Here is a 144,179-nt window from a genome sequence, read left to right on the forward strand (position 1 = left end):
TTTATAATGAGAGCCTGAATAATTTTTTTAAATCTTGTTGTCCAAACGAGAACAAATTCCTTCACAAAGATGATTCCTTTACTCTTCTGAAGGTATAGGAAAGTGACCATCAGGGGGTGATGTTCCTAAAACAAAACTGCCCCAAATGAATAAAATAAGCTTCTATGTGTGATTTTTCTCTTCTTTCCATCGTGCTTTCATGAGTTTTATCTTCAGTGTATTCATGTGAATCATCCTCATCTATGCCAACGTAAGAACAGAACTTGGGTCTCTACAACTTAGTGCAACGAGAAAAAACGAAAAAGGAAATGAAGAGATGTTATCTTGCACAAAGTCTGCACTAAGTTAAAAGCTCAACCAGGAAGGAAGTTACCAGCACTATGCTAGATGGGAGTGCTTCGGTGACATGTGCTTGCTTTTGAGAAAATCAGCACTCTTCAGATTAGTATTAGGAATAATGACCATGTTTGTTCTGTGTTTACCTGACTTTTTCAAAATCCACGAAGGTGAGTGATCAGCTTTTCAAATGGTCTTTTATTTATGCTACCATCTGGTTGCAAGTCGATAGGTGCTTCCCTAAAAGTGATGGTTAGGTTATTGCACTCATATGGACTTTGCAAAGCAGATAGATTTTATTTTTTTGTTGTTGTTGTTAGATTTTTAATCAACAGCATTAATTTGCTATAATAACTTGAAAGGAGTTCGTCATTCATTTACATACACTGCAAAAATTTGGATAACTATTTTCATGCAACTATACTTTTAGTTATCTTCATTCTGAAAAGTTAAAGTACTTTTACAGCAGGTACTCATGTCTTTAAAAATAACTCTTTTTTTTAAGTTTCTATACTTAAATGCCTATAAAACTTTGTATAGTTAGTGTCTGGTATGAGATGCTGTCTGTGAAAGAGACATGCTTTCCAGGCACAAATACATGCCGGGTGCAGAGTGGGTTGAGGGTAGCTCTAAAGACTGATTGATGAGAAGCTCACCGTGAGCTGGCAGTATGCTCATGCAGCCCAAAAGGTAAATTGCATCCTAGGCTGCATTAAGAGGGCAAGAGAGATGATTCTTTCCCTTTACTCTTGTGAGATTCCACCTTGAAAACTGTATCGAGTTCTGGTGTCCCCATCATAAGAAGGACATAGAAATATTGAAGCAAGTCCAGAGGAGGGCCACAAAGATGATCCAAGGGCCGGAACACCTCTGCTATGAGGATAGGCCGAGGGAGCTGGGGTTGTTCAACCTGGAGAAGACGCTGGGGGAAGTCATCCAATACCTGAAGACATCCTACAGGAAGGTTGGAAAGGGACATTTCATAGGGGGGTCTAGCAGTAGGACAAGTGAGAATGGTTTTAAGCTGAGGGAGAGTAGGTTTAGACTAGGTTTTAGGAAGATGTTCTGCAGTATGAGGGTGGCGAGACTCTTGAATAGGTTGCCCAGGGAGGTTACGGATGCCTCTTCCCTGGAGGTGTTCAAGGGCAGGTTAGATGAGGCCTGGAACAGCTGAGTGTAGTTCAGCGGTGTCTGTGCCCATGGCAGGAGGTTGGAGTAGATGATACCTGAAGTCCCTTCCAACATCAGCTATTCCATGGTTCTATGTAGTGGTACCCTGACAAAATTAGAATGGAAGAGGTGTAATGAAGCAGATCTTATAAATGCCAAATAGCTCTTAGGGATCGCAAAGGTCGACGCTGGATTTAGGATGAATACCAAATATGGGCCTATAGGTTGTGCATTAAGTGCTTTCTTATCAATCCATAAATAATATAAAGTAGCTTTGTCACACCCGTTACTGAGTAAGCTTTTGAACAGGTAAATGTTATCATAAAAATCATCCCTTTGACAAATGGTCTGTGTTCACAGGCAGCATGAAATAAACGATTTACGGAGAATAATTTCCTTTTAAAAATAATATATATTCAGATTAGGTTACTTAAATTTACATTTCTATTTTCATTAGCCACAAAGAATAAACACGGCAGTAACTAGAATATAATGTATAGATTTTTATGGTTTGTAAACAAACCAACCTGGTTAGCTGTCCTAAATTTCAAATATCATCAAATTGATGAGTCAGTTTAAGATGTTGGAATAATTAATGTTTGACCTCCATGCAGAAGTAATCAGATTATTTGCTAGCACAGACTTTGCAAATAAAACATGCAGCTGGACTCAGTCTTAAAGGTCTCTACCAATCAAAATTATTCTATGACCATCACCATTGACCTTACAGTCAAAAATCAAAGAGTAGTTGCATTTTTGGACGATAACTTTCCTGGATTGCTTTTACTGGAGATGCTTTATGCTGCATATATCCACATATGATCTTAATTACAGTGTGATTAAAATGAGATTGTGAAGTGTATGAGCAGAACACAGCCCAGAACTGTATCTGGAAAATTAGAATTATTGTCATATTTTGGATGTTCTGAAAGCCATATGACTGTAATAACAATGGCTGAACTACATGATAAGGTAGATATGGTGAACTATTTATTGAAAATTCCAAGGAATTTGGGTCTCTGGTTCTTTCAAAAGCCTCTGCTGGAAACAGGGTTTATTTCAGATTTTGTGGCAAACCCAAAACATACAGAATTTGCTGTAGATGTTTCAAATTGCTGGTTACCCCATATGGCTTCACCACACATAATTGTTGGTGGAAAATTATAGATTCACAGAATCATTTTGGTTGGTAAAGGCCTTTGAGAGCATTTAGTCCAACCATTAACCCAAAATCTTTGAGATGTGAGACTGTATTTCCCTCTGTGAGGGCTTCCTAAAGGAGTGCCAGAGACCTTCTAATTCCACCAGCTTTTCTGAGGCCACAATAATGTTGTGGGTACTTCAAGTTTTTAATACAATCTCTGAAATGGCAGCCAGCAAATGATACAGACAGAATCAAGTGAAACTTGGATATTTTATCCCCGGGGAACTTCCAACATTAACTTTCACTCATGAGAGAGGATAAAAAGGGAAAATTCTCATTAAACAGAAATTTAGGGGGAAATCAGTTTGTGAAAAAACAAGCCTTTAAAAATTTATCAGAAGAATACAGTTCAGTACTGCCAAAAGTGAATTATTTCCTTTATAGCAACCCCCTTCTTTGGTTACAAGTCATTGAATCTTTAAACACATTGCTTTGGAGCGAGTCTGATGCTGTCAATCCCAGTCCTGTCCTCTGGGGCCAGCTATTCAGAGTGTATCTCCTTTAATCTATCAGCTGTGTATTCCCCAACTTGTACTGTAGGCCTTTTAGCTCTTCAATGTTAAGTGACAAGTGTAATTTCCATAGGGAAGTGATTTTTAAAAAATAAAGCAATTTTATATACTGCTGAATTGATTCAAAACAGAATACCTCAGATCAAATGAAAATAAGGCAGGCCAATCCAAAATTAAATATTTATGACTTTCTTAATGGAAAGCAAGGGTTTTGCTTTTGGTTTTTTTATAAATGCAGATCTTCCCTGTGAATAATTTAGTTTTAATGGAATTGGATTTCCTATAGAAAAACATTCTGTAAATGGAGGCTTAATAAAAGAATTTAATCATCACAGAACATCGCTAAGCATGAGGGTTACAGAACTTTGACTACGAAGCAGTTTGACTGTAAAGGTTTCATCTCAGTGATCCTCTTAACTCCTCAGGCCATTTGCCTTCAGCTTTCACAAAACCCTTTCCACATTTTTAGCGATGTTCACATCTGGGAGGGTGCTTCCCAGCCCTGCAGCAAGGAGCAAGCCTCTTGTGGGTATGGATCCCAGTCTGCCATACAATCCACTGGGAAAGTCTAGTCTTTTTGTAGCCCTGCTTACAGTATCCAATAATATATTCCCCTGCCTAGAAAGACCACAGTCTTGTGAGCTAGAGGAAAGCTAGAAGCTAGCTTTATTTCTTCTAAACTGAAGCTAGGTCATCATTTGATTGGCTTTCTCAGTAGAGATCTTCAAGAGGATGGTAAGCATCCTCCCTAACAGGACAGCATCCAAACTCCTTCCACTCAGGTAATGTGCCTTTTATAAATCTACAGCCTGGCTCACAAGCAGCTCTGGAGTCTACTTAACCATGTGTGAAGCCCAAAACAGACTTCATAGTGCTGAACACAGACTGCTGCCACAGCACAGTCAGTAGATTCCCAAGTCCACACACAGATTCCTTGGTGCAAGGGGTATAGCAGGGAATTACCATTAACTGACCTTGAAAGCTGTAGCAGCAGGTTTAGACAGTTGCCCAAATGCACTCATGCCTTGCCATGAGAGCGGAGTAAGCATTCAATTGCTGCTCCTGCCTCATCTCCACAGAGATGCCCTGCACAAACTGCCCCCTTCAGCTGGAACAGTTTGACCTCAGGAGCTCCACTCCAGGTTTCTTGACTCGGCCTTGCCTCAGGGAAAGATCAAGCCCTAAATTTTGTCAGACATTTTTGCTTTATGGTACTAAAATGAATTATTTTCATACCTGCACAGGATGTGTATTTTTACATTTCTCTTTATTATGTTTTCTAAGGAGTTTATGACTCTCTGATTCAGTGCTAGTAAAGTGAAGATAATTGACTTTGGTGTTGGATTTTGGATTGTATTTCTGTCTCCTGTCTGAGATCATTCACTGAACTGTTTATTGGGGTCAGCCTGCTGCTCTGTGAACACAGGTGGCCTGTTGAAGCTGGCATATTGCAGCTGAGCACTGGAGGAATTAAAGGCTCTGGTTTTCTTTCTATAAGTAAGGATTTAGGAACATATTATTCCAATTACTCATAACGGGAGTTAGATGCAATGTTTCCTCTTCACAGAGATGCAAGGGTGCTACTAGAATTGGAAGCTCAGCTACAACTGAGCTTCAACTCCAGGAAGCAGTTATTTGCATTCACAAAAACATATTTCATTTTGTGAACCTAGATGGTTTTTATTCTTGTGGCAGTTTGTTTTTTGTTCTTTTTTTCCTCACATTGAAAAAAATAGTCCAAAATTAACTCACATAAAAGGCATGATTTGTACAATAAAGCCCTACTTGAATGTGGAAGACAGCTAAAATAACACTCATCAATAATTAATACTGTGTGGGTTTTGTTACTTGCCAGAACTGTATTAATGTACTCCACCTACAGCCATCAGATACTGACATTTGACACTGAATACCAAAACCAATGGTCATCATTAACATTTGTGTTTGTTAACTGAATATAAGGGAACATGAAGGGTGTGGTTAGAGGATTCAGCAGCATTTCTGTGTGTTTCACTGCACGGTTTCAATGTCACTGGAGAGGAAGTTTTTGTTCTGATTATAGCTGGTTTACAACATAATTGCACTGCAACTGCAGTTCCAGGGCTAAATTCCCCTTCCAAACACAAGTGCTTTCATCTTCTTTTCAAGTGCAATCAAATCAGAGCAGCTTGGAAACAGGAATGTGGATATATACAGCCACAGATTCAAGTTAGTATTACAAGAGAATTCATAGCATTCAGCAATAAAATCCATCATCTAGCTTGTGAGAAGACTGAGCTTGCTCCTCTTACTTATTGATGCATTATCTGTGGGACAGCAATGTGCCCCTGTGGCCAAGAAGGCCAACAGCATCCTGGGGTGCAGTAGCAGAACTGTGTCCAGCAGATCTAAAGAGGTTTTCCCCCCCTCTACCCTCCCCTGATGAGACCACAGCTCAAATATTTGTCCAGTTTGGGGCCCCCAATACAAGACAGACAGGGATCTACTGGAGAGGGTCCAGCAAAGAGCTATGAGGATGAGTAAGGGACTTGAACATCTCTCCTATGAAGAAAGACTGAGAGACTTGGGGTTGTTTAGTCTGGAGAAGAGAAGGCTGAAATGGGATCTTATTAATGTCTATAAATATCTGAGGGGTGGTTGTCAAGAGGAAGGGGCCAGGCTCTTTTCAGTGGCACCCCGTAGTAGGACAAGGAATAATGGATACAAACTAGCACACAAGAAATTCCACCTCAACATGAGGAGAAACTTCTTTACTGTGAAGGTGATGGAGCACTGGAACAGGCTGCCCAGAGAGGCTGTGGAGTCTCCTTCTCTGGAGACAGGCCAATCTGGATGTGTGTCTGTGTGACCTGCCCTAGGATGATCCTGCTTTGGCAAGGGGGGGTTGGACCCAATGAGCTCTGGAGGTCCCTTCCAACCCCTAACATTCCATGATTCTATGATGATTCTATGATTCAAAGTGCTGCCATAGCCTTCAAGAAAGAGTGTTAGTGTGTTTCATCATAAGATGATTAAAGGATCTGCCACATGATGCTCCCATGCATGCTATATTTGTTTATGTGTCCTGCTTGACTGCATTGCTATAAATACTCTTTTTTGTTGCTGTTTTTTTCACAGCTAACACTGTAATTGTATCATGCCTGGATACCTGCTCATCAAATAACACCACTTTTCCACTTTGTACTTTCAACAATTCCTGCAAAAGACCAATGCAACAAAGAACAGGAAACCAGGCTGTTTTACTGAAGGCCATTGTAAATCATTCCAGTTTCCAAAATACTCCATGCATTTGCCAGTCCTCCAGGAGGGAACAACAGCCTCATACTAAACACACGGAGTGTGAATCCAGGAGAAATGTGGATGTTGATCATCCGGGATCAGGGGCAGTAGCTAAAAAAGGTCAGTGGGGGAAGAGAAATACTTAATTTTGAGGTAGTTAATTACAACATAAAAGGCATGGTTTTATTTGGCAGTTAAAAGAACACGATAATGCACTGCAGGGACTCTGTGCTCTTTGCAAGTGTACGAACAAAGGGGGTTTAGGTTGTGTTTGCATGGCTAGAAAATGCAGATTCTGTGCCAGATTCTCAGTGGCACTAATTCCTGCCTGTCAGTGAAACGTGTTGGTAGCAAAATGCTGATTTCTTTTCTTTGAGGATCTTGTATAAAATGGGTGGAGGAGGGGGGAAAGTGTCATTATCTTTTGGGGGGAGGTTTTATCAGTCTGGAACGAGGGTGCTGTGAGAAAAAAGTGCCTTATTCAGCAACCACCTGGAATATTTCTGTTACAGATTTGACCTGTGCCATCTGGCTTTTATGAGTATGCTTATAGCTCCATCTTTGCTCTTTGAAATTTGCTAAATTTTCTAAAATATTTCATTTATTTTTAAGGAGTTGTAGTTTCTGCTCAGTCTTCAAACAGGATTTGCTTTTAAGTATCACTGCAGATCTCTACATGTAGATTGCTGATACTACAAGAAGATAGGTTGTGAGGAAGATCCGAAGAGCTAGTTCAGAGATGGTAGCTGATCAGATGGCAGCCACACAAGAAATAACCATTTCTGTGCTTGCAGCCTCTGATAGTCACAACTGTGTGGTATCAGGAATGGCCTTGTGTGTTTTATAGGAGGCAGCACAGAACAACTCTCTGGCACACTAACACAGAGAAGAGTTCAGCAACATCCACACCTTTTCAGAGCAGTAGCAGAGTGTTCCTTCTGAGCCAGACACACTTGCAAAGTATCTAGAAATGTCTGGGGAAGAGCATGCCTCTGAATCTTGCTTTTTTTAACATTGTCAGCAAGAGGCAACAGGCCAAGCCCTGAATCTAAGAAATACAGTTCTTTTTGAACTCTTTCATCATTTTCTTCAGGCTGGATGAGGCTCTGGCCAGCCTGATATAGTGTGAGGTGTCCCTGCCCATGGGAGGGGGTTGGAACTAGGTGATCCTTGTGGTCCCTTCCATCCCTGACTGATTCTATGATTCTTATGACCAAATACCAGTCTTAACAAGTTTAGAAAATAACAGAATAAAAAAATCCATGGCAGACTCTGTTCTCAGTTATACCTATGCAGCTCTAACACTTTGGGCAATGTCTCACTTACCTATGCTCACATTGTGTAACTCTCACAGCTTGTGTGGTTTGAAGTAAACAAGGATATTCTGTAACTCTAGAGACAGATAACAGTTGAACTTCAATGATCCTAAAGGTCTTTTCCAAACAAAATGATTCTATAATAGCTGACAGACTAGGTGTGCAGCTCAGATTGCTATCATCATATGGCTTTTATGTGGGTTTTATTTCTTTTTCCTAGCCTGTTTTTATCTGTTACCTTTGATAACACATGGCAAAACAACAAAAAATTTAAAAGCTTAGATAGCAGAAAAAAAAAAAAAGAAAAAAAAAGGGGGCTATAATTTGCAGGGGCAATATATTTCGTAGAGATAATCAATACTCTTCAGATCTATTCAGAATAACTTTACACAGTGTCCTTTTGTCCATTTTATCATAGTCAATCATGTAAAAGCCTACTGTGCTTTTGCAAACGAGACAAAGAACTTCTTTTTGTTGTTCTCTCTGAGAGTTGTCTCTTTGCCTGCCACATGCTATATAACACTTTTGTTCTCATTTTTATTTCCCAAAGCAAAAAGCTCTCTTGAAGTGGAAACAGAAGATGTTAATTATTTTTATAACTACTTAAATTTCACTATGGTTTCTGAGACAGAAGGAGTAGAGCATAATACTCACTACCTACTGGAAATTCACATCAACCCTTCTCTAGTTGGAGGCAGAAATGCTGCTGAAGAACACTTAAATCATTCCTGTCTAGTGGCAATGATGGGAGACCAAAATGACTGTATAAATATTTCACTGCAACTGAAGTCTCACGTGGAATGTAAGTAAGAGCCAGAGTGGAGATCAAACCAGAAACAATATCAGTCTTACAAAAAGTCTCCAGTAGGTAGTTCCCTGCTTTTAGCAGGAAATCTAAGGTGTGTCGGGCCAGTGGCAAGGGCTCCCTACTGATATGTGGCTGGAGGCAGAGAGCATCACACTGTCCAGCTCTTCATTTGAATGTTGGAGTTCTGCTGCAAGAGAAAGGAGTCATTGGTGGCATGAGGCTGCTGTTGTCCGTGTGGCAGGACACTCCCAAAGCACCTCCAGAGCGTGAGGGAGGCTGGATCTCACCCCCTTCCCCTTTGGTAGGTGAATTGCTGTCCAGATACGTCTTAATTATCTTAATTCTTAGATTTTTGAGACTACATACAGTAATTTTGGTACGGTTTTGATATGATTTCCACCTCAGCATGAGGAAAAAACTTCTTTATGGTAAGGGTGATGGAGCATTGGAACAGGCTGCCCAGAGAAGTTGTGGAGTCTCCTTTCCTGGAGACTTTCAAGAGCTGTCTGGATGCATTCCTGTGTGGCCTGCTCTAGGTGATCCTGCTTTGGCAGAGGAGTTGTACTCGATCTCCTGAGGTCCCTCCCAACCTCTACCATTCTATGATCCTATGATTCTAAGAGAATGCAATTTTGATCATCCCTTAGTAGAAGAAAGTCTTTAGTAGGCAACTGACAGTCTTAATAGTGATTTTATAGTGAGTTTGGCTGTGGCTTTTTTTTGCCCCTAGAAGGAACACAGCAAAGTCTCTGTACAGGTTTCTGCTCAGCAATGACAGACCCACAAATGGCAAGTATGACAAAACCTGGAACGACTTTTTTTCCTCTCTGCTCCCTAATAATGGCATAGCCCTGTTATCTGGGAGGTAAACAAAAAAAATTCATGTTAACTTCAGTGGCAAAATGACCAGGAGACAGGTTTCACTTTGCACAATGTGGTACTGCAATATCCTACCACACAGCCTTATTACAGTACACTTGGAAGAGAGCTGAACTAGGCTTAGTTTTCCCAGAGGACAGCCCGTCAGCTTTTCCAATTCCTCTTTGTACTGCAGGAGTTTTTCTGGCTGGTTGCCTGACCACAGTCAGGGCTTCCAGCCTGTCTATATGCAACGCTTTTGCCATCTGGGAATTGCTGAATTATTACAGTCATTTACTTTTGGCAAATGCATGTTATGCTGTACCTTTGCTGGAAAAGAATATGTGTTTTGCAAGTGGTTAAACCTATGCTAAATAAGTCCAGGCAAAATCCTGGAGAAGAGAGGGCAGCTTAGGGGTTTGTTTTAAAAAGTAAGTGTAACTATGAGAGGTGTAACTATGAGAGTACTGTTTGTAACTTGCTCTGCTAACTTGTGTCAAAACCAGGAGCTAACCACCCCTTGCTAAGGGTGATTTACCTGGGAAGTAGTTGTCTCAAATTAGCAATAAAACTTAACAACGCCTCTTTCTTCTGTTTACTTCAAAACAAAGATAAAGAGGTGCCCAGGGCTCTTACTAAGTGAGGGGCATGTGCAAGCCATTGCAAGTCCCTACAGCATTTGGTGGAGTACTCTGTTTCAAAGGAGCCCAAATGACTGTATCAAGGTATTTTTAGTTCTGAATTAGGACAGATGAGCTGTGGTTACCTCAAAGAGCCATGGGCTTATTGGCAGCTACCTCATGACTTCTTAATGGGCAGATACACAAGGGAAGTTGATGTAGGCCTAATTATACTATTCTAAGTGAAAAAAAAGGAAAAGAGTGGTTTGGCAATACCTGGTAATTTGATTTTATAAGAGTGATAGTAACAGAGTTGTTTTTTAAGATAGTTATTTGACAATGCTAAGGTATGCATTAACATACAGCTGCCAAAGAAGTTTGAAAGGCCTTTTGAACAGCCAGGCAGGACAGTTCCCCACATCCTCTCTCTGTGGTATATAGTCCTGGCCTGTCCTGGCTACTAAACTAATTCCCTGCAGAATAAGGGTGCATTTCTGCATCAGCTGTTTGTCCCAAAATGCTACCTACCTCCTACACCCAATCCCACAGTGATTCTCCCCCAAAGCAGCTTTAGTTAAAAGAACATTGCAGAAGGGTCTCCTTGGTGGCATTTCCTCATTTTTTGAAAGGAAAACTTCTATGTGTAGCATTTTACCTCCTGCTGTATATGAAGATGGAGCAGGAGGTTGAAAATACCAGTACAAGCTGGAGGTGCATCAAGACCTTCTGTGCCACATCCAGACAAAGAGGGGATATATATTACTCTTATTCCACCTTAAATATAAATTTTGATCTTTGAAGAATTTTCTTCCTGGCTGAGTTGTATATAACAGTTTATATGAATAGGAAAAGTTTTCATTCACTTAGCTAACTACAACTATTTCAGACATGATGGTTTCAGATACCAAAAAAAAAAAAAAAAAAAAAAAAGAAGGTTGAAAGAAAAAGGTATAATCTTCTGTTTCATTTTCAACTTTTATCTGTGGGGAAAGACATGTCCCAAAAACCTACCAAAACTGAACGTTCTGCTTTCCTCTGCCAGTGATTTCCTGCTTCATTTGATCTCTTCTACATTTTATGGACAGATCCAATGTGTATGACAAAGATCATTTGGCTCACTATGATTCCAGTAGTTGTTGTGTTTACCGTTTCAATCGTCATCTACAAAATAGTACAAGAAAATGAACCAAACTGTAAGTAGCAAAAAGTTAATCTGCATGAATTCCATTTTCTGTGCAATATAAAGTGTGTTAATTTACAATAACAAAGCTGTTGACTACTAGTGTGGTTCAGACACCAATATTTTAGTTGTGATATGGTAAAAGCTTCTTCTGGAGGGACTGAAATACTCAGATGATTGATACTATCACCTCTCACCTCTGACTTGTGGATGCAAATCCAAGCTTGTTGATGGTGAATGAAATGTGGGGGTTTTGACAGATGCTTGGTGGCCTATGATCCTTAGTGGTATGAATTGCTGGGTTTCAGACTGATTCCAGTAGATGAAACAATTGCAGGTGAAACTTGTTGAAGGTCTAAAGCTGAAATGCCAATGACCAGTATAAGCAGAGTGAAATACCCTTTCCATCTAGCACATGGACAAGAAAAATGACAGGATAGATATGAGGAGATATGCACTCAGCTGTCTGTCCTAAAAAGTGGTTCTCTAAATTCAGTGGTGGTGTAATCCCATACAGGTTAACCAAGCAGACCCAGAGCTGAATGAAGCCTGTTATTTCAGCAAAGGAAATGTTGATGTGGTTTCTGAATCAGCACTATTGACTATTCCAAGTGATTAAAACTTTGCTATGAAAGACATCGTCCTTAGTTCAGAGATTGAAGCAAATATTTCTACAGAAATGTTTCTTCACCAGCCAAGACAAACTCTTCCTCTGCAGTTCCCTTGGGATACAGACTGAAACTGGGTTTACAGTATTTCTTCTAGCAATACACAGTGATGAAAGCAAGAGTAAAAGTGTAGGAGTACCCTGAGCTTGAGAATTTTGAGCACTCAAGATCAAATCCTCTGCACAAAAACAGTGCAGAAAATGAGCTGCTCATCAGCTGCTTGGTTTTCATCCCAGGTCAGAGGCAGGTGGAACAGGGAGCAGGCTCCCTTTCATCAGTGTGAAAAGAGTGTTACTTAAGCTTCTACCTGAGAGAAAAGCTCTTAGATGCTTTTCACAGCAATCTCCAGAGACTTTCTGCCTGTGTCAGCCCTGAGTGGGCAGAATGCCTCCGGGCAGCTAACATTTAGTTGCTATTACCAGAGAGATGTTCGTTCCCCTCCTTGTCTAGAGCTGCTGAATGGAAATCTTGGTCACAGGGGTAATGAAAAAATGATAAGCCTTATCCATTCCCTGACCATCTTTACTGTATCCACAGGCAGCTTTGTAAGCAAAGAGCAACAGAAGTCTAACTTTCATCAGAACTGAAGGAAGAAGAATGCCCACACACAAAATTGTTTCTGTGATATTTTTGCATAACGTAAATATTTTATGCATATATTTTTAATGAATAAGCAAAACAGTTGCTTCAAATGGCAAATCTGTGCTCCCTCACCAAATGATTAAGGAAAATTCTTTACCAGATTGGCTTGGTTAAAACACATGATCTTATACATATTGCTAAAACCAGATTCTGAGACCTATAGAATTAGGTTTATAGATAATTTTTGTTGGAAAAGACCTTTAAAGCCATTGAGTCCAATTATTATCTAACTACCAAGTCTGGTGCTAAACCATGAATGTATATTATGCAAATAAAAATCCCACAAAGTGTAAATTAGTTCTGTTATGTGCTTCAAATGAAAGGATTTTTATTTGTGAGTTGAAAGCTACCTATAAAAGTAATGACTAATATTTTCTATGCTTTGAGTCATAAACATCTACTTTTAATGCAGTATTATTAGTGATTATTAATGATTTACTGCCTTTATTCTTAAGCATCAGTTTTGTTTTAAATACAGATTTTTCAGAATTGTCACAGATACAAGCAGGGAGGGAAAAAAATGCCCTTTGCAGGCATTGCTTCTCGAATGCCTTTTCTGTGCATAGAGGAGTAGTGATTTGTTTAATTTATAATACATACTATTATAAACAACATCAGTAGGCTACAGATAAAAAGGCAGGCAGATAAAAATTGGATTTAAGAGTTGTGTTCCCTGTGTGCTTATATTACCATGTCACCTTTCATTGCAAGTCCTCATGCAGCTTTTTTTCAGTGGTGCCCAAAGAACACAGCAGAATATTACCATATGCCTAAAAGAGCTGCTCAGGATTTTTCCAGATATAATTCTATTAGTAGTTTTTCTCTTTAATTTCTGAGCACCACTGTTTTCTGTTAAGAAATATGGAATTATTCATTTCCTCTTGAGACTTTGCAAGACATTCTGCTAGGCAGATTCTGAGACTGAAACATTCAGCTATTTCCATGAGTGCATAACATACAATATCCAAATAAACATGGTGGAGGTTACAACTGGTCCATGACAAAGGAGATAAATGGGGAAGTAGTCCTTTTCCCTATTCTGTCCACTCTTGTCTTACTACCACTCCCAGAGCTTCCTTTGACATTAACTGTTGCAGTGCATGGTCAGGACTTCAGCACATTAGGGTTAGGGCTGTTCATTAAAAAAATCATGACCTAAATAATCCTAATTTAATTAATTTCTTAAAGCTGAAGTTTTCTAGCAAGAAACGTCAATCCTGTTATGTAGAACTGGAACAAGCCTGCCATCAGAAGCAATCTGAACTCTGAACTGTGACCTGCTCTCTGGGAGGTGTCTCTGCCTGTGGCAGGGGGCTTGGAACTAGATGATCTTTGAGGTCCCTTCCAACCTAAACCATTCTTTGAATCTATGAATCTATGAACTGATGTCCTTGTAGGACAGGACTAACCATAACAGCTGCACCATCATCTGCAACAACCACACCCAGAGCTCAGTTATTAAGAGAGCATGAGAAGAATGGAAAGTCTGAGAAGGTTATGAACTAGGTGCTGAGGAACACCTCTAGGTGTTCCACCTCTATATTTCTGTCTCTGAGCAATATAGAGCTGGCTTTCAAACTGTGCTCCCAAAGCTGAACACCTCACACTTGCAAAGAATCTGTCAGCTTCCTAGGATACCACTGTACTCCATCCTTGCTATTCCACTGTCAGCAGTCTGAGTCTGAATCTGTATTGGAACCTTCCAAACTTTGTTCAAGGTACACTTTATAGAAAGGAAAAATTGGAAAGAGGCAAACCTGAGAGAAATTTCCAGAGAATTTAATTCAGGAAAATATAAAATATCTGGCCCCTGGTTTTCCTCATCACTTTATTTCAAAACCTTCCATTTTTAAATGGAAAGTGTTCAGCAGTTTAAGAAGTTTTTCAGCTTTCTTTCTAATCAGTGCTGTATGTAATTCTATAGCTAAGGATAACACCTTTTTTTTCAAACAGATTGCAAACACAGAACATCAGCATCAGTTTCTAGTATCATAAGAAAAGAGAGTTTCAGACATGCAACAAGAACTGTATCTACTAAAATTCATCCTTTCCCTGGTAAGTAATAAAAAACCTAAAAACCGAACAAATTTTGAGGCACGAGAAGGTCAAGAAAGGCCTTTCAAAGCCATTCTTTCAGAGTTTACCTTTGATCCTACACAAATTTGATCTGGCTTATGTTATGAAAACATTTTTATATCACAAAGAACTGATTCTGACAGTAAAATTGTAAGAAGACTTATGTATATTATGTGGAAATGCTTCTCCCAGTCTTCCAAACATGTTGCTTTAATACTTTTGGGAGTTTTACCTCATTTTAAGTTTTGGTCACATTTGAGATTGGCAGTTGAGTGCTTTCAATGTGTATGACAAGTGTACAGTCAGGTATACAAGTGTATGCATGCTCTGTGTGTAGGTAACCCTTGATAAAATCTGCTGCCAAAGGATGGAATGGATGGGAGGACTCAGAGGATGGCTTTGCTGGCACTTTGTAGCCTCTTCATAGGGAAAAAGTCCCACAAAGTACAGTTTCCCCGTTTCAGATAGGAATTAAAACCTGATATTCTGAAAGTGTGGTATATCTAGCATAGATAAATTAAATGGCATGGCTAAATTGAAAGTCTTGGTTCCAGAAATGACGATTTGATAACAAATCCTTGTGTGAGAGGAAATTAGCAGCTGTAGCTGTTACTGATATGGCTTGCAGACTCCTATGCTTTAAAATTCCATGGGTACTGGTTTGATAACGGGAGCTCTAGCTTTAACAATATGAACATGTAGATCAGTATCTCTGAATGGCAAACCAACTGGCCTCCAGAACAAGAGCAGCTCAAAGCCATAAAATGAAAAAATGTTTTTAAATTTGGCTATGCTTGGGTACTTCACTGTTTGTACCTCCTGCTCTTCAGCTGGAGTATTGAGTCTCCTCTCTTCAGGATTTCTCTCTACAACTCAGTAACTCCTGGCATTTGGTAAAATTTCTTTCCTCAAAGAGTGGTCAGGCATTGGAACAGGCTGCCAAGGGAGGTGGTGGAGTCACCATCCCTGGAGGTGTTCAAAAAATGTGTGGACACGGCACTGCGAGACATGGTTTAATGGCTGTGGTGGTGTTGGGCTGATGGTTGGACCTGATGATGTTAGAGGTCTTTTTCCACCTTAATGTTTCTATGATTTGGGCTTGTCTCTTTACAAATGCAATTAAAAAGTAGAGTTTGGATCTTGTTAATCAAACAACTGAATATGAAAAGCAAAGTCAGAATAGAACTGGGGTACTTTTAAAAAACAGCAATGGATCTTGTTTCAGGATGAAACTGGAGAGAATGGGAATGTAGGCTGACACTGCCTTCAGAGCCTGTGTGTAACACTGTCCTGCAAGCATGCAGCTGAGCACAGAAAAGGCCTCTTGTGCACCAGTGCTCTATGGAGAGCATATAGGGGCTAGAAAAAGCTGCCCTAAAATTCCCTGCATCCCATAGATTTTATCCTTCCATCTGAAAAATAATAAAAACAAAAAAGAAGCCCCAAAGTGGTAAGAAGGCTTCACATTTTTCTCTGGAAATGCTGCATCCCAGAAACATGTAAGTCTGTGTTAAATGTGGAATACCATGGCAGGCTTTGCTTTCCCCAGCATTATTCATCTGAGCTGCAGAGGGAAAGCCAACTGTTCAGCTCTGTCAAGAACTGAGAAGGATCAGAATCAAACAGGTCACTTGGCCAAGATGAAACAAATTACTCCTTTCTTGGCTTTGCATCTCTTTGCTGCTGTAGAAGATGCATCTTGCCTGCTCTCTTTGCTAAAAAGTGTATTGCAGGAGTGAGTCTGAACCCACTGGGCTCCCAGCCCTGACACTGCTGAGCCAGCATTTGCTTCTGTTTCCAACCTGTCAACTAAGCTGAAGCTGTAGCGACACATCAGGGAGGAGGCAGAATTTTGCCTATTTCCTCTAATAGTGTAGGAGAAGAATCATTGTTTTAATAGGATAGCACAGAAAACAATAGAGGAATCCAAAGGACCAAGAGGAAATTGGTCTTTTTGTTTCTGATGTGCAAATGACAGCAGTCAAGTCCATTTACATCAAATGTAAGTGTGACTGTCACAAAGTCTGAACAACTGCAGGCCAGAAATCCTGAGATTTTATTCTCTAAATTCTGGTTGTCACCATGGTGCTGCAATGTCCTGCTTTCAGGATGAGTTACAACACTACCACCAATCAGAATTAACTTTGCATTACTGTGAGCCAGAGAAGTGAGTCAAGGGAGCCTGTATTTGTGTTCTAAAATGTAATGAACCAAACTGTGACTCAAACAGGAGCTCTTAAAGGCACAGGAACTGGCAGTTCCCACATGCCGTAAGACGAGCCGGCGGGGAAGACGACCGGCCTGGATGAGCAAGCAGCTCCTGAAGGATTTAAGGGAAAAAAAGAGGGTTTATCGCCTTTGGAAAGGGGGGGAGGCAACTAGTGATATGTTTAAGGATGTTGCCAGATCATGTAGAAGAAAAATTAGAGAGGCAAAAGCACAGTTAGAAATTAAACTGGCCGCTTCCGTGAAAGACAACAAAAAGCAGTTTTATAAATATATTAATGCTAAAAAGAGGGGCAAGAGGAGCCTCCACTCTTTATTGGACATGGAGGGTAACATTGTAACTAAGGATGAGGAGAAGGCTGAGATTCTAAATACCTTCTTTGCCTCCATTTTCAACAGTAAGGCAGGAGGACTTCAGGATAACTGGCCTCCTGAGCTGGTCGATGGGGTCAAGGAGCAGTGTTGTACTCCTGAAATCCATGTGGAATTAGTTCGAGACTTGTTGAGTCACTTGGATATTCACAAGTCCATGGGACCTGATGGGATTCATCCTAGGGTGCTGAAAGAGCTGGCAGATGAGCTGGCCAAGCCTCTGTCCATCATTTTCCACCAGTCCTGGCTCACTGGAGAGGTCCCAGAAGACTGGAAACTGGCCAATGTGACGCCCATCCACAAGAAGGGATGGACAGAAGAACCTGGGAACTACAGGCCTGTCAGCCTGACCTCAGTGCCAGGGAAAATCATGGAGCAGATTGTCTTGGGGGCAATCACTGCGCACCTGAAGGATAGCCAAGGAATCAGGCCCAGCCAACATGGATTTAGGAAGGGCAGGTCCTGCCTCACCAACCTGATCTCCTTCTATGATCAGGTGACCGCCTGGTGGACGTGGGAAAGGCTGTGGATGTAGTCTACCTGGACTTCAGCAAGGCCTTTGACACTGTCCCCCACAGCAAACTCTTGGCCAAGCTGGCAGCCTGTGGCTTGGACAGCAGCACTGTGCGCTGGGTTAGGAACTGGCTGGAGGGCCGAGCCCAGAGAGTGGTGGTGAATGGTGCCACATCCAGCTGGCAGCCTGTCACTAGTGGTGTCCCCCAGGGATCAGTGCTGGGCCCCATCCTGTTCAATATCTTTATTGATGATCTGGATGAGGGGATTGAGTCCATCATCAGTAAATTTGCAGATGACACCAAGCTGGGAGCAGGTGTTGATCTGTTAGAAGGTAGAAGGGCTCTGCAGAGGGACCTTGACAGGCTGGACAGATGGGCAGAGTCCAACAGGATGGCATTCAACAAATCCAAGTGCCAGGTGCTGCACTTCGGCCACAACAACCCCATGCAGAGCTACAGGCTGGGGTCAGAGTGGCTGGAGAGCAGCCAGGCAGAAAGGGACCTGGGGGTGCTGGTTGACAGCAGCTGAACATGAGCCAGCAGTGTGCCCAGGTGGCCAAGAGAGCCAATGGCATCCTGGCCTGCATCAGGCATGGTGTGGCCAGCAGGAACAGGGAGGTCATTGTATCCCTGTACACAGCACTGGTTAGGCCACACCTTGAGTACTGTGTCCAGTTCTGGGCCCCTCAGTTTAGGAAAGATGTTGAATTGCTGGAGCATGTCCAGAGAAGGGCAACGAGGCTGGTGAGAGGCCTTGAGCACAGCCCTACAAGGAGAGGCTGAGGGAGCTGGGACTGTTTAGCCTGGAGAAGAGGAGGCTCAGGGGAGACCTCATTGCTGTCTACAACTACCTGAAGGGAGGTTGTAGCCAGGAGGGGTTTGGTCTCTTCTCCCAGGCAAGCAGCACCAGAACAAGAGGACACAGTCTCAAGCTGCGCCAGGGGAGGTTTAGGCTGGAGGTGAGGAGAAAGTTCTTCACAGAGAGAGTGGTTGGCCATTGGAATGTGCTGCCCAGGGAGGTGGTGGAGTCACCATCCCTGGAGGTGTTCAAGAGGGGATTGGACGTGGCACTTGGTGCCATGGTTTAGATAGGCATGAAGTGTAGGGTGACAGGTTGGACTCGATGATCCTTGAGGTCTCTTCCAACCTTCTTGATTCTTGATTCTTGATTCTTGATTCTTGATTCTTGATTCTTGACTCTGTGAGTCAATGGGGTATCACCAGAAATGAGAGCAAGTAGAACAAGGCATTGTGTCTGATGTAGAGTTACCGAATCATTTTGGTTGGAAAAGACCTTTAAGATCATTGGGTCCAACCATTACCTAATTCTGCCAAGGCTGGTGCTAAACCATGGCCCTCAGCACCACATCTCATCCCTTTCAGTCAAGAAGTTTCTTCTAATATCCACTGAACAACTGGCTGCTCACCTCTGCCTTCTCTTCACATAGCTCTCAATTGTTTCCAGAGGTGCCAATCCAGTCTTTAACACTCTGCAGATGTATTTGCTGTTTAATAACATGGACAAAAATTATTTTCACTTTCAATAGTGAAATCCAATGAACAAGAGATTGCACTTTCTGCCCAGATCACAAATGTGCTGCCCATGATTCCTGAACAGGAGCATTGTCATGTGGGTGAAACAACTGTCCAAGGTAAGCACATCTCTTACAACTCCAATTATTCTGTTTTGCCTCATATATTTGGAATTAATAGTAAGCAGTATCTGCTCAAAATAAATTACTGCTTCTTCTAGCCAAGTATATGAGATGGGAAACTGGGGAATGTGTTCTGTGAGAGCTAGGTGGCAGGGAAACAGAATCAATTTTCCTTTTGCTGCTGAGCCATCTATAAACTAATGTGTTGGCCTTTTAAACTCTCTGTCCCTGAAGGCCCCAGTGCAAGTTCTGACATTATTTTTCTGGTGTTGAATGTTGTGTGCTGAACTTCAGCGTTATGCTGACATTTGTTTCTGACAAGAGCAGAGGAAAGAAGCAATTTGTAAATGCTCTCTCAAGAAAATCGTGTTTGAAATAAATAATTTGCTGATCAAATTCCCCAAACAAAAGAAATGGATCTCTCTGTTGTTGTTACACTAGTCAGAAGGAACAACAAGAAGTTGGTTTCAGCTTGAAACTAAAACTCTCTCACTTCTAACATTCTCCAGCCCTTATACTCCAGTAGCTGTTTCAGGAAGTCTAGATGTAAAGAAACAAGTCTGAAAAAAAATGGGCAGCCAGAGATACCTCTTTCTGGCAATAATATCTAGAGGCAGAACAGATGCTACTTGAATAAGTCATATAAACTAACACATCAGTTGCATAGACAAGGCTACAGCACTCACACATATTAGATTACTGCCTGTGGTAATTTTGTTAGATTAAAAGCTGAAGGACCTTCTTTACATCTGTTTTAACTGGGATGGAGTTTATTGGACAATCAGTACCATAGAATCAAAGAATCATTTTAGTTGGAAAAGACCTTTAAGATCATTGAGTCCAATCATTCTCTAACTCTACCAAGTCTGGTGCTAAACCATATCACTCAGCAACACATCTCTGACGCTTTGAAACACCTCCAGGAATGGGGATTCAATGACTTCCCTGGGCAGCCTGTTCCAGTGTTTGACAACCCTTTCAGTCAAGAAATTTCTTCTCATATCCAACCTAAACCTTCCTTGGTACAACTTGAAGCCATTTCCTCTCCTCCTGTTGCTTGTTACTAGCGAGAAGAGATGAACACCCACCTGGCTCCAGCCTCCTTTCAAGGAGTTGTAGAGAGCAAGGTCTTTCCTCAGCCTCCTTTTCTCCAGACTACACAACTCCAGTTCCCTCAGCTGTCCCTTACCAGACCTGTTCTCCAGACCCTTTACTAGCTTCACTGCCCTTGTACAGACCTGTAGCTAGATTTCCATTTGATTACTTAGGCTGAGGAAGCAGATTGTGGTCTACTTTTCTCATGAGTGCTAGGGTTGCCTCCAGGAAGTCTCTAGAATGCTTCTAAAGACTAGTTAGCTCAACAAAGAGGAGCTGGCTGCATTTGAAATGCTGCACATGAACAGCTGAGTACAGAGACTGAAAAACACCATGATGATGAAATTCCCAGAACTGACACAGACAGATTTAGACTACATCAGCTTGAGAAACCCTCTTTTTTTCCCTGATAAAGAAGTTGGGTGGAACTATGAAGTATCACAGTCCCAGCTGCTTCCCTGAAGTACATGCACTTCACAGATACAAGAATTTCAAAGAAAGGAAGGCTCTAGCCTGAACTAGAAACCTGAGAGACCTCCACTGGTGGGAGACCTCCATCTGCCCTTCTCTGCTGCAAATCTGCCTTCAGTCAGTTGGTAATAGCTCTGACTCAGTGATGCCCTGGATCAAGCAGGAAAGGCAGGGATAGGCAAACTACTTTTGAGTTGTTCTTCCTCATTTCCAGCTAGCTGAAGCTGCACTCGGAGAAAGAATTAACCACAGCATAGAGTGCTTATTTGATTTCTGTGCAAGGAGGCTGCAGAGTAGGTGTGGTAGATGTAACAGCAGATGTAAGGAGGAGGAAGTAGAAAAGCGAGGAGCACTCATCACCATCATTATTGCTACTGTGGTGGAGAGCCTGCTGATTGCCTCAGCAATGGTCCTTAACCCAAAATGCAGAAAGGCTCAACAACATCGGTTTCCTTTTTTACAGTCTAAAAGCATGTGGACACAAAACCTCCCATGTAGGGTCCCATGCTGGGACAAGAAAGTAACTAACTAGTGTATGAGAGGCTGATTCCTATCCAGCTGCATTCAGAGTATCATAGAATCATAGATTGGTTTGGGTTGGAAGGGACTTTTAAAGGTCATCTAGACCTACCCTCATGCACTGAGCAGGGACATCCCTGAATAGATTATCACTGCTGCTGTTTTCTGAGGATACCCTCCCCTAGCAACGTAGAAATTTAGTTGTGCAGATTCCAGTTTACTACCAGCAAAAATCGATGCAAATCCACCTGGGGTATTATCTAGGCTTTGGCTCAGGATTCTGCTACCTTCCTTAAGAGGTCTTCAAATGCCTTCACGGCAGAACTTAGTAGCACAAACAGAAAAGGCAACAAAAATATTCTTTGCCTGCTTTTCCTTATGTGATTGTGGCTTTACAAAAATGTTTTCATATTTAAAAGAATCCCTCTCATCTGGCTGGGAGCAAGACACCCACACAAACAACAGGAGATACCAATTATGCAGGAGAAACAGTGAAACTCTTAGTTCAAAACATTCTAGCAAAGGCAGATTTCAAGTGCGCTGAGGAGGAAGATGGCAGTAAAGCTGTTTCTGTAACTCATGCATGTATTTGTAAAGAATACTAGGTGTGATCTCAAATTGCTGGGATCTTTCCCATTATCCTTTTGACACTTTTTCTGCAAAGCATCATTTTAGAGCTCAGAAGTGATTGTGCTGTGGTTAAAGTCATGGTAACACTGGCTGTGATGCTGCTGAAGGCAGGAGCTCCTACTAGTATTGGCAAACTGGGGTTGCCAGTTGGCCATTTTTGGAAGACACCACTTGTTATGCTTTAATCAATCCCTGCAGATAACTGTGAAAAAAAGATTTATGCCCACATGCAGCTTTAAGCTGTCACTCAATGCTGTATATATTTTTTCAGTACCATAGAAGAGAATTCCTCTTCTCATCCTGCTTCCGTAACAGACTCAACTCTAAATCATACATCAAAATGAAAACCCCTTTCAGTATGAAAGAGCTCACAGAATCAGATTGCTGAGCACATTCCAGGGTACTTGGCACAGCAAAATGCATGCCAGGATGTGCTCCTCTCCAAAGCAGACACTCAGAGGGGTTTGAAGGGAAGCACTCTTTCTTGCTTGCTTGCAGAACTGGATTGTAATGGGCACTGTGCAGGCTCTTTAAACCCACTGTTCCATCAGCTCCCATCAATTTTTGATGCATTGTATCCTGCCCACACTTGTCATTTTCTAGCTCACTGCAGCAGCTGCTGCCTCCACTATGATTTCACAGCCAAAGAACACTTCTTATCCCAGTTCTTGTGATGGGAAGGGAAAAGGAGACAGAGGTTGTTACTGGGCCTGCAGCTAAATGAGCTACCAGAGTGGGTAACAAGCTGCATTTGCTTTTTCACACTATGTGAGAGTAAGAAGTACAGAAATCCTGCATTTCCTCCCCCACCAGCCTGGCACTGTGTAGTTCCCTGAAAACTCTGATGAGTTTTTGACTGGGATCTGGGTGTTTTCATATCTCAAAGTTTCTCATCATATGCTACTCTGGGAGCTGCAGTCCAAATTTCGAAAGTCTCAATGATGATTACTGAGGAGTAGAGTTAGATAATGCTTGGATTCAATGATCTTAAAAGGTCTTTTCCAACCAAAATGACTCTATTTTTCACTTCAGAATGTGGGAAAAGCTGCTCTTATTTTGTTATTTTGAGATTTCTCCTACCATGTATGAGTACAGGAAATGCAGTTGGGCACAGGTTTGCACATTCTTCCTTCCAGCTGGTGGTTTGGCTGGGTCTATTTTTATTTTTTCCCATTAGGATAAATTAGCTTGTTTTGGCTCAGCTGCAGTAAGACCTTGTTAATGCTCCAGATTTACTTCTGAACACTCTGCTGTAGGTGGAGTAGCTCATGAATGCAAGAGACTCAGAGAGCAAGTGACTCTGGAGAGCAGGCAGGTATCACACAAAGCTCTTCTCCCTCATTTAGCTGCCAAGAGGGATGGACAGAGTGAAGTCTGCTGTTATTTGAAGGGAAGAGATCCATCACCACCTATCTTTAAAAGACAGTTCCAGACTGAACTCTGTGTAGATGGAGACACTGCAGAAAGCTGGTGTGAGACACTTGAGGGGCATCCTTTCTGGAACACTTCAACCAGGTGGATGTGGTGAATGCTCTCCAGGCTGGCTTTTGGCTCTGCCAACTCTTACATTGCCAAGTCTCCCTGGAAGTGAATAAGGCTGACTGCTTCTCACTCAGGGTCCTGTATCCTGTTCTCATGGGGCAGGTACCTAACTCATCGTTCTGCTGGCAGGTATCAGTCTTAAGTCCTTTGTTCCAATCTGATATGTGTCATCCAGTTGTCTGCCTCTTAGTTACAACTTTGTTTTCTTTTGTAATAAAGAGGAGAATTCATTGCTGTGAGAGCCAAAAGAATGACATTTAAGATAAATTAGGAAAGGCCTAATGAACATCCTGTTCTTTCTGATCCTGTTTCCTTTAGTTTCAGATGTCACCATGTGAAACATCATTACTACCGAATGAAAGAAGACACTTCACGCAGCAGAGGAGAAAGCATCTCCTTTTTCAGTTCTGTGTCTTTTCATGAGAATGCCAACTACCCATTTGAGCTGAGAAGCTCCAGTTTATCCATCACCAAAACTATTTAGTATAAAGGAAATACAATGGACAAACATGTTTTGCTGTATAAACAACTCCAGCAGGAGAGTATAAATTTCACATCTATTTTTGGTTCATTCAGGATTTAGACTTCATCATATAGTTGTGAGATAATCCTTGCAGTAATTCCATTTTCTGTCAGAGAAGAAATCTATTTTACATGCTCCAAAGGATAAGAAAATCTGTTTAAAGATAGAAATTATCCTCTACTGTCATGAAATGAGCAGTTTTCAGCCTGTTTAATGCTCTAGATAACTAAGATGCTTAAAAGATACAATTTCTGGCTGTTGAAGAAAGTGGCCAAAGCATCCAAGAAGGGAAAATTCTGCAGTGCATTTTCATTTCTGCAGTAAAGCAGGAGGACTTTCATAAATCTTGCAACATCTTAGGGGATCAAGACAAAAAAAAGTGGGAAAAATAGTAATTTGGCTTTAAACCACAAAATCGTTATTACTGGGTTTTAATAACTCATTAGGACAGTATGAGGTTTGTACTTTTTGATAAATTGCATTTCTATCTTTTGTACCAGCTTAGGTCATTAGTATTCAGACTCATTATCTCCTGGAACTTTTCCTTGCCTTCCATTTATTACAGCTCCTCTGAGTGTGCTGGAGCTGTTAGTGCCGAGCAGGGCCCCAACTCATTCGGTGCTAACGCCTTATTTGTGGGCACAATTTACCCATCAATTACCAGGCAGAGACAGGAATTGCAGAGCCAAGACTTCAGACTCCCATGTGCTAAATCCATCAGGATGAACAGACTGCAAACTGCCCATTGCAAAGACGATATGCAACAATTTAGCATCATGTTAATACTTCATAGCCCCCATCCCTTCCCTTCATACAGCTTTCCCCTCCTGAAGTCTTCTGGAATTGCTTCTCCAGTCATTATACTGCAGGAAGCAAAATCAGGTTTAACGGAATAGTTGTGAACATTAGGTTCTGAATTACTTGAGGCCATGTGGAACTTTTTATATTTAGTTGGGTAAGTCTGAAGCATTTGCTTCTATTGTTTGTTACCGTCTCATAGAAAATCAGAGAAAAACACTGACTTTCTTGATCTGGGGCCTTCTGAGGTTTTATTGCTTCTCTGTGGTAATAACATAATGATGGATTTTTAAATAGAGTTTGTAAAATAAACTTCTCATAATTTGTTTCTAGTTGGTTTCTAAGTTATTCCTGCGGGACAGCAACCTGCAGACACAGAAACAGGTCTATCCCAAGTAACTGCAGAACATTTGAATGCTGACACTAACTAACACCCTTCTCTTCACTGATTCAGAGATCTTATTGATAGGGACAGCCCTGCTCCTTTAGACTCTGATTTAATTTCCTTTCTCCTACATTTTCATTCTAATATTATTGCTGTCTGTAACCTCCCTCTTTTCTTGGCCTTGAATGGCTAAACTGTGACTTACTGGTTTATTTGTCATCCCACAGCTCTTGAAGCACTTGGTTTTACTACCCTGGAAGCTTCTATCTTTCGAGTTACCTTTAAAACCACCAAGAACATGTAAACCCAAAAGGTTCCTATAAGCTTTTAATCTCTGTCGAGTAGAGCTTACCTTGTATTGCAAGTATGATCCAAGCTATAGGGACCAGTGGGAGAATGGGGAGACATGGATAAGAATGGTAAGAAGAAAACGTGATCCTAAGGGTTGAATGGGTTGAATGGGTTGAATGGTAAGAAGAAAACGTGATCCTAAGGGTTGAATGGGACCTCAGGCAGTCTCTAGTTCAACCTCCTTACACTGGAGGAGGAAAGAGGGGACTAAAACACAACCAGTTTAGTGTCCTGAGATCCTCTTGGTTTCTCTCCTCCCATATCCTCTTAACCCCTTGTCTTCAACTCTGGCATTTCCAAAACAACATGCAAGGAGGGCAAGGATGTCCTGATGCAACCTCTTGAGGAAGGAAGAGCCTCAGAAACCAGTGGCAGGAAGAAGACATGAAGGTGGAGGAGAGTGGGGTAAACGAAACTGGTGGGGGAGGCAGAATGCGCAAAGCAGGCATGGGCAGAACCGACAAGGGAACTGTAGGAAAACCACAGACCACCTTAAATATCAGCATCAGCTAAGCTGCTGATACAGTGTCTGAGATAAGCAAGGGCAGGAAGAGCAGGCTGCATTTTTTCCAAGTCTCTTAAGTGGGCTGAGAGGCTTCTGAAGTTATGTAAAAATTGTTTGAATTACCCAATGTTGTGTTTTTCATTTAGGTGTCTGACTCCAGAACTGGCACCTTGTGTCAAATCCTGTAGCGCAGAAGAGAAACAGCCTTCCTCTTTACAGCAGCAGCAATTCCATTTCACTAAGAACTATGATTAGTCCTCGCTGCAGGATTTTTAGACTCCTTTTGCACATCGTTGTGGTGGTGCATAAGTAATCTTTCTTCCTCGGGTAAATGTTTGAAAGGCAGAATGAATACTTAGTGCTCTGCTCTGAGTCTATCACAGCACCTCCTCAAAAGACTGTAAAGGGAAGCTGTAGGAGGGGATCAAAGTCAGGGGCACACATAAGAAGATGTGTGCTCAGGGACTTGTGGGGTGCAGGCAGTAAGGGGGGAATGAGCACTGCAGGGCGATCATATTAGCTGTGTTCTTTCCTTTGAGCTCTTCCTCTTCGAATGTTTCTTATCTTTGCCTTGCTTCCTTCAAGTTCATGCAGATTTTTGTTTTACTTCAGAAGTGCTGTTATCCCAGTTCTCCTGGAACTAATCAGATGTCACCTCTTGTTTATTCTGAACAATGCTGAAAAAAATCCTTTAGAGAGCTTTTTCTCTAATTCAACCTTGCAAACTGTTCTTATTTCCAGACAGCACATCCTTTTATTCCCCTTGAAAATCATTGTCCCTCTTCCATCTTTTAAATACAGTTCAATTTTTGACATTTTATTCTCAAATTTTTAATTCTAAACCTGCCCACCATCATCACTATTACGAATGCTGAAGTAGGACTCAGAGCATGGAAAATGTACAGGTCACATGCTAAGAGCAGCTTCAGCAACAAAGGTTGACCTGTGACAAAAAAAACCCACCAAAAATCCAGAGGGCTTTCCAGTCAGGCTGTAAGAATTTCAAAGTAGGTCAGACTGGCTGATGGTGTCACATTAAGCCTTGCTCTGAGATGGTTTTAATAAGAACTCAAGAAAGTCCTTTTCCACTCTTTACATTCTTTGGAGACTAACAGAAAGGACAGGGCTGTCATTTGAAATAGAACTGGAATGTCTCAAGGATAATCCCCTGAAGTGGGTGACTGTATGATAAAAACACTTTTGAGAATCAGAAAAAAGGTGAAAATCTGTATTTGCCACTCAAAATACTGCAGTGTTTCAGAGCCATTAAAGTTGTATGAATCCTGAGTGGCAAGTGACACTGGAAACATCATTAAAAAGCATCTCAGCTTGCACTGGCTGTGATTTTGCATTGTATGATCTGGGCACATTTCAGAGGAAGATTATTAACGGCTTCAGCAGATGATCTAAGTAGCAAGAGAAAAGTGGAAGAGACAGTTCTTTTGTTTAGCTGTCTCAAGCAATGGAAATGCAGGAGCAAATCATGGGGAAGAGATGTTTACACATGATAGACTACACCCTAAAAAGCAGCTAACGACTTACACCTTGCTTTGTTTGCCTAAAAAAAATGCAGTAAAAGGCAAATACCTTTAATGTACACATACAGCAAATGAAGCATTTGGCTAATCGCTTTACTTCCAGATAGTCCTGGCCTACTACAGGTCCTTTCTTCACCCTTCAGTGATGACCTGCAATAGTGGATCATCTGCAAAGGGTGCAGACATTGTCTTAAGTTTCGTCGTGAAAGGTTTCTCAGCTTGGTGAGAACAAAAGCCTGCCTCCTTTGTCTTTGAATAAGTGAATAGGATGCCATGAAAAACATCTGCTCAAGAGAACCAAGTGATTTTTACAACCTTAGTGAGTTTTTAAACAAATACTTCAAACCTGGCAGTTGGACAAGTGCCAAGGCACACATTCAGTGTACTGACCTGGAAGAAGGTGTTGCTGAGAGAAAGAGCACTTTCCCTTCCAAGTTCAAGGCAACAAACAGTATCATTCCAAAGGTAAAATCAGAAAGTGAGAGACTTCACTGAGTATATCCTCCCCTCCTGTTACTCTTCAAAACATTCTCTTCAGTGTACTGCCTCAGTTCAGTATTGAAATGGTTTACTTAACTGATGGGAAAATACAAACTAGCGTAAACAAAATATTCTGGTTACATCCACATAGTACTTTTATACTGAAATATTATTCACCTAAAGTGGATTTAAAGCTGTAACACTCAGTTTTCCTGAGACAAGATGACTGCATCTGAGATCAGATGGAGTATCCCTACGCTCATACTCTGCCCTATTTCCCAACCTACTCTGTATGGATGTCAGTACTTTAAGCCCCACACTATTTTCCAGTTTCTTTTACTGTAGGGTAAGGTATTTTATTCAATACAAACATAATTTAAGCAAGACAGTGAAACCTCTATTAAGAATTCTCTCAGACAAGCAATCTTTGTTTTCAGAATGCCCCTCAATGATTGCAAACATTATCCCCTGAGGCTTCTAATATGATATTGTTCAGTCTCTGCTAAAAGGCACCACTATTAGCGAACACATTTTTCTGACAGGTTTAACACTACATATTCTGCACTGCATCTCAGAGAGGAAAAAAAAAAAAGGGAAAAAACCTACCTACAGAAAAGTAACTGACTTGATTTCTGTCTGAAAACATTGACTTGGCAGGGGAACACTATGAAGAAACAGCTGCTGCTATGCTCTATGACTCACTTGGTGGTAATACCACATTTACAGACACATGATGCAGAGGGACTCCAACATGGACTGTAAAGTTTCTTGATGAAAAATAATGATCAAATTAAAGTTAAATTAAATCCAGGCTGTAATGATTGATAGGTGAAAATACTAGATTTTTCTTGACAGTCTTTGTTTGAAAAGTAAATGAGCTTTTAATGAGGTATTATGTTCTGCTTGTCAGCACAGAACAACAGAATAAAACCCACATTAAACAAAAAAGGCCTTTTTACAAGACACTAAATGCTGCCAGATCTTTAAAACTGAAAACTATTCATGATCAAGTACATGGAGCAAGTACCTGGTCCTCAGTGATCTGCACTGAGTTGAGGCCTGTAGCTAAGCATGACCCTTGGTCAAGTCAGCAGAAGCAAGTGTCTCTTCCAGCAGCCAGCCAGGACTACTAGGAAAGAGTCTGCTTATTTCCCTCAAAGTATAGAAGCCAGAGCTGAACTGGTTTGCATCAACAAACATGATTTGGTAATACACTTCTGAAACGATGCTTTCAGAAAGAGAGCAATGCAAGACAGAAGTGTGGGAGCTGCATCCTACCTCTGGGCTACTCAGTCTGCCTGCTGGTGGCATATTCTGTGTCCTACTTTCTCCCATGCTGAGGTGAGGTTAGCTGTTCAGTATGGCATAAATACCAACAAATGTCAAGCTTTGTTTGCCTTTTCAGCCGCCAAGGGGTTTCTTATTTTTGTGCATGTTGCTGTAAGGTTTTTTTAACATTTTTTACTTACCCAGAATGATATCTCAAACTTGTTAAATTACAGCACGGCAGAAGAGAAGGCTCCAGGCAGACCTTATAGCAGCCTTCCAGTACCTGAAAGGGGCTAGAGTAGAGCTGGAGAGGGACTGTTTAGAAGGGCATGTGATGACAGGACAAAGGGCAGTGGTTTTAAACTAGAGCAGGGTAGATTTAGATCAGACGTTTGGAAGAAGTTTTTTACAGTGAGGGTGGTGAGACACTGGAGCAGACTGCCCAGAGAAGTTGTGAACACTTCATCCCTGGAAGAATTTAAGACCAGGCTGAATGAGAGTTTGAGCAACCTGGTCGAGTGGGAGGTGTCCCTGCCCATGGCACGAGGATTAGAACCGGATGGTCTTTAAGGTCCCTTCCAACCCAAACCATTCTGTGATTCTATAAAATAGATTTTGCTTAAAAACCCTTTATTCAGGGGTTGTAAAAATTTTATCTCTACATAACAAAAGATGAAAAAGTAATACTGCATGTGACAGCAGAGCAACAGTGTAAGATGCAACCAACCTTTCTGTCCTCTCTTATTTAGACTCAAGAAAGTTACCATGTGCAAAGCAGATGCATGGTTTCTCCTATCTAGTAAACATAGCAGGTCCTGCTCTATTTCATTATTTTGATGATGTATGGATTATGTTTGGATGATTAAACATAGTCAGAGGTTAACTACAATTAAAAAGTCTTTAAATACAATTGATGAGTGAATTCATGGTTTCAAGAGGCAAAAAAATTAAACAGCTGAAAGAAACATTGCAAACAATGAAAATCCAGGACAGGCCACAGAAACATTTGGAAGGTTCTTCCTAGCCTTAAGAATTCTGAGGTTCATACATCAGGATTTTAAGCTAAGGATGTGGACAAATTATCATGATTTTTAGTGTTATGAAACCTCACTCCTGCAGCTTTTTAATGCTACTGCCTCAGAGCAAAGGTGATTGCTCCGGCACTTGACCTTTCCACTCAAAGCAAATATCTCATAACTTCTTTTCACAACTTTTCCATGCTCCAGAACTATATTTCTGAACTGTCAGTATCAGTAACTCTATCTGATAAAAAGGTTCATAAAGTTAAAAGCCCAGATTAAACTCCAAAGTGGTCACCTGGTAACACACCTGAGAGGAGATTATTTCTGAGGGCGTTTCAATTGCCAAGAAACAAAACCAAACCAAAACAAAAGGGACATTTTCTACTCCTTGCATAATAAGAAGATTGCTTTGGTCTGCAGTGTTGTTTAGATGTTGGAATTAAGGAACAGACATAGAAGGATATAAAAGGATGGGTTAGCAAATAAAGAGCTTTACCCGTACTCTTACCTGGCTCAGAAAATGTCTTTCCAGGAGGATTCTGTGTACTTATCCTCCATGATTTTAGTTTAGTTAAAGTTAATTACCTGTTACTGCACAACTCCTCCAGCATTAAGTGTCCTGGAGGTGACAATTATTATGATGATGTTAATATTTGCTACTGTAAATAATATATAACAAGCACCACACTATGATGATTTGTTCACACTGGATAGTGTGAGGTGTCCCTGCCCATGGCAGGGGGGTTGGAACTAGATGATCCTTGGCGGTCCCTTCCAACCCTGACTGATTCTATGACTCTATGATTCTATGAAATACTGCAACCAACTTTTGAAATAAATATTTTTAACTGGAAAGATGCAAAAAGCCAGATATGGTCCTTTGGGCTGAAATGTTTTCAACAACCTTACATTCTAATTTGCTTTGTATGTTGTCTACAACTGAAAGGGTCAACAGTTAGGTTCAACTTATTTAAGTCAATGCTAGTATCGATAAACTTCAGTTTAAGTTAATGCAAAGGATATGCTCTCCTGGAAAAGAAATTACTCCCTTTTCTAACTGCTTCTAAAGTCTATGAGTCTGAGAGTTTTAAAATGTTGTTTAGTACTGTATGTGCAAAACTGCGTTTAGTGTCTTCAGAGGACCCTGGGTGGCCAGACATCCCTCATATCAGCTCTTCTCTGCATACGTCAAGGACATCAGCTCTGTGGCTTTTGTTAAGCCCAGTGGTGACCACTGCTGGGAAACTGTCACTCTTGTGCTTTCAAACAGCTGGTGTGGATCTGTGATATTTGCAGAACTGGAAGCAACAGCTGGAAGGCGTCCTGAATGTAGGTGGTACTGTTGCAGCCCTGAAGGGGAGAGAAGACATGGGTTCATCAGGACAGCTGCTGTGTGTTTCATAGAGCCATAGAACGTTTGGGTTGGAAGGAACCTTCAAGCGCATCTAGTTCCCAACTCAAGGTCCCACCCAACCTGCCTTTGAACACTTCCAGCCTTGGAGCCTCCACAACTTCTCTGGGCAACATGTTCCAGTGCCTCACCACCATCATGGGGAAGAATTTCTTCCTAATGTCTAATCTTATTTGAGCTTCCTCCAGTTTGAAGCCATTCCCCCTCCTCCTGTCACTCCATGCCTTTGTCTAAAGTCCCTCTCTAGCTCCCACATCACCCCGTTCAGGTACTGGAAGGCTGCTATCCCAGGAGCCTCCTCTTCTCGAGTCTGAAAAATCCCAACTTTCTCAGCCTGTCTTTATAATAGAGGTGCTCCAGCCCTCTGATCATCTTCATGGCCCTTCTCTGGACCCTCTCTAACACTTCTGTACTTTCTAAATACTCTTTCCACCCTCCCCCCCAATCTGCCCCATCCTATAACCTTTATTCAAAGAGGATTTTAGAATTTGTGAATAACCAAACCTATAAATTACAGCAGTTTACAATCAATGTGGATAGCCTGAATCACTACAGGAAAAAAATCTGATTTCCCCTCAGTTTAAGCTCCTGTACAGTTTTGTTTGTCATGTGAGTAGAATAAAATGCCCCAGAAGTAGATTTGAGTTTTTAAATCCAAACCAGCTCATCTGTCCATCAAGAGAACTAATTCTGAATTTGCTGTAGGTGGGAGAAGTGTCACTGAAATTAACTGAATTACTAGAATGGCTTTAACACATAGCACTATTTTTGGAATTTTTAATACCAAACAGTAGAGCAGGCTGCAATCCTCCAGGAATCTAGACTGTATTAATAGATATTTGTACACAAATATGGGATTTAAGAAACACAAAATATCATATTCCAGAGTTCTGGGCACTCCCTCATTTTGCAGTTCCTGGAGTTCAGAAAGAGCTGCAGCAGCAGATCCTCTATATAGCAAATTGAATTGTGTGGGAATCTTCCCTATCGTTTTCCTACAGCTCTATTTATGACTCCATGATTTTCCTTAAAAGGATTGTTAATTCAGTGCCAAATTGCTTAATGTAAACCAGTATTTTCCACATTTTTAAGGGAAATTAGCTATTAGGTACAGAATTGGAATCTGTAGTCACTGCTATGTGTTTATGTTTAGAGAGGTATGATCTAATTAACAGAGTTAAAGGAAGTGGTGCTGCAGCTGGTACACATTTTAGTACTTCATGAGCATATTACTCCCTCTTGACCTCTTCTTGGTAAAACTGAAGCATGTTTTGCTCACTGTGCTTTTCTGATAAAAAGCAGCTGGTGGTGTCTAACAGAAGAGGTGAATCATAGATCGTGTGTCTAATAAAAGAAATAAATCACTCAGGCTGAGAGAGTTGGGATGTTCAGCCTGGAGAGGAGAAAGCTGTGGAGAGAACTTCTAGCAGCCTTCCAGTATTTGGAGTGGGCTACAGGAGAGCTGGAGAGGGAAAGGCATGGAGTGACAGGATGAGGGAGAACGGCTTCAAACCGGAAAAAGCTGGATTGAGATGAGACATTAGGAAGAAATTTTTCCCCATGAGGGTGGTGAGGCACTGGAACATGTTGCCAGAGAAGTTGTGGAGGCTCTATGGCTGAAAGTGTTGGAAGACAGGTTGGATGGGACCTTGAGCTAGCTGGTCTAGTAGGAGGTGTCCAGGCCCATGGCAGTGGGTTTCACACTAGATGCTCTTGAAGGTCCCTTCCAACTCAAACCACTCTGATTCTATGTCTGATATTGTTGGTTCACAACTGCTAGGCTGTGAATCTTTGTAGAAAGGCACTTAGCCTGTGAATGGGAAGCACTGGAGCACAGCTGCAACTCAAATTTAAAGAAAGGAACAGTCTGAAATTACCTGGGAATCAGAGAGACTTTGTGATGTTTGGACTGGGTAATGGAACCCCAAGAACAGACTTATCCCAGGCAGCTTGTGAATAGGTGAGAAAAGGGCTAAAGAGCACACTCCAAGTTGCCTGCTGTGCTCTGAGCAACCCAGCAGCAGAGTTTAAGAACTGACCAGCCTTAATTCAGTCACACAGCTCTCAAGACTCCTCAGTAAATGCAGTATCACCACTACAGTATCTGTGGGAGAGGTTGAACACAAACCCAAGAGGTTCATGGGCTGGCACTGAGCAGCCAGAATGACACTGTCATTGTTTAGTTTTATGTAGTCCTTCCTTCAGGCAAAAATGAGACTGTTTCACTTCAAAATCATTTCACTGGAGCACTTCTAACATGAAAAAAGTGAAGGCTTACCTCTAACAGCACACTGTTGATGAAGGGGTTAAGAACCTCTGCCTTCATACTGCTCTGTAAAGCGGAAAAGAGAAGGACATGGCAGGACATGAAATACATTGAAGAGGAATACCTGGATATCTGAGAAGTGGCTTTATGAATTCTATCAAGGTCCTGCTTCCCCTTGGTGCTCACTCAGCCTGTTTATGATGTATTCCTAATAACTACGTCTACATTTCATACACACTCCAGCAGAGCCCACGTGTTTCTATCACTGAGTACAATGAACTAAGACAGGGTTTTATTTTGTCATTAATTCACATACCACAGGGTTTCAAATTGCCTATAGACATGAGATGGATGTGATGACATTGTCTGCCCACCTGTGTGGCACTGCCCTATTCATCTCCTCCCCACAATTTTTTTAACCCTTTGCTCATTTTCAAGGAAACAAGAAGATAAAACACAGGTCAGAAGGAAAATTAAGTTCTTGGAAGTTTGGCAAATATCTGTGGTTAGAAGGAAATGAAGGCCCAGGCTAGCTCCCCTACAGAATTAAAACCAGGTGATACTCAGATCCCCAAACTGGAGGCATTATATGTTGAGCTGGACAGTGCAGCATGGCCAGTAAACACAGTTTAGCATGCATAGCTTTTTTCTCAGCCACCAGATAAAAATAAAGATAGGTGCAATGAGTGGTGACACTACTGGAGACTAGAAAAATCAAGACGTTTCAGCTCCTCTGCTTTTTAAAAGGTTCTTTCCCTTTCTTACTCTCACTGTTCCTTGCATTGTGTTTTTTTTAACCTCCAGCAAGAGGCTGTTAAAAAAGCTTTCTTTTTATAGCATACAGTAGACTTCACTGGAACAAAGGACTCACAATACTTAGACTAGCTGAAGTACTTCCACTTACAACCTCGTAGCTTTCATATTACAGATTTAAAGAAAGATGAAACACCTTAATTTGAGTGTGGAGAAAGCTGGCAGATCAAAGGGAAGATGGTTAGAGAAAAGAAGAGCTCTTTCACTGTTGTTACTAGAAAATCCATTACAGAGTGTACTATTTAGTTGATTGTCAATAAACTGAAACAGATGGAGAGCAGTATCAATTAAATGTATGGGTTGTATGGATCAGTAAGTTAAAGTGTGCAGGAAATCCTGCCTAACAAACATAGCTGTTATTCCTTACTCCTACATAACTCTTCCCCTGCATGGGACAGTTTTAGGACTCAGCTTGACAGGGTGCTGGGCCATCTCATTTAGACTCTACTATCACCTAGAAAGGTTGGACCAGATGATCCTTGGGATGCCTTCTAACCTGGCATTCTGTGATTATGAACTATGTGTAGAGCCAGAACTACAACTAATGTCTGAATTACATAGACGGGATGGCATTATATTTGTTCTAAGCCACTGCTCAGTTTGCCATGAATTAAAGCAGTTTGAAGGACACTGGAATGGTTTTGTGAACCCAGGTGCTGTTGGCAGGTTAAGGAGGAAGCTTAACCACTGCAACCAGGCAAGTGATTGTGCCCCTGTACTCAACACCTTGAGTACTGAGGTCAGTTCTGGGGTCCTCACTACAGGAAGTACATTGAAGTGCTGGAGTGTGTCCAGAGAAGGGCAACAAAGCTAGTGAAGGGTCTGGAGAACAGGTCTGGTGAGGAGCAGCTGAGGGAACTGGGGTTGTTTAGTCTGGAGAAAACGAGGCTGAGGGGAGACCTTTGTGCTACCTACAACTCTCTAAAAGGAGGCTGAAGCCAGGTGTGTGTTGGTCTCTTCTCCTTAGTAACAAGTGATAGGATGAGACAAAATGGCCTCAAGTTGCACCAAGGGAAGTTTAGGTTGGATATTAGAAGAAATTTCTTGACTGAAAGGGTTCTCAAACACTGGAACAGGCTCCCCAGGGAGGTGGCTGAATCCCCGTACCTGAAGATGTTTCAGAACTACAAAAGATGTGATGCTGAGGTACATGGTTTAGCACCAGACTTAGTAGAGTTAGATAATAGTTGGACTTGATAACTTTAAAGACCTTTTGCAAGCAAAACTATTCTATAATTCTGTGACAAGTACACCTTACTTCCCTACTTACTTTCCTGATCACGGTGAGTAGAAGGCCCAGATCCTCCTCAAAAGCTTACAGGGATACAACAGCACCTAAAGATCACCAGACTACCCTGATAATACTCTTCTGAGTATTTTAGCAGTGGGAAGTATCTTTGTGCTCAGTTTCTTATATGTCCACACAATGTCCACAAGAACAATGTGACCCTACCAACTGAGTTGATAAGAACAAAACCTCCTGCAATGCTTACCAGAGCTCTAGTTTCCAATTTTCTGAGCTGGACCAGCTTAATATTTCATGTGCAATTTATTTTTTTAAGCCTGTGTATTTATTTATTGCAAGTGTCACACAATGATATGCTAAAATATGAAATGCAAAATAAGCAGTTTCTCCCAGAGTAATGGGAAGGAATGTAAATGATTCAAAATAAAAGCAACCAAATAAATCACATTTTCCACAAATAACTCTGGAAAAACTTGCTCAGAAATGTGCTGGGAGAGCTTATGGGAGAACTGGGAAAATTTCTTTTGATGTATAGTCACATTTTCATGGAGTAATCAGGAGAGCCAGAGTTTGTTTCTTTCTCTGACATTTACAGAACAATTGCAGCAACAGCACAATTTTTGCCTGTGGATCCTGCTAAAATACTCAGATTGTCTGAAACATCCTGAAAGGCAGGAAGCTATTTCTAGCAAAGATGTTCACAGATAAATGGATGTTCCTAAACGGAATTTCTTGAGATACAAGACAAAGTGATGATTTTTTTTTTTTTTTAAGCTGGACAACCAAACAGATTTTCTAATCTCTTAAACCTTTTGGAAACACAGTGGCCCTAGGCCAGGAGATTTAGCAAAAGCTAAGAAGACAGCTCATGAAACCATCTTAAGGTACTGGGACTGTTATCTGCTAATAACTTTTACTCAGATGCATTCAAAAGGGATAGGCTGAGTAGGAGAAGAAAATACCAGGTTGTAAGACTTCAAATGTGGGGCCATGTCAGTACAAGAAGATAAGAAATGCTGAGCAGTGATCAGTAAAAACAGGAAATGATGTCTAGAAAGACTTTAGAAAGCAGGGGACACATAGCAGGCTATCAAGGCTTATAAACTTTCTCTGCAACAGGGAATCTGCTGTAAAAATGTCCTGAGTTCTTTTTCTCAGAGATGTGTCCTATTTGCTGGCACCTCATGTAAAGCCACTGGACTCGGGTAGTAAATTCTGTTTCAAGAAGTGAACTATGTTAAAGAAATGCCAAATGCTGCAGAAAATGCTCTTATCTTACCCCAGCTGCTGTTAAAGAATCGGAAAACTTCTTTGATAAAGAGGAAACTTCATTGCACATGGCACTTGTTAAACTGGTTTAAAAAAAGACAGACAGACAAATATAAAAATACATCCTCATCCTGTCAATGGATAAAATCCCTATGACTGTCCCAGGCAAAAACTTCATCTTAGAAGCTAACAATGTTCTAAAGGCATTTTTCCTTCTAGTGATTTTTAAAACATTTTGAGGTAGACTTTGTTCATGATAAAGATTTTCTATTCCACCACTGAAAAATCCACTGCTGACTACAGCAGCAAAATGATGCCATGCTGGCTCCTCACCAACCTGTTTTGAGACAGCAATGTTTCAATTTTTAAATTTTAAACTTTCAGTTTAACTCTCATTAAACAACACAACTCCTAGAAATACTGTCGGAAATCAAACTTTAATGAAAACAGTGAGAAGTTTCTTATCTAAGCAAAGAAACATCTACTCTGCACTAAAATAGGAAGTAGTCCTGAAGTTAAAATAAGAAAGAACAAGGAGATCTACTTCTGTTCTTAGATCTTTCATTGTTTTGCTAAACATTCACAAGTGAATCATATAGAACATCATCTTGCAAGGTGCTCCATATAATTTAGCTTTAATTATTACAAATACTTCTTCAAGTACTTTGTTTTAGACTGAAGTGTCCCTTCTTTGCTATTGTTAAAAGCAATGATATGGGTAAACACTTCCTTAAATACTTTACTTATGTAGGACTCAAGCATTTACAGCATCTGGACATAAAACCCAACTAAGATTAGTAGAATTGATAACTACAGAGAGCTTGAGATGCAAATTTTGAGTTCCATGAGATGAACTGGCCTCCTGAATTTACACACCTTCTGTTGTGGTCTGCTACAAAGCTGCTGACAGATGTGGTCTTCTTGTTTGGAACCATGGATTGATTTTTATGTATTTCTGGCAGATAACCGCTAGATGATGAAAACCTATTAGCAGGTAAGACTGCACTGTGGACTCTAAAAGCAAGTTCTCTAGATGCAAGCACAGAATCTTTTGCAGAGGGAACAGGAAATGCAACCCCAATTAGCATGTATGTGCACTTGCTGGAGCAGAAACAACTTCCAGCTTGTGAACAGGTCATGGTTTGGTCAGCCATTTCAAAAAGTGACAGGTAGCCTATGCAACGTGAATTCATGAGGAAATACAGTACTGGGCACCCTAAAGCCAGTGCTGTTTGCTGATCAATGAACGTACTGTACCTTCAGCTGCCAAAAGCTGAACAGAACTTCTAAGTTCTAAGCAAGTGTCAGATGATCATCTGTGAAGCATAGCATACTCACTTTGTCAGGACTTTTGCTTGATCTTGAGCTGTTTTCTCTACTTCCTGCCCATGTAGAATTAATTCTGCTACTTTATGCAGCTGTTCGATACAACGAGCAGTCACCTCAGCCAGACTTTCAATGGACAGCATGTAGATTTCCTTCAATTACAACAGCCAACAATAGAATCAATAAGAACAACATTAGTAAGAACACATACTGATAAGCAACTGAATATGAGCAAGCTGTGTGCCCAGGTGGCCAAAAAAGCCAACAGCATCCTGGCCTGTATCAGAAATGCTGTGTCCAGCAGGAGTAGGGAGGTGATTGTCCCCTTGGACTCAGCTCTGGTGAAGCCACACCTCAAGTATTGTGTCCAGTTTTGGGCACCTCAATACAAGAGAGATGTGGAGGTGCTGGAGTGAGTGCAGAGGAGGGCAAGGAAGCTGGGGAAGGGCCTGGAGAATAAATCTGATGAAGAACAACTGAAGGAGCTGGGGATGGTTAGTTTGGTAAAGAGGAGGCTGAGGGGAGACCTCATTGCTCTCTACAACTACCTGAAAGGACATTGTGGAGAGGCTGGTGCTGGTCTCTTCTCACAGGTAATTAGTGATAACAAGAGGGAATGGCCTCAAGCTACGACTGGGTAGGTTTAGACTGGATTTAGGAAAAATTTTTTCACAGCAAGAGTGGTCAGGGATTGGAATGTGCTGCCCAGGGAGGTGGTTGAGTCACCAACCCTGGATGTGTTTAAAGGTGGTTTGGATGTGGTGCTTGGGGATATGGTTTAGGGGTGAACCTTACAGAGTAGGGTTATCAGTTGGACTTGGTGATCCTGACGGTCTTTTCCAACCTGTTTCTGTGATTCTGTGATATGTACTTATTAAAGAATTTGGATTAAAGGAGCTCTCCTTGCCCTGACTGGAAATGCCACCATATACATAATGAAGTCATAGCACCTATTATGTCATCACCACAAGAAAATACTGGAAAACGAAATATCCACAGATTATAAGACACAGACCTCACACTTATCAGTAAAAAAAAAAAAAAATAAATGGATGGGAACTAGGTCAGGTTTTCTACACAGTGCTTTTAAACCTAGTCCTAACAAATAAAGATCCTTTAACTCTAGAGTAAGTCAGGATTATTTTTATATGGAACCAAAAGCATTGAGTCATTCCTCAGACAAATATTCTGAGAAGAAGTGAGGATAACACTCCCAATAAAACAGCAGCTTTGATCAGCAATGATAAAAAATTCTACCTAGCACTACAGCATTAAAGCTTTCACAAGCTGATGCCAGCTGGAAATGTGCAATCACACAAAAATCTGTAATGTATACAGTGCAACTCTGTCTCCTTCTTTGGATCTTTTCTGCAAGGGAACACGACAGATAATTTCTTTCTTAGAAGTCATTCAGTAAATCCTGACAAAGTTACCATCCACATTTCATATTGTTCTAACCTGGCCTGAAATATTCAGCCACAATGAGGGGCTAAGTGGACATGAGATTTGTAGCTTTAAGAGCTGTCTTTCATAAAAAGAATGAACAATTGTCAGCTGCCTAAACAATATTTCTGTTTGTCTCCTTGTGATTTAAACAGTTTAAGGTTGAATATTTCATTCCAGGTACTGCTTCTGGGAGACAGAAATGCCAAGGAGTGTTTAGATATGACTTTCAATGTGCTACTGATGTGACTCCACAGAATCCCTCTGCTCATTGCATGTTGTGAATACACAGGAAGACACATGAAAACACAGAAAAAAATTAAAATAAACCAAATGTGGTAAGCAGAGGAGCTGTTACTTTGATATTTACTTATGGGAGTAGACTAACAGTAAAAATATTGATGGAAGTTTCCTCCTGGGTCTACAGTGAACAATTATGTATTAATGTTTCTTAACACCCCAAATGAGTTTAAAAAATAAGGACAACGCATAAAACCAACACACAAAGATGAAGAAGTAATCTTATCAATGTATGGCAATTTTCTAAATGAAACATTCTCCAAAAGCTAGTTTACCTCCACAGTTTTTGTTTTATGTACTTCTGGTTTGTCATGGTCAATTTTATCTTCTTTTTCAGTCTTTTCCCCATCAGGTTCTCCAGGTTTTTCTTTTAGCTCCTCTTCTATGTCTGCTGAGGGGGAAAAATTGGCTTCTTCCAGCCATTCATGAGCTTTTTTCCTAGCCTGCCAAACAAAGAACCCAGCCCAAAGTTCAATTCATATCAGGAATATCAAATAATATTCATAGCATCACAGCATGTTAGATCATCATCAAGTCCAACCCCCCTGCCAGAGCAGGACCATAGGTCTAGCACAGGTCACACAGGAATGAATACAGATGGGTCTCGAAAGTCTCCAGAGAAGGAGACTCCACAACCTGAGTGTGTTCCTGAACATTAATTAACAAGACATTTAATTACTTCCTTTTTTACATCCAGAGGTTTAAACATGTCAAGCTTCTGTGTGGCATTTAGTCAACTGCATATTTAAGAAACTGCAGAGAGAAGCATTTCTGACTGCATAAAGACGGATCAGCCATCCAAGTCTGATCTTTCCAATACATAGACCTGCCATCCATACCACAGTTACTCACATTTCAGCTTTATGTGGTGTTTTGCAAAGGAATTTACTTAGAAATGATTTTCATAAAGAAATAAGAAAGTGCTATAAAAAACCACAAAAGATAAAAATGTGGAAAGGTACGCAAAATAACTTTTTGAAGGAAAAACAAATAGAAAAATCATTGTGTCTTCAGCTGCCTTCCCAGGCATGAAGGTAGATTAAAGTGGAATAGTCTTGAAGTTTTGTACAAATGCAGACTAGTGTTATGGTTAGTAGGAAATTTATGACGCCTGTTTTTTAACATGAAGTCAAAATATGTTAAGATCTAAGCATAAGCTGTAGTCAGTCTGTGGAGCTAGTGAGATAAGCATTCATCTGAGCCTGTGATCAGCAGGTGAATCAAGGGGCCTGATAGAACAAATGTGACTAGTGATGTGACTAACTTCTAGCCATCTAACTTCTAGATGTTTGAATCCAAGACTGTTTCTAGCTAAGAAGGCCTGGAAAACCCCTCAGAAGAACAAACACGATGAGCAAGAGAAATAACTCTGATCCTGACCTTTAGTCCCAGTATGTAAACCCAGATCTGCTGTCCTCAGGAACTCTGTTCTGCTGAGACAGTCCTGGTTCAAGGCTTTCTAAACCATCCCGCTGTGCCAGCTCACTGCAGCTGTATTGCCTTACTAATCTTATTTCTTCCCTGAAAGCTTCTCTGTCATTTTAGTCCCACACTCCTGTACTTTGCTTTCTGAACTGCTTGAACAGAGCTAGGCACTGCTGAGTGCCAGATCTCAGAACAAAGCCCTCCCTCTCTGCCCACGGAGCAGAGGGCAGCCCACTAACAGGTGCTGACCTTATTAAGTTTGTCAGGAGTAGCAGCAACGTGCAATTCAAACAGCAGTTCAGTGAGCATGCTGACAAATTCTTCTCCCATATCTGCTGCAAGAGAAAAGCAAGACAATTTTGGTTAGGGTGTTATCACTACCATATTTTACACAAAGCACTTTAGCACTTGAAAAACAGTAACAGTGACACAAGGAAGGGGTGTGTGCATGTGTATACTCAAAGACAAGGACAAGCAACAAAGATACCTGTACAACCAGATATGCTACCCTAACACTTCCAACTACTCTTTCTACCCCATTCTGAATTCCACTAAGTTTCACAAGAACAGGTAAGAGCAGAAGCTGCATGACACTTACTTAACAAAAAATACATGACCCACCTAATAACCAGGGCTGACATACTAACCTATTGTTTCAAACCGAAGGAAAAACTGCAGCAGGGTCAGATACAATCAAGTTTCAGAGCAAACATACCACAAAAGGTCTGGTAGGATGAGAGGAAATGGCCTCAAGTTGCACCAGAGGTTTAGGTTGGACATTAGAAGAAAATTCTTCTCTGAAAGAGTTCTCAAACACTGGAACGGGCTCCGCAGGAAAGAGGTTAAACCCCCATCCCTGGAGGTGTCTAAAAGATGCTGAGATGTGGTGCTGAGTGACATGGTTTAGCACCAGACTTGGAAGAGTTACATAATGACTGGATGATCCTAAAGGTCTTTTCCAACCAAAACTATTCTATGAAAACCTGTTCTTTCTTGCTCTGTCTGCAAACCACAAGTAAGAGATGTGTTCTCTTTCTACTTTAAGACTGAGCTTTGCTGAAATGAAGAATGTTTTCTGTTTTGCTTTGGAGTAATGAGCCTTGAAGAATCTGCACTTTTATTTCACAAGATTTATGAGCAAAGACAAATATCACTAGTATTTGAATGTAATCTTTTTTACATATATTCCAGTTGCCATATTCTACCATGCTCCAAGGTCCCTAAAAGTTGGTATTTTGTTTGGTTCTGTTCATCTGCACTTACTGAGTTTGGAATCTTCATTAACATTTCCTGGTGGAATATGCAAAATCTATTTTTGTTTTTAAGCTTGATGTTGCTAAAAGGTCAAAATCCCTGTACTGAGCAGCTCAGCTACTTAAAAAATTAATTTCATGCCTTTTTGTATTCACACTTTTTGGGGGTCATTTTATTAGGCAGGGCGATTTTTTTCCATTTTTATGCAAATCTTCAGTACTGGGCTTTAGAAGCAGAGGATCGTTACTCTCCAATGAGTTTGGTGTCTGCAGTACTTGCAAGGTGGAAAGGGGGTGGAAGGTGATGCTCAGATCATACTCTCCTAATGCAAAAGACAATCTCACCCTTACTTGTATAGAAAGTTCCCATCTTTGGTGCTATAAAATAAACGAGTAATTAGCAGGAAGAACTTTTCACCTGCCATGAGCAAGAAACTGAGGTTTCCCCTAACAGCAGGGTACCAGGTCCAGAAGATTGTATTCTGGCAGGCCAAACTGATTAACTGGTTTCATTTCCTTGCTGCCCTTATCAGCAAATTTTGTTAACAGGATTTTCAGGTCTTGCAATACAGCACCTTGTGGATACACTGAACTCACTTGTTCTCAAAACAATGCCAAATTGTTTTATAAACTGCAGCACACTGAAAACTGATAAGCAGTTCACTGGAGCACTGGAAAATTACCAAAATTGTTGATAACTAGGAAATTCAGTCCAATACTCACTTGGGTTACTATCTTTTTTAACCTCACATACGAAATTTTGGTGTTAATAAGCTTGCAAAATGTAGGGAAAGCTACTTTTTCAGATATTCTCATTATTTCATAAAAAACTCGAACAAAAAGAAGCTGCAGTGAACAAAGCATTAAAGGGCTGCATAAGTAAAGTGAGAGGAAACTTTAGAGGGAAGGGTATGCATTTGTCTTTCTCCTACTTGTGTCAGAAAATACATTTTCTTTCTTTTCATTCTGATTTTGTACCTATCTGACTGTTAAGCAAAGACACAAAACCTCCTAGGATTCCAGTTTCAAGGTTGCCAGGAAGAAATCCTTTCCCCAAACGTCCAAAGATCACTGCAGTGATTTCTCCTCGAGGAGGACTGAAAGTATTCATGATAGAAACTAAAAGCAGCACTAACATCTCAGAATTGAGATCCTGAGAGCCTGGGATAAGACAGGATCCTGAGAGTTCACATAAGCCAAGCAGCCACCCTTTTCAAACACTTGAATGCAAAGTGCTGGTTTTCCTCACAGCTGATTGTTTTTTTTGCTGAACATACATAGCACTGACAAATGATTACCATTTAAATAACATGACTTTGATGATGACAAAATGGTAACAAATTAGCAATAAGTGATAATTAACGTGTTTTCAAGCACTGCTCAGTGGCTAGACAAGATTTAGCACTGGCAAACACTGTTAATCTCTGTTTTTTGTAGGGGAGTGGCTTCCTTACATAAAGGGGAAAAAAATCACAGGTTTTGTAGAGCTAGGAAGCATGTATCAAAATCCTTCTGAAGGCAAGTTAGTTGTAGGCTTAAACTGTTTTGCAAGCAGCATTAAAACTCAAAATTCCCTCACAGAATTTAACAGCCTGCTACCTCTTGCTAGATTAGCTAGCTTAAGTAAAAATACATAATTGTCTAAAAATGATGCTATTAAAAGAGCATATGGCTTACTGACTTGATTTTTTAAGTGTGAAATCTATTAATGTGCTTGGCAGGACTTTAATTCATAGATTCATAGAATCACAGAATGGTTTGGGTTGGAAGGGACCTTAAAGATCATGGAGTTCCAACTCCTCTAGCATTGGCAGGGTCACCTTGCACTAGACCAGTTTGCTCAAGGCCTCATCCAACCTAGCCTTGAACACCTCCGGGGAGGGGGCATCCACAACCTCCCTGGGCAACCTGTTCCAGTGTCTCACCACCCTCACTCTAAAGAGGTGTGCAGTACCATAAGTCAATCTTCAGTCAGGTCAAGGGGATTGCTTCTATTAGCTAGAAGAGATTTGGTATGGATCTCACAGGCCTGGAGAGACAAACTACAGTGGCTGTAAGCTAATTTCTTACCCTTCTGTCCTCAGCCTGTTCTGGGGAATGCAAATATTCTTGACTTGTTCAAGACATCTATTTTGCCCCTAACCAAAGCATCCACCATTTTATGGTGCTTTTGTCAGCTGAGAGATGGGCTGTCATGCTGGTCCCATTCTCTTCAACACTGTGCTTTATGTCATAGTTGTAACGCTCCTGCTGCTTTACCTTCTTTCCCACACTCCACATTTCATGTCTTGCCAAGTGACACCTAGAAAGCAGCTTTGCTTCTATGCTTCAAAGTGACTTTCCTTCAAAAGGTTCAGGATTTTTAAGTCTCTTTATTACACTCTAAACTTTTCCCTGTCTAGAGTGCCAAGTGAGGATGTAGCTGCTAAACAGAAAAGCACTACTAAACACTCCAAACCTTTCAGGCTGCACAATTTGATAAAGATTCTGGAAGAATCTCAGTTATCCAAAAAGTTACTATTTTCCTTTCTTTTGTTTTTATTTCACTGATGATATAGCAAAAGTAATATGATACTTTCTTACAATATATTTTCTATAGTTCACATTTCAATTATAATACAAATACAATATAAATTTCAGAAATTTTAGAGTATTAATTTCAGTGACTACCTGATGAAGCATATCAGGTTATCAGAAATTACAGCTTGGATTGTAATTTTAAAAATTACTATCCACAGAAGTAACAATTATTCATATGGTTAAGTCTCTGTATTTCTAATTACCTTTCTGTGCCTGCACCACTTTGTCATCTGAGTCCTTTGGAACAAAAACCTCTTTTATAGCAATTAAATCATTTTTCACAGTCTCCAAGAGCTCTCCATCAAGCGTTGCTAAATATGACTGAATCTGTAAAAGACAGGACAGTAAGCATTCCTAACCAAAACAGAGCATGTCTTAAATGTTAATTTACAGCCTGATACCAAAGCAGGCTAAGAAACTGAATATTCCATTATGCCCTAACCTTCCAACGCAGACACGTTCTTAGCTCTCATCAACAAAATCTGTTGAGTATCACAAAGATTACACCAGCCTTGCAAGATCATCAGGTCTCTACCTTCTCTCAGAACAACAGTTTTCAATTATAAATCTATGGTTTAATTGCAAACTGTAGTAAGCATTTTGGGATTGCTTGGATGAAGACAGCAGGCAGAAAAGAGCAGATTTCACAGTTAGTCTGAGACTTCACAGAAAGAAGTGGGAAAAGGAGACTTGTCTCTGTCAAAATACATCCAACATTATTCAGTCTACCTGTTCTGAAGAATATATTGATAGGACTTTGCGCCACATATGGCCCTAGAAAAATAATCTTCAGTTATGAAGTTGGTTGCTTTTAGTTAATCTTGGAGTTAAATTTGAGGTACATTGAGACTGATTTCCTGAAGCCAAGGATGGCTATGGGACCCATCCAGCTTTCTCTGAAGTTGATGGAGAACTTACTGTTCATTCCATATGCATCTGCAGAATGAAATTAATAAAAAGATCCATTTTTTTACCATCCATTTTGATTTATGCTGTCTGCATACTGTACCTTGGCTTCACTTTCATTTGACAGGATTTCCAGAGCTTCAAGGTGAGATAAACCTTGGAATTCATCAAAAAGTAGTCCATAATGTGCTGTTCTTTCAACTGTAACTTGCTGGGCCCGCCTCTGTTTCTCTTTTTCTTTAGCTTCTCGCAACAGCTGCAAAAAAGCAGAAATCATTCCTGTTGTTTTATTAGCACTGCTCTAGATTTTATTACTGTCTGTTTCTGCTCCTCAAGGAAGTGGTAATAAAATCTGGGACTGTATCACACCTGCAGAGCTGAAATTTGAGGGCTGAAATATCTATCTTCTTTTCTGATAAACTTCTCTAATAAAATATTTAAGTAGGATTCCAAGTGTGTTTTTCCCAATGGCAACTGCTAACAATCTTTTTTAAAAAAACAATGAATAAACAAATCAGTTTGCTTGTGTTCTCAAAAGCATTGCCAGCTATGGATACTAGGCCATAAATTTAGCCACCAGTCACAATGAAAGAACAATTAAAAGGACTGCTTCATATACAGCCTTAAAGAGTCATGCAATTCATCACACAGACCATAAAATGGGACAAATATTATTTTCACGACCTACTTACCTACTTGCATAAATAATGCACCTACAGAAATATTTTCTATAAGGTATTTTTAGCAGAGACTAAGGTCAGGTTTATGTGACAGCAGGACTCAGATAGAAGATTGGCCCAATAAGGTAGGACTTCTACTAATGGTAGGGCAGAACTACTCTCCATATACTTGAGGATAGTTGGTAGTGATCTTACATGCTTCTCTTAGTATATAAGAAGGATAATGTATAGACTAGGATCTTTCAGTCCTTTCTTCTGTTCCCAGGAAGAAATGGCCTCTCATATGAATTTGCTACAGTAAAACTGGTAAATACATCTGAACTACATCTTAAGTCACATACAAGCCTCTGAATGCAGATGAAGCCTTGCCATTTACACTACTGCATCATTCTGAATTTCTACTACATTGTCTTCAGCTTCTCGTTTGTTACAAAAGATTGATGACAGTAGATTTTTCAGTCTCCACCTTCAACAGACCTCTCACAAAGATTTATATGCTAATCACTGAAAAGGAAACCCTGTGTTATAGGACCCCTGAGAAGTGATTTAGGTCACTTTCTGCCTCAGATATTATGTGTGAATTCATGCATATTGTTTAGGAAGGTACTCTCAAAAGCTCATTTTAACTCATGGTCTTAACAAAAGTTACTTGTTTCTGGGCTTCTACAACACTATCAGTCTGTTCACACTTCAAATGACAAACCCTGAAGATGAAACATCTCATTAAAAGAAAAACACCTTACTCCTTTCTACAAGGAAATAAACATGTAGTCAAATTAAAGGTTGTTTTCAATGTTTATTGATTTCCACAGCCTCTTTCCTTTCAGTGTCTAGAGAGCTAAAATAATTTTGTACTGGCAGTGGTTATACTTCTGTTTTTATCACACCTGAAGTTTTTAAACATGATGGTGTAAGGGTACCATTAGTTTAGACAGGCATTAAAATATAACTTTTTATAGCTTTAATTCCTAATAAAACCAGCTTTAACTCCCAATGACACATATGTCATATTCCAGTATTACTTCCAAGGAAAGTTGTATAGTGACGTTTATGCTGGAAGGCATCAATCTACAGCTGGTACAAAACCATTAATGGTTTGATTTTGCCTCCAGAGTGTAAAGATTGATCACCACATACACTAGCTGATTAAAATCAGCTATTGCACATCTGATTATGCAGAAAAGATGACCTGACATTATTTTTTGTGCTTCCATCATGAAAAATGAAGTGGAGCAAATACAGTATTTATTTCCATCAGCCTGGCCAATATCTACTGCAATAAATAAGGCCTTTCCCTCCCTAAGGCATCTGAAATTCTGGAAGAAGAATCTGAAACTGCATTGACAGATCTGTATTTAAATAAATCCAACCTGAGATAGAGAAACTGTTCTTGCCATCAGGGTTTTGGTTCTCTTAAATCCAGGATCACTTTCTGCAAGGACATTCATGGTTGTCTTCCCAATAAATTCCAAAGCATCTAAGCCTCCAGATAACACACTTTTTCCCTGTATAAAACAATGCAGTGTGGTTATTTTCTTTCAACTTTATGCTAATATGAACTGTAAAAGAGTATTGCTGTTGCTGACATGTCTTTGAACATTCAGCTCCCTAGATTTATGATGCTTTAACTAACAAATGGATTTACATATTTATGAAATTATGTTGCTGTTTTCTGAATTCATTTTTAAAAAGCAAAAAGTGAACTATACAAAAAAGACTCACATTGGAGGGAATGAAACACCTGTTGCCAATAAAAAATGATTAATAACACCACTTTAATTCCATCCAAAGTGGCATCTAGTCTGTGATATGAATAATATGGAGCCAAAGTCCATCATGAATAGGATGATCCTGCCCTACCTAACTGATTTCTAAAATTTTGGGGGTTTGACTAGATGATCTCCAGAGGTCACTCCCAACTACTGTCCTTCTGTGATTCTGTGACACCTGTGATGACTCTGGAATCGTCTATACAGTTGGTTTTCCTGTGCCATTAGCCTTCACTCACAATTCTTCATATACAGCAAAGAATAATTTTCACTGGCTGAATATTTCCATTGCAATCTGGATTATGCATCTGCCAGATACTGAAACGCTGATGTAACGTGGTATATAATAGAAAACCCTAACAAAATCTCCAGTGGCATACAAGCAACTTACTGAGCCCTTAAATTATGCTATTTGTTTGGTAACTCTCATCACTGTGCTACAGCAGTCTCTCTAGGTTTGCATAAGAGCACATTTCTCTTATTTGCAAACCTTAAACAATGCTCAGGTAATTTTACTTGTGTCCAACTCTCACAAGCTCTGAAATTTCAGATGTTGCAGCAACAGGAATTTTTCTCTGCTCCCAAAACTTTTGCTATTAGAGTGATGAGGCACTCAGAGTGAACTGGACATGCACTGAAAAAGAATTGCCACTTTGTAAAACATGCTCAATGGGGAGTTAAGTCTTCCATGATTTTTGAGCCAATGCTTAAAGTCTCTTGTAATTGCAAGGGAAACACCCTACTGAAGAGCTCAGAGGAAAGCATTCGCTCTGTTAATAGTATGTGAAAAATGCTGGGGAAGAAGATGACACAAAAATTGATTTGGAAAGAGCATGCTACAGGATTTTGCAAAAGCTGAACCAGAGAAAACCAGAAAAGGATTAAGACACAGAAAATATGCGAGGAGTGTAATAGGAAAGAACCATGGACAGAATTTTTTTTGCCACATTGAGTCTGCAATCAGCCCAACTTCTGGGATGACTAATATGAAATGACAGACTAGATAGAGAGGTGAAGGGAAGGGCCAGAGTTTAGCAAAAGCCTTAAGATAAGCAAATAGAGTATTTTCTTATTTTATCTGCCTTCAGAAATGATAACAAATCTTATTATACTTTCTCTGGAAGGACTTAACTGTAAAAAAAAAAAAAACTATGATGGTATCATAGCTATAAAAAAAGATTTCCCATGAATTTGAATTCCGTGTTAGTTTAGGAGAAGATTATATCTTTCACTAAAGCTGGTGCCAAAGTTGGAACTGACTTAGTTGTGTTTGACTTTTCATTTCTAAATTTGATACAATTATTTTGCCATGGGAGAGACTCTAAAGAGCCTTACGACAGAGCTGTTTTTACAGAGACCTACAACGTAACAAATGTGAGCTACAGTGAAGCTGCAGCTACAAATGATGAAGAATAACTAGAACAGAGAAGGCAGCTAATAAGACTCACTGTATTCTGCACAGCATTTGTGATAGCTGACAACACGCCACGAGATCCAGATGAAGGAGAAGCAGGAATGTTCTCAGAAGAGCTTTGGTCCAGGGAATCTGCTTCTAATAAGAGGAAAAAAAAAATCCAAGGTACAGCAGACTGTCAGCTCTGCAAGTCACAAATTCTGGATTCTGTGATCAAAATCTCCAAGTTTTGTAAAATTGGACTAATGTGGCAGTTTCAAATAGTTTTGACCAATTTCAATGAACTTGAACTTACGTATAATTGGTGTTTCAGCTGCAGGAGGCTCTGCTCTCTCCAAAGATGCTGAACTTGTGTTATGAATTCTTAGAGTAGTTCCTGCTTTTTCCTTTACTGCTGTTATCCCATGACCTGCAGCAGAAGCATACTTTAGATAATGTGATTTTGAAAACTTATTACTAACAGTGCACAGTATTCTTATACTCCACAACAATCAGAATTAACTATCAAACTTACCTCAACTACTTAATTTTTTTCTAGGTTAATAATTCATTTGTTCCACTATATCTAGGACATTAACTGACTAGAGATGATAAAGCTGAAATATAATACAAATAACAATGAATCTGAGATGTAAGATTTATTTCAGTGGCACATGTGAGTTTAGTTCCCTGTTTTTCAAAATGCTAACTATTCCATTTCAGGCAGTTTAAACAGAAATTGATGGTCCTCCTAATGCTGCAGGGTTTGTCTTCCTCTAGTTTTCAGAAGTCTACAACAACCAACCCACATGAGCTGTGGGTGACTGCAGAGCTGGTATAATGCACCTGTTCCTCAGTCTGCTGCATAGGTGCTATGTTAGGCAAGCATTTTAGGAATACTGACCCAAACCCTCAAAGTCATTCAGGTTTCAAGCTCCTCAGTTGCTTACTAGAAGTCAAACTCTAAGTGTCTTTCCCCGAAGCTGCTATTTAAATACACTCTGTGAAGCCTGTTGGTGTCAGATGACACAGACTGAATTACTGTTCCAGTCGTGGCTGATCTCCAACAGAGATTTTAACACCTTTACCACCTTTACCTTTTACTCTCTGTTCTATTAAAATGGTATAGTCTAACAAAAAGAATTCATTATTAGTGGTTTGATCTGAATGATTTTGACTGAACCAGATTGCTTTGCTGCTTTTCCACATAGAGTTCATTTATACTAGCAGACCACAAGGGCTGGTAGTATCCCACCACAGAATAGGGTGGGATTGCCTGGCAGTCAGCAAAAGGAGGCTATAGCTTCCTAATCCATATCAGCTCTAGTTGAAAAATGCTGCCCTTAAAAAACAATACCCTAAATCTGTCAGATCTGCTTTAGATATAGCCACCAGTATCTTCATGATACACTTCTCTCATTACAAGAGTTTCAGCTAGCATGTCTTCCTTAGCTGGAAGCCTGTGCACATCAGCTGAGACACAGGAAGTAAACAGCCAACCAAGCAGGCAAGCAATTATTTCTTTCCAACACAAAATGAAATGGCCTCAGTGACCCTGTTTGGTTTTTTTCTTGCACAGTTTGTTATTAATTCATCTCATGTAACACTGACCACTTCTAGCAGCAGGATGACACAGAATGCTGTAACCATCTGCCTACTCGTGAGACCTATTAATGACAATTTCAGACTTCTTTGCTTTGTTACCTTAAACTAAACTATGAATAACTAACTGATTTCAGAAAATGCATTAACACAGATTCTCAGCCAGATATAGACATCTAAGGCAGGAAGTTAAGCCTAATGAGTCACTAAACGTTGCCCATACTTTCCTACAACTGTGTACACTTTTTATCAGAAAAGTTCAAAGCATCTTTTCTGAATTACCTTAGCTTCTTAGCTACATCAGAATATCCTTATCATTTGGCAGTGCTCTGCAGTGTTCTGAATAAACATATAGGTATACATGTACACAGAGGTGTGTGTGTAGTCATACAAATATGCTTTTGAACAGATGATTCAAAGAAGGTGCAGCAAAACCATGTGAAATGGAGCAGGAAGAAGGAAATCTTGGACTTAGGATTTGATGATTTCCAGATGGGTTGCACATCAGGTGCTCTATGAATTCAATAACAAATACACTCCAGAAAACATCTGTGAAGCAGCACAACTGAAAGATCACATACAAGAAAACTGGAGTATCTGGAGGTATACACAAGGAACACACGTCCTCTAAGGAGAAGATGAGAAGAAACAAGTAATTTTCTATGTAATAGCATAAGCTGCATGAGGTCTTGATGTTTTACACTGAAACTAGGCAAGTAAATGCTTTTATCTCTCTAAAGAAAATATGACCTTTATCTATTTTACCCCATGTATTACAAAATGTAGCAGTACCTCCAGCTGTACAAGATATAGCAGGTTTTGTATTACAGTGATTTAAGACATTGCTGGATAACTTTTTGTCTTTTGCAAAACCTATTCCAGTTCAGGTACTGGAGAGCAATGTACTGCTTTGTCTGATCCCAATCTCTTGCACATTTTAATTGGTTCAATGAAAATATTAGCACAAATAGATTCTGGAGTCATTTATACATTTATAGATTTACTGTCCAAATTCCTGAGACTCACTTTATTAACTGTTAATTGTACTTTTAAACTAAGGTAATAGATACTCCATGTCCTTTCCATTTCTCCTGCTCACAACTTCTTAAATGAGCAGAAGAGTTCTATGCTTTCATCCCTTCATTCTTCTTAACAACTTGACTTGTTTGTCCTATAATTAGTAAAAATAATAACTATCAACATTAAGCAACAGTTTTCTTTATCTGTTTGTGAAAGTTACGGATTTTCAGATTGATTTCCCCATTTTTTTTCTGTATTGAAACACATTCTATTATTTCGGTTTACACTGTAATTTGATTCTCACAGTTTTTCAGACAAGCTCATACTCTAAAAAAAAAGAAAAAGAAGGCACAGAGTTGCTATGCTGATATTTACAGACTTATAAAAGGCAGCATTTTCAGGGCTGTGGTTACATGCACTAGAATGATAAAATTAGATGAAAATATTTCCCTCCAGCTAGGAGTGGTTTTGCTGAATTAAGCTGCATGGCATCTACATTTGACTGCAACAACAAAAACAAGGTGAGACAACAATAGAACCACAACTGAAGCAAGTCAGCACTGCTTGATACACATGCACTAACACAGCAGAAGCCTGTGTTGCTCTGGAAATGAAAATAACTACTTTTAATTTCAAAAGGCACAGAAATGGAAGTAGTTATGGGAGATGAGCCTACACTGTAGAGATAAAGGCACACTGGTTTTCCTACTCTGAGTGTGGTAACTATTTAAGAACACCTCTGACACCATAATTTAGTCATCTCCAGCAGCAGAGGCAAAAGAGGTGTGCAATAGGTAATGCTTTATTCCTGTGGTGTTGCTCTTGTTTTCCTTGCCTACATGATCCCTTTCAGTTGGCTAACAATTTCAGCAGGACATTGCTGTTTATCTTGCTAGCTGGAATCTTTCATTTGAAAAGGAAGATTTTGTAAAAATGTAAAATGTAAAAAATCTAAAATGTAAAAAAATGTAAAAAAAGCCTGCCTTTGGGTTTGCCTGATCTGCCTAAGGCCAGATTACAGTGCTGACAAATGCTTTAGTCAGATACATCCCATTTCACTTTAGGCTCTCTTATCTTCGTCCTCCCAGCTTAGCAGCTTTAGATTCTGTGCAGAACTGAAAGAGGCCACAGACACCTCTAGAGGGCAGTTCAGCACGTCTGAAATCTGAACCATTCCCTCCAGAAATCACTCTCCCATGTCAATCTAGCACCCCCTGGCAACCACTTCAGTGGTACAGATGGGGAGGAAAAGTTTGAGATTTTGTTTCATCTGGTTCAACTTAAAGATGAAGACCAAGGTCTTAAATCTGCATCTGACCCTGTCTGAGGAACCTGAAGATGGCTGGGGGAAATCACTTCAATATGTCAAATATAGACATGAGAAAAAGCCAGCTGTGCTCTGGGTTTGTACACTAAAATATGGGACCTTGTTGTGCTCACTGTGAGGCTATCCTACTGGCATTCCAAGGTTTCAGAAAAATTCCCCTCCTTGTAGTTAGAACAAAAACCCAGGCTAGATTCTGATAATCCCTATGCTATCCAGTCAGTAAATCAGGAATAACTCCAATCAAGCTAGTGAATGAAGCATTTGCATTTCCTTTCCACACAGACTTCAGTTTAAGCTATAGAATGCTACATGTGTAATAATTTCCAAGCTCATGAACACAGTAACATCAAAAGTGACATTTCCTTCTGTCATACTGACAATAAAAAGTTTTCAGCATACCAGGAAGAACTATGAGTGTCTGATGGAAAATTTCCATGTGCCATTCTACTAGGTGAGGACCTAGATGACGAATATACACAAGCACATAATAATCAAGCTATCAGATTAATCACAAGCAATGCATGGGAGAGATGAACGAAGCTGCTCTATAGTTTCAGAGTTTCAGAGACCATGGGAATTAAAATGTTGGGTTCTATTTTTAAAAACCTTTTATTGTGTAAGAGATAGTGACAGATGTTAGTCTTACCAACGGCACTAGAGGTAAAAACCCCCAAACTTACATGGAGTAAAGCACATGCATACAACATGACAAGGAACAGTCTTCGCTTGGAAGTGCAGCTTGTTGAGCCCCATCACTTAAGCACCTTATGAATCACAGAATGGCTTAGGTTGGGCAGGGACATCTCTCAACTACAATCAGCTGCTCAGTGCCTCACCCAATGTGGCCTTGAAGACCCCCAGGGAGGAGGCATTCACAACCTCTCTAGGCAGCCTGTCTTCCTAAGATCCAGTCTAACCCTACTTTCCCTCAGCTTCAAACCATTTCCCCTTGCCCTATCACTAGACACCCTCATGAGAAGTCCCACTCCAGCCTTCCTGTAAGATCCCTTCAGGTATTGGAAGGCAGTTCTAAGATCTCCTGAGAGGCTTCTCGTCTCTAGGCTGAACAACCCCAGCTGCCTCAGCCTATCCTCATAGCAGAGAATTATATGATTCATCCATATAAAACAATACAATGTATGAAAGGCAAGGCTTGCAGGAGAAGGGAGGAACTCAAAGTTAGCAGATAGCTTAACTGGAAAAAAAACAAAATAAGCAGGCAAGCTTTTAAGCATAAAAGCTGTTTGTGAAAACAGAAGTCGCAAGCTTCGACTACAAACTAAGAATATATTTTGCCTCACTTAAATCCTGGGGATAAAAGTTTTGCTGTCACAGCTAAGCTGACCTAATGGCTTCTTGGTGTTGGTATGGGAAGTTCTGCTCTTTCCACATTCCGTGTGTCCCTTCTGCTTGCCCTGGCATTTATCTCAGTAAGTTGCTTCAAGGAACTGAAGAGGCAAACAATGGAATTTTCTCTCCTCTAGAATTATCACAGAATCATTAATATTGGAAAATACCTCCAAGATCATCAAGTCCAACCAGCAACCCAACACCACCATTGCCACTAAACCATGTCCTGAAGTACCATTCTTATACTCATGGCAGTTTAGTTTCCCAAACTGGACTACTGGGAGCTCAGAGGAACATGAGTGCTGGCACAGGGAGAAGGAAGGACCATGCAAGCCACATTTCAGTGGCTGCTAGCCATTAGTTTGGCTGAGCTGCAATTGTAACCCACAGCTACATCATAGTTTTATCAACACTGTTACTAAAGGACTGGATGGTGCAATTGCTGATTTACTAAAAAATATAATTTAAAAGGAAGAGGGTAAAATGCTGACAATAAGCACAAGTTTTGTCTCCAGATCACGGTGAGCCTGCTTCTCCCATCTCATCATCCACTGGTTCCACAAGGGGGGAAACCAAATTTCCTGCACTTTAGGAAAACAAAAAACCTCTTCACCTCATTCAGAAGGCTGTTTCAATAATTTTCTCAGTGTGACATCTAGTGTCAGACACTAAGCATGGCTCAGGCAGTGACTGATACTAATCCAAAAGCATTACAGATTCTGCTAGTTAAAGGAGTATCACATCTGCTTTGAGCCAAATAATGTCAAAGTAAGTTCAAAGTCAACAGCAGTTTTGTTTAGAATACAAAGCCATCACTAGCCATATGTGCAGAGTTAGTTAAAGAGATAAGATACAAATTATATGGAAACTTTCATTATTAACTAAAATCAGCTATGCTAAACAAATTATACCCATGCAGAAAAAAAATGCTAAGCACTTTGGAAGCTCTAAATCAGGGATTGAAGGATAATGAGACAAAGAACTTTGGAACAACCACTTCAGCTGAGTCTCAAAGAGGAAGGAATGTCAGAAGAAATTTTTTACATTAAGACTGATCATTCACTTAACCTCCCGAGGAAGACAGTAGAGTCCCCACTGCTGGAGGGTTTCAAGATGTGACTGCACAAGGGGGTAGGTAATCTGAGCTAGATACCCTATCCCACAAAAGCCTGGACTAGGTGATCTTTTGAGGTGACCTCCAACCTAGGTTGTCCTATGATACTATCTGCTAAAAGCTGAATGTATTTGGTTAGGCCTTTAAGATGTTATCAAGCCCACTTCAGGCTGTTTCTGCTATTTTTACAAAGTAGCACTTTGAAGGAAAATGTAAGGAATAGTAAGTATTTGTCATACTCAACCAGACAAGCACCTGTGGTGTACAAAGATAACGACAGAGCCATGAAAAAATCACACGCCAAAGGTGCTGCTGTGAACTTTAAATCCAAGAAAGCTGCTTTACTTCTACCATTTGCTACACTGAAGGAATAAGCATCATTAAAATGGACTGGATCACGGCAAACCTATATTCTGATGTAGAATAGGAGATGAAGTGTTGGTTGAATTGCTGAGATATTAAATGGAATAACTTGAAGAGGAATAATAAATATTTAATAAAAAGAAGAAAGCTTACAGAAATTCCCAGTGGTTTTAGCTTTTGGGTTTTTTCTCAATCACTAAGAATTATCACACTAGAGCAGGTATATGGTATATGCAGTCCCACATCCTGTCTGTGACAGTGACATACAGTAAATACATCACAGGATCAAACAGGAATTTCCACCACAAATAGCTAGGAAATAAGCTCTCTATATCAGGAATATAAGTATTACCTGCTGCATTGATTTTCTAGAACAAATCTGAGATTTTCTATGTGGCCTTCCAAGTTCGCTTGGGTTCAGTGAACATGTAAGAATGTACAGTTGATTTCTGCTTAATTCAGAGGCTACTGCATTTAATAAATTCACCAAGAGAAGTCAGATCTAATATTACTGGATAGTAATATGGGAACTCAACTCTACCCTGGTCCCAGGGTCAGGAAATCTAAAGTGTAGATTCCGGGAAATGGGAAAAGGTTAAATTAAAGCTGAGAACACTTAAGCAGTTCCATAGCTAGCTGAGCTGCTCTTGTCCCCACCAGCATGTTCTGTGTGTTCCCATTATTTCCCATGTTCCCCCAGATCAGGTGATCAAATGGTGAACCAAATTAGGGAATCTGCAAACTGATCCTGCTGAAAATCCAGCCTTTACTTCAATTGCAATCCTTTTTCGTAACAAATAATTAATTTTAATTCCTAGCTTCATTTTTTGAAGGTGTTTGTGGATCCTTTATGAGCACTGATTAGTTAACAGCTCAGTAGCTGTTTTGTGAGAGATGACTTCCCACTGGTCACTGGGTATTTGCATGCTTTGCTTATTTTGTCTGTAAGGTTTTAATGAGTACTGAGTAAATTTTACCGAAGTCTTCACAAGGATATTCTGTACTGACATACTACTGGAAATGAGAGTATAGAGAAAGGGGGTATGGGCTCCATGCTGGGTTAGGACCATGTCAGATCAACATGTTGTTTCACTCTCTGAAGCCTGGTGTGACAGCTTAACAGTTTCACTGGGTGTCAGTGAAAGCTGGAATGATTTATGAGGAGTGAATTCACATGGCATAGATAGAAATCATGGTGTCTAAACCACCAACATGCATCTGCATGAATGTGGGTTGTATTGTGTTGACTTCCAAATCCACAAGCTTTGGCTGACAGTAATTGTATCAGGTTATGTATCCTTTCTGCGAAGAAGCCTAGTACCTTGTCCATAACCTGACCCAAAGAAACATTTTGACAGTTTAGGAAGGATCTAAATAATAGGAAGCTATTATAAAAAACATGCTTGCAAGCATGTCAGGACAACGTACATTTTTAAGATACAATATTAATGTGTTTAATAAAACATTAAAATTACAATCTATTTCTACACGCTTTACTGAAAACTTACCCACTGTGGCAGAAGCTGATGACAGGAGAGACTTTCCCCAGGTACCCCAAGCTCCCCATCTGCTTGCTTTAGATGAGGAGTCTGTGGCCTAAAAGGAACAAAAATATTACTCCAGTGTCTAAAATTCATTTTTTTTCCAAAGGCAGGAGGAAATATGAAGAACCTGTCAGGCAACAAAGGCTGCTATTTAATAAATGATGATAGATTGGGTATTATGTGGAGTTCAAGATTCAGTGCACAATAAAGCAGAATGATAAGTTCACCTATTCCTGAAAGCACCTAAAACTCCAGGGATATAGAGACCCTAATATTTCTTTAGGCACCCAATCCTATAAAGCCATGCAAGTTTATTAGGGCTGTTATTAGGAGGAGGCAGAAACTCATCTCTTTCCTGAGTTCTACTGGGACCCAGTAGAGTTAGAGACTTATCTGACTGAGTCTCCTCAGAGGTGTAACCCAGTAGAGCTGCACAGGGAACTCCTAAAAACTGAGTTCAATAAAAACACAGCCAGAGGAGCAATTTTTTTTTTTATTTATAACGTCTGTTGTTAAGCAGTTACCAGTATTCCATATGAAATATTAGGAAACTGCTGTCTCGAGAAAGCCTCCAGTAATATATCATCCCTACACAGTCAACTTGAACATAAAAGTATTTCAAGAGTGCTCTTCATGGAGCAGATCCCTGTGGAGGGTATCACAGATGGAAGGACTAAAACAATGTGGCTTTAACCTTTTCCAATTTGTGGATGCTGGAAAGTTTTCAGTGGAGATGAAAACACCTTCAGCTATATAGTATATACTAGATTTGGATGCTGTATAGACTGTAAAAAAGCCTTGTTTGTCCCAGTCTTCTTTATTAACTTCCTGCAATTACTCACAGGACTCCCAAAGGACCTTTGTCTGTGGATCACAAATCAAAAACTACTGGCCTAGAACAAATCAAAAACTACCAGATGTTTCAGCAAGCCCTGTGAAACACACACTGTTTTTGTACAGTCAGTGACTTGAAAATTAGTGAGTGTAAGATTCAGTGCTGCATATGCAGATTAAATCCTGTCCTTTTCTAGGTTCATTCTGTCAACTGAATGAAGCAGATTTGTACAGAAAGCCAGATAGCAAACTCACAGGAGCATTATATCCATAAAAAATGGACTAGATTCTTAATAAGGCTTAAGTTCTGGTACAATTTTATTGCCACCATGCTAGAAAGACCACATTAATGTTGTACTGTCAAAGAGAAATTAAACTATTTCTAGTTCCCAGAAGCTTGGTGTTGCAGTTACTTACTTTATTCCTGTGTTTTCTATATGTAACTCCCTAGGCTTTTGTGAAAAATGGTATCAACAGTGTACAAAATCCTGTCCTTAGGAAGAAGGGAGGGAAAAGGAAGTCTTACTTACTGCACTGCTTTCTTCATGCAGTGTTTCTTCAGATTCAGGTTCTGCATCAAGGCTTACAGTCTCACTGCACTCAGTGGGCACGGCTTCAGTTGCTTCTCCATCGGAAGGCAGGCTTTTAATTACTTTTTCAGTCAAAGGGTTTTCTTGAATAAATATGTCTCCCTCCTGCCTATTACTAGTACTCTGAGCAGTCTGTCCACACCCATCTTGTGAAGACTCATGCAAGTTCTCAGCTTCCCCAAGGTGTGCTGCTGCCTTGTGATGCAATACCTCATTGCTGGGCATTTCTGTGCCTTCAGGTTTTTCTTCAGATGGGATGCCATCACACATGTCTTCAGACATTTTCAGTTCTGAATACAGAAAATAAATTGTGTTTTAGGTTCCATAAATACTTGAATGACTACAAAATACTCAGCATTTACCATCACCAAGCCCTGAAAAATAAACACAGCCTTGATATAAGGCCTCTTGAAGCATGGAGATGTGTGACACATATGCCATGCCACACCTGGTATCCCAATAATAGTCTGAATACTCTATTTACCTTGCAGGATCTCATTCAAGTATGAAGAGCAGTATTACTGTTTTCCAAAATATGGTTTGGTGAGGGAGAAAGGATGTTCATTTGTCTGCAGAAGTCAAATCTAAGAGCTTCCACATGGTTAGTTCCATATGAGATGTGTATGGAACACCACTGTGGAACAGGATAATATGAAAGGCCACTGAGCTGTAACATCCAGGCAACCCTTACTCATCACATCCACATAGAAAGGTTCCTATGGCCTGCTGACTGGTGGAGAGGAGAATGACAAACACAGCCTGACTAAAACTGTGAGGATATTTATGTATTAGAGAACAGGTATAATATGAGAATGTGACAGGCCATGGTCCCTCCAGCCATTTCGTCAACCAGGAAGCATTCACACCATTTCTGCATCTGTTGTCCCAAAGGCTTACTGTTTGGGTTCTCACCTCTTCCTAAAATTCCAGCTGTGTGATTAAACCTCAGTTTTGAAGACAAAGTAAGCTTGCAAGAGGTACACTGATTTATTTTCTCTTTTTCTGTGTTTTGTTGTTGTTGTTTTTGTTTGGTTTTAGTAAGTTATGAACTAGTTTAACATACTAGTTCTTCAATGCAACTTTCTTTTTTTAGGTAATTTCCACCACTGTGTGGTCATCAGGCTAAGGATCCAGGAAGGGAAAGAAATGGCCATTAAGTAAGCTCTGCAGCTGATTAAGGAGTGGCACTGGCAGACTCCAAAAGGACTAGTGATTACCATCACTTACTTGTGGGCAACAACAGTACGTCTGGGACTCAGAAGACAACTCTTGACAAATCATAGAATCATAGAATCAACCAGGTTGGAAGACACCTCCAAGATCACCCAGTCCAACCTATCACCCAGCCCTATCCAATCAACTAGACCATGGCACTAAGTGCCTCATCCAGTCTCCTCTTGAACGTCTCCAGTGATGGCGACTCCACCACCTCCCTGGGCAGCACATTCCAATGGCAAATCTCTCTCTCTGTGAAGAACTTCCTCCTAACATCCAGCCTATACCTCCCCTGGCGCAGCTTGAGACTGAGTCCTCTTGTTCTGCTGCTGGTTGCCTGGGAGGAGAGACCAACCCCCACCTGGCTACAACCTCCCTTCAGGTAGTTGTAGACAGCAATGAGGTCACCCCTGAGCCTCCTCTTCTCCAGGCTAAACACCCCCAGCTCCCTCAACTTCTCCTCATAGGGTTTGTGTTCCAGACCCCTCAGCAGCTTCATTGCCCTTCTCTGGACGTGTTCTAGTACCTCAACATCTCTCTTAAATTGAGGAGCCCAGAACTGGACACAATACTCAAGGTGTGGCCTGACCAGTGCTGAGTACAGGGGAAGAATAACCTCCCTGCTCCTGCTGGCTACACTATTCCTGATACAGGCCAGGATGCCATTGGCTCTCCTGGCCACCTGGGCACACTGCTGGCTCATGTTCAGCCTACTATCAACCAGTACCCCCAGGTCCCTTTCTGGCTGGCTGCTCTCAGCCACTCTGTCCCCAGCCTGTAGCGCTGCTTGGGGTTGTTGTGGCCAAAGTGTAGAACCTTGCACTTAGCCTTGTTAAATCTCATCCCATTGGCCTCTGCCCACCCATCCAGCCTGTCCAGGTCCCTCTGCAGGGCCTGTCTACCCTCCAACAGATCAACACCTGCTCCTAACTTGGTGTCATCTGCAAACTTACTGATGATGGACTCAATTCCTTCATCTACATCATCAATAAAGATATTGAATAGGATAGGGCCCAACACTGATCCCTGGGGCACACCACTAGTGACTGGCCATCAACTGGATGTGGCACCGTTCACCACCATTGCAACCGTTCACTGGTCATTGCAAGCTCCTGACTATATGCTGAGTTGCACTGGCATAAAATAAACTCACAGTCTTCTCTGTACATGTTGTCTTTTCATTGACTCTTGTATTAATTAAATCTGGCTCAAAGCTTTGTACCTCTTGTGAAGGACAGAGGTTCTAAGAGAGACTGAAGAACAGCAAGTCAAAAAAAAGGCAAAAATTAAAACATAACTTGGATTTAGGAGAAATCTGCCTGAGAAGCATGTATTTAAATTAGTATGTTTTATTAAACTATAGAATCAAGTACATCTGTGGCTTCAGCCACCTGTTTATCTAACCTGACTGTTTGACTAGTTCCAAAACCATCCTTTTGGGATCAATGAAGGAGAAACAAAATAAACAAATCAGCACTTGGCACCACTTACATTTCTTTAGCTTATGCTTCAGATTAATTGCCTTTAGAAAACATTCATTTACAAGTCAGCATCCTTGCATTTGCGACAAGTATTTGCAGTTTTCTGTCACAAACATAGCGAATACTATAAAATGCTTTATTGTAGGTAAATGTTGCTACTGTTTTAACAACGTTTGCTGGGTGGTGGGCAGCATCAACTAAGGAAAATTTTTGTAGCTGTAAACCTAATTCTACTGTCAGATATGAGGATTCTCTACTGAAACCTGTACAAATCTGTACATGCATGCGTCATAATTTTGTATGGTGATTAGATCTGAATGACAAGAAGTCCATCAATTTTTAAAGGGTCAGACCCGATGATCTTAAAGGTCTTTTCCAACCAAAACCATTCTATGCTTCTACACACGTGTACATGTATTTTTGCAGGACTAGGTCATCTTTGGGGACCATTCGGGCCAAGGTCCCAGCAACTGTCAGCTAAACCCTAAAGAAGGTAACAGCAGGTCACAGCAAATGACCACAACTGTCAGAACAACATGCCGTGCTGTACCCGGGGGGAATCCTCCAATCAAGATGCCATGAATGAGGCTACACGGATCTAAGTCAACTCGGACAACTCCGCCCAAGGGGCATTACTCCTTACAGACGGCTCGTGAGAGAGATGCCAAGGCCAGGCGAACACCCCACCCGCGGACACCAGCCGCGGACAGCGGCCAGCTGGACCAGCCGTCCCTCAGAGGCAGGCTGTGGCGGCAGTTCCCACCGTGGCATTTGCCGCCCCGCCGCCTGAGCGGTTTCATCCCGCCTCCTTGATGAATGCCTCCCTGAGGGACAACTTTCTGTGGCCGGCGGCACCGCGCTCTCCTTTGGCTCGACGCCTGCCTTCACTTCGCGCTGCGGGCTGCCTCTGCCAGCTCCCCCTGCCCCGCTGCCACCTGCCCCGCGCCCTGGGCAAAGCAGGAGTCCCCGGAGCGCCGCTCCCTCAAACCCGCAGAGGCCACAACTTCCCCCTTCCTTTTCTTTCTTTTTTTTTTTTCCCTTTTTTTCTCTTCTCTTCTCTTCTCGAAATACTCTCTGGGGTAGAGCTATTAGTGAGGAGCCCGCGCCCAGTTTCAAAAGCGGCAGAAAAAGAAGAAATCGCGCTGCTCCTTACCGCTCAGTAGTCCCCTTGCCAGTTCGCCCCCTCCTTCGCCTTCTCCGCCCCGCCACGTCGGCAGCAGCGGGGGGAGGAGGCAGCGCAGGCCGGGCAGCCGCGGGCCGCACGGGCCAGGGGGAGGAGGGAAGGAGGGGGACTGGCTAGCTCTTCTCTCTCTCTCCCTCCGTCTGCCTGAGGCGGCCCCCGGCGCTGAGGGCGCGCCCGGACAGCGGGCTGCGGTCTGGGACAGCAGCGCTGAACCGTCCGTGGGAGCCGCGCTGGCCGCCATTATGGCTCCGCGCCCCCGGCAGCTGTCTGCGGCCCCGGTCGGCGGAGGGGACGGCGGGGCGCGGGCTAACAAACGCTTGCGGGATGCAGTGGTCTCCCGGCGGGCGAGACGGGCTCCCCAGTAGTAGGACAAGGGGCAGCGTGTACAAACTAGAACACAGCAGTTTTCATGTAAGGAATAGAAGAGTTCTATGAGCGTGCCGGAGCACTAGAGCAAGCTGCTCAGAGAGGTTATGGAATCTTCTTCTCTGGAGACTTGATCTCAAAACGTTGCAATGTGTGGACACTGCAATCCTGTGCAACCTGTTATGGGTGCTCTGGCAGGTGGGTTGGACTTGATGATCTCCAGAAGTCCCTTCCAACTCCTACCATTCTATGAGTCTGTTATTTTAGATATAAACGAATCTAGTCACTGAATTGGTGAGGGTTTTTTTGTGTGTGGGGTTTTTGTTGTTGTTTGTTTGTTTGTTTGTTGGTACCAAACTTAATCCTCAAAATGAGCTGCAGCTAACCACCTACTGAAGCGTGGGGTTGAAGAATTAAACAACCAAGACTGAGCTTTTTGGACGCCACTTTTCGCCTTCCTTGTATGCTCTTCATTACAGGAAATGCTGCTAAAAGAAACTGGGGGGAATGTACACACAGTTCCAGTAAGTGTCAGCACTAGGTGCCTGCAACCAAGCAGGAAATACTTGGTTGAACAGGGAGATTTGCAGGCTCTTGCCCAACAACTTCTTGTCTTTGCCCAGTTCCTCTTACCCTTTCCTCTTTTTACCACTTATTTTTAAGGTGTAGCATGCCATTTTACTTTGATAAAAGTCAGTTCCACAATACATCATCCTATCACTAGCCTTGCTTTGCTGATGAGAGAAACACTGTTGCCACAGGAAGCAAAATAATTGGTGGTGTGAATAAGTGAAGAGAGTTGCTATAGGAGGTCACAAAATAAAGCCCCAGTTCTCATAAATGTGATCACACTCTGTGGTTTAGATGTTTATCAGGCAAAAGTCTCTGAAGCTTCCCATTAAGGTAGGTGATAGCAGAACTAATGTTTGTTTCACTAAATAACCAGTTTATTTCAAAGGCAGGTCAATGAGAAATTAAGTCATGCTGGTAGTTCTAGCATCTTTTAGGTTAATTTATTCATGCTTAGATGTATTCATTGAAAATGAACTCTAGAGTGGCCTTAAGGATTTCTCTCTGCTTTTCAGTGGAGCTTGTGGAAGCATAAGGGCAGTGTCTCAGGAGAAATCAAGGCAGATGAAGCTCAATAGCCAAAGATTGTTTTTCCCCATGATGGATGGTCATTTTGACCATAGTGAATTTTGCCCTGTCAGTTTTGCACACTCTGTGCAAGGCAATGCATGTTTTAGAACTGCAAGGCAGTATTAATCACTACAGTAATATAAAGCTATTACTTCAGAATGAAATTAACATTCTAAGTACATAAATGTGTTTGGCTGCCTATTGGGATAGAAGTGGTGTATTCGTTTACAAAGTTCCTAAATAACTTTCTTGATTTAGCCTTTGCATTTTCTACTTTTCTTTCACTTTTCAGTGATCTGTTTCACTTTTGGTGTATTCGGTTTTGGAATAAATGAGCAATAAAGATTGAATACTTCTACTCATCTCAGATTTCACTGAAGTTGTTACTCTAAGTTGGATACCATCATCTTCCTAATGGGTTTCAGTAAAAATACTTTATAATAAATGGATAAATATAAGAGTTAAAGTGAAAAAGTAATTTGAAAGATTATTTCCTTTCTTCTTTAACCATTTAAATGCTAAATCATGAATGTTTTACTGTGTGCTAACACAGAAAGGTAGGTTGTAGTGTGGCAGTTCTGTGTTTAGATCTCAGCTAAGATGGAATTTCTGACCAACATATACAAAAGTAAAGAAAGACTGGTTTATGTCTTTGTCAGGACAATAACCCAAGTGTCTGGGCATTCAGTGATGAAGGCAAAGTCACTGCTCTGTTTCCATGTCCACTGTTTAACAACACTGCTGGAGCAGGAAAGAGAGATTATTTTTCCATTCCCATTAAACAGAAATTAAGTAAGACAAACAGTGCTTTTATAATCTGGCCGTGATAAGAATTTGACAACTAAATTGGTGTAGCTAGGTAGAAAAAAAAAAACAGAACAATGCCTATAGACTTAGATCATTATTAAGTTCAGAGAATGAAATGTTTGAATTTCAGTGTAAAACTTGTTCAGAAGAAGAGCTTATTTTCATATTGGAGCATCTGAGGAAACAGGGGATGTTTAGTCTGGAGAAGAGGAGGCTGGGGGGAGATCTTCTCACTCTCTACAACTACCTGAAAGGAGTTTGGAGAGAGGTGGGTATTGTTCTGTTTCCACAAGTAGCAAGTGACAGGAGAGGAAGAAATGGTTTCAAGTTGCACCGGGGGTGATTTAGGTTGGACATTAGGAACAATTTCTTCCCTGGAAGCATTGTCAAGCCCTGGAACAGGCTGCCCAGAGAAGCGTTGGAATCATTATCCCTGGAGGTATGTAAAAGATGAGAATATGTGACACCAAGGGATGTGGTTTAGCTGCAGACTTGGTAGTATTTGCTTCATGGTTGGATTTGATGTTGTTAAAAGCCTTTTCCAGTCAAGGTGATTGTGTGATTTTGTAATACTAATCTGATGAAGACAGAAATTTGGTTCCTCTGTTGGCAAAGCATGAAAACACACAGTTCCATGACAAATAATGGGGAACTACAGCAGTCTATGTGGAATGGACATCTGGAAGAAAGCCAATGCTGTTTCATAAGCTGGCAGTAGGTGGCTCAAACATTCATATAAAAAGTCTGGGCGTTCCTAGCTGTTGTGACACAGTAGGACAGAGTTTCAGAAAGTTTTCTTTTTGTAATTTCCCGAGTGCATTGTTTTGCTTTTTTCCTACAGAGAGCAGAGTTTTCTGGTGAGAAACCTTTCATTTTATTGCTTTTATGTGATTGCTGGTTAGCTAAAACTGATTTAGATTCTGCATGTTGTTTGGAAATGAGCCATGTTTTCTATAGATCGTTACTAGCAAGCGTATGGGTGTACTGGCAAGTGTATGGGTAAGAAATGAGAAATTATCTCTTCTCTTGATCATTAAAAACCAGGACAATTTCCTGCTGTGATCTTGGTTTGCTCACCCTACTGGATGGCTTCTCTGCTTACATCTTGATAATCATGACTATGACTATAAAGCATTATTTCTTGACTACAAAGCATAATTTCTTGACTATAAAGGATAATTTGTCCAGGGTTACGCCCAAATCATGGGTCGTGTGTTACAACAGTTGTTAATTTTGTTGCTTAAGAGGATGTTCTAAAGAGATTTTGTAGGTACTTGTAAATAATTTGACTGAATGCCAGGATATAGATATGGGAAAGAAAATTAAGCACATGTGGAAGAATTATATCCTTCTTTCAGCCTGGTCCCTGGATATTACTGACATTTTGTCCTAAGAAGAAATAACGAAGGTAGATTTATTTTGCTTGATTATTGCTTTGTTGCCCAAACAACCATAAGAACAGAAGAGAGGATGCTGCTTAAATTTTGTTCTCTAATGCTTTTTGAGGGCTGCAATGATAAAACTGCATATAATTTTTCCAAATGAAAAATCTGAAGGAAGACTGGAAAAGTTTTGCCATGTTGCCCCAGTATTTCTAGATGATTTCCAAGCCTAGTTTCACGCATTCCTTGCAAAAGAAGAATTAAGTGGACTGATTTTTGTTGTGCTTTTGAGAGTTTATAGTATAGGTTGTGTTAGATGAAGAACAAACATTTTGAACCCAGTAATGTAATTCTAAGAAAGTATGTGGAATGGTTAATGGTATAGAGGATGTAGTCCTCAAGGTTGTGGCTTTAATCCAACATTGTACAGTCACTAGAAATCATTTTAGAGACACTGGAAATATAAATGTAACCATTTTAGCCATTCCAATATCAAGGGAAAGTTGGAAGCTTGTGCAGTCATGAGTACACACTATAGAAAGCTGCAAACAAGAACTACAATTTAAAAGTAATGGGAGGAAGAAGGGAGAATGTTCTGAGGAAACAAAAGTATTTCAGAAATCTAGAAAACAGCTTTCAATCAAGATTTACACATATAAACATGCTAGTTAAGTTCATGCCAATTCCTTGTTCAGAAAGGCAGTCCAGTGGATTTATAGCAAGATCTAAAAGGAGATTCAAGGCAATATATACAATGGCTGACTTAAAGAAAGACTGGCTACCCTAAACTCCTACCTTCAGGAAGGAAAGTGGAAGACCAAAGCAAAGCCATGGTTATGGGTTTTCTCAAAATTGTGTTTAAATAAGGTTTTCTTTCACAATAGAGACATTTGAGGTCAATGTCCTTAGATCAGGGCTAGATTTTGTGTGCAGAGGTTCTATAATGGCTATTTTTTGTGTAGCAAATATTTCCAGTGCATGTTTGGTGTCCTCTGCGTACACAAATCAGACACTGGGACACTACACTGTCACAGTCTGAATTCAGGAGATACTCAAGCCCAGACAAGAAGCTTACTCTTCTGTGGACTTTCCCATAGCATAAATACAGAACATCCTACCCCACTTCACCCCAGCCTCCTGAGTTCAAATAAATACTAATGACTGCTCTCAGCTACTTAAAGACAGTCAGATTTTGATTCACTCTTTTCAACCTTCATCCAGTATTGCAGTCCAGGTTTTACAGTCACAAGACCATTTAAGATGTCTCCAAGCCTAGCACCTATCCTTCAAAAGAGAATCTTGAGAGAATGCCCATATTGACTTCAGATATTGTACTTTCTGTATTATATAATTGTGGGAGGCCTTCATAAGGCGTTGTAACACAGCAGCAATTCTGTAAGTAAGGAAATTTTAGTCAGCTATGAAATCAGACATGTTTTGTAAGAAACAGACTCATTATATATTAAATACAGAATATTTACCAAATAGATATTTGAGTGGTGTTCCCTTCTGAAAGAATGGCTCTCCTGAATGATAGTAAGTGCATTCACTGCTTTTTGAGTCAGAGAGATATGAAAAATGGGAACTTTAAAAAATTCATCTGTGATGGATCCTGCATAGCCACTTAATGATACAATCTGGGGTTTGGTTTTCTACAGGATTAGGACAAAGATGGACAGATAAGTACCGAGCATCTCCAAGGAAGCAGAAAGCAGCATAGCAGAAAAGATGACATTTCTCAGAAACTTTTTTCTTTACAAGAGCCTGTTCGTGTTAACCATCTGGAACCATGTCAGCTTGTCTGTGGAAAATGAAATCTTTGCAGCTGTTTCTGATGATTTTCCAGAAGGTGATTCTGACAAAGAGTCTGCAAGTCCCATATACAAACAACCATCAGTCCAAAGCTGATTTTGACTGGGTTGTGATAGAAAATACTACAGAAAGCCTGTCATTGTCAGAAATCACAAATGACAATGTGAAAGAGCTAATAGATTTAGTATCTCGTTTTGGCCAAGGCTCCAGGTTACAAAATCTGACACTGACAAATGTGTCGGTGGACTGGAGTGCTCTTGTTAAAATTTTGCAGACTGTCTGGCACTCATCTGTGGAGTACTTCAGTATTGACAGGGTCACACAGCTGTCAGACATCACAAGGTTACGCTTTGACTATGCAGGTACCTCTTTGAAAGCCGTGACAGTGAAGAAAGTTTTAATCACAGATCTGTACTTCATACAGGATTACCTGTACAGAATATTTGCAGACATGAATGTTGCAGCCTTGACAATAGCTGAATCAGAGATGATACACATGCTGTGTCCTTCGTATCCCAGCCCCTTAAGATACTTAAATTTTTTTAAGAATGATTTAACAGATCTTCTCTTTCAAAAATGTAAAACACTAATGCAACTGGAGACATTAATATTGAAGAGGAACAAATTTGAGAGCCTTCCCAAGGTAAGCTTCATGACAAGCTACATGAAGTCGCTGCAGTATTTGGACATGAGCAACAACTTGCTGAGTCACGATGGAGCTGCAGTGCAGTGCCAGTGGGCCGAGTCTCTGACAGAGCTGGACCTGTCCTCAAACCAGCTGACTGATGCCGTGTTTGAGTGCCTGCCGGACAACATTGCCAAACTGGACCTCCAAAACAATCAGATCACCAATGTGCCCACAGACATGGCTGAGCTGCAGGCCTTGAAGGAGCTGAACCTGGCCTCTAACAGGCTGGCTGACCTGCCGGGCTGCGGTGGCTTTAGGTCCCTGGAGCTGCTGAACATTGAGCTGAATTCAATCCTCACCCCATCTGCCGACTTCTTCCAGAGCTGCCCGAGGGTGACGGAGCTGCAGGCCGGACACAACCCGTTCAAGTGCTCGTGTGAGCTGCAGGACTTCGTCCGTCTGGAGAGGCGCTCCGGGGGGAAGCTGGCCGGCTGGCCCGCGGCGTACGTGTGCGAGTACCCGGAGGGCTTGCGAGGCACGCAGCTGAAGGACTTCCACCTGACGGAGCTGGCTTGCAACACCGTGCTGCTGCTGGTGACAGCTCTGCTGCTGACGCTGGTGCTGGTGGCCGTGGTGGCCTTTCTGTGCCTCCACCTGGACGTGCCGTGGTACGTGCGGATGACGTGGCAGTGGACGCAGACGAAGCGGAGAGCTCGGCACCAGCGGCCCGAAGAGCAGGAGACCGTCCTGCAGTTCCATGCCTTCATTTCCTACAGCGAGCGCGATTCCTTGTGGGTGAAGAACGAGCTGATCCCCAACCTGGAGAAGGGGGAGGGCTGCATCCGCCTGTGCCAGCACGAGAGGAACTTCATCCCCGGCAAGAGCATTGTGGAAAACATCGTTAACTGCATTGAGAAGAGCTACAAGTCGATCTTTGTCTTGTCCCCCAACTTTGTGCAGAGCGAGTGGTGTCACTATGAGCTGTACTTTGCTCACCACAAGCTGTTCAGTGAGAACTCCAACAGCTTAATCCTCATTTTGCTGGAGCCCATTGCTCCACACATGATCCCTGCCAGGTACCACAAGCTGAAGGCTCTCATGGCCAAGCGAACCTACCTTGAATGGCCAAAGGAGAGGGGCAAGCATGCTCTTTTCTGGGCTAACTTGAGGGCAGCTATTAGAATTAACCTGCCAATGGCTGATGGAAGGAGGTGTGAGGAAATAGAGTTTTTCTAATGGAGTTTTTTTGTTTTTCTCTTGTTGAAGCAATAAATACTTTGTGGTTTCTAATCATTGTCAATGTGTTTAACCTTTTGTTACAGAACCTTGTTTCTACATAGTTGTCTATGCTACCTTCTGTTACTTTATCTGTACAGTTTGGGAAGTATCTGCCTTTTTCTGTACACCCTGCTGAGTGAGGTTGCAGCTGGTTCTGCCCCGAAGTCTGCAACTGATAGCGCACCCCAGTTATCAGGAAAACAGAGCGTGTAAATGTGTTCTGATCTCAGATACCGTATCAGAGCAGATTCCTGGCATTTGACTAATCATCTTGGTGACTAGCAGGAATACTATTCTTACCTACAAAATAATATTGACATAGAGAACTGATACTATAGGGGTTAAGCACCCTCCAAACTCCACAAATGTGCCTAATGGAGCAAAAGTGTAAATGTTTTTATGTATATTTAAGCAGTCTGTAGAATAAAGGAAATTTGGAGTCCTGTCGCAGTGTGGTTTGCCCTGTAATAGAGCTCAGCTCTTCATTAGCTTAGGAAATATTACAAATCATCATCACTGGCAGAAGGTTAGAGCAGGGAAAGGTGCTAAGAGGAAGAGAATAGGGCTCCAGGGGAGGTGAGGCATTCCAAAGGATCAGAATCACTGTGAACCCTGTGTTTTCACTCAGGACTTCAATTTGGCTGGTTTTTCTTTTGGAGATATTAATGGGATTGACTGTAATGCTCATTGGCAGTCACTGCTTGGTCAAGAGTGTATTGGATTTGTGTGGTGGGGTTATAGTAGTGAAGGAGAGACTACAGGGGTGGCTCCTGTCAGAAGCTTCTGGAAGCTTCTTCATCCAGAAGTTGGGACCCACTGCTGGCCAAGGCCGAGCCAGTCACTGACAGTTGAAGTACCTCTAACATATTTAAAAAGGGAAAAGCTCGAGCAGAGAGAGGAGTGTGATGTGAGGAAAACAACTCTGCAGACACCAAGGTCAGTGAGGAAGAAGGTATAGGAGGTGCACTAGAACAGAGATTCCCTTGCAGCTCGCAGTGAGGTGGCAGAATGAGTCCCTGCAACCCATGGAGATTAATGGTGGAGTGGATGCCCACTTGCAGCCCATGAAGGATCCCCACATCAGAGCAGGTGAAGAAGGCCATGAATCTGATGGAAACCCATGAATCTGCTGCAGCATCCTGTTCCTGAAAGACTGCACCTCATGAAGGGACCCATTCTGGAGCAGTTTATGAAGAACTGCAGCTCCTGGGAAGGACTCACATTGGAGGAATTTTTGAAGGCCTGTCTCCCATGGGAGAGACCCCATGCTGGAGCATGGTAAGAGTGTGAGGAGTTCTCCCTCTGAGGAGGAAGGAATGGCAGAGACACTGTGTTTTGATTTGACTACAACCCCCTTTCCCTGCCCCACGGCACCACTGAGTGGCAATGAGACAGAGAATTTGGTAGTGAAGTTGAACCCAGGAAGAAGGGAGGGGTGGGGAAAAGGTGTTTTTGAGATCTGGTTTTATTTCTCATTATCCTACTCTGATTTGGTTGGAAACAAAGTAAATTGATACTGAAATTCTCCTTTAATTTGAAGACAAGACAGTATTGGTTGACAAGCAGACTCTTGCTGCTTATAAAGAAACATTCATGATCCTTGGTCTTGTCTTGGGTCACAGATGTCTCGGAGTTTTCTGGAAAGTGTTGCTCAGATTCACTGAACTGAGGACAGCAGGACAGTTTCAGTTCAGTTTCAGTTTGGATTATTTTACTCATCAATTGCAGAATGAAAAACAGACATTTTCTTCCAGCAAAGCAGAGGGTTAGTGTCTTCTTTACAAAAATGAAAACCTTCTCTCTGTGAACCTGCTCTGGCAGGGGGGTTGGACTAGGTGATGTCCAGAGGTCCCTTCCAATCCCTACCATTCTCTGATGCCATGAAAAGGTAATTGCAAAATAAAAGTTTCAAAGGAATCTAATACATGCTTGAAATATAACTGGCACTGCTCTGTGGAATAAATATTCTCAGCTTCCTTAGCTGACTGCTTTCTTGCCTTCAATTCTCCTCAAGGAAGAACCCTCCTCAAGTCTACCCTATAAAGTAGACTGAGATCCAGAATGAGCCCAGGTGCCCCCTTGCCTCCCAGTTTGCTCATACCTGAAGAATACTTTACATACTTCACAAATATTAGATACATCTTCCTTCATTTTTTCATCTCTGGCTTTTCCTGCTTTGCTAATTAATCTTACTGAAGCACTTTGTATTAATTTGGAGGCTTACAGGAGCAAGGTGTTGGCTTTGGTTATTTACATCTGCCTGTACAATGCTCTCATCTCTGCTTAGTTGATTTGCTCCCTAGGCTCATGCCTTGGTTTAAAACACCAATTGAATGGCTGCTTTATTGGATTCCTCCATCCCAGGTGGCCCTAGATGGCTCTATTCTTCATGGCTTCTTTACAGATTTCCTATCAAAGAGAATACTGGGGGCAGTGGTTTTAAACTGGAACAGGGTAGATTTAGGTTGGACATCAGGAGGAAACTCTTTACATGAGAGTGGTAAATTACTGGAACAGGTTGCTCAGGGATGTAGTTGAGGCCTTGTCCCTCGAGGCATCTAAGATCAGACTTGATGTGGCCCTGGAAGTGTGATATAGTTGGAGGTGATTCTGATGACTGCAGGGGCATTTGACAAGATGGCCTTTGATGGTCCCTTCCAACCCAATGCAATCTGTGAATTTGTGAGTATTCTCTCTGGTTCATTTCTGAGTAATTTTGTGAAGGAAGTTACAACATGGGGTATCCCTGATAGCCATCTGATAACCACCGGCTTTACATCTCTAGTGTAAAGATCACTGACCTGTCAAGGTTTTGAACTGTGTGGGTTTGCCCGTTACTGGGTTTTGAGATGTCATATTAGGGTTTGAGATCTCACCTTTTGCCATCTCGATGTCCTACCTGAGTTACTTTGCTTGCTAGCGGAACTAAGTTACAGAATCATAGGGTTGGAAGGGACCTCAAGGATCATCTAGTTCCACCCCCCCTGCCATGGGCACAGACACCCTCCACTAGATCAGGCTGCCCAGACCCACATCCAGCCTGGCTTTAAAAACCTCCAGGGATGACGCTTCTACCACCTCCCTGGGCAACCTGTTCCAGTGTCTCACCACCCTTCATCCTGATGCCTAATCTAAATCTACCCTCCTCTAGCTTGGATCTATTCCCCCTAGTCCTATCACTACCCAACACCCTAAAAATTCCTTCACCAGCTTTATTGCAACCCCAACTCTCTCAGCCTGTCCTCAGAGGTGCTCCAGCTCTCTCATCATCCTCATGGCCCTTCTCTGGACATATTGCAGCAGTGGGGTAAAGCTCTATGAGAGGTTTTTGCTATGAAGAGAAGGTGGCACTGAGGGTTGTTTCCTCTTTTCTGTGTGTGCAAAGGAGGAGATGCAGCTGATGAATTTCTAACACCTGTGTAACCTTCAGAAGCAGAGATAAAATTAGAAATACAGAATTATTTAAACTATCTTGCCTTGGTGAATATTCTATTGGGCAGATAGGTTTGTTTTCCCCTAAACCATACAGTTATGTAAATATTACAGAAGGAAAGGTATTTCAAGTCTGGACTGTTCAAAGTTTCTTTCCACTGTGCTCTCAATACCTGCACTGCAGGGAAATGTTAATTCTTAGAATCATCTAGCCTATATAAGAAATCCCTCTTCCTTCTTCTTCCTGAGGTATGTAATTATTAAAGAATTAGCATCTCCTGTGAGACTGCCCAGCTTGGAGACTGCCCAGCTTTAAGACTGCCTGTGTTTGAAATTCTGTTTTCAAGATGTTAAACAAGTAGGCAGAGGACTTTTGGGGGTTCTTGCCTTGGAGATGAATTCCACATGCAAAAGGTGGGTTGTATTTGCTCCTTTATTTATTTTTTTTTCTTTGTGTCATATGTATTTTGGACTCCACCAAGACTCAGGTGCTGGTGTTGCTCCACTGTTGGAAAATGTTCTTGTGTTTCGAAATTTCAGTGAAAATGCTCATCTGCATGTTGAATTTCACTGAAGGAGAAGAGGAGAACAATTGGTTAATATAGCAATTTTAACTCTGCCAACTCTTAATGCTATCATAAAATAGGGTTGGAGGAGAAACTCTTGTTCCTTAATACTGCTTTGTTGCATGTATCTGCCTTATTCTTTGAGTGAGGATTCTCCCTTGTTGCATAGCTTGTACAGTAAATTAAAACTCATCTGGCAATGGAGCATGGACAGAGAGTATCCTCCTGTTTTGTTCTCCTTTTAGAACATTTCTTGCTTTGTTCCTGATGTCTGTCTTGCCCAGGGGGAAGATCCTGCAGGCAGCTCCTGATCAAATGTTACTTAATTCAAGAGGTTCTTCACCAGCCTGGACCTTGATGAACAGGGTCAGCTGTCCTTTGAAGGAAGCATGGTCAGATTTCCTTGTGCTGGTTCTTCTTGTGAGTGATACAGTACTTTAACCAACCACCTCATTTTCATTCCTCTTCTTGGATGCCACAGCACAACTTTCTGAAGGCAGAATTTGACCTCTCAACCAAATTCTGTTGAAGTAGACATATATACTTCACTGATTTAACCTTTTATTGCTTTTGGTGATGCATTAAACATATTTTTGCTCCGCTTAATTAAAAGCAGGCCTGATTAAGTTTGGTAAGAGACTTGGAATGGATGAGCTTTGATATCAGTTAATCAAATTATTAGGGACTGACAGTCAGTGTAACCTAGAGTTGAAAAAAAACAGACTTTGTTTTGTATTTAACAAAAGATTACACAGGGGCAGAATTTTAGAGCTTTAGGTTTTGTTTTACAGACAAAATCAGCACAGGAAAAACAATTAGAGAAGTTTGTCCCCAAGGTTGTGTGTATGTTGTGTTAAATGTTTGACAACAAGACAGTAATGGCAAGGTGATGGTTTTCCATGATAGGAATAATGTCTCTCCAAATCTGTGTAGGCTATTGATAGACATGACCAGATATTAATTCTGTCTGACCATTTTCCATATCCACAAGATCTTTACCTCCCTGGTTTTTTTTTTTTTTTTTTTTTTTTTGATCCTTAGAACAAGACTCATTGTTTCTAGAAATATTCTTTGTCAAGTTGCAGCTGTGGTGTCATTTGGAAAATACAGGAAATTTCCTAGGACACTTAGGAAGTCCAGGAGTCTTTGCAAGGGTCAAGTGTCTTTTGGATACCACTGCTTCATATCTAGTGTCTGATTCTGTTGGGTTTCCTGTTGGTATGCTCCTCGCCAGACTGGCATTATGATTTTCATAAGGTAGTGTCATTCCTCCTTGAGATTCTTGGCTTGCTGGAAAAATGGACTCCTGTGTTTTATGCTGCAGCAAAGACAAAGCTGATCAGCTTCTCTGGTGGGGGGATGCATGGCCATGTGCTGGGTCTTTTGATGCATGAAGAGGAATATCCTTTATCTCTTCTGAGTGAAAGGGTTGCTTTTGCACTGGTTCCTGCCAGGGTCCCTGGGGCTTTTGGAGGTCTGTCCCCAGATGTATGTGGACATGGGGTGTATGGAAAGAGCAGCTGAGAGGCTTGTTGTGTTTTCAGAGGTTTGTTGTGTTCTCCTTTACTCCCAAATACATCAATGTCTATTTGGACCAGTCTTGTGGTTTTCAAGTTTGTTGAGAAATTTGCATTTCTTAACATCTCTGTGTTTTTTTAGCTTGATGCTGATTGCATTCCTCTTAGAAAGGAATGAATGTCTACTTACCTGAGAAAATCAATCATTGGACTTAAAGAATGGGGTTGATGAGGATTGATAAGAACATAGATTATAGAGAAAAAAATGAATGATGAAATAATTTTTGTATTGGATTTAATTTCAGTAATAAAAAGCAAATTCAACAGTTGGACAATTTCATCAAATTCCATGTGTTTTCTTTTCATAGGGCTGAACTTGTCATCACTGAGCCATATTGGAGCAGAAATCCAAGATATGCTTTTGTGTTACTGCAGAAAAGCAAGATAAACCTGGAAAGCATAATGGGACCCCATACAAATATCTATACCCTTGCTTACGTCTTTACTTTCACTCTGTGGGAGAATATCCAGTTGACTGTGGAAAATGAATTTATTGCAAATTATTCAAGCAGTTTGCTAACTAATGTTCCAAAGAAGATTCCAGTCCACACTCACATATTAGATTTATCCCATAATAGGATCTCGGGACTTAGTATCTCAGAATTTATTTCTCTTCCTGGCCTTCAAGTATTAAACCTTTCTTATAATCGAATTACTGAGCTTGACTTTAACGTCTTCATTTTTAATGAAGATCTAGAATACTTAGATTTATCTCATAATAACATGCTGAAAATTTCCTGTCAAACTCTTGCCTATCTTAGACATCTAGATCTTTCTTTTAATAGCTTTACCTCCATGCCTGTCTGTCAGGAATTTGGCAACATGTTTCATCTGGAATACCTAGGATTAAGTGCAACTATGATACAAAGGTCAGACTTCAGGTGTATCATGCATTTGCAGCTGCACACTGTCTTCCTAACCTTAGAAGATTTTTCTCTGTATGAGCCTCAGAGTCTGACAGTCTTGAACACAAGAAGCCTTCAAGTTATTTATGCAGCAAACCAGAACTTCAACTTTTCCCTCTTGTATGATGGAATGAGCAGTTCAGAAAACCTGAAAATAGTTAACTTAAGATATGCCTTGAGCTACAAAGATTTCCCTGCTCCTTCCTTATCACTTCTGAAGAAAATCAAGACAACAGCATTGGTGCTTGACACTGTGGACTTACAATGGGCTATCATTTTACAAATTTTCCTGCTGATTTGGTATTCACCTGTGGAACATCTGACTGTGAGAAATTTGACCTTTCGGGGACCACTGGCAGAACAGACAAAACATGACTTTCTCCCCTTATCAAGCTCTCTGGAACAATTAATCTCTTTGGGGGGCTCCATGAAAGCGCTGACTTTGGAGCATGTTCGTAATAAGCTCTATTATTTCAACCAGGGCATCCTCTACAGAGAGTTTTCAGAGATGGATATTGCCAGTTTGACAATATATGACGCATATATGCCTCACATGCTCTGCCCCAATAGAACCAGCTCATTCCAGTACTTAAATTTTTCCCACAATACCCTGACAGATGAGTTGTTCCAGAATTGTGGCACGCTGACAAATCTGAAATCACTTATTCTGAAGAGGAACAAATTTGAGAGCCTTCCCAAGGTAAGCTTCATGACAAGCTACATGAAGTCGCTGCAGTATTTGGACATGAGCAACAACTTGCTGAGTCACGATGGAGCTGCAGTGCAGTGCCAGTGGGCCGAGTCTCTGACAGAGCTGGACCTGTCCTCAAACCAGCTGACTGATGCCGTGTTTGAGTGCCTGCCGGTCAACATTGCCAAACTGGACCTCCAAAACAATCAGATCACCAATGTGCCCACAGGCATGGCTGAGCTGCAGGCCTTGAAGGAGCTGAACCTGGCCTCTAACAGGCTGGCTGACCTGCCGGGCTGCGGTGGCTTTAGGTCCCTGGAGCTGCTGAACATTGAGCTGAATTCAATCCTCACCCCATCTGCCGACTTCTTCCAGAGCTGCCCGAGGGTGACGGAGCTGCAGGCCGGACACAACCCGTTCAAGTGCTCGTGTGAGCTGCAGGACTTCGTCCGTCTGGAGAGGCGCTCCGGGGGGAAGCTGGCCGGCTGGCCCGCGGCGTACGTGTGCGAGTACCCGGAGGGCTTGCGAGGCACGCAGCTGAAGGACTTCCACCTGACGGAGCTGGCTTGCAACACCGTGCTGCTGCTGGTGACAGCTCTGCTGCTGACGCTGGTGCTGGTGGCCGTGGTGGCCTTTCTGTGCCTCTACCTGGACGTGCCGTGGTACGTGCGGATGACGTGGCAGTGGACGCAGACGAAGCGGAGAGCTCGGCACCAGCGGCCCGAAGAGCAGGAGACCGTCCTGCAGTTCCATGCCTTCATTTCCTACAGCGAGCGCGATTCCTTGTGGGTGAAGAACGAGCTGATCCCCAACCTGGAGAAGGGGGAGGGCTGCATCCGCCTGTGCCAGCACGAGAGGAACTTCATCCCCGGCAAGAGCATTGTGGAAAACATCGTTAACTGCATTGAGAAGAGCTACAAGTCGATCTTTGTCTTATCCCCCAACTTTGTGCAGAGCGAGTGGTGTCACTATGAGCTGTACTTTGCTCACCACAAGCTGTTCAGTGAGAACTCCAACAGCTTAATCCTCATTTTGCTGGAGCCCATTGCTCCATACATGATCCCTGCCAGGTACCACAAGCTGAAGGCTCTCATGGCCAAGCGAACCTACCTTGAATGGCCAAAGGAGAGGGGCAAGCATGCTCTTTTCTGGGCTAACTTGAGGGCAGCTATTAGCTTTAAGCTTCCAATGTCCTTTGAAGCACATGAGGAGCAGAGTGATGTTACTTCTGCTTGTAGTATAGATCAGTATGTGAATAACTGAGTTGACTATCTTGCATTAAATCAATTTAAATTTTCTTTTACAGTATTTCTAGTTTGTCATTGTGATACATGCAGAAATTGCTTTTGCCTATTGTAGTCATGAAAGTAGTCAGAAGTCTTCTGCAGTTGTCCATCATCAACAAAGAGAAGGAGAGAGACATTTTCATAGTGACTGCTTATTTTTGTCAACTTGGGTTGTGTTTAACGTGGACTTTTCTCATTGAAAGCCGTATTTGAAAATAACAAAGAGTATTGGTTGGTTCAATGCCATCAGGACTGTCAAGATATGCATTTAATCTTTGTTCTGACATGGGTGTGTGGGGTTAAGGTGGTAGGGATCTTCTTCCTTTGGTTTAATTAAATGGTAGAATCAGAAAGCTCTTGTTCTGTCTGTTCTTCATTGGTGTGGTAGATGTCAAGGGTACAGTATCCCAAGACCTTCAGCATGATTTCCCTTCTTGGACTCTTTCCATTGATCACAGACAGAGACTTTCCAGGGTAAGGCTGGAAATTGCAGCCATTAATCCTTAATGCTTCTTCTTCCTTTGTTGTACTAAACATTCCCTCTTGCCTAGAGTTACCTACCAAGTAATGACTTTATAGAATTCACTATTCATTGGCTTCAAAATAATAGTTAATATCTGAACTTAAGAGATTTTTATAATATTGCTGCTTCCTGCTATTATCATATCAAGCTATCCTTGGTTACTTGTTTTTCCTGTTTTCTAAAATGTAGAAACTTGATGTCCTGAGGTGGATCCCCTTTTATCTGAACTCTGTTACCTTGTCCTTTTAATCATCAGGTGTGGAGGGTCATCATGCAGGTGAAAAAGGAGTAACTTTCATTGGGAAATAGTTTCTCTGCTAAAATCAAACTGATTAACTAATAGTATTTGTTGGTAGGACACACCTAATCATTTGCTGTCTTTGGATTTAATGTCACAATCTAATAAACCTCTCATTTTTTATCCGTTACTGAATTTTCTTGTGTTTTTTCACTGGTGATGATGAGCTGTGTAATTATACTTAATGGAAATGCAAAGCCCTCTGATCCCCAGGATGAGTGGCACATGAGGTGTGCAAGCCAGTAAGAGGATATAATCCTGAACTTGCTGAGGGAGCTGACTGAGCACCATCCAGGTGTGTGTAGGGGCAGCTAGATGAAGCAGTGGACAGGATGCTATGGGAGAGCTTCCCTGTGTCCAGAGCTGTTGAGACAGTACTGTCCACCCACCTACCAGCTCAGGCTAACTCGCTATTGCAATAGGATGCTGGGTGCCTGGCTCCCAGCATAGAGCTTTGGAAAGAAGGGCTAAATAGCTTTATTAAGTCTTAATTTTAGACAAAGGGAAGTTGGCTACTGACTTCTGTGATAACACATAACTGAGACCTCCTCCTTCCCAAAGCCAGGACCAAGATCTCTTTGTGTACCTTTAAAAAGGCTTTTAAAGCTTCAGTACTTCAGTGGGAGCTGGTGGATGCACCGTGCTTGAAAAGTAGGTTATTTATGATGAGGGGAGATGTTCAAAGGCACAGAAGACCTTTGTGCTCTGCAGGAGCTTGAGTCAGGAAAACTTTGCCCTACCCTGATAGTGCAGCCTCGGTGTGCTGCTAGAGATGTAACCTTTCCTTCTTAACAGGTTTTCCCACCTATACAGCATCGCTCTGAGCCTGGGTTCTTTACTTTTTCACAGAATCACAGATTGCATCGGGTTGGAAGGGACCCTCAGAGGTCATCTTGTCCAACCCCCCTGCAGTCAGCAGGGACACCTCTAACAAGAGCAGGCTGCCCAGTGCCTCATCAAGTCTGATCTTGAATGTCTCAAGGGATGGGGCCTCAACCACATCCCTGGGCAACGTGTTCCAGTAATTTACCAATCTCATTGTAAAGAACTTCCTCCTGATGTCCAGCCTAAATCTACCCTGCTCCAATTCCAAATCATCGCCCCTTGTCCTATCACTACAAGCTCTTCTAAACAGTTCCTCCTGCAGGTTCTTTTCAGGTATTGAAATGTAGCTACAAGGTCTCCCTGGGGCCTTCTCCTTTCCAGGCTGAACAGTCCCAGTTCTTTCAGTCTGTCTTCATAGGAGAGGTGCTCCAGCCTTCTGACCGTATTTCTGTAACACCGCTATCTACACTTAGTCAGTTGCCCGGCCAGGCTTTAGTGGCTTATTTATGTCTGTCTACAATTTAAGGCTTATGTGCTGTATAGCTCCAAGGTACCCAAGGTTGAATTGCAGAGGCCAGTGTGCTGGTTAAGGGTTTTGTGGCCTTTACCTCCTCAACGCTCCTCTGTGCTACCAGAAAACCTATGCTTCTCCTTCCTGAAAGTCTTCTCTTCTTCCCAAGCATTACAGCCTGAGCACATTGCCTGAGCCAGCACAGGCAGGATGCAGAAAGAACCACAAAACCCACAGATGAAAAGCAAACAGTAAATTTGTTTTCATTACCTCACCGACTGGGGGATCCTCAACACTGCCCTTGGGTGGAGGCACAGGGATGGGGACACAGGCACTGTGGAGCTTAGTCCCTGCCAGAGGATCACCAAACCTGCTGTTTTCACCTGTATTTCAGGGATTCACACAGGTGTAATTTACCACTCTGCTTTGACCTTTCCCATAGCTGAGCAGGAACCTTAAGCATGTTCAATATGTTGCCTCTAAGTCTGTCACAGGCCTATGTTGCCTGAACACAAAGTTCTACTTCTCCAACACACAAGGCCAAACAAGAATTAACGTGATATAGATGTTTTTTTGACACTGCAGCTGCAGGTCACGAGCATATTTGCAATCCTCTGTGCTAATCTTTGGTTACTTTCCCACAAATACCCTTAGTGGTAATGCTCCGATGGGTGCAGATTCTGTCCTGTTTACCAGACAAGGAAAGAGGAAGTAAAATTTCTTAAATCAGGCTTTCTGGTCTCTGTAAATGTAAAATGTCAGCAAACTGTGGGTTCTGATGCACAGGGTGTGGGCTGTGGAAGAATCCATCACCAATAAGACTCTTCTAAAACCTAATTGTAGTTAAGTGTAAAAGGAATGGTTTCCCAAGTCTGCTGTGTAGGATATTAACCCTGTAATACCTCTGGCCTTCCTACCTCACAAGTCGTTCATGCACAGGCCAAATATTTCAGTTGTTTGCATATCATACTCTACACTGCAGCTGCTTAAAATAGACTTCTGAATTCCTTTCATAAAGTACATTAATTTTGTTTGGGTCTTGTTTTTATTTCTGTGGTGTTTTAGTTTTTTTCCCCTCAGGCTACCATTTGACAGGGTTTCTCAACATTTCTCTGTTGGAACTTCCACTTTCTTCTTCCCTGAAACTCTGTTTCTGTCAGAGGGTCCATAAAGTGTTGAGTTATTGTTTGTTTGAGTTATTGTCCGAGTGCTTTTCATCACTTTATTTTTTTAATGAGAGGTTTTTTAAAAAATGTGTTTACAGAGCTGCTTCTTGGGAATAAGTTTGCAAACCTTGCAGGACACGAGTGTCTGGATCTATTCTTGAAATACTAATGGCCATATTTGTGAAAAATAATGTCAGGAGCTGCTCTCATTGAGCTCACAGGCCTGGAAGCACACATGAAAGCAATGTTGTATGTCACAGAAACCATAGAATCAGAATAATTTTGGTTGAAAAGCACCTATAAAATCATCAAGTCCAATCATTATCTAACTCCGCCAAGCCTGGTGCAAAACCATGTCCCTCAGCACCACATCTCTGTAGCTTTTCAACACCTCCAGGGATGGGGATTGAACCATTGTTAAATGTTCAGCCAGGTCAGAGTTTAATTGTAAAGGATATGTTAAAAGTGGGTTTATGTCCTAAATAATGGACAGGGTCTGGACCAATCACCTTTAAGACTGCTCTGAAACCTAAGTTGTAAGTAAAAGTAAAAGGAATAGTTGAAAATAGTTGAAAAACTATTCCTTTTACATTCCTTTTTAGAGGAGGGCCACAAAGATGATCAGGGGGTTGGAGCACCTCTGCTATGATGACAGGCTGAGGGGGCTGGGGTGGTTCAGCCTGGAGAAGAGGAGGCTCCAGGGAGACCTAATAATGACCTTCCAGTACCTGAAGGGGGCCTACAAGAAGGATAGAAAGAGACTGTTTACAAAGGCCTGCAGTTACAGGACAAGGGGCAATGGCTTCAAACTAGAGAAGAGCAGATTTAGATTGGATGTTAGGAACAAGACCTTTACTATGAGGGTGGTGGAACACTTGAACAGGTTGCCCAGGGAGGTAGCTGAGGCCCCTTCCCTGGAGACATTCCAAGTGAGGCTCGACAGGGCTCTGGGCAGCCTGGTCTAGTTGAGGATGCCCCTGTTGACTGCAGAGGGGGTTGGAATAGATGACCTTTGGAGGTCCATTCCAACCCAGACCATTCTATGATTCTAAATTAGTTTAAAAACTGAGGTAAAGTCACAAAGATAGTTTTGAATCCTTGAGGAGGTGTCTGTGTGACAGGATCTGAAGCAGTGACAGAAGATGAGGCCCTCTAGAGGGAACAGCTTCATTTCTTACCTACCAGAAAAGAGTCACTTGAATGACAATCTCATAGAGTTAAATGTTGCCTCTTTCTCAGGCTCAGGGTGACCCCCAGTGGCAAACTGAACCATCACCATTTCCTGAGAAGAATTACAAGTGCTAGAATACAGACAACAAATTTTACCTCTGAAGAAAGCTGACCTAGATAATCACAGCAGCCCAGCCCATGCAAGAGCTCCTTACAGGTCTGTGCAGGCTGGAGAAGAGAGGTCAGGAGGAGCCCTTCCTCATGGTAGATCCTGCTCTGGATCAGTGGCTGTTGCTCTGTCCCCAGCAATATTGGTTACAAAGAACAATCCTGGTTTTCAAGCAGCAAGCCAAGAAGTACAAGCTGAGCATTTTCTCATCTTCTGTTCACTGTTTGCAGGGGTTTATTCTGATGACTCATTTTCTGCTGTACCTTCTGTTTGTCACCATGGCACAGAGAATGGGTCAGAGTCTTCTCAGTGCTGTCCAGTGAGAGGACAAGGATCAATAGACACAAACTGGGACAAAGGAAGTTCCACATCGCCATAAGGAAAAACTTCTTCACTTCGAGGGGGGCAGAGCTCTGGAACAGGCTGCCCAGAGAGGCTGTGGACTCTCTGTCTCTGGAGGCATTCCAAACCAGCCTGGATGCGTTCCTGTGTGATTTACTCTGCCCTGGCAAGGGAGTTGGAGTAGATGATCTTCAGTGGTCCCTTCCAACCCCTATCATGCTGTGATTCTGTGATAGAGTAGGTGCTCACCGAGGTGATCTACTAGGTCCTTTGCAGCAACAGACCAACATTCTGATGCAATTACCTCAGCAGGAGTGGTAAGTGTTGAGATGCATAGTGAATTCAACTGGGCTCACTCTGTTTAGGCATCTGAAAAGGTGTAGAAGAATAAAAATCATTATTGATCGTCTCTACACATCATCATCTCTCAGTAAGGCCTGCAGATGTGCCTTGAGGGGAGCAGGTTTCATGTGCATGGATGTGTTGGTTGCACTGTCTGCTCTGGCATTCTGGCCTGAGCAAAGGCTGTGGGGAATTGGAGAATCATTTTGGTTGAAAAAGCCCTTTAAGATCATTGAGCCCAACCATTACCTAACTCGACAAAGTCTGGTGCTAATCCATGTCCCTCAGCACCACATCCATGCAACTTTTCAACACTTCCATGGAGCCTTTGAATACCACCGCCATGGGGAGCCTGTGTCAATATTTGACAATCTTTTTGGTCAAAAAGTTTCTTCTAATATCCAACCTAAACCTCCCCTGGTGCACCCTGAGGCCATTTCCTCTCATCCTCTCACTTGTTACTAGGGAGAAGAGCCCAACACACACCTGACTCCAACTTCCTGTCAGGAGTTGTAGAGACTGAGAAGGTCTCCCCTCAGCATCCTCTTCTCCAGACTACACAACCCCAGTTCCCTCAGCTGCTCCTCACCAGCTCTGTCCTGCAGACCCTTCACCAGCTTTGTTGCCTTTCTCTGGACACATTCTAGCACCTCAATGTCCTTCTTGTAGTGAGGGCCCAAAAATTGACCCCAGTACTCAAGGTGTGGCCTCACCAGTGCTGAGTACCGGGGGATGATCACTTCCCTGGTCCTGCTGACCACACTGTTCCAGGCCAGGCTGCTGCTGGCCTTCTTGGCTGGCCACTGTGCATGCACTGGCTCATGTTTAGCCGTCTGTTGGGAGCAGGCCTGACAGCCGTTTTGTGAGATATCAACAAAGCAAACTGGTATGGTTTGGAGCTCCAGACCTGCCAATGGACTGATTAGAATGCCCTAATTCTAAATGAACTCTTTTGTGTTTGCCTCTAAGAACCCTGCTGGGCACAGCCTCTCTGTGGCACAGGAGCCAAAAGCAGCTCAGGTGCCTACAGGCCATGCCCATGGTGCCTCCTGCCATGCCCTGTGCCTGCCCTTGCCCTCGGTCCCATGTGGGGCAGGTACCTATGGGAGGGTTGTGCCAAAACCCCAGGACAGGAGCTCCAGCATGCTGCCAGGAGCCAAAAGGGATCCCTGGGCACACCTCTGAAGCTTGTAGCTCCTTGTTGTACCACATATGGCAGCAGGACCACAAACCATACTCTGTGGGTTTTATTAAGAAGTGTAATGCATAGGTGCTGGATACTCAATACAGAAGGAGGGCTGTACAGTACACAGCTCCCTTCACAGCTTGACATGACAAAATGTCATTACTGAATTCCCATCGGACTACCAAAGTAGAAACAGTGAAAGTACATCAAACATTAACATTTTTAGTAAGAAAAGATTACCAAAATGTCTCTGCAGCTGCAAGTTATAGTAATGCAGGCTAGAAACCTTTACACATCTTATTAGCTTAGAAAATATATGACATTTTATTAAAAAAATATATTCTGCATAGTTTATGCAAGTATTAAAAGTCAATAGAATTGTCCCTGCTGTATGTGCAGGTGGGGAAATGCTAAGCAGAGAGGTTATTTTGACCCTCTGATATTTAAAATAGATCACAAAAGTGCTGAGATCTGTAAAAAAACACAACAAAAACTGGTGTAGCCCTCTTAAGATATGTAGAATGCTTGGTAATTTTTTTTAAAAGGATCTGTATTCATCTATGCATTGCTAACCTTGGCAGAGCCAACAAACTTGGACAAGGTATGGCATGAGAAATAGGACTTCTGAATGTGTGTAATTAAATAATCCCCACATATCAAATATCTGCTTAGATTTTTTTCTCCTTTGTGATTGTCTTAGAAACTATTGAATTATTGTTATCAAAGTTGGTTTGAGTTGGAAGGGACCGCCAAAGGTCATCTAGTCCAACCTCCCAATCAAGTGGCATAAACAGGCACCTTTTAGAGCAAGGGTTATTGCCTGTTGCACAATGCACAGTGCACTACTGGGAGAGAAAAAGGTGGCTTGTTTTAGATACACATTTCTGCAGGATTGGGGTTTTCTAGTTTTATATCTAAACTGGCTGCTCTTCAGGACCAAGATGGAAGAATTTGCTTTAAAGAGGATTTAGTGATGTATATTTTAAAATTACAGGATACCCCTCAAATCAGATTTTGCTACAAGGAATCCATGAGCCAGTTAAGATGTAAATTCACATTTTCAGCTGAAAGTGTTTCTGACTTTTTTGACATCCCATAAAAAGACACCACAGACACAACTGATAAATCCTGTAAGCAAGGCATTTACATGAAATAATCTCAAATATTTGTATTTCTTAATTTCTGATGTCCTAAATCACAAGGCATGTGGATAAAGATTTTTTAAAGTTCTGTTGAATCTCCACTGTATTTGTCACCACCATTAATATACATATTCTAAGGAAAAAGTACATAAGCTAATGAGTGAACACGATTCAAGTCTCCAAAGTAACTATGTTACAAAAAAGGTCTGATTTTAGGGGACTCGATTTTAGGTTTATCACTAAAAAAAAAAAAAAAGACAACCTTTTGTGAAAGCCTTAAAAGAGAATCATAGAATTACTAAGGTTGGAAAAGACCTTTAAGATCATTGAGTCCAACTGTAACCCAACTACAGTGACTATTGTTCATGGCATTGGAAGGAAGTGCTCCTTAGGGAACATCCCAAATTCTGTGCATTTATTAAACTGAAAATGGGACCAGTTACCATTAAGCTGTATATTTTTATAGGATCTTATCTGTTGTGGTTTTTTTAAGCCTAGAATATAACACGGAATTGTTTTCGTCCTGGGACCCTCAATGTCTGGACACTTGTGACTGATGCTACAGAGGCTCCACACAGCCACCATCAGTGATACGTCTGCAGTTATGGAACTGCCATTGACACCTAGTGCCTAATGAAGAGGCCAACTCTGCTTCCACTGGCAATAAAAACTAGCCAACAGAAATCCCAATTCTGGAACATCTGCTTTTCAGTATTCTCTTCCCTGCAAGTCCCTCCATGTTGGTAACAACCCAGCCCAAAAAAAAAAAAGAGACCAGGTCACCTCCCAGGCTTTTTAGCTCCTGAGATAGGCAGATGAGCAGCAGTTACAAGACAGATCTGGCATGACCCCCCTCAGTCCTACCCAGGAGACAAGGCTGTATGATGCTCTAACAGAGCAGAGGGATTTTCCTCACAAAAGCTTTGCAGCAATGTTCCTGGTCTTGCTTTCCAAGTCTCTGATCTCCTCTTTGTAAACGACATGTTCAGGGCTATGTCCCTACAATAAAACTGCAGGTCCATAGTCTCCCATATATATAATACTTTGTATTTCACAGCAATTGTTGCAGGAAGATTTTTCTCTAGGCAGTACAAATCCTCTAATTCTACAGGTACATGGATGCCAGCAGAACAGCTGGTAAACTCTTATCACCGGGGGAAGGCTCTTCGCACTCAGACTCTTCCATCTGCAAGATGATTTCAGTCTGCTGTTAGGCTCCCCATGATGCAGAAGCACAGACTACCTGCTCCACAAGCTCAGATACACCCACGCACAGATGGACACTTCTCCTGCCTCCTGGAGACCTTGACAAACTCCTCCTCCCCTCACTCATCCATTTGCCTCTGCATTTTCCCAAGAGAAACAACAAAACCCTGACTTCAGTAGGTTTAGTTTGCAGGGAATGGTGTTTACCTCACCTACGGGAAAGAAGGCAGCACTGGTGCACAAAGAGCCTGGAGAAATACATCCTGTTTTCTGGCACTGTCACAGAGCCTGCCAGCTAATAAAGACAGAAACCTACCTTTCAGTGGGCTCCCAGAGACAGGAACATTTCTAGGGTCAACTGCAGGTTGTTTGAATTCTGTTGTTTTATCTATAGAGTTGTGTTTGTTGATTGATGTAGAAGTTAAGGCTTTCTGCTGTATTTTAACGCAGTAGAGATGCTGGCAGGAAAGCTCAGTCCACCTAACACTGAGACACTACCAAAGTGACAAGTCAGTATCAAAGGGATAATTTGGTTTAAGTTTTTATCCAAAACAGACTCAACCTATCATGGGATGAATTTTATATCTTATGCCATCTTCTCATAAAAATATTGTAAATTACTAATTTTAAATACAGATTAGAGCAACTTGGACACAAAGATTGCTGTTTTCTGAGGTACAGCAAAGAGAAAAAACAATTCCGAGGAAATGCAGGAGAGTGATTGTAAAGGGATTGTCTACATCCCTAAAATGAGGCATGGCAGGTTTCTAGGAATATCATCTAATGCCATGTCATAGAAGAGTATCTGGTTGTTCCAGCACAGCATAGAGTGTCACACAAGATCTTCAATTAACAAACCCACCAGGGAATGATGCAGTAAATCCAAGGATATATGCTACACTCTAACGCAGAGGACAGGGGACATTGGTTTAGATGCACAGTTATTATGTATGGACCAATTGCTGCCCACTTTTCTGGAGAGGGTTAAATGATACTATGACTCAAATCTTTCTGTAAAGTCATTGTATTGCTTCGATTTATTTCTACAGTGTTATTCCCTGCTTGGGCAGAGGGGATTTCCAAACCAGGTGCCTTTCTAAAACTGTTGCATTAACCATATTGCAGAAATCAACACGGTTGGAAGAGTCCATTCATTGCATTGTTGAGCATAAAAGGAGAGTGTACCCCTCAGAGGGCACATAAATAAAAGTCTCTGGCAAGGACTAGCATTTTGGATATTCAGTAACATTTACTACTTTATCAATATACGTTGGGTTGATTATATGAAGAAACCAACAAAAGCTGTTAGTTTACAAATTCCCTTATTCACAATGGAATACATTAAAGATACTGTCTGCAGAAAGGGGTTTGCTTAGCATCCCCCAGAGGAAGAAAAAACAAACAAACAAAAAATAATAAAAGTGTTCACATTCTTTAGGTCTGACCCGTGGCAAGGACATAGAAGGGTTAGATAATATGTTACTGACCATGTGTAAGCCTTTAATGGTATAAACTCAGAGATTCAGACCAGCTGAATCCAAATTAAAATGCGTGTGTAAAAAAAAAAAAAAAAAAAAAGTCAACAACCAAACAAAGTGTGACAGGAGGCAGGGAGAGAAGGACGTTCAGACGAGCATGTGGCGCTTTCTGTGCAGAGCAAGGTGGTCGGAACGTGAAAAGCTGCGGTCACAGTCTGGGCACTGGAAGGGTTTGATCCCTGTGTGCTTGCGGAAATGCCGCGTCAGTTCATCGGAACGAGCAAACTTCCACGTGCAGCCCTCCCAAGTGCATTTGTAGGGTTTCTCACCTGGAGGAACAAACACGGAATCATAGAATCATTAAGGCTGGAAAAGGCCATCGTGTCCAACTGTAACACAACTACAATGACCGCTAAACTATGTCCTCAAGCGCCACATCTACATGCTGCCAGGGACAGTGACTCCACCACCTCCCTGGGCAGCCTTTTCCAATGCCTCACCACTCCGCCAGTAAACGTTTCCCAAAATCCAATCTAAACTTCCCCTGGCATGCCTAAGATTTAACAGACTTAAGACACAAAGGCATCAGTTAAATATTTGACAGATTTTGCCTTGCCAAATTTCAACAGGCACTTTAATGCTTACTCAAAAGGCTCCAAGCAGCACTGGGCTGATGATTGCTCTGTGCTACAAGCTGTGTAGTTGAAGTTGACTGAACAAAAAAAACATTTCCTGCCACAACTTATTTATTTGTGCTGTGTTCTTCCCTCTGCCGTATTAGCACTTGTTTTGTCTTATCAACCTCAGAAGTGTGAAGGTTTGTGCATTTGTTCAAGTATTTCCAAAACCAGGACCTCATAATTCTCAATTAGTTGGGGAGCAAGGACTGGTGCTACCATTCAGCACAGTGGCAGAAATCTTGCTGTGGCCTCTTACCAGTTATTGTAGTATAATTAGCACTAATGTCACAAGTAGTTGTCCTGTGCAACTTGCTCTAGGTGAACCTGCTCTGGTGTGGGGGGGTTAGACTAAATGATCTCCAGAGGTCTTTTCCAACCCCTGCCAGTCTGTGATAGCGTGCATTTACAATCTCTCTCAGTCACTTCTTTCTAATCTGTGATTCTCCTCCTGAACACTGCTGGGCTGCCCAACAGCTAGAGGGCTTGGCTTGGTGTAAGACAGACATGAACTGGGCTCCATTTTACCTACAAGTGTGCCAAAACTGCTGGATGCCCACACATTCATTTAGCATGCCAAGAGGAATGATTCTGCAGACAGAAGAGATGGAGCTATGCTCACTGAGGCACTCTGAAAAGAGCATCAGTGGTTAGCAGCTCCACGTGAAGCAGAGGTCTTTGTATTTGGCACACAGTCCAGTGGGCTACTACCATGACAGTCTCAGTCAAATTCAGCAGTGATGTCAGAGGTGAGGTAGGGCAATTTGAACTGACTCAGTGTTTACAGGGTGTGCAGAATGAGTAACTTGGTAAGCAACTGGACAGAGCATGAGCAAAGGGCCAGTGAATGTAAAGCACACAAGGGTACACCATGATCCTGCTCTGGTGTAACAGTCTCGTGGGTTCTTCTTACTACATCTGTCTTTTGCTCAGCCTATAATTACATCCAGAACAATGCCAGATCTAACTTCTGTAGTGTAGTCATTTACACCTGTGGTCACCTGGCTATCAGCACAAACTGAAAGCCTAGGCTGCAATTGGAATAGAATCACAGAATCATTTTGGTTGGAAAGACCACTAAGATCATCAAGTCCAACCAGTACCTAACTCTACCATGCCTGGTGCTAAACCATGTCCCTCAGAACCACGTCTCTGCCATTTTTAAACACCTCCAAGGACAGGGATTCAACCACCTCCCTGCAGAGCCTGTTCCAGTGTTTGAGAACCCTTTCAGTCAGGAAGTTTCTTTTAATATCCAACCTAAACCTCCCCTGGTGCAACTTGACGCCATTTCCTCTTCTCCTGTCACTTGATACTAGGGAGAAGAGACAAACACCCACCTGGCTCCAGCCTCCTTTCAGAGCAATGAGGTCCCCCCTCAGCCTCATTTTCTCCAGTCTAAACAAAACCAATCCCAGTTCCCTCAGATACTCCTCACCGGCCCTGTTCTCCAGACCCTTCACCAGCTTTGTTGCCCTTCTGTGGACCCACTCCAGCACCTCAATGTCATTTACCATAGACCCAAAGAAGAAAAGCATAGCAATGCTCAAACCTGTATGGGTTCTTCTGTGAGCTTTCAGATGGGAGCTTTTAGTGTAGACTTTGTTGCAGCCTTCATAATCACATCTATGTATCCTGCGTTTTCTTTGTGTGTCTGGAGATTCCACAGGTAAAGGTCTCTTTCCTGGCTGAACTATAACTGAGGGGTGATTCCTGCAAAGTCAGATTGAATGTTAAAAATGAAAAACATTTTGCAGAGCAAACCTCAGCTAATATGATTCATGACAGAGCTCTTTATTCACTACCACTCTGTCTCTTGGCAGGAAGAACAACATTACATGCATGTCGAAAAATTCAAGAGGGTTTAGCAAATTCTGTGTATTCGAGCAGTAATATTTCTAAGTGTTTACTCACTTTGTGGCATGATGTAGCCATTTTTACTACTCCCTAGCTTTAAAAAAAAAAAAAATTCAAAGGGAAAAACCCTTCCAAATTGCCGTTTTTCAGTCAAAACCAGATTTCTCAAACTCTCAGTTCACTCTTGTATTCAGTTCCAACTTTTCTCCCTTCCTTCAAAGGTAATTAATTCACTTGTAATTGGAAGCAGCTATTCCTTATTACTAAAGAAGTTATGTCTTTAGGGTTTCAAAGCAGAACTCAAATCTTTATTGTTCCAGCCACTCCTTCAGAGAGTAATTAAGAATTTCCTGTTTGGTGCTGGCAGGAGGGTGCGGCCTCCCTATACCACTGACGTCAGTTCCTAAAAGTAGAGTTCAGCCTGCGTGGCACACCCACAGGATGTCTGAAGTTGTCCTTCCACCTTCATAAACATAATTTCTAGCTTTTGAAGCCTACAGGTACACTGCAGGTAAGACATGTACTAACCACACATGGACTGCTGTAACAAACAAGCAAACAAACATTTATGCATGTAAAAACACATTGAGCTTGTTAAAAAGTGTCACTGGCTGTGGATGCTTAGGTATGAACACCACTCCTACTGCAGAACTGGGAAACACCTCAATTCTTTCATCCATCGCTATGTTAGAAAAGCAAGCAAGTTTGTTAGAAAGGTGAGCAGCACAAGACGTCTCACAAAGCTGCATTTTTCACCCTGTTAGAAGATCTGAATCAGTGCTTTTAACCTATTTTTTAGCTTTTAACCAAAACCTAGTATATAATGTACAGATACTACCATTCCTTGTCACAAAAGCATCTTCTCCACATGGCAGAAATAAGCTTTTTAAAACTCCTGTCTTTTCTCAGCTGCTTTATTGCACATTTTTAATGGATGGAATTACATTTTGTAACTCTAGGTTGTATTAGTTACTTAAACCATGTTCCTCTGGGGCCTCATTTTCAGAAACACTCAGTATGTAATTCTCTAAGCAAAGCAAAGGGCATGTGCTGAAGACAGAAAATCTTGTGTATGGTTTAACAAGTGGATTATCTACTCTCTCCACAGAAGCAGAATTACTGATGTGGGTGAAGTTTACTTATGTTATTAATTCCTTTATTAGAGCTGCAAGCTTGAAACTGGGAACTAAATTCTCTCCCTTGGGTGTTTCTGTGGCTGTTGAGTGATATATTCTTCAAATGCACATCAAATCTACCTAAAAATATTGCAAAGGCAGGAAGCCCCAGGTGGTAATGTTAGGACATAATTGCATACACCCTTAATAAGAAAGGCAGGCCTTTAGCTCCCAAAGAAAGGCTTCTCTACAGCAGTTTTAAAGCTGTTGCATATTAATCTTTTTGCAGAAGCTTTGGCTTAAGGCAGCAAGCAAATTTGGTTTAAATCCCTATGTGTGGAGGCTCATCCTGGATATGGTAACATGGAGGCCTTCACAAGAAAGACACTGAGGTGCTGGAGCAGGTCCAGAGAGGGACAACAAAGCTGGTGAAGGGTCTGGAAAACAGGTCTGGTGAGGAGCAGCTGAGGGAACTGGGGTTGTTGAGTCTGGAGAAAGGGAGGCTTGAGGGGAGACCTTATTGCTCTCTACAACTCCCTGAAAGGAGGCTGGACCCAGGTGGGTGTTGGTCTCCCTAGTGAATGAGTGATAGGACAAGAGGAAATGGCCTCACATTGCCCTAAGGGAGGTTAGGTTGGATTTTAGAAGAAATTTCCTGGCTGAAAGGTTTCTCAGAGACTGGAACAGGCTCTGCAGGGAGGTGGTAAAATCCCTGTCCTTGGAGGTGTTTAAAAACTGTAGAGATGTGGTGCCGAAGGACATGGTTTAGCTCCAGACTTGATAGAGTCAGACAATGGTTAGACTTGATCTTAGATCTCTTTTCCAACCACAATGATTCTATGGTTCTAAGAACATCCAGAAAAAGGAAGCAAAGGACAGTGTCTCTACAGGGTTTGCAATGGTTTTCACTCTAAAAGTGTGTAAAAACTGCACTGAGAATTTGCCTCATTTTACACTTAGAGGCCAGGAGGCTGGGAAGGCTACAGAATGTTACCAATAACCAGACAAGGTGTGGCAGTTTCAAAAAATGGTTAAGGTGGAGTTGAAAATCAGAGGTAAATATTAAGTAAGTGTCAATAACAGAAGCCCAGCCCTAGTTCCTTCATTCCCTCTTACACAGCTAGGTATGAATTGACAGAAATAATTTAAGCATCACTCTTCAGTAGATGAGTATCTTCCTAAAAAATCCTATCACAATTTCAATAGCTTTTCCTCCTTCTTTAGCACACTAGCAACATGAGTGAAGAGTCTGACACTTGCACTGGCAAGAAAACACAGCTTTAATGAGACTTCTTACACTTGGGCAGAAATTATTACCTCAAGTTTGATCTTAGAAGTAACTGCATAGTTACATCAATTATTAGACCTACTAGACAATCCCTACAGTAATGTCACCAATGCACCTATCTATCTACACATATTTATACATACTTATTTATATATACAGACATTTCCTTTAGATTTTAGAAACTAATTCTTCCCCATGAGGGTGGTCAGACACTGGTACAAGCTGCCCAGATAACTTTTTGGAGGCACCAATTCTACAAGTGTTCCATGCCAGGCTGGATGGGGCCTTGAGCAAGCTGGTCTAGTAAGAGGTGCCCCTGCCCATGGCAGGGGGGTTGGAACTAGATGATCTTTAAGGTCCCTTCCAACCCAAACCATTCTGTGATTCTATGGATGCCCATGACAAAAACCTAGTACTAAAGCAAAATCAGTCAGTTAAAAATGTCTTAACAGTGCACTTTGGGCATTTGTAACTGATGAAAAATGAGTAAAAGCTACTGTCCAACTAGAGAGACTAAGGAAGCTGTGAGATAACAGGGAATTTTATAAAGGTTAAAGTCTGTCATCTTGTAACATGTGTGATTTGTATATGCATTTATTTAATGACTAAAAAAGATAAAAACCCTACCATTTACAAACTTTTTGCTGCAAATAAACACCGCAGAACGTGAACTTGGAAGGGCTGGCTTTAGGAAGGAGCAAGAGCTGCAGCCAGGAAGCAATGTGAAACATCACAGGTTCTCCTTAAGATGGGGACATGGGAAAACAGAGGACATGCTTTGGAAACAGACTCCTCAAATATTTTCTTGTGATAATGCTACCTACAGTTTACATCAAATTTTGTTTTCTTTGCTCAGCGGATGGGTTTCCTGTGAAAACTGGACTCACTGGGAAATAATTGATGTAAATCACTAATGCAGGTGTCAAGGCTGCAGAAGTGTCAGCCCTGGAAGGGTGTGGTATCAGCCAAGAACAGCACTTACTGGTTTGCTCTTGTTGAAGAAGCCTAACAAAGAACAAATGTAAACTGAACCAGCTGCCAGTCCTGACCTAGCAGAAGTTAGGCCCAAGTACATGCAAACCTGAGTCCCTTGTGTGACAGGTCCTTTATGGAAGGTAAGTAACCACCTACTAAACACAGAGGTTTACTATTTTACTGTGTATTTATTGTAATAAGCCACAGAAGGTTATTTTTAAATAACCACCATGGTTTATGAAAACTAGTAGTTAACTGCAAAGAGTCTGCATTCTAGAAGCTGCATCTAATCTGGTTAGAGACTTGAAAACCAGGAGGGGTTCCCACAAGAAGGCTGTGCAGAATGTAGCTAGCCCTGGAGCCATGGTGTGCCTTCTAATCTCAGAAGGGTCACGAGCAGGAGGAAGGGGCTGCCTTCTGAAGGACGTGCCGCAGACAGCCCATCTGATGCTTTCTCTCTCTCTCTGAATCACCCCGCACTCACACACTGAGTTTGGGACTCTGGCTTGGAGCCCTTTTTCCTTACTCTAGGAGGTGAGGTCTGGGTACAACTGCTGTGAGGGTGAGCAAGAAGCAAGGGCAGAATGGATTCTGAAGTCATGTACCTCAGGACTGCTGAAGGATGTGCCAGGATCCAGGCCGTGCCATGATTTTGGTAACCTGACAGAATTTTTCCCAGGAAGAAGGGAAATGGAAGAGTGTCCTCAGGTACTTCCTGAGAAATTATTAGTATTTCCTATTATAAAGTTTCTGCCCCAGACCTCACTTGTTCCAGCCCTTGTTCTGCCTTCTGCAAAGAGGACTGTTTTAAACCCAGTTAGATCTGTGCTCCAGTTCATGCAGCGGCTTCAGTAACAGTTGTACCAGCACAATGAGTTGGTACCAGGGTGGAAACAAATGGCTGGGAGGAGAGCAACCTTCAGGAACTATTTGAGCTGCCAAAAAAACCCCACCCAAGGAACAATGGCCTCAGGTAAACATGGAATTTCACTGGATATAAAAAGAACTTCTAGGCCTCAGGGGGTTCTTTCCACCAAGGAAACAACATTTTCTAAAAGCAAAGAGATCCTCCAAGAAAAGAAAGTCCCAAAGAAAGGTGTTTAGCTAATATAAATGGAGAGATCAGTATGAAATGTCTTTACAGTTTGCTTGCTGCTGGCTTTACACACACAGGTATCACTGGCTTGTTGGGAGTCTTACTTCCAGTAAATTGGAGGATTTGCACCAGCATTACTTTAAAATGCATTATATAAATGGCAGATCTATGTGGTTGCAGCTCCTGTATTACTAAAGAGGAGGGCAAAAAGAGTATAAATCACATTTCACAGTGGCAGTAGAGGGGGGATGGATGTTTTTCTGTATTTTATCCCATGTTCTAAAGCACAACAATGCTCACACCCCTCAAAACTGCTAACTGCTGCAATGAACTGCTTTTGATTTTTTTACTGATCTTGGGACTACTGTTAGCTACTTACTCTTGCACCATTACTTGCTGGGGAGACAACGAGGTCATCATTGGAGGTGACAGTTGTTCAGGATAGAAGTCAGTCTTTGATGGTTCACTTCCTGGCTCTACTTTGATTGTTTTCTTCAGTGTAGGCTTCTCATAAGACTCAATGACAGGCACTGTATGGGGGTGGGTAGGAGAGGGAAGGCAACCCATCAAAATTATGGAGCATTATGGAAATTAAAACTACACCTAAAGATACATAGTTGAAGCAAAATAAATCCCCCAGCTCTGTATTTAGTGCAATGATTTGTGCTAGAATACAAAATATTCCACTTTTAGCCTCTCTCCTGATGATACAATTCTATTCATCAGCCCAACTTTTTTATCAGTCCTAATCTCTGTAGATAAAAAGCTTTATTCAGGTATAAATCAGAATAGAGTATGGGGGAGGGTTGGACAGGATGACTGTTAAGAGTCCCTTCCAACATGATGCAATCTGTGAATCTGTGAACTTGCAGAGATTATACTGCCATAGTTATAAACTTGTCCTTACGGATAGGAGAAACTTTCTTCTCTGGGTCAGCTGCCTTATTTGATGTTCAGGTGAGATATCTGGCCTCTTAAATACCTCAGCAGAATTTGCCTGTCTTTGTCCAAATGAATACTTATATCGTCATGACCTTGGTAAAGTTGGTACAATATTTACACATTAGATTCTATGCCTGCATGCTTTAGAAAAACAGGAATTAAGTTCCTTTCTCTAAAAGGTGAAAACCACCCAAAAAAAGTGCTTGGATATACAGTTATTTTCTCCAGGATGAAAAGAAAGAAAAAGAAACTCTCACAACACCAACCTGGCACACTACTTGGAGTTTCCATCTCATCTGCAAGGACTGTGGACACCATGATGGGCTGTTGAAGATGGGGAGCATACATAAAAGGAACTGGCTGGACCACAACAGGCTGTATAACTGGGAGTATTCCAGGGCTTCTCAGTCCATGGCGTGAAAGAGCAGCAGCCATTACAGGTGGGATTGTTATTGGCATAGAAATAGGCTGTACTCCTGGAGGGGAAGGTGTGAATTTACTGAGAGGTGAGCTGGGTGACGACAGAGTCAGTCCAGGTGAAGTTCTCCTATGCACAGTCTGGAATTTTAGGGGTGAAGGAGAACTTCCAGTTGAAGATGGTGAGCTGCGTTTGTTCACTGTAAGGTCAACTGGCTCCATCTGGATTCCATTTGATAGTCCCTCGGGGTTTGAGTAGAATTTGTTGTGCAACATGCTCGGTGTAGAATAGATGACGCCGTACTTGTTTGGCTTCATCTGGTCCATGTAATTGGACGGGTATGACTGTCAGGAGGGGAGAGGAAAATAAAGGAAATAAAATCATAAATCAGCACAGACACAATCACTGCTGAAAAGGAAAAGCAGCTAAGAACCAAGTTCCAAGAAAACACTTTAACGTACTTTCTAAATAAAAGTGAAGTAAATAAAGCTTAATATTTCACACATTTGAAGTTGTTGCAGGCCCGCTTCCCCAAATGTTTCAGAAGCAATGTAAAACAGATGATGAAGACAAATCCTCAAGGCTTATTCAACTCTTTATTTCCCTTAAAACCTGCTCTCCATACACTACGCTGCACGTTAATTAAGTGACCTGGGACATTCATGGTACTATGTCAAGCATTTAACTATATACTGAAGATCACAAAGTCAACCAAGAGCAGAGTTAAACTGGACTGAGAATTGCAGTAGGTTCTATCCAACTGCTTAAGTAATTGGAAAACAATCATCACTAAAGCACAGAATTGTGTATCTGAACTCTACAAGCACTGGGTGAGAAACTCAAGAGTGTAAAAAGGTAAATTCTAAACATTTTGAGTTTTTTAGTCTTTAGATGTTGTAAATTTTTTAAAATAAATTGCTGTCTCTGGATTCTAGGTAGCAATTCTTTGGCACCAAAAGGATTTTGATGAGTGGGATTTTAAAAAAACGTGCAGAACAGTAGAAAGTGAAACAGATTAGAAGTCTAAAACTATTCTGATACAATAATTTCCATGACATTTCAAATTTTTTTTTCCTAGAGATGAAACTTCTAGCAGTACTTCAATCAAAATCATTCTAATGATTAAACAACAAAGCATCTCCAAACTGTAACCTTTCTATATAAACAGTAATTCTCTTTCAACTCTTCAGGTTACACCAGGTATGTGCATTGAAAAAATACCAAGCTACTAACATATTGTACACAGAACTCTAAACTAGAGAAGTAAAACGTATTTAGAGAAGCAATTTCTTTCCAGAATTAGAAAGAAAATATTGATGTTTTAAAGAAATGATTATTTTAAGCACTTTGTATTTCACTCCATATGCCTTACATTATTTTGCATAGAAGGTTTCCATTGTTGTAATTAAGCTGGCACAGATTTAACACTAGCTATTTTTTTCTGGCAGTTTGGGGAAGGTGAATTCTTTTTCTAAACTTTTCCTCCTTCTGCAATTTTAATCACTATGTTTCTACCTGAAATACAGATAAAAGTTCTCCTAGAAAAATGTGGTGTGACATATTATCTGTGTTGGGAAGTAAAAGGGTAAAAAAGTTGATTAGGATGCTAGAACAACGATAAGGAAAATATGTGTTACCAATCAGAAAGTGTTGGGTGGAAAACAGTTTTGCTCCACTATCAGTGGAGTATGGCTGAATCCCTGTTTGTTTGGAGTAGTCACACAGAGGTCTATCTCCTGTTTCTGCAGTTAAGCTTCCTGTGTCTTTGAGCGCAGCAAGTTTCAGTTACTAGCTCCCTGGGACACAGCAACTGCCATTAGGTTGGTATGAAGCACTGCTTTCCAATTTGGTACACCACTTCCTCCTTTCTTCCCCAGGGAAGCAGACAGAGCCCCCTGGGGAATATGGGATGGGAGAGCAGGGAAGATTTCCCAGTCTCTCCCTGTAAATAGGGAGCATTAACAATAGCAAACAAACAAAAGCCCAACTACTCTCTTTGGTTTCCTAAAAGCCACCAAGTGCAGGAATGACAGTCATAGAATGCTATAGGTTGGAAGGGACCTTTAAATATCATCTAATCCAAACCCCCTGCAGTAAGCAGAGACATCTACAACCAGATCAGGTGGCTCAGAGCCGTGTCCAACCTGGAAGCAGAAGCGTACTTCACAGCCTGTGAGAGCAATCTCTTCTCACCTGACCTAGAAGTTATGCCTAGAAATATTGTGGTGGAACAATGGAAAACCAGGTATCATTGTTCTGTTTGCCTAAAATATTTAAGCTGATGCATCTTCCTTGGATTTCCACTGTGATAATTAACAGGGAATGAAGGAGTTTGGGATTAAAAAAAACACAACAATTTCCCCCTTTTCTCTAAATTCTGCTTTCCTAGCCATCCCTGTGCAAAATGGGACGTCACTACAGCAGATCACTATAAAGATTTGGGATTGTATTTCAACATACATTCCTTTACAAACACCATCTATCTCTTTTTTTATATTTGATTATCATCACTTTCCCTCTTTAGGCCTCGGAAACCAATTCATTCCTTGCTCTCTGTCCATCATAAAAACAAGAGCAGTGAAATCACAAACTGGAAAATACATCAAAGGAACTTGTAATGATTTTGAGCCATATCCATGTGGGTCATACAATTAAATCAGTGAATTCGAAAGGTGAAACAACCCACTTTTCCTCTTGACAATTTAACAGGAGTAAAGACTGGCCAAGTATGCCACAAGCACCCAGAGAAGTGCTGCTTCCACCAGGGGATATTATCAAGCACTTATCTGATACAATGTACCTACTTCTGTTAAACTGCCTCAGTGAAACTTCTTTCTTGTATATGCAAAAAGATTTTGAAGCAATTCAACCCATCTTTTATAAACTATATAAGCTTATGAATGTGAAATTCAGCCAGCCTCTTGGGAAAACAGAACAGGTGAAGAAGCATCTGTCAAATCAGCATCATGTAAGAGGATGAATAAGAATTAATCCAAGTAGCAGCTAATGCATGAAAAAGCATTCCCACCACATGACATTTGTGTTCCAGTATACCAGGATGTTAACCCCTCATGTAGCACACAGCTGTCTTGACAAGCTGGTGAGACTAGTAGTCTGGAGACTGGTAGAAGGACAGCAAAAAACTATTTCAATTCAAAGAAAGATGGTAATGAATAAAAAAGCAATTTTAGCAATAACTGGCATTTGTCTGTATGTTTGAAAAATCCTAGCACAAATATTTAGGTAGGACTCAGATGACTCTGTCACTTGTTCATTAAGAACTATTCTAAAATGTAATGTTCAGTAATTCATGCTGTTAAGTGATGAAATGCTGTGGGTGCGAGCTTAAGTCATCTGAGAAGTGTAGGTAATCCTTTCAGCCACACCTCCTGAAATCCACTAGTGTCAAAACTTTAATTTGTTTCCCCTTCTTCCTCCCTAACCAATGAGATTTTTTCAAGACAGACTCGGCGGCTTCAGACAGTGAATGTTCAGGTAAAGTAAGGAGTAATTCCTAAGGGGTTTCATTGAGTTTGGCCTCTAATGATACTATCAGAATGGAAGTTATAACACAAACAAATCCTAATTTTTTATTTGAGTCATGTCAGCCTGCAGTGAACTGAATGCTGTGCTTAGCACCCCCAACGCATCACACCAACAATCCGGATTCTCTTTCCTTACACCTCCTAAGAAGAAAGTCAAGAAAACTACCAAACTCAGCTGTTGCTATCCTTTCCTGGGTTATCTCCACACCACAATCTCTTTAGAGGTGTCTCCAGAGCAGTTTCTGCTGCTGAGCTGCAGCAGCAGGCCTCCAAAGAAGCCACAAGATCAAGAACTGCTGGCGAAGGCAGGACCTTGAAGACTTGGGGATACAACCTGTGTGCGCGTGCAGAAGCTGAGTCACAGAATGGTTTGGGTTGTAAATTACTTTAAAGAGCATCGAGTTCCAACCGCTCTGCCATGGGCAGGGACACTGTGTACTAGACCATCTTGCTCAAGGCCCCATCCAACCTGGCTTTCAACACTTTCAGGCCCACAGCCACCACAACTTCTTTGGGCAACCTGCTCCAGTGCCTCACCACCTTCATGCAGAAGCCTTTCTTCCTTATGTCTCATCTAAATCAAGCTTCTTCCAGTTTGAAGCCATTATCCCTTGTCATGTCACTCCATGCCTTTGTCAAAAGTCCCTCTCCAGCTCTTCTGTAAACCACTTCAAATACTGGAAGGCTGCTTGAAGGTCTCCTTGGAGCCTTCTCTTCTCCAGACTGAACAACCCCAACTCTCTCAGCCTGTCTTTACAACAGACATGCTCTAGCCCCTCTGATCATCTTCAAGGCCCTCCTCTGGACCTGCTCCAACCACACACTGAAACACACATACACAGAAGAGAAGGGTGAGAGGGGATTTCATCGATGTCTATAAATATCTGAGGGGTGGGTGTCAAGTGGAAGGGGCCAGGCTCTTTTTGGTGGTGCACAAAAATAAGACGAGAAACAACAGGTACAAGCTTGAACATAATAGATTTCACCTCAACATGAGGAAAAACATCTTTACAGTGAGGGTGACAGAGCACTGGAACAGGCTGCCCAGGGAGGTTTGCGGAGTCTCCTTCTCTGGAGACTTTCCAAACCCACCTGGATGCATTCCTGTGCAGACTCCCCTAAGTGATCCTGCTCTGGCAGGGGGGTTGGACCCAATAATCTCTGCAGGTCCCTTCCAACCTCTAATGTACTGTGATACCTCAGCTCAAGGGAAACCAGACAGATCTCCACAAGGGAAACCTCACTCAAAAAATGTCCTTTCCTCTGGATTTTATTTTCCTTTCCTGCTTTTGTTTTGGTTTTGGGTTTTTATTTTGCATTATGCAGTAACAAAAAGGAAAACAGGAAGAGGATTTGGTCAAATGCTCTGAATAGTCCCTAACAGTTGTCAGAGGGATGATGCTGAGTTAGTTGTAAGAACACCCAAGATGACTCCAGAGGTCCAACACATTGCAAGTACCACACCTCTGCAAGGAGCACATGATATCTATCTAATAACCAACCATGTGGAACTACACTCTTGAAATGCACTTGGCTTAGAAATGCTCCCTTGTTCTTCCCATTGCAGTTTTTCCTTCATCTGCCAGTCTGGGAAGACTGCTCACTCCGCTCTTGCTCTGCCTGTTGAGGGATCTATCCTCTCCATGTTGCACACGCACACAGCTCTCCAGGGCAGGATCTTGTGTCTCTTGCACATCATCCCAAGCCCTTGCAGAACCTTCTTAGGGTGATGAAGGCAGATGTGAACAAAAGACACCTCAGAGTGCTTCCAGACTGAGTTCCTGTTGTTCAGGTAATGACAATTTTATTGTGAAAGTGGCTCACTTTCTGCCTTTGATACCCTTTGATGGCCTTTCTGACATTTGATACCATTAGATAACTGCAGATAATCACCTCTAATCTTAACAAGGTTAAGTGATAACTGTGATTGAAAGGACACTGGCCAATGCCAATGCTCTTTCTTAACCCAAATATTGTCATTTGTCAAATTTACACTCTCAGTGACAGAGCGGTTAATTTTCCTTCATTGCTCTCAAGTAAGTCCCATGAAAATCAAACTGTAATTTTAAAATCTATATAAAGTGAAACCCCAGAAAGCGTTAACAGCACTGAAGGAATCATACTGCTGACAGGTGCACTGAAATGATGATAATTATCCTACATTTTAAATAAAGCAGGAAGCAAAGTTTTCACTGGGAAGTTCAGTGCCTGAGTTTAAGGCACTTGAATTTATGCACACTTTTAGCTCATCAGCCTTTCTAGGGGTGTGGTTTCATGTTACACTTAATCTTGGTTTATTGCAGGCTACTGCTGAAAGGGGAGGTCCATTTCCTTTGTCCTCCCTCCCTCTTGCTCTGAAGATGCACAAAGTGAGTCAGATTAGTTTCCTGATCTGACCAAAAGAACAAGGATATTTTTGGTGAATTAGCAATTCTGACCATCCAGTGAGCTGATCCAAATCATTCTGCGGCCATACAATTGCTTCATGACATACCAAGGAGACGCAAAGCTGGAAATGAGGAAGAAAAGCCCCAACCTCCCCTTTCAGCAGCACCCTGCAGTTGAATAGGTGAAGTATGTATTACACATAAACTGCTTCCTAAGGCTGTTATTTCTCTGGCAGCCTAAATCACTACAATTCCCATTTTACCTAGCTACAAGTTTCTGCTGCTCTTTCATTAGACTTTGCTTTGAGGTGATCATATACACCAAGATGGCAGAAAATCCACCAAAGTCTCCCATTTCCCTTTTTCCCCCCTCATTCCTCTTCCACTGCCCTGGTTCACATGGTGAGGTAATGGATGTGGTTTATCCAGCAAAAAAAGCCAGTGTTTTTTTTTTGTCAGGATCAATTTTTCTGCTGTTGTAGAAAGCAGACTTAGCCCCAGGCCCATGTTGTCAAGACCACGAGAGAAACAGAAAAGGGGACAGGGAAAAGTTTTTCATTTAATTCAAAGGTTTAACACTGAAACCACAGGCTCCTGTCATTCCACTGTGAAGTCTGGCAACTCCGTTTCAACCTGTCTCCACCAGCAGCATGAGCTAGAGAGATCATATTTGCACTGCAGTAACTGAGGAGTACTTGGGTGTTCTCTTGGTGGAAGCACCAGCAGAGGTAGTGGGGCAGGGCATTTAGGGACAATAAGTTTGTATACTACAAAAAAAAGCTTTCCTAGAAAGTGTATTTAATTGGCTTGGGAGTAAAATACAGCTTCATGGCCTTTCCTGGCTTAAAGAAACCTTGGTATGAATGTAAAGATGTAAAAACTACAGAGTCATCATAAAGGGTAATTAACCTGTTTTCAAAGTCTTACCACTGAAACAGGATCCATGGCTTCTTGCTTGATAGGGACTGGGTCAAACATTAGCATCTTCTTTATCCACCTGTTCTGATGCCCCTGATTTCCTGGCCTACAAGATAAAGACAAAGCGTTAGAAATCTGCAGGAATTCCTCCATTCAACTTTCTGAATTGTAGAGAACTTACTATTTTGTCAGGTGAATGTGAATATTTATCCATCTCTAACATACCTTTGAAATATTTGACTTCACTTAAATATTGCAGTCATTGTAAGTTTAGTCTTTCCCAACTGCTATTGAAACAACAGCAAATCTGCTCACTTTAATGGATTTTTAGCATGCCTGTCAGCACACCAAGATTGCAGAAATGTTCACTTTCATTAGCTGTCAGTGTGTAAACACATCACAGTTTCAACGAGGCACTTCTCATCAGAATTACAACTTCAGAACAACCTTGTTTGTACAGGTGATCTGATTAAGGAGAGGGTATTTTAAGAGTCCTGACAGGGAAGTTGTAACTTTCATGTTCAGGGACATTGCGATGAATGCAAAATAAATATTAAAATCCAGGACTGATTTAAGAGGTACATTCAATGTGCTGCAATGAATTAATATTGAAAAAAATACATCAGTTATTTCCCTGAGATAATAGATTTACTGAAAATTCGACAATTTGGGCACACTATGCAAACTTCAAAAAACCTGGTGGTATTCCATGTTTTTTTGTTTCTACAGTGTGTTCAACTTGACTTGCCCAAGTCTCAAACTGACTGAAATAGAAGTTATTTAGCACAAAACACGTCATAACTATCATATTAGATATTTGCCATGGTCAAGTTGGAAAGATGGTGTGAAGGAAAGAAGGAGATACCTTTTCTGGGCCAAGCCCTAAGGGTACAGAGTGAAAACCAAAAGAAGCAACGGGAAGTAGTTCTCAGAGAAACTTAGATGTTGGCAAGTGTTTATAAATTCCCAGAGGTATACATTATATGGATGATCTTGTAAGGAACAAGTTGTGACCAAACACCGTACAGTTCACAGTCCTGCCTAGAAGTGGTGTGACCTCTGCTGAGGACAAAAAAAAAAAAAAACCTCAAAAGCCCAACAATTCAATTTTGCCCAGTAGATGGCACTGGAAAGAAGCAAATCTGGCCAGAAGACACTTTCAGCCTGCGGAAGAAGGCTAAAGGCTCCACACCAGACTTCTATCTGTGCCCAGAAAGTTCTCCCAGAAACCAAAATAGGAAGGAAAGAGGGAAGGAAGGAAGGAAGGAAGGAAAGAGGGAAGGAAGGAAGGAAAGAAAGAAAGAAGGAAGGAAGGAAAGAGGGAAGGAAGGAAAGAGGGAAGGAAGGAAAGAGGGAAGGAAGGAAAGAGGGAAGGAAGGAAAGAGGGAAGGAAGGAAAGAGGGAAGGAAGGAAAGAGGGAAGGAAGGAAAGAGGGAAGGAAGGAAAGAGGGAAGGAAGGAAAGAGGGAAGGAAAGAGGGAAGGAAAGAGGGAAGGAAAGAGGGAAGGAAAGAGGGAAGGAAAGAGGGAAGGAAAGAAGGAAGGAAAGAAGGAAGGAAAGAAGGAAGGAAAGAAGGAAGGAAAGAAGGAAGGAAAGAAGGAAGGAAAGAAGGAAGGAAAGAAGGAAGGAAAGAAGAAAGGGGCAGTGACATGGGAGTAGTGAGATAGAAGGAGGGAGGGAAGAAATGAGGGAGGAGAGGGGAGAGGGGAGGGAGAGACAGAGGAAGGAGAAAAAGAATTTCTTCTAAATAGGCAGTCATACTCCCAAGCTATTCTTTTTGTCATTTTTGTTGTTTTAAAATTGTATTTGGACAGTTGCATGGTTGGACTCAATGATCTTAGAGGTCTTTTCCAGCTGAAACAATTCTATGATTCCTCAGTTCGTTACTCTTTTGCACCTTTTACACCAAGACAGTGCACGAAAGACACTTGATACACATTTCACATGTGGTCTGAGTGTTTCCGGAGAGGGCTCTTAAATGACTGTGTAGCAATCAGACAGACATAGACAACAGAAAGTGTATTGCACTGATAAAAGCAACAAGTAATTCTCCCTCCTTCTCAGATGCAATCATCTAAGAACAGCAGAGGGGAACGTTAATTTTATTGCTACATCACAGTATAGAAATGGAGCCCTTCTTTAATCACATTACTCTTTCTTAAGCAGTAGTGTGCCTTAAGCAGGTTCCTTTTCCCTATTTGATAGTGACTGGAAAGCAACTTTCAAGAAAGAAAAAAGAATAGATCACACTAGGTCCTGTCATTCCAGATCAGAGGGACAAATTATTACTCAGAGGAAACTGACAGAGCTGCTCTAGAGTCAATACAAACCCATCTCGGGCCTGTATTCAAAATTTAGCTCAGCAGGACACTCTCCTAAGACTGCAAACCAACTCACAAAACAATTCTCCTTGTATTTAAAAATAATGGTGCAAACTGATTGCTTGGACCACATTCACAAGTGACTATGTACATGCACACACACAAATGAAGCATGCTCTATCTACTAAGAAGTCTGTAGTTTTTCCTTGTCTATTTGTAAAATCATGCCTAATGACTCAAAAAAAAATCTCAGACTCCCTCTCCTAAACATCTGAGAAGGGGGCAATAGGGAAGGTAAACAGTCTTATCTGTGTCTATTACAGAGGAATGAAATAACAGTTGGGTTCTACTTTACACATAGATTCCATAATGTACTTGTCTGAAAGCTCACAAATTGTTTAGTAAATACAATTAATTTCTGGAAAATTAAAATATAGTCTCTCATTCCTGAGGTACTCTGGAAAAAAAAAAAACAGTGAGAAGACAACAATATATTCATACTAAGTGCATTAAAGAATAAGGGCCTTTGCCGTTCATGTTATTAGATCAACTATTTTGCATTAAAGGGGTCTTCTTCATGTGGGTTAAAAGAATTAAGAACGCATGTAATCTGAAACTAAATAATTAACTACAATCCGGTAGGCAAACATTCCACCCTCTTTTTTTTTTTTTCCTCTCCCTCTCTTTTTCTGCTAACAAGCCACCCAGTTTTACTTTCTTGCCTCCTCCCATTCACTCCACCCTGTGGATCTCTGCCAAGTCAGTCCAACTTGTCCAAACAGGACATGGCTTTTGATAAGATTTTGCTCACACCCTGTACTTCTGAAAGACAAATGAAGCAATTGGGTTTTGTATGCAAATAAGGACAGGTGCAAGGTAAAGTCGAAGCAAAGTCCCTCAGTATTTTCCTATATGAAATCCAGTAAAGACAGCAAGCCAGAAAAACCACAACCTCTGCTCTTATGGTCCAATATGCAGTAAAGTATCCCTTCCAGAAAGGAAGTTGATCATTGGTAGGGCTCACCACTTTATCAGGATTGAAGACTTCTCAATACTAACTTCCTTACAGGGATGGTTTCAAAGACTTAATTAAAAGTAAATGAAAACTTAAAGGTACTTAACGTGTATTCTGATAATAAGGACTTATACAGAATATTTACCCTGGATGAAATGACCTTCTTGCAGGTAGAAGCCTATCTTTACTGTGCATGGAAGCATGCATGGGCTTTGCTTTCTCAATCTTTTTGCCTGGGGGAAGCAAGGAATGCTGCTGCCCTGTGGTACAATGAGGCTTTGTCTAGAAGCTTCAAGGTATGATTGTTATTGTTGGTGTAATTACAGAATAATGTAATGATATCTGCTAAATTAGCACTGCATCAGTGCACTCTGCAAAGAGGCTGCAGCTCTTGCAGCACTGTTGGTATCAGGCAGCCAACAAAAGTCATGTGGCCAAAGCTCTTCAGTACAAGCCCTTTGGGACTTTGGCTGTTGTTCTGAAACTATTACTTCTGTGAGCCTCAAGTCAAACTTCCCCTGATATTAAAGGGAAGCAATAATATCAGAACGCTATCCACTGACGAATTCTAAATGGTAGGGAGGTTTTCTGAACTTAGGTGAGAAGTTTTCTTCAAGTGAAACCTTGAAAGAGAGTTTGACAGAGAAAAAAAACAGCTTCTGAGACCAGGATTCCCTGGAAAAGGTACAAGTTTTCCAGGGCTGTGTTTGCACTTATTGCACCAGCTGTTCATCAAGGCCTGAGTCAGCAAAAAAAGTGTTTCTAAACTTCCATTAACTTTAATGGGAAGTAAGCAAAAGCTCAACTGCACTGGGCCCCAAAATAGCAGCAGGCAAAGAAACTCTCCAGCTCAGTACAGCAGACAGCCTCAGTCAGAGCAAGCAAGAGCAGGGTAAGGAGCAAAGGCCCAGACACTGTGCTGGGGGAAGGCAAGGAAAGGGACCAGAACAGCCAGCCCATGAAGAACAAAGCAGGGGGAGAACCATGAGGAACCAGTACACACACACAGAAGTTTTCACTGATTGGCAGCCTTCTGTGTTTGTTTATTCACTGGATTTCCACTGGAAAATGGTAATAACTGTTGACAAAGAAAATGGTAACTGGGCAAAAATTTTCTGCTGAAAGTTTTCTTTGATGGGCATGAAGGAAAAGAATATTTCTATAGAATTCTGTTATTTAATATTTCAGACTATTTTTGCTTTATTTTATTGACTTGAAAAACTTTTACTTTCATCCTTTCAGAACTGCAAGCCAGATGGAAAATCTGAGGGGTTTTGTGTATCTTGAGCATCCTACCTTTGCTTACATCACATTTTTTTTGGCCTAGAACTGCTTTGACATAATTATTAATCAGGTGTTTAGCAGACTAATTAGTATTTCCATTATTATATATTATATGATAATACTGTTGCAGGCTCTTTGAAAACACATGGCTGGAAATGGCTTTCTTGTAGGTAAAAATTGTGGGAAAAAAAGTTCTAATAGTGCTCACTACAAAACTGTCTTCTCTGCAAGGGAAAAATGGAGCCCATGTAAACCCTGCTCAACCTTCAGTTCTACATTTACTGAACCTAAGGGAGAAAGAAAAGCTCCTGAGGTACTTCCATCAGACAATATTCTCCCTTATCAGAGCAGACTGGTTTCCTGTCTCAAGCTACTTCTTAGAAGGAGAAACTGTCTAGTAAGGATAAAAGATCAGACTTTTGAAAACAAGTGAAGTATGTGGAATGGTGTGATAATCATTCCCTTACAAACTGAACCTGGGGTTGTTCTTTTTTCTGGTTGCATTTTTCTTAGGAGGCTAATTCTGAACACAATTTAAAAGGAGAAATATACATCCTCTATACTTACTGCGAGGGAAGAATGACAAAAAATTCTGCTATTTCATGAAACTTAAGGAAACAGATTTAACGTTTTTTATAGTATGCGGAAGAACAACAAAAAAATCTAGTCCTAAAGAAAGGAAGTGTCCATTTATGAATAATGGCCTAAATGGTTCATTTGGATGAGGATTCGAATACAGGGCAAACGTCAATGACCTTCTACGTACCTATGAAGTGTTACAAAAATAAAACCCAAACAACAGGGAGAAAAGATGAATAGTCTAGTGAGTACAAATGAGAGAAGTGATCAAAGCAGCTTTGACTCTGTAAAAGTGCAAAGTCTGTCATGCCTTCATGTATCAGTTTGTTGGTAACACTCACTGACTGCATGATAGGCAGACCACGTGTTTGGATTTTGTTTTTTTTTCCATTCTGACTTAGTTTACTATTAAAAACCTGTTAGATCTTTATCTTTTCATTTGGCTGATCTACACTTACACTTTCTTCCCCTGGGAGATATCAACTACAGCTACAAAACCCTCAAAGGAAGCCTCAGCACCAAGTGAACCCTTAACAGGGAAGGGTTGAATCTCTCTTAAAACTAGCTCTGCCAAACTTCACATTCTGGATTGAAAGCAATGAAAACAGAAAGCTTCAATGCTGACAGCATAAAGGAACTCTAAAAGACCTCCTGTTAGCAGTGGTAATTAATATTAAAAAGTTGGTTTACAGAACTATTATAATTTTGATCTCAGCCTCTGATTTTGTAGAACTTCTGGCTACAAAAAGAGGTGTGAACCACAAAATTTACTGCATTTATTATACACCAGATTCCAATATTAAGTGCAGTTAAAAGCAACACTTCCTCTGGCATGGGAAAAAAAAAGAGCAAACGTGTTTGAAATCGTGTGCAAATTAACAAGACCAGAATTAAGATAACTAATTGGGTTCTAATGGATAAACTCATCCATGCTATTCCAGAACTAAGACAAAAACAACTAAGTAAACACAACTGAGAGTTACAAATGAAAATGATCAATCAACAACTTACCAAGACTGTGTGGCCAAATACTTCTTGTTTTCTGGATTTCTGAACAGACAAAAAACAAGTTGATGTGAGGATGTGCACATAATTCAGTGAAAATCATTTTTCACATACAATTAAGTCCTGAAAGAGGAAGTTTAAAGCATGTATTTTGGACATTTCTTTAAAGATACATGCAATGATCACAAACAGCTAACTTTTCAGCATCCAAAAGAGCAACAGCAGGAACTGAAATATTACTTAAAAAACGAATCAAATAAAAAAAAGGAGTAAAATTACAGGGTGACAGGATTTCAGTGCGTATAGAAACCATGCGTGTTCTGGCCCATAACTGACAAATAAGAATAAACACACATTCTTGTATTTTCATCCAGGGCCTGATTCAAAGATCACTGAAGTTAATGCAAGTCTTCCTCTTATTTTTCCATGAGCTTTGGCTTGGGTCCTTTAGAACTCTTCTTCTGTCAGATGCAAAGCAACAGAAGGATTTATGTTCTCTTTATGAATTTCCTCTTGATGTTTCTCTACGTCTGCCCGGAACAGGGTGGGGGAGAAGACAAATATAAAAACAGGAGTAAAAAAAATTATTTTTATGCCTTCGAAAACGTGAAATGTGGGAGAGCCATATTTATTCCAAAGAAAAGTGTGCCAGCAGTGCTTCGTTCTCCATATTACATCTGGAAGACAGTGAATCTTCTAGTCTGTATAAGGAGAAAATATCTATTCCTTCTTAACGTTGGCCCACACAGGTTGGGTAAGGACAGAAGCCAAAAGCCTCTTACTTCATTTCTCACACTCTTTTCACACCAGTTTAACTCCATGACTTTAACAGTTTTTCCAGATGGGCTGATGAGCAAACGAAAGCAAAAAAACTGGCTTACAGCTTTCTGGAGTATGAGTTTTCAGTGAAAGGAGCAAAGCTCTCCAACCCCAGAACTACAGTGGAGTGGAGGGTGTGCGTTAAAGGTTAACTTGGAGACCTCGTTATGACATAACGCAGGCATCTTAAGCAATACGAGTGTGCAGAGACATGATAACTCATTGGGTGGGGATTGGGAGTTGAGGGGCAGTGACAAGGGGCCTGGACGAGGCTACCGATCCGCCAGAAAACAGCCTGAAACAGGAAAGAGCACCACATATGCCACTTGGAATGTGTGACGCAAACCCCAGCCTTGAAACAAAGAACAGGAAACAGCTCTGCTGGCTGCGCTGGGGAGAAAGCACAGAGAAACATTTAGGCGGCCCTCCCTGACCCTATATTCATGAGCAGCTGGAGTCTTTTAAAACAACAACAGTGGGTGGAGGTGTTTGTTCATTGGGTGTGAATAAAAACACTGTCCTTATGCAGAGGACTTGCCCTATTTACAAACAGGCTCCCTTAACAGAAGGGAGCGGGAGATTTTTAGCCACCACAGGTCATGACGATTAGCTGAAACCTTCCGCAGGACCAGATGGTTTATTACTGTATTTACAGAATGCCAGTAGCTAAACAGAGCGACAGCTTTGTGACATCAAACAGCCAGCGCCCATCTGACAGTAAGCACCTTCTTTGTAGGCAGAGCTAAGGGAATCAGGCCACTGCAGGAGTGATTTGTGAAGTTGAGGGCTGCTCCTGGACACTGCTTCATTTTTTTTCAGCACCACTCAACAGATGAAGACTAAGATCAGTCAGTGCACCCAAGAGCATTCTCCTGACTGTCACGCACTTAGCCTTCGATGATCTCCAGAGGTGTCTTCCAACCCCTAGCATTCTGTGATTCTGTGCTCTACGTTTTGTATGCACTCAAGACTTCACCTCAGGACCTCATTTTCCCATGGATATAATATTTACATTTTTGAAGCACTCAACTAGCCAGCTGAATAAAGCTGACATCATGAGGCAGAGGAAAGGCACATCTTGTCTAGATGTCATGCAACAGAAAAACTTTAACGTGTTTTCCTTCAAAGCTGTGGCTTTGAATACTCTCTTTTACATACTCTGTCAGTTATTTATATACCATGGGTGGGAATCTAATACTATCCAACGTGAGAATGTGTTACAGCAAATTATGTGGATGAGTACTACAGCAGCACTAATAACTGCTGTGGGGTTTCCTGTCTGGAGTTTAACAACGCATGAGGTGACAACCAGGTAGTACAGCAACGTGTGGGTATAGATTTTACACCGATAGTATCAGTTCCTTACTGTCTTCATACTCAATATCTGCAAATATAAGTAATGTGATGCTTGTATAACCCCCATCTCTACTATCTCTGAGCCTTCAACTAATCTCACACATCATTATTTATCTGAAGACTTTTGCTTTTAGCTAAACAGGTGTTACCTAGGTCAAATCCTCACAGAAGCTAGGGGATCCCTTTCAGCTCTGCTACTTAGAGGAGATTTTGTTCCTTTTCTCAAGGAAGGCAGAGACCATTTAGTGTCTTATTTTTTTACCCTGGTGTGCAGAGAAAAAAGGGGGAAAAAAAGAAAAACAGAAAGTATTTGCCTGCTTGGGAAAAAAAAAAAGGCCACTAAAGTCAGTTTCAGGTTCCTTGTATTCTGATACTAAACAAAATATTTTTTTAAATACAAGAAGGAAGTTAGTTTGAAACAAATCTCTTCTGGGTCAGGAAGGATTATCAAATCCAGATGTAATTCCTCTCACATAAGATGCAGCTCCTCATGTGATCATCAAGACAGCCTATCTTAAAAGTATTTGGAAAAGCCACTAGTGAGCAGCTGTTATGATCCTTTGTTTTCCAAAGAGGTATTGAACATTTATGGATGTTAGTTTAAATAAAGTCAAGTCTTCAGAGATTTCCTCTCAGCCACCCAAATTCAACTTTTCCCAACAATAAAACTTTCAGAGCTCAGCTCCACAAACAGTGACACTTCCTGAACTTCCAAAGGCAAGGAAACAAATAAAACATAGCAGACAGTGCAGGTACAGTGCTTGAATCACCAGGGGAGTAACACAAAGTGACTTTAATATGTACTTTTTTTTTTCCATGTAAGTTTTAAAATGACCACTTGAGCTATTCTGAAATAGGTCTTTCTCCCAATATCCAGTTAAGTGCTGTAATCTTCCTCCCAGTGCAGGCTCCTGTCGCCAAACCTTCCTTTTCCAGAGCTGCCCTACCAGTACGCCAGGCACTCACCTGACTGAGGTCCAAAGCGAGTAACTCCAATTCCTATATTGGTGTTAAAAAAAAAAAAAGAAAAGGCAAAACCCCCAGAAAAAGTAGAAGAAACGAATTATCACTGTTATTTCTAACTCCACATTTAACTACCTTGCTATCCTAGGCTCTAAGTGGTTTAACTTTGCCTACATCATGGCCAAGTGGCGCTAAGGTTCGATGACAGTAGGAGGGATTCATTTTCGAGAGCCGGTCTCATCCTTGACTTCACCGAAAAGTTAAACTGGGGACACGGCGTTGCCGATCAGCTTCGTGCTACTGGTGGGACATGGCCCAGAGGCGAGCTCCTGCCCGGGCGTTTCCCTCACCACCCTTAGAACCGAGGGAACCCGCTGTACTTTTCACCTCAGCTTCGTCCAGAAGGATATTCCCGTGCGGGATCCTATGACACTTGGGTATAACCACAGCCGAGCCTGTCACAGCCCGACGGGAGGCCGGGGGCTGCGGCTCAGCTCGGCAGGAGGGCGGCCTGAGGGGCGGGCGGTCAGCCACAGGCCCTCCCGCCAGGGACAGGCAGGCGGGAGGCCCCAGGCCCCTCCAGCAAGGAACGCGGCCGGCAGGGGAGGGCGCCGCGGGGTGGCGGCCCCGGCCCGGAGTGGCGCCGGTGGCCTCACAGGTGCGCCGGAGAGCGGCAGACCCTTCGTCTCTCTCTCTTGCCGCCTCACCGCGTCCGCGACCACGCAGCAAGTTTCACAGCCCCCGCGCCCCCCGGGTCGAGTCCTTCTCCCCCCTCCCCGCAGCTACCGCACGACAGAAATCATGTCCTCGCTGCCCCCGCGCGCGGCTGCGGCTTCTCGTCCTCCAGTACCCGGCGGCGTCCCACCCCCTGCGCGCCGGGCTCCGCGCCGCTCGCAGCGCCTGGAAACTTTCCTCCTCCAGCACCTCCATCCCGCAGCCGGCGCAGCCCGGCTCCCCCCCTTCCCCCGCCCGTACACTTACACTCAGCTGGCGGTGCAGAAAACGCCGGGCCTCCGTCAGCTCCCGCAGTGCCGGGGGTCGCGTTAGGTGTCGGGGGCTGGGGGCGCTCCGCCAGCACCGAGGCGCGATGCCGGCGTGTCCCGCGTTCCCCTGGCCGAGGCGCCTCCGCGGTGGCTCTGGGTGTGTGTGCAAGGAGGAGCTGCCCGCCGCCCTGCCTCCCGCCCTCCGCCCTCCCGCTCGCCTTCCCCCCCGGGCTCCTGGCACCGGGCCGCACTGTCACATGACGCCGGCGCCGCTCGCCCTGCCAGGCTCCCCGGGCCGGCGGGGTGAGTGGCGGTAGGAGGGTCACGGCGGGGAGCGCGGCCGGGCGGGCCGGGCGGTTCCCCGCCCGCGGGGTGGAGGCTCCGCCGAGGGGCCGGGGCGAGTCACCGCGCACAAACAGGCGGGCACGCAGTGACTCCGCGCCTCCCGCCCTACCTCCCGGGGGCAGACAGACTCGCACAGACATTAATTATCCCCAGCAGCCCCAGGAGGGGAGGGAGGGAGGGAGGGAGGAGAGCGGGCCGCCGCCGCCCTACTGACAAACCTGCCCGTCCAGCTCCTCCTTTCCGCCCGTGTGTCAGGCAGAGGCGTGCGCCTGGCACCCGGCCCCGCAGCGCAGCGCACCCCTTCCCTTCCCTCCGCGCCCACCCCGGCCGACCTGCGGCGGCCGCGGCAGCAAAACAACAGCAACACCCAGCGCCCGGGGGGGAAGGAAGGGAGGTGCTCGCTCTGGGGCGCTGCCATCGAACTGGCTTCGCTGGCGGGGGTTGGGAAAGGCAGCAGGGCGGCGCGGAACCGGGTGGCGGTTCCCGTAGCCCCTACCCGCCCGCGGGGCTGCCCGCGCCGCGCCCCGGCGCGCCGGGGAGGTGGTGGGGCCGGGCCGCGGCCGGGCGAGGCGAGGCGAAGCAAGGCGGGCCAAGGCGAGGCAGGGCGTGGGGCAGAGGTGTTGGGCCGCCTCCGCCCCGGCTTGGCGAGTCTCCCGCTGGGACTGCCGGCTGCCTGAGGCCCCTACCGGGGTGGGTTTCTTTAATGGCTGCGATCAACACGCCGTGCTCCGGGCGCTCTCGCCCTCCCGCCGGGGACAAGCGTGAGGGAAAGGGGCTAGAGGGCGAGATGCTAGTTCCTCTCGGCTGGGTGGCTCCTGGCTGGGGCGGACTCCCCCTGCGTTGCCCCTGCCCGCCCGCCTAGCCCTGCGGCTGGCACCGGCCCCGGAGCAGGTGTGTGTGTCCTCCATTCCTTCCTCACCGGGCTACTCTTGCAGCTGAAGGGGCAGGAGAAGAGGAGCAGTGGTGGCAGCCGCCCTGCCCGGGGGTGGCCGGGTTGAGGAGGCCTGGCCCGGCCCCGCGGGTCCGCAGGCGCTGGGGCAGGGTGGGCGCGCCGAGGCGGGGATGGGGAGCCCGGTTTGTCCCAAAACTGCACGAACTGCTTGAGACAGTTTCACAGACCTTCTGTGAAACGGGAGCCAGTTACGTTCCAATCCAGGAACAAAACAAGGGGCCGCACTCAGCGTAATGCTTTTTAAAACATTTATCTCCTGTCCTAGTGTTTCAATTCCCATCAGGGAGGGAAAGCTGCTTCTACTACTTCAACCGTATTGTGCTTACAGTCGTTAACACTGTCCTAAATAAAACCGTGTCTACTCTGGAGTGATGATAGATGGTACCTAAAAATGATGCCAAGAAAAAGGCAAATGCTGCACTTAGCAACGCCCTGTCCTGCAGTGCAAACTGCCTGGGCAGATGGAAAAGCCAGCGATGATGCTTCTGGGTGGAAGGGTCACCAGGTGGGACTTTACATGCTTTGTGTGGTGTGTAAAGCCAGCGATAGGTGCTGAATATATTGAACTCCGTAGGATCAGTCTATGTATTTAACTGCTTCAGTAGGACTTTAATGTAACATACCTGTTTTCTGCATGTTTGGGTTGAAATTTCTGCTCTTTTTAATCTATATGAACTCAACAATGCTGTAAAAGAAAAAGAGGGAAGGGGAAATGATTTGGAAATGTTTTCAAACATGCTGTGTGCAGGCGCATGTTTGGTCTATGTCTTTATTGCTAGGATGTTTTAATGCATCCCTTGACTTAGCTTGCTAGTCTGTGGCTTTAAAAAGCAAACTAAGACACCAATCTGAAGCCCTGAAGGCTATAACTCAATGACATAACAATGAATTGTAGCTTCTCCTGCTAAGTAATTACACTGTATCATGTCACAACAAGGTATTGTTGAAATACTATCATGTAGCTCATAAAGTGTCATTTTTTTATTATAAGCTTATAAAATAATCAGAATTGCTGTGTTAGAACATACACACGGACATGAAATATTTCGTTAGGGCTGTGAAAAGGAGCTCCTGTAGTTTTCTTGCACAAACATGCTCAAGATACAGTAGTTGTGTCCCAGTTTTGCATTCTTTTCTTCTGGAAACTAGCTAACTAGAACCCTAGGTCAAAGGCAAAGCCATTTTAATGTCAAATCATTAAATGCCAAAAGATTTGGTAGTAGCTAGCATGATGCTCTTGGTAAAGTGACCAGGTTTTCTTGCTATTACCTAGTTCTGGCCTCAGATGAACATGTTTTAATCCAGTGTAATTTTATTGTCTTCTTGTGAAGTTACTTTGGATTTATATTAGCAAACAAGGGGAGAATGTGGATTGAGAATGTGGTGCCAAGCAAGGTTGTACACCAGTCAGCATTTCATTGCCTTCCTGTGTTTGCTTTTCATACTTCGACAGTTCAGAAATTTGAAGACGTTCAAATTTTGAAGGGAGCAGAATCTCATTGATTTTAATGGGAATGGAAAAAGCAGGAGGAAGTAGCTGGTAGCACAAGAGAGTCCTTGCCATCTGTTTAGCAGACCCAGCAGTTTTAACCAGGTCTGGAAGTGTTTCTCGATCAAAGGACTGCCTAATGGCAGCCCTTAACATCTTCCACCACAATACCTCTGCCATCCCTGCTCTGCCCATTGTCCCCTCTGCATTTCAAATGTTGCTGTGCTGAGTGACTTCTCTCTCAAAACAGGAGGAGGACAAGTGGTATGGATGTCCTTGGTATTTGAGGAGGGAAGAATAATGATTGGGTGCCCTTTGGTTTGCAGCACATGGCATGAGCCCTTGCCATGAGATGGAGCATTTGACATGATGGAGCCATGAGGATCCATATTTCCAAACATTAAGGAGAGTGTTGGCACATGCAGATTTTTAGTGTAAGAGGACAGGAAGTGGTGCACAGGTGGCGGGGAATGGATCTTTGGTGTGAACCAATTGATATTTAAATGTTTAATGAAAAGGTGTAGTGTATTCAGGTATCTGTTAAAGGACCAAATCCAGTCATAGTGAAAGGAACCCTTGCTACAATCAGCTAAATTACTACTGACATCAATGTGACATAAATTGTATGCAAATTTAAGGCTTTAAAAGGCAAAAACCACATTGTGGTTCCAAACAGTCATTTAAAAGTAAAGTAAGTAGTTAAGAATTTTGTGTACTTTTTCAGTCCTTAATTCAACTTCAGGTTATAGGTTGAAGTTGGGGTGGTTTGCTGGTCCCAAGCAATGCAAATGTTAAGCTGCCATTTCTTCCAGTTGCTGTGTGTCACAAACCACACTGTCTAGTCAGTCAGTGGTATTTATGCAGGGGAAATGTCTGCTGGACTCAGTGGACTTTTCCCTTAGTTCACAGACACAGGGTAAGGCCTGGACATGTTTGAGGTGTTTGGGTATCCCTGTACAAAGTTACTGTATACTGCAGAGTTTCAGGTCAGATAGTTACCTCCTATACCTGATACTCATAAAATCACAGAATCCAACTGTCAACCTGACACCACCATGGCCATTAAACAATGTCCCAAAGTGCCATGTCCACATGTTTCTTGAATACCTCCAGGGATGGTGGCTCCACCACCTCCCACGGCAGCGTGTTCTGATGCCTGACCACTCTTTCATTAAAGAAATTGATTCTAATATCAAACTAAACCACCCTGGCACAATTTTAGGCCATTTCCTCTCAAACCATCACTAGTTACTTAGGCGAAGAGACCAACCCCACCTCACTACAACCTCTTTTTAGGCAGCTGTAGATAGCAATGAGGTCTCCCCTCAGCCTCAGTGAACTGCTTCTGGAATTAACGAGAGAGAGGTCATCACATAGCCAGTGATATTCATTACTTTGTTAGACATGGTTCACATCTTAGAAGAACCACAAATATCACACTTTAAGGGGGCTTTATTTATTTATTTCTTGCACCCCTGGTGTTGTAATTCCAAGTTTTAAGATGTGGAAGTTGAGACAGTAGGAATTGAAATAGAAGTTTAAATGATTTAGAAGCTTGGGTATGTCTGTGCTGCTGGTCACAGACATACCTGAGCTGCTTTTAAACTAGTCAGCTGGGGAAGCTGATAGCAGTCCAACTGTGGGAGTGTAGACCTTGGAGCTGGCTAGAAAACATGCCCAAAAAGCTGGGTGAATACTTGAGTGGTTAGGTTGGCCTGAACTCAATGGCTGGATGACTACCAGTGCCCACAGCAGTTAATGTAAAGCTTGCCTGGCTATGTTTACACTGGGTTGCAGTCACATCACTTGTGTCTCTATGGTACAAACATACCCTCCTGTGAATTCTATGAGCTGTGTGGGTAGCATCAACTCATTGGTTCCTGGGCAAGGCTTTTGCAGGTATTAAAAACCTCAGAGTGCACCCTAAGATGTGCTTTTTTATTGTGTTGAAACTCCCCATATGGAAATGGTGGGCTCTCATCTTGCAGCCACTTGGGCATGTGAGCAACCTGTGAGTCAACCTGGGTTGTTTGCATAATTGGGACCTTATTCTTTGCTTGGAGGAAGGGTAAGGTGGCAGTGAGCAGCCAGGCTCCCCAGCTCTGTCACACAGATGTGGGCAAGAGGAAACCACTGGAGTAGCTTGGGCAGAGCTGGTGTTGATGTGCATGGGGCCTGGGGCAGAGGTAAATGTGTGAACCCCTCCCTGCCTCCCTTCTCCTGCCAGATGACAAGTCCTGCTGCCTGACCCAGCCCAGGTTCCTCCTCACTGCCTTCTCATGGCCTGTGGAAAAATACAAATGATGTAAACCCTGACAGTAAACCCGTAACTGTTCCTCACCCCTGAAGTCATGGGATCATTGAATTGTTTGAGTTGGAAAAGAGCTCCAAGATCATCGAGTCCAACCATCATCTAACTACCAAGTCTGGTGCTAAATCAGGTCTCTGAGCACCACATCTCTGTGGCTTTTAAACACCTCCAGGGATGGGGATTCAACCACCTCCCGAGGGAACCTGTTCCAGGCTTTGAGAACCTTTTCTTCTAATGTCCAATTTAAAATTCCCCTAGTGCAACTTGAGGCCATTTCCTCACATGCTATCACTTGTTACTAGGGAGAAGAGACCAAAAGCAATGAATTCCCATGTTGTGCCGAAACAGACTTCAGACACCATGACACAAGGTCCTCCTCTGGTCACTGCCTCACACGAGGAAAGGATGGCTGGCTGCTCTTTCCAGTTAAAACCACCAAGTTGCACATGAATGCTTTTAATAAAAACCTAGTCTTCAGAAGGGCAACCCTGAGGTCTACTGCAGCAATCAGAATTACAAGGACAACATTTGGGGACTGCAGCATGTGTGCATGTTGAATTCCTTGTTACATGTTGATGTTTTCTGAGAAGAAGCATGTTTCTGTTGCAGAGGTTAACTGCTACTGAAGGCTGCTCCACTTCAGTTTCTCTATTTGAAACTTAGAAAGATTGTTGTGTTAAGTATTGGTGTCCAAGATGTAGTTGAGGGACACCTGAGATTTCCATAGCAGCAATTTTGGAAGCTATAGTAGATATGTATGTGTAAAGTTGGGTCTGGAGACCATATTCTCATCAAATTTATGCTGATGTGAACTCCAGTAGAGGTGTAGATGTTGAACTGAGAACAGAGTCTTGCCATCTGTGTAGATGCAGTTTCTCTTACTATTGTTTTTGAGTTTTGTTACTATAACGACATTTTGCTTAGTACTGGGGCTGGAGTTTCTCCTCAGTGTGTAGAACAGGAAACAGAAAGATGATGTGATTTGTTCATACAAAAATAAATAAATAAAATAGATGCAGTCAACTGGTTTAGTTATAAAAATCCTGTTGCTTTTAGTCTCTGTCCACTGTTCCATCCCAACAGTATTTGCTCTTTGCTGTTCTGAAAAAAATATTGTTATGAGCCAGTTAGAAAGTGGAATTATTAACAGATGAAAGCTGACTTTGCTGTGCAAAAAGTAGTTTAGGTGTATCTATTTATGCCTTTGAAGGGTCTATATGATTTCAAAGTCACTTTGCCTTTTCTCAGTCAAGCAGCTCAGTGGATGCAATGCCAGATTACTCCTGAGAGAAAAGCAGACCTTAAATCGTCCAGGACAGAGTTAAGGTTATCTGACTAAAGTAGCTTGTAGTTAAGGCTGCTGTGCTTCCAGTTATTTTTTGTTTGGCTGATGGGAACATAGATAAATTTTAATGTATTGTATTTTTTTTTTTTTAATTTAAAGCCTTTCCCCATTTTGTCATATTTTATTATGTATAGTTTCAGCTTTTATATAGCTTGAGTAGGACACATATTGATCTTTGGAAGTCTCATACGTCCAGAGATCACAGGTTTTTAGGTGTCCTAAACACCAAAACAGAGGAACAACCTTTAATCTAATTTGGGTAATTGAGGGATGTCTTAAAATATGGAAGATGCAAACATCCATTGTTGCATTTTTTCCTCCTCCTGGAGGAGTTTTTTTTGCTTGTGTAGTTTAGAATGTACTGTCAGAAATTAAAGGGTCCAGTTCAGGCCTGACAGAACTCCTTTGACTTACTGGAATTTCCACACTCACAAATGACTCATAATGCTCAATATTAAAAAACAGCCCCCAAAAGCATGCAATTTTGGAAAACAGTTGGTTTTTTTTTTTCTTTTTTTTTCTTGCAAAGCTGGTGTTGCGTGAAAAGCGTAGGACTGACAGAATTTGAAAAGTTAGTATAGGACTGACAGATGTTGTCTGTCTCTTACTCTCGTGTCAATAAATACTTAGTGAAAAGTGAGCACATTTCTTCACTGAGTTGTGAGGTTCTGAAATGACTTACCAGACAAAGTGTAGAATTTAATTCCTTTTCTGAAGAGGTGTGCTGAAGTTGATACGATACTGCTTCCTTCCTCTGCTGTTTGAAACTTTGCAAATCTGTCCAGTTTGGACTAGCTGCCATCTTTAGCTTTTTTTTTTTTTTTAAGTACTAAAAATGTATGTCAGTATATGTAAAATACCACTATATTAAAAAAATTATGGTAAAGACCGTGACAGCCTGGAGAAGGAACAGCCTCAGGGGGAACCTACCAGCAGCATCCCCCCAGCACCTACCATCAGGTTACTGAGAAGGTGAAGCTGAAGAGCACAGTTTGAGAATGGGAAACAGTGGTCATAGATCCAAGGGAATGGCAGGGGAACGTTCCAGCCAAAACAAGAAAAAACAGTCTTTCACCACAAAGTTTTAGAACATGTTGCCCAGAGAGGCTCTTAAATTCTTTCAATAGTTTTTTTTGGGATCTGATTGGACAAAGCCCAGACAAATCTGTTCTGAATTCAGAGCTGAACCTACTCTGAACAGGAAATTGGACTAAATGACCTCCTGAAGTCCCTTCCAACCTGACCAACGCTGTGATTCTGCATTAAGTACCACTTTTAGGGGAAGATAAGGATCAGTATGTGCTTTTAAACCAGGCTGTTTGTGGCAGCCACTACTTATAAAATGTTATACATGTTAAATATAAAACAATGAATGAAAACAAATTGCAAGTTAAAATTACCATAATGCAGGCATTAACAACAAAGTAAAGGAATAGCCAGTGGCTACCACCTTCCATAGCTGTATGTGCCACTATATTGTCCAGCAAGAATGCATCTATTGGTTCAAACCAGAGAACAAGTGCTGGGTTTCTATCTATTAACAGCATTGCCACCCATTTTTATTGTCTCCCCTCCCTCCCCCCCTGTTACTACATATTCTAAGTGTTAAAAGCAAAAAAGCATTTGAGAAAATACGTCTTTTAAAAAAGGATTTTTAAATGGATGCCTACTTTGGTTAACATGATTTTTTACATCATTTGTGTTCATGATTACTTCCAAATTACTTTTGTAAAGTGATATTATTTAGGATTTTAATGTATAGACAAACAGATTAATGTTCTGGGTGATAATTTGGTGTAGTGTGAAATATTTCCCTTATATGAAGCATAATTCTTTCCCTTCTGCACAGATACCTATTGATCCTAGAATCATTGATCCAACTATTTTAATGAAAAGTGATTTGACAGAAAATTGTAGGTAGACACTTTGCAATACAGTTTCTGCTGTAAGGAAAATCTGACTTTCTATCTGCAGAACAAGATTCTAAGCTCATAAATTAATGAGGGAAAACATCTGTTAGGTGAGTATTGCTTTGACCACCCGTGCCTCACACTTCCAACCTACACCATGAGGAATAAATGAAATTTCACTAATACATTATCGGCAAGTACTTTGAGACAGTACAGCCAGCAGAAACTTGAGATGAGGTTTATCTTGTAGGTCTGGTTTTTCATCCTAGCTAGGGTGTGTTACCTTAATAAGTAAGCCAAATAATTACTTATTTACAGATTCAGCAAATGGTAAGGTCACTCTGGCATTTCTGAGCAAAGAATTGATCGCTTAAAGTGGCCTCATTGTCTTTGAAATACTCTAGTAACAGTTAAAATTCAAGCAAAGTCTATGGAATTGTGAAAGACAAGGTAGTGGGATAGAAGGGGATATGGCATTCAGAATGTTCAAAGGTAGAGGGGACTTCCTCCTTAGGTATCCTGCCTACAGCTCAGTTTCTTGTTCAGGATTTCGTTAAGAAATATTGAGTGACATTAAAATGACGTGAAAGCAAAGAAATGATTTCACAATAATGTGAAAGGCTTCCAGTTGTGCTAGTAGGGAGGTGTTTTTTTTTTTTCCAGTACAATAGGAAAAGCATTTGTACACTGTGTTTCGCCAAACACCTTCTTAATTTTTCATGACTCAGATAAAACTAGCACCAGAAAAACATTTTTCCAGTCTAAGCTTTAAGGGAAGACTCGTTATTTCTGTCCCTTAATCTGCAACCCTTCATCTTAGTATTATATCATTAAAAAAAAAAAAAAGACCAGGTTATTTTTAAATCCTCATCTTTTCCTTGTGCATCTTGAGATACATTTGAAGGAATCAGATTGTCAAAAAGTAGAGGAATCACTACATCCTAGCAATTGTTCTCTGTTGGATTTTCTCAAGGCAAACGGAGCTGATTTTTTGGTTTTGTTGTTCGTTTTGGTTTTGGTTAAATTTTGTTGCTATTGACTGCAGGAGGAAATAGAATTAAAATGTCTGTATATATATACAGTACAAGCACTGGAGTCATGGAATCATAGAATTGTTTTGGTTGGGAAAGACCTTTAGGATCATCAAGTCCAACCATTATCTAAGTCTACCATGCTAAACCATGGCCCGCAGCACAGCATCTCTGCAGCTTTTAAACACCTGCAGGGATGGGGATTCCACCACCTCTGTGGAGAGCCTTTTTCAGTATTTGAGAATGCTTTCAGGGAAGTTTCATCTAATACCCAATCTAAATCTCCATTGGTGCAACGTGAAGCCATTTGCTCTTGTCATGACCACCTACATGAGCTCTTAGTGCTGGATCATTTAATATCCTTCTTTATATTTATATAAACCCTGTCTTTCAAATGTGCAACAGACCAGTGTCTGACCTGCTCTGCATGACTTGGAAAAACTCTAACTTCAGTGAACTGCAGTGTCAGAGCCTATTTCAAGTACAGTACTGCATATGTGGCTTGTGAATATTTGGATCACTGAAGAGTATCCAAATGATCTTTAAATTTTAAAGTTTAATTAAAAATTGCACATGGGTTGAAAGCTGCAGTGTGAGTATAATTGGCTTTTGAGGAGCTGTGAGATATAAAACTGAGGTGGTAGGTATATGCAAAGTAATCAGGGAAGGTGAAGCATGGCTTCTGTTCACATAATCCACCTACCTGTATTGCCCTTGATGTTAATTAATACTTATTTCTGTCCTAAATGACTGTGCCTGATGTCTCTGTCTTGTTGAACTCTCTCCTTGTTTCACTGCAGAACCAACAGCAGCATCTGTACTTGTTCACAGTATCACAGTATAGCAGAGGTTGGAAGGGACCTCAAGAGATCATCAGGTCCAACCCCCCTGCCAGAGCATGATCACTTAGGATAGTCTGCACAGGAATGCATCCAGGTGGGTTTTAAAAGACTCCAGAGACGGAGACTCCACAACCTCTCTGGCAGCCTGTTCCAGTGTTCTGTCACCCTCATTGTAAAGAAATTTCTTCTCATGTTGAGGTGAAATCTATTATGTTCAAGCTTGTACCTGTTGTTTCTTGTCTTATTATTGCGCACCACCAAAGGAGACTGGCCCCCTCCACTTGACACCCACCCCTCAGATATTTATAGACATTGATCAGATCCCCTCTCAGTCTTCTCAAGACTAAACAGCCCCAGGGATCTCAGTCTCTCTTCATAAGGGAGCTGTTAAAGGAACATCTGTAGTAGTTGTCAAGAAAGGCAAGATGACAACTGACACTGGTGTAAATAAAAGCAGGTGAGCATTTTCCATGTCTGTGATGCAAGGAATCTCCATTCCAGCTTTCTTTTTCTCAAACTATGATGGTAAACATCACATACTTGCTAAGATAATTTCTCTTTGCTACACTTCTGTGAAATAAGGAAGCATGATCACCTTCTACTCATGGAAAACAGGCACTGTGAGCAGGGATGGGTGAAAATTACACTGTTTGAATCCGTCGATACTCTCTTAAATGTTCAAATGCCCAGCTTGGTTTGGAAGTATGGACTTAGTCTTTGGTGTTGCAAGGGGTGAAGAGCTGAACCCAGCTTTCTTGAAAACACTGGGAAATCAGTGAACCATCCTTCTAGATGCAAGTGTCCACTTGGAATTCTGTTGTTTTTGGTGGGGCTTAGAGGACAGTGGACTTTTTCTAAGTAGTTTCCAAATTTAAGAACATGACGTTGAAAAAGCCAAATGCCTTTAAGCATTTACAAATTGGTTTAGAAACTTCTTTTCCCCTACCATACGACAAAGAAATACTCATGAGTAATAGAAGAATGCCTGAGGCCTTGAGCATACCACCGTGGTTAGGTAACTTTGCTCAAAATTTGCTCTGAGCAAGCTGGTGGCTTGAACTGTGCTTAGCCAGCCACCACCACAGGTCTTGGTCTTGGAGACAGTGCTGACACAGCAACTGGCTGGCTCTACTTTTTGGGCTAGTCAGCCAGGGAGTGTGGCCACATGGGCACTCTGGGACTGGAGTTGGCTTTTTCCAAAGTGGATTGGACTTTGTGCACATCCCTGTCCTGAATAGTCCAGACAAATGCAACACAACTCCATTACATATCCAAGCTGTGGAATGTCTGCCTGTATGTGGTGTTGTCTCTTGATGTCTGAACAAATTCTATTACCCTTTCAATGTTTTTATTGACTGTCCTATGACTAGTTTCACCCAGTCATTCCCAGAAACTTCACCTCTGCTCAGACCCATATGGGCCTGAGTGCAGGCACACATCTTCCTGGGCCTGGAGAAATGTGTGAATGGTACCTTTTCCTCCTGGCACTCTTGCATTGAATGTTCTCCTCTCTGTAGGACTTGTATTGCCTTTGCCTCTGCAGAAGCTGGTTATATAACTTTGCAAGGCTGAGTTCCAGTATCTATAGTAACATTTAAACAGAAATAAAACAGTTCCCAAAACAGGAAAAAGTTACTGAAAACTGTCCAGAAATGAGATCTTACCTCTCTCCTGGGTCACAGAGGCAGCAAAACGTGCCTTGCTGGACCTATATATATGCTCTAGCTGAGATCCTTACCTCTGTTGTCTCCTTTCACAGTATACAAGGGAGATGGAAAAGAGGAAGAGTTCTTCAGAGAGGTGACAATTGACCTGGAACAGGAACAGGGCAGGACAGCCATGTGGCCACTTTCCAAAGATGCTTTCAGAAAGCTGGGAGGAGGATTTACTAGGGATGGGTGTGGGGATGTTAATGATGGCTTCACTTTAAAGTGTAATGGTGCTGAGAGCACTGCTGCTCACATGCCTGCTGAAGAGACTGTCTAGAATGGCTGAGTTACGTGGGACTGAGAAGATTAAGATTAGGAGAACATGAAGATGGCTTTTTAGTCAAATTTACTCTCATCTGTCTACAATGAAGACATGGTCTCTTCAGGCTTCTTTGGATACTTTATGGACAGCAAAGCTACTCCTCTGGTGATACTTCCCAAAAGAACTCCCTCAGCAAAACCATTTGGTGAGGCCAAAGCAGATTCACATCAGTGGAGAAATTCCATTTTTGGTGAACAGTTATTTGGGGATACCATCACAAAAATCTGCTGTAGTAGCTTTGAAGCTCGGTTTAAATTACTTTTGAATGCTCAGTATTCATTCTTGAGCAGAAAAACAGTGCCCATCCACATTTCTTCACACTTATTCTGTGAACTTGTTTTTTGAGGGGCACTTGTGCTCTATTTATTTCTGCAGGCATCCAATGTGATCTGTTGTCTCTTTGATTCATATTATATCCAAAAATCTTCCTTTGGCCTGTTTCTGTTGTGCCTCTTGCCATCTCTCCTCTGCTTGAAGCCTTCCCAGAATCAGGAGAGGACGATATATTGTGCATACTTCCAACAAAAGGCCCAGGCAAACTGCTGCTGGTCAGCCACGTATTCCCTGAATAGTTGGAAACGTAGAGTCTGGGGCTTGTGCTGCTTCCAGCTTTGTGCAGAAAATATGTGCTTTTCTTGGATAACTCTAATGACTCTTGCTTCTAATGCAATTTACAACTTTATTTTTGTTCTACCGTGTTTGAATATTTGACTTTTCAAAAGGAAATGTGATGTAATTGTAGGATTATATTCTGGCACAAACCTCTGTATCTTTGGAGTCTGCTTATGGCAAGTAAGAAATACACATTCAGAAAACAGAGGTCTCAAATCAGCTTTTTTTTTTTTTAACTTATTGGTTTTTCAGAGATGATAGTAATATGTCAGTTGTTAAAGAAGTAAAGTGAAAATAGAAAAGATGTTTAAATTTAAAGGTCAAGCTTTAAGGATTTTTTTTTTAATTATGACAGGTAAAATAATATCCATATTCAAAAGTGGTTACATTTTATTGCTCTGGGGAAAACAATTATATAATTTAATGTACTTCCTGCAAAATTTGCCACTGTCTGAAGTCTTTAAACTCCTAAATCTCCCCAAAGAAGATTGTTGCAAAGGTAAACATCAGTCCTTTGAGGCTGAAAGTTCTCAGAAATAAGCATTTGAGAAAGTTAGAGCTTTTTATACAGGCACCATTGACTTAGAGAGGTTTTCAGTGACTGACTTTTTTCTACAGGCAGAATCAAGGCTTACTCTGTTAACAAACTAGCTTTTAGTAATACCATTAGTTAATAAAAAGGTCACCAATCCATTTAAACTTTCTAAAGCACTTATGATCAGGGCTGGGGAAGAGAGTTAAAGTGAATGGAAAAAGGATCAGATGTGGAATATTTTGATCACAAAGGTCATAAATGACACTTGTAGTGTACAAAACCCCCAAACTAACAGCAGTGATTTTGGCAGGAAGTATTGAAGAATTGGGAGGATCAGAAATTCTAGAGTGGAAAATCAACATACACACCCACTGGACAAAATTCACCCATGTGTAAACAGCCAGCTACAGCCTGTTTCCCACATAAATCCCATTTACATCCTTAGGTTGGAGTAAATGTTGAGGAGTAATTTCAAAGGCATACTTGAGAGAAGAGAATTTCAGTCTTTGTAAATTATTAAATATCCTGGATTCTGCAAAGACTTTTGCATGTGCTTAACCTAATATATTGCAAATATTTCTGGTATAATAACTAATAATCTATAAACTTAGAATGCTGGTTGTAAAGATCAGGGAGAATTGGGACCTAAGCAAAGAAATGTAAGGCGTGAGGAATAAATCATAGAATAAAAAATGTATCTTTTAAGTATGTGTCAAGAGTAACAGAGTAGTTAGCATATGCATGGAGCTTTGTATACCAAAAAGCACTGTATGAGTGATGGTCCAGATCCAAAATGCCAACATTGATGTCAGTGGTTCCAAGGGAATGCAAGGGATTGCACCGGCAGGGTTGCTGTTCCCTGAGCTCTGCATGCAGCAGTCACCTATGTTATTCTCACCTATAGTTTACACATGAAATTGCACAAACTGAGTATTTGCTTCTTTTTAATGTAAGTAAACTTTGCAACAAAGCTAAGAGAAAATCTCTTAAGGAATCAAAGGAGTCATTATAACATAGCTATGTAGCCAGGCATTAGGAAGGCAAGCTGGTCTTACAGCTTTCTCACTTCAAAATGCATGTTAAATAGAGATGCATCATGCAGTTGAGAGGCCTACTGAAGAACACATCCAGATTTTATTTCTGCTTTAAAGACTCTGTTCAAGTAAATTCTAATCTAGTAGGTTCATCAAAAGGCTATTGAACCTTCAGTGGAACATGCTGTGTGAGGTGGATTTCTTTTGGGTGGTTTGGTTGCCACTGTTTTAAGGCTTGTGGTAGGCATTGCCTGCATGTTGCTGTGTAACCAAGCACGATGGATCATTTGCTTTAAGAAGATGCCACATCAGCTTTGTATTTTCTCTGTGACATCTCCCCCTCAAATGGGGGACTGTTAATTGGGCTGTTTTCTAGAAATGGGGAGATTTCAAGGTTGGAAAGCATGGTAAAGTCTGTCTGCCCATTTTTTTTCAAGCTAAACTGATTTCTGTCCAAACATCCTTCTCCCAATATTTATTCTTTTTCTTTAAAATTTCATTTATTGTTTGAACTTCTATCATCTTTACAGAGTAGAGCTCCTGTTTCTAGTCACATAGACAAGAAGAACACACAAACCCAGGATTTCTTTCAATCTTAAAAGTGGTTCATGTATCCCAGTGGATAGTGGAACACAAAGTGCACAAAAGATGAGTGGAAGAAGTAAAGTGGAAATAATTCAGATATGGGTGGTCTGCCTCCTTGCTTTCAACAAACTCTTCAGTTCTTAATTCTAAAATAATTAGGCACAAATCTTGAAAAAAACAACATTGCCTCTGTGAATACAGACTGCATTCCCTGCTCACTTCAGCTGAGTTTTGCCCCTGCATATTTAACAGGAGATAAATTGGGTGTGCCTGGTGATAACTGTAATTGCAAGAAAGCAAAACAAAGCCAAGCAAAGCAAGTCCCTTTTTATGCCAGTGGCTTGCACACTGAGGAACCTTGAAAACTCTTGTTTCTCAGACAGGCTATCTGTGGAATTCCTGCCATCTATGTGCAATGAATTCAGACTGAGATCTTAAAATTGGCTTCCTTCAATCGAGTTTTGTTATGCGCTTGGCATGCTTTCACACCCAAACCTCCCATCTGCAGCCTGCACCTGCATTGCTCAATATTTAACTCAAAGATCTCTGAACTTCCTGGACCTCTAAGGTGTCTTTTGGTTTGCGGCTTGCTGGCCAGGGTTGTTGCTTACCATAAGAAAGAGGTTAAGCTGCAGTAAATAATGTCGATTTCCAGTTTCCTCGCTTTTGTTTCTCCTCATTGAAAAGAGCTCCTTTCTGGCATGCTGCAGCTTTTCCTCGGTGTGAAGCACAGGATATAGCTTTTACAACCTGAAATTAAAATGCTATTGCTTTGCATTCTTAACCTTTTCTCTTTCTGCAGGGTAGTGAAGTGAGTGCAGGATATACTGCTGCCTGTACCACAAACAAACCCACGATTTTCTGTGCTCCCTTGCTGAACTGTTTGAAAAAGAGCAAATCCTTCTCTTTGTCTTGTGACTGCTTCTGATAAGCTGGTGGTAAGAATTCAGGACTGCCATGCAGCCTCTTATGCGACACAGCTGAGCTGATCCAGGGCATGCCCTCCCCAGCCAGTGGGGAGTTCAGCAGCTCCATGGACTATTTGCCCAGTGATTTTACAACTACATCGCACCACTGATTATTCAACCTAGCTTTGTAGCTATACCTCTCCCTTCCTGGTCTTGTGGGTCTCTTCAGTGCTCTGAAGGCTTGGTCTGGCTTGATAAAGTGAAAAAAAAAATCCTTCTAGGGTTCCACTATAAGTGGAAGTTCATATATTACATATGTAGCTCATACATTTCTGTACAAGCTCTCCTATAACTCATACAGCTCACACATTTCTGGTCAGCAATATAACTTATTAGTAAGACCAAACATTTAAATATCAAAGTAGATGGTCTCCAGAGGTCCCTTCCAACCCCTATCATTCTGTGGTTCTGTAATAATTTCCTTAAAATTGTGGAATTGTGTGCATGCAGGTGCAAACACTCCTAGGTACACTCAGATGTGCCTATATTAATCTAGGTACACACATATATATGAAAGTGGCTGGAATAACCTATGAACCTGAAGGTTCATTGGCCTGACTTTTATGGATGGGAGATGATACAGTACCTGTGAAGGCCACAGCTCTGCTCTGCACTAAAAAATACATTTGGAGCTGGCAAGCTTTCCACATTGATGATGGGAGGAAAGGTTGCTTTTGCTCATATCTCTTCTTTCCTGGGGGTGGAAAGCCCACCTTTTTTTTGGTTTAACTGTATCTCCACTAGAATTTTACTAAATCCAGAGCAGCGAAGGATAGAACCTCTCTGGATGCCACACTTGGCTCCTTTTTTTCAAGCCAGCTTGAAGGGGCTAGGGGACATGAACTGGCCACCCAGTTCCAGAGAATGCTTTGTGTGTGACCACTTTTTATTCAAAGGCAAGGCACTACATGCAATTAATATCCTGTATAAAACTGCTATTGAGATGTTTCTTGGCAACAAGTAGAAAGATGTTTGTTGAAAGAGGCATGGTTTAATGGTCTCAGCATAGGTGTGATTGAAGATGTCCTGTGTTCTTCTTGTGACTTTGACAGTTATTGCCAGGCTGTCTTTTGGCAGGCCATATATTCTCTCTGTGCTTCTATTTACCTTCTCTGAAAGGTGTTAGAAAGTTTTACTTACCTTTTTAAGGGCCAGAAACAATTAGTTTCTGTTCAAGAAATACTGTCAAGACATAAAACATCCATCATCAGTCTCATCTACCTTTAGTTTTCTGAGTATTAGGTGTCCTAGACATGCTCTGCATTTGGTGGAGAGACCTCTCCAGTGGGTAAGAGCTGCCCACATGTGAGCTCACTCCCATGAGTTTTCTGAAAGAAATTTGCCATTTCCAGTCATTACAAAGGATGATTGAGGGAGGCTGACTTTTAGATGGGTAAGGTGAAGTGAAATCAACCCTATCCTGGGTGCCTCATTTCAGGTTGTTTACACTCTGTGCAAAGCAGAGTTTGCATATCTCAGATCTCTGAACTGAAAAAAATCATCACAGAATCATCGAATGGTTTGATGATCTCTAAAGGTCATCTAATTCAACCCCCTGTGTGGATGATAGGGATGGGTGTTTCACAAGGGAACACCTGGGAAAGACAGATTCTGACCCAAATTACCAGCAATGTAAGTAAAACCTTTCAGTGAGGTGGAGTTGTTGCCATGGCTTAAGATGAATGGGCCACAGGGCTGCCTGGAGATTTGGAACAGAATGGGGACACAGGCTAATCAACTATTTCAGCAGCTCAGATGGCTGATTGGGGAAGAGGAGATACAAGGCAAGGAAAATAGTAATTATAGATATTATCATTGCTGTGGAGCAAGGCCAGTGCAATAGCTCAACTGCAAGCTCACTACTTCATCGGGGAGGCTGAACAGAAGGAGAGAGCTTTAGGCCATCCATCCGAGTGGTACTGTAAAGAGTGCTCAGAAGTGATCTCAGCTGCTGGAGGCAAAGTGCCAGCCACATGACTAAAGGACTCTCCTTTGCTGATCTCTTTGGCAGCATTGGTGTCAGCAAAGCAAAACACAGCTTAATGAGATGGCAGGAGCCATGGCAGGCAGTTGCTGTAGGTGGGCAAAGCTTCTTTGCCTGGGGACAGGATGCAAGAGTTGGGGCTGTTCAGTGTGGAGAAAAGACAGCCCTGGGGACACCTTATAGTAGCCTTCCAGTAGGGGCCTAAAAGAAAGCTGGGGAGGGACTTTCTACAAGTGTTTTTTTTGTGATAGGATGAGAGGGAATGAATTGAAGGAGGGTAGAGTTACACTGGATATTATGAAGAGGTTCTTTACAGTGAGGGTGGTGAGACACTGGAACAGGTTGCCCAGGGAGGTTGTGGATGCCCCCTCCCTGAAGGTGTTCAAGGCCAGTTTGAACTAGGCTTTGAGCAAGCTGATCTAGTGGAAGATGTCCCTGCCCATGGCAGGGCGTTGGAAGTAGATGATCTTTAAGGCCCCTTCCAACCCAAACCATTCTATGAATCTATGCAATGGCTGCAGTTTTCCAGATTACATGTGGTCACAAGGTTGTAGATGAACCAGAAAGCAACCCCTGAGTGGGACCATCCCATCCATCCTAAAAGATGGTCTTTGGTGAAAACAAGCTGAGGTCAAAGAGCCAGGCTTGGAATACTCCAGGGTCCAGAGCACATGTTAACAAACTGTTCTTTTGCTGAGAGCCAAGGTTTCCAAATCCTCTCTGCTTGAACACTGCAAGTCCTTCTCACAGTCCTCTGACTTTACTATGTGTTTTGTGCAGGGTTTGCAGCTCTCCGTGTGCTTGTGCTCAACACCTGGCAGTTTGCAGCAGGGATGTGTCACCAGGTAGTGCTTGGCAGAGGAACCAGGGCAGGGATGAGGGCAAGACCCCACCCGCATGGGTTTGGATAACCTATGAACTTAAAGTGCTTTCAGCACTGACTATGCCTGGCTGTGCATCTGTAGCTGTAGCAACCCAGAGTGTTTTCAGGAAAAAAGTAAACATGAGGAGGCATTGCCTGAGAGCTCTTGATTGAAATTAACAGCTGATTTTGAGGTGGCAGTTCCTGCCATCTGTTGCAATCCTTGAAACATTAGTGATGCTTGGGCTTCCATGGGTGGCAGAACCCTAGGAAACCTGTGGACTATACCATCCTAAAGGATGAATATCTATCAAGTAGGATGGTACCATTCAAAAGGACCTTTTTGCATCATCAGGTCTGTGTCTCTCCTGTTGCAGACAATTTTTTTTCATACAGTCCCTTTCCAGAGAGAGTTGCTCTGTAAAACCAGTTAGTTTTGTATTTCCACTTTTCCTAGTGTCTGCTTCAGAACCCTCTTTCTTTGCTGGTTAAAAATCTAAATTGTAGTGAAAGTTTCATAATTCCAATTTCCATCAAGTGTCAACATTATCCAGTAGCTGAAAAAGTTATTTTACCTTTCTGGTGTTTATGCTGTATTCCTTTTTGACCTTCACTTCACTAGGTTAAACAAATGAGGCTACTCCATTCTTTGGCTCATGTCAGTCATCTCTGCATCCTGAATTCATTGTTCCTTCATCCTGAATTCATCTTTCCCAGACAATGGATCCTCAGAATTGTATACAAAATATTTCAGATGAGGATGCAGCAAATATTATTCCATTTCTAATGAGAAAAAATTGTCCTAGGACCACATTTCTTAATTCACAATTACATTTGTGTCTAATGGTCATCCTGTGATCTTGGTAACTTCAGCCTTCTCTCCTGTGTTTCCAGTTGATAGCCTCCATCATACTGCAGAAATTCTTATTTCTAGTCCCTTGATGCAGGAATTAATGTGACATTTCATTTAATTTCAGCCTAGAGTAGGACATTGTTCCGTGATGAATTTGTAAAGCATTTAATGAAATGTCAATATTTGATATCAATGCAGAGATTTAATTATTTCTTCATCTTCTTCTTCTTCTTTCTTCTTCGTCTTCTTTCTTCTTTGTCTTCTTCTTATTATTTCACATATAAAACAAAGAAAACCTGGATGTACTCAGCGTGTGTGTGCCTAATTTATGAGACCATTGGAGTTTGGCTGGATTAAAAAGAAATTGGCAATAATATTGAGTACTGTAGGGAGATCTTTAGATTTCTAAATCCATGTCCCAGCTGTGCACAATTTTACCAGATTTCATTTGGATTTCACTGCAGCAAGGAGAATGAAGTTACTGCATTTTTCATTCCAAATGCATTAGCTTTCCCCAGATGAAACCACATTTTTTTTTTTTTTTTGGTGCAAGGATAGCTGAGTAATAAGAATTCAACCAAAGTTAGCTTTATTCATGGAACTTTGAAATTCAAGTATGATAAGGAGGCAGAAAACTAGCTGAGCTCAGGTTCTCCAGCCTATAGATCTGGAATTGCCAAACACTACTTTTGGTAGAGCATATTATGCTGAATTGTACCAAAAAGAAAATAGTTTTATGTTGTTTGTGCTGTTGGAATCACCAATATTTCTCTTGTTCCTTTCTGTAACAAATCACACAGGATCACAGGATGTTAAGGGTTGGAAGGGACCTCTGGAAATCATTGAGTCCAACCCCCCTGCCAGAGCAGGACCATGGAATCTTAGAATAATCCCGTATCTTAGAATAAATACATCAGGGTAAGGTTCAGGGAAAACATTTTACTTTAAGAGTACATTTTCCTGGGTTTGAAATGCTTACTTTCTCAACTCTGTGGTTGCATTGATGACGTTGTTTTTCTTGACATCTCTGTGTATTTGTGTCATGTGTACTTTGTATACACAGCATCCATAAAGATGCAAACATATTACATACAGTGCATTGTCTCTTTATTACTAGCAGTTCTTGAGAAATGGAAAACAGTGCTAACTTATTTTTCTAGCAGTGTCTGAGAAATGGAAACCAGTGCTTACTTTTTCTTTTCTCTCCCTCTCTATTTCAAGCCTACAGAGATGAGGCCTTTGGGAACTGCAACATTATTTTTCCTGCTTTGAGGAAAATGTAACTGTCATCCAGCAGTGCCTTATCTGCCACATTTTCTTTGCTTGAAGCAATGTTTTATAGAAGTACTTGGATGTAAGTGTAGAGGATCTTTGGCTACCACATACCCTCTGGCTTTAATAGTTATTCCTAGGAATCTGATCAGTCATACTTTAAAAATAAAAGGTGGCAGCTCATTTTTGGTGCTAACACTGTTTGAAAAGCATGAGAAGAAGCTTTATAAAAAGAAATATTAACCAGACCAAGACAATGCTGTAGTCTCCAGCAACATTTCATGCTGCAAGTGAGTTTGATGATCACAAGAAAAGGACAGGCCTGTGGGTAAATAAGGAACTTTCCTTTTTTTTTTTTCTCCTCCCAGATTTCAGCATAGAAGCTGGCTAAAATCATGATCTTGATGTCCCTAGTGTCAGCTCATGTCTTTCCTCTGGCTCCAGCAGGCTTTGGATTTTATTTTAATCTTCTTGAGGTCTTTGAGATCTGTTGTATGCAAATACCACTTTTCTCTCTGGGGTATTAGAAGGTTTGATTCATTAATCTGTTTAAAGAACATTAAAAGCCTGGCATAAGGGTTGCTATAAAAACTGTTAAATATTAATATTAGTTTGGATTTTCAAAGGCAGGGAAAGGAGGAAGGTTCCCAAAGGGACAAAAAGGTCCACTGAAAGGCATAGGAAATATAACTGGCAAAATTTCCTTTTGCTTCTGGCAATCCTTGTGGGCAGAGTGCATATGTGAATTAAGATATATCACATATAGCATAGTAAGAGTGGAAGTCATAAATGCCAGCTGCTACAGCTCTCAAGAGAATAAGGAAAGTGTGGGTAAAATACAGCTAAAGCATTTGATAAAAATAGAAATTGTATCAGTTGAAAAAGAAGGACTTAGGAGTATGTGTAACTGAAGCATGCCTCCTCTCAGGGAATCTTACCTCCTTCTCAAAGACAATGTGTGAGTAAGTAGAAACTGCATCTTTGGCCTCTGACTCTCTGACATTGGTTGGTAAATATCTGGCATGCCTTGCAGAAGAGGATCACAAAGAGTTCTTTAAAAGAGAAATTTGGGGCAGACCTAGAGACAAAACGGGCTGACTTGCTATCTAACCCCCCTGCTACTCTGAAAATCAGGTCAGTTCCTTATAGCTGAAATTTAGACTGTAGTTTGAAAAGAAATAGTAAAGAGAAGGATTGTATATTTTTTTTTTCTACAGTACTGAGACATCCAGTTTCTCTAACTTTTCAGCTAACCTGTACTGGTTTTGCAGGAAAGCCTTGGTGTTCCTATCTGAAAAACATCACTCCACACCCTCTGATAAACTGTAAGCAACCCCCAGTCTGGGAAGTTAATCTGTGGTGGTGAACTCTGCTGTCCTTTGGTGCAGCCTCAAGGTCAGAGCTTAAGGAAAAGAGTAGGGCTGGAAGTGCCTCCAGGATAAGGACAGCGTTTTGCCAAGAGCGGCAAGAGAAATTCTAATGTTTAAACCAAAAGTGAAATTTGAAGAGCAGGCATTTTTGTTGAACAATTGTACAGAGTTCAGAATGAAGTCATCTCTGCATCTGCCCTCCTCTTTGTATGATTTTCTTTGAAGTCTATTTTCTGTTTAAACAAACTTGCTTACTTCCCAGAAATTCAGTCCTCTTTCTATAAGTAGATTCGTGAAGCAGAAATTGTGCATTTGTGTTACACAGACTCCACACCCTTTGTGTTTTATTGCACTGTTGGTAGCTGGGTTCAGATGTTTGCCTACAAGGAGATGTAGGGCTCTGGTTGCAATAGCAATTTATTACCTCTCTTATTGTTCCATAATTCTAAAGATAACTTGAAATCATTTCCTAAGATAAGCCTACTTGGACTTGTGTCTTCAGTCCCCTGGGATGCTCAACATCTTCAAACTCTTGTATAGCCAAGCACCAAGTACAATTAAGGCAATGCTGGGTCTGAGACAAGAGCTAAACGTCTCACAAAAGGAAACAAGGAAAGCTTCACCTTAATTGGGCTATGGAAGAAAAAATGCACTGTAGGTCCCAGGGCCTGCTGTCGTGGCCATAGTCCATATGTGCCCACTCTCACAGACGAGAGAGCCCAGCTCAGATCTGTCATTGTATTCCTTGGCCTGCTGCAATGATGTCATGTGGGTAGACCTGGCCAGCCAAAAGGTTCTGAAAGCACATCCCAGAATGGTTAATGAGGAATATTACTCCATAGAAGGAGTTTGTAGTGAGGTGGGAGTTGGTCTCTTTTCCCCGGTAACTGGTGACAGAACAAGAGGAAACTGCTTCAGCTTGCCCCAGGGGAGGTTTGGGTTGGATATTTGGAACAAATTCTTTCCTGCAAGAGTGGTCAGGTATTGGAACAGGCTGCCTAGGGATGTGGTGGAGTCACCATCCCTGGAGGTGTTAAAAATTGTGTAGAGATGGCATGTGGGGAAATGGTTTAGTGGGCATGGTGGTGTTGGGTTGTGGCTGGACTTGAGGATCTTAGAGGTTTTTTCCAATCTTAATGATCCTCCTATGATTCTATGATTCTGTATTATCAGGCAGCAGTCAATCTGTTGTCTAGGGAACATGGTCATGCTGTACAAGCTCCAGGCACCCTATGGATTGGTGCATTAGGTGAGAGGCATGGAATGTACCTCTGCTGGATGTTGATCTCTAGCTGACCTCTCCCATCCCTACTCTCTTCTGCTTTCCATTTTCATTTCTGTTTGCTCTGCCATTTTTTTTGGTACCACAATACAAGCAAGCTTTTATCTCTTCAACCTTAAATAATCTCCACTTTCAATCTCAATTGCTTCTGTAGCTGCTGCTCCTGCATGCATTCCTTTCTTGAAGTTTTTAAATAGTTCTGCTTGGGTCTGTCACCCCAGACTCATGTCATGTTTGTAATATCATGTCAGTGTGTCAGCTATCAAAAACACTCGATACCTGCTCACATGGTGGAAGCAGTCAGGAATCATTTGCAGGAGAAGTTCAAGTCAGCTCCAGTCCCAGAACTTCTTTGCTGGCTGGGATGGGAACGTTCCCATTCCACAGCAAGTCTACCTGAAAAGCAAGGTTTATGGGAATAGACATATTGGATGCTGACCTATCTCCATGGCTTCCACACTAGAACTGGCTTTCTATGTCCTACCTGGTAGATGTGTGAACAAAGCTATGGAACAATGTCTCTTGCTTTCCCCTCTCTTGTCAGTCAGCTGGTCCTCTTCCTGCTTTGCTTGTGATTTCCATCCTTATGTTCTCCTCTCACTCTAGGTATCCTAATTTCTCCATGCTTTTCAGGCATCTCAATCTACACTTCACTGCAGAACTTCAGAATCAGTTTAGCTGAGGTTGAACTTTCTAGGAACCTGAACAAATTTGGGTTTAATTAGCCTAAACCGGGTAACCCATTTTCAGTAGAGTTGAGTCTGAGTCGAGATTTTTGAATCTTGGTCTGAATTTGTGTTGGATCAAATCTGAACAAAAATGGAAAGATTACATCCAGGTCCAAAGTCCTAATCTCTGGATTTAGGTGCAGTTGTAGCTGAGGTTCTAGTTTCCCATAGCAAAGAAGTATGAAACTCAGATCTATAGTTTTGGCTGTGGCCTGTCTCACAGTTTTATTCCATAAGGAATGTTTCACAGCTCAAATTTACATCCCTCTCCTAGTACACATTAATAGTCCTTTAGTTCTCTGTCCTTCTGCAGACATATCAGATCAGGTTTCAGCTCTTTAAACATTGATACTGGGTGTGTCACCTTGTTCTGTAAGTCATTGTGCTGGTCACGCTCGCTGCACGAGGCACTGAATCACGTACTTGGTGTTGGGCTGCCTGGCACCACAGATGCAGACCTGATTTTCCATCTGCCACACTCCCCAACAGCCACTGGTAGCTACAGACCTGCCTCTGTGCATCTTTCAAGTAGTTTTCAGGCTGATTTGGTTCCCACCAAAGTCATGGGAAAAAGCTCCTCTGATTGATGTAGGATCAGAACTACCAATATGAGGATCTCCTTAAAATGGCGATCACTAGGATTGGTGTTTAGCCAAGTATAATAAGTAAAGCTTTTTCATCACAGAATCACAGATGGCATCGGGTTGGAAGCCACCCTCAAAGGTCATCTTGTCCAACTCCCTGGCAGTAATCACAGACAGCTCCAATTGGATCAGGTTGCTCACAGCCCCATCAAGTCTGACATTGAATGGCTGCAGGGATGGGGCCTCCACTACATCTTGGGGCACCCTGTTCCAGTATTTCACCACCCCCATTGTAGAGAACCTCCTCCTTATGTCCAACCTGAATCTACCCTGCTCCAGTTTCAAACCATTGCCCCTCCTCCTATTGCTACCAGCCCTTCCAAACAGTCACAGATTTCATCATGGCACAGATTTCTTCATGGCACAGATATCTTTGGACATGATGTTTAACAGGCAATTCTATCCATGGAGCACACCTTTGGATCTGCAATGGGAAGAAATGACAGATTTGGGCTCATGGCATGTCTCTGGCATGGGACTGACAGCAGAAATCTCTGGAGGGAAAAGAAAAAAGATCAGATGATGGAGAGATGGGGAAGAGGGGAGAAATGAGGAGCTGAAGCCAGAAAGATGCCCTGACATCCTGTTATGCTTGGCTCAGCTGTTCAGCCAAAGTCTCATTAGGTCAGTAAAACTCAAATCCTAGATTTTGGGACTTTCACAGAAACATCTCTGGGGACCACCAGACACTGCTGAAGAGCACTGTGGCCTTGCTGCATGCATGGCATCCTGTGCTGAAACATAAACCCTGGAGCTCTTTAGACATTTTTATTTGTTCACAATTGAAACTACACTGAGAATTAATTAACCTCTCTGCTTTCCAGAGAGCCACCTGGAATTTTGCCACATTCTTCTCATTTAACATTTATCTACAGAAATGTGAGAATGATGAGCCTACATTTTGTTTAAAAGTGCCCATTTGTCACAGCATAATTTAATTTAACAATCAGGACACTCCTTGGAATTGCTAGAGGCATATTTTGTAAGGATTTCCTTCTGTGAAAGCTGTCTGGCTTGACTTCATTTCAGTGCCAGGGAAGCAGGTTGCTCCTTAGCTGAGACCAAGCAAGCTGGGTTTCACCCTGGACTGAGCTGGGAAAGCCCAGTTATCAACAGCTCTAGATAGAGTTTATAATGGAAGAACTTGGCCAGCTACCACAGGTTACTCAAAGTGAAAATTCAAGGCTACTACCATGAAAACAGGTGTAAGGATGGTGAATCCTGACTGCATGATTGGAACTGTGAGTAGCAAAAGGAGAGATCTCCTTCCATTCTTTTTGTCCATGAAGCCCTCTCTCATCAGCAGTAATTGCCACAGTCATCAGTGAACCAGTCAGCTAAGGCATGGTACACAGGGCACACAGGGGGGTCAGGCACTGGTAGAGATCACTGATTTGGGGAGAGGTGCTGATTATGGAGGGTTAGAATTAGAATTAGGAAGGGAGTGAAAGTGAAGTGAAAAGTATTGAGAGGCAGTAGGAAAAAATGGTGAAGTGGTAATTTTCTTGTGCCACATACTTAGAAATCCACATGTGATAGTATTTTATCATGGCAGGATCTCACAGTTTTCCTATGGAAAGTACTTATCTTTCCTGGATGGAGGTATTTTGTTTAGGATCTTCTTACAGAAGTGGGGCTTTCTGAGAAAAGTGCCTTTGATGGTGGTCTAAATACCTATTCTGAAAGGAGGTTGGGGTGAGGAGGGTGTTGGGGTGAGGAGGGTGTTGGTGTCTTCTCCCTGGTAACAAGTGATGGGACAAGAGGAAATGGCCTCAAGTTGCATCGGGGAGGTTTAGATTGATATTAGAAAAAAAAATTCTTTATTGGAAGGGTTCACAAAGACTGAAACAGGCTGCCCAGGGACGTGCTTGAATCCCCATCCCTAGAGGTGTTTTAAAGCCACAGAGACGTGGTGCTGAGGGACATGGTTTAGCACCAGACTTGGCAGAGTTCAATAATGGTTGGATGTGATGATCTTAAGTCTTTTCCAACCAAAACTGTTCTAGGATTCTATATCCAATGGGTTAGCACAGCATGGAAATTAAGTGGCTTGAAAGGCTGCACGGGTGGCTGTCTGCTCTGCCTCCTTTGCAGGAACTGGAAAGATCCAGCTGCACAAATAATTTGGCAGTTCAGAGGCCAGGGATTTTCCTTCTCACCTCTGCTGCAGGAAATATGGCCTTCCTATATGAACATGGTTTCCCACATCAAGTTTTGATAAACAAAATCCTCCTGGCCTATTCATCTGATAAAGGCTATTTCTATTCTTGGGCAGATTTTTTTATATAATTCATTAGAATATTAACAATATAACTGGGTGATAGGATGAAACTTTGACTGAAAGGGCAGGAATAGATTAGTTATTGATGGTCCAGGGCCAAAGACTGTGAACAGAATTAGAATAGCTCCTGAAGATGCAGACCTGCTACTGAGAAAGTTTCAAGTTCATAGAAATGGCAAATTTCTACACCTGCATTTTCATGGCTGAGTGTTCAGAAATTCAGAAAAGGATACAGGGATTAGTTAAAGCATCTAAATCTGATGGTTGAACTCCTACTAGTTGTGATATAGGTAGTTCTTCTTAGTGCTAACAATAAATAAATAGAATATAGGAGAAGTCTTAAACCTTGGTGGAAAGATGAAGGGGAAAAAACCCCAAATCCTGCCATCTGCAGTTCCCGAGGTCTGCTGAGGCTGAAGACTCCAGTGAAGCAAATGAAGACTGTCACAGAAAAATAGGAGAAGATTTGTAAAAGCAGCTGGTAGGTCTGAAATGCAGTCATCAGGAGAATGGGTTTAGCTTGATGCTGTTGAGATGAATAAACCCCTGAGGCCTTTAACTTTGTGAGCTCAGAGGTGTGCATGAGTCAGGTTTTAACCAAATAGGTAGTGCCTTCTGCTCCTACAGCCATGATACTACAAACTGGGGGTGGAACCACGAAGGCAAGAGGGAATGACATCAGGGGAAGGGGGGAATGGATTGTCCACTGTAAGAGCAGAGTAACCAGGGCTGAGAAACAACAGCAAGCAGCAAACAATATTTTCTAGAAACCACTGGAGGCTGAGGACTGAGGCTGCAGTGAGCTGGCAGTGAACCAACAAGTGAGGAAATGGTGGAAGAAGAAAGGGTTGAATTCGTGGAAAATTAGTTTTCTT

General features: G+C 41.8%; 5 protein-coding genes across 6 annotated transcripts; 3 read left to right on the forward strand and 2 right to left on the reverse strand.

The window, feature by feature from the left end:
* Nucleotides 1–406: 406 nt before the first annotated feature.
* TMEM156 (transmembrane protein 156) lies at nt 407–26,511 on the forward strand. Its single transcript, XM_054383302.1, has 9 exons — nt 407–506; nt 6,340–6,621; nt 8,368–8,619; nt 11,189–11,296; nt 14,544–14,648; nt 19,330–19,434; nt 22,042–22,094; nt 25,349–25,410; nt 26,403–26,511. Exons 1-9 carry the CDS (start codon nt 407–409, stop codon nt 26,509–26,511), a joined length of 1,176 nt encoding a protein of 391 aa, XP_054239277.1.
* Nucleotides 26,512–31,813: 5,302 nt separating this feature from the next.
* Nucleotides 31,814–60,671, reverse strand: FAM114A1 (family with sequence similarity 114 member A1). Its single transcript, XM_054383103.1, has 13 exons — nt 60,330–60,671; nt 58,930–59,017; nt 50,962–51,075; nt 50,701–50,804; nt 48,854–48,988; nt 46,907–47,059; nt 46,101–46,224; nt 42,314–42,399; nt 40,915–41,082; nt 38,909–39,048; nt 37,581–37,653; nt 34,255–34,308; nt 31,814–31,915 (listed from the first exon to the last, which is right to left on the reverse strand). The coding sequence occupies exons 1-13, from the start codon at nt 60,669–60,671 to the stop codon at nt 31,814–31,816; spliced, it is 1,683 nt and encodes a 560-aa protein (XP_054239078.1).
* A 9,020-nt stretch (nt 60,672–69,691) lies between these two features.
* On the forward strand, nt 69,692–71,639 carry LOC128968727 (toll-like receptor 1). The gene is given in 2 exon segments (XM_054383303.1): nt 69,692–69,825; nt 69,827–71,639. Coding segments are annotated over 2 exon segments (1,947 nt in total).
* A 5,906-nt stretch (nt 71,640–77,545) lies between these two features.
* On the forward strand, nt 77,546–80,115 carry LOC128968479 (toll-like receptor 1). Its single transcript, XM_054382976.1, is given in 3 exon segments — nt 77,546–77,593; nt 77,595–77,653; nt 77,655–80,115. Coding segments are annotated over 3 exon segments (2,568 nt in total).
* A 10,489-nt stretch (nt 80,116–90,604) lies between these two features.
* On the reverse strand, nt 90,605–116,073 carry KLF3 (KLF transcription factor 3). Of its 2 annotated transcripts, none has more exons than XM_054383056.1 (7): nt 116,037–116,073; nt 111,924–111,962; nt 105,724–105,820; nt 98,713–99,208; nt 97,884–98,034; nt 92,726–92,886; nt 90,605–90,825 (listed from the first exon to the last, which is right to left on the reverse strand). In XM_054383056.1, exons 3-7 carry the CDS (start codon nt 105,778–105,780, stop codon nt 90,644–90,646), a joined length of 1,047 nt encoding a protein of 348 aa, XP_054239031.1. In that variant the 5' UTR covers nt 105,781–105,820; nt 111,924–111,962; nt 116,037–116,073; the 3' UTR covers nt 90,605–90,643. The 2 variants fall into 2 exon arrangements, with proteins under 2 accessions (XP_054239031.1, XP_054239030.1); XM_054383055.1 differs by lacking the exon at nt 116,037–116,073 and adding an exon at nt 115,059–115,083.
* Between the last annotated feature and the right edge of the window lie 28,106 nt (nt 116,074–144,179).

Source organism: Indicator indicator, chromosome 8 (genome assembly GCF_027791375.1).
Source record: "Indicator indicator isolate 239-I01 chromosome 8, UM_Iind_1.1, whole genome shotgun sequence".
In the NCBI taxonomy this organism is placed as follows: domain Eukaryota; kingdom Metazoa; phylum Chordata; class Aves; order Piciformes; family Indicatoridae; genus Indicator; species Indicator indicator.

Coding starts and splice junctions, on each gene's coding strand:
- KLF3 (XM_054383056.1), bottom strand. CDS start 105,780: ATGCTAATGTTTGACCCAGTCCCTATCAAGCAAGAAGCCATGGATCCT. Junction 99,209..105,723: donor CCATGGATCCTGTTTCAGTG/GTAAGACTTTGA, acceptor CCCTCCTGACAG/TCATACCCGTCCAATTACAT. Junction 92,887..97,883: donor CAGCAAGTAATGGTGCAAGA/GTAAGTAGCTAA, acceptor CTGACTTTGCAG/GAATCACCCCTCAGTTATAG.
- TMEM156 (XM_054383302.1), top strand. CDS start 407: ATGTGCTTGCTTTTGAGAAAATCAGCACTCTTCAGATTAGTATTAGGA. Junction 6,622..8,367: donor AGGGGCAGTAGCTAAAAAAG/GTCAGTGGGGGA, acceptor TATTTCCCAAAG/CAAAAAGCTCTCTTGAAGTG. Junction 22,095..25,348: donor ATGGCAGTAAAGCTGTTTCT/GTAACTCATGCA, acceptor ATTTGTTTCTAG/TTGGTTTCTAAGTTATTCCT.
- FAM114A1 (XM_054383103.1), bottom strand. CDS start 60,671: ATGTCTGAAGACATGTGTGATGGCATCCCATCTGAAGAAAAACCTGAA. Junction 48,989..50,700: donor CAAATGCTGTGCAGAATACA/GTGAGTCTTATT, acceptor TGTTTTATACAG/GGAAAAAGTGTGTTATCTGG. Junction 34,309..37,580: donor ATTCTTTAACAGCAGCTGGG/GTAAGATAAGAG, acceptor TCCGCTTTACAG/AGCAGTATGAAGGCAGAGGT.